Source organism: Colius striatus, chromosome 4 (assembly GCF_028858725.1).
Source record: "Colius striatus isolate bColStr4 chromosome 4, bColStr4.1.hap1, whole genome shotgun sequence".
Lineage (NCBI taxonomy): Eukaryota > Metazoa > Chordata > Aves > Coliiformes > Coliidae > Colius > Colius striatus.
In genome coordinates, this window is record NC_084762.1 from 43,323,068 (window position 1) to 43,447,416 (window position 124,349).

Consider the following 124,349-nt stretch of genomic DNA (forward strand, 5'->3'; position numbering starts at 1 on the left):
TCGGTGGTCGCCCTCTCCCCCTGCTGCACCTACCTTCCAGCTCGGTTCTGCGTGGTTTGGCAGACACGGGCCAGGCTTGGTCGCAGGCTCTCGACTCTGCTTCCCGTTAGTCCTGCCCAGGGTTCTGCCTTTGACGTGCGTGTGCGACAGCGTCTTGTTCCAAGCGTAACCGTTGTTCTTACTGTGCTCCTAAGAAAGCTGTCCTCGTTCTTCTGAGCTCCCGTGGGGCTGGAGACGCTGGCAGTTTTGAGCTGAGCATGCAGGGGCTGTGTAGCAGTTACTTGTTAGCAGGCGCCTGTGCAGGTCAGGGGCTCTGGTGGCTGAACTGCTTCCCTCTGTGTCTGCTCTTTTGAAGGTGTTAATGGAAGCAATGGCTACGTGCTGTGGCCTGGCATTGCTGCCCATACTATGCCGCGGGAGCTGTCTCGTGGAGAGGGTCTGGGAACGCACCTCCCTCTTCCCATCTGGGACTCTGGTGTGATGCTGGCGTGACAAGGGATGCCTTTGGCTGAAGTGACAGCGACCCACGGCCTGAGGTGGCCGGACCCTGGGTGGCAGCTGCTGGAAAAATCATCCCTTGGTCAGGGGTGGTTGTGGAGGGTGTTGCAGGGGAAAGTTTCTCAGCTCTCCTTGGGGCTGCAGCTGGAGCAACGTTTCCTCCCTGGGACCCCCATCCGAAAAAAAAGACGGGGACCTGTTGTAGCAGCTCCAGAGAAGGGCTACAAAAATGACGGTAGGGATGCATCAGCCTTGTCATGAAGGAAGGCTGAGGGATCAGATTTGCCAGCAATTTGAATAACGTGATCTAGTGACAGATATCCCTGCCTCTGGCAGGAGGGTTGGATTGGATGATCTTCAAAGGCCTCTTCCCACCCAAACCGTTGCACCCTTCGGTGACAACACGGTTCTGTGCTGGGGCAGCCGAGTGCACCCTGTCCCTGGCTGTGAGAACGCGGTGGTAGGGACGGCTTCTCCTGGCCTCTCCTGGGAAGCGAGTGCCCGTGTCTTGTTCATAACACATGTGGTTCTCCTACTGCCCTTGGTCAAACGTTGAGCTTAATGAGGGGAAAAAAAAAAAAAAAACCCAAACGGAAAAAAGACGAGGTTTTGACGGCCAAGGGGCTGGCAGTCACCGGACTGCGTCGGGTGACTCTGTACGCACCCAAAAAGGCCGAAAAGGAGAGAAACTAGAGGGTCGCGGGATGCGTAACGACACACGGTCAGTGCGAGCGTGTGTTGCCCATCCCGACAAAAACATGGTCAAGAAGCCCCACGCAGAGCAGCCCTGAGCAACTTGTCTCTGCGTGGGCAGCTGGGAGGAGCATCTGCAAGAGCCAGGACTACACAGAGGCATGGGATGCAATGCAGCAGAACTTTAATGATTCAAAAGGGGAAAAGGGGGTTGTGTGAGTGGAGGCCCCAGTGCTGGAGCAGCTTTAGCAGGGGAGGATCCTCCTGCCGCACAGGCCGCTGCCAAAGCCGGAGAGGCCAAAGCCCCCGGAGGAGATGGGCACTCCCTGGCTGCTGAGGATGCTGCCAACGGCGGCGGAGGTGGAGGAGCCCACGGCGGTGTTCTGCGGGAAGGAGCTGAGGATGGGGCCGGGCAGGGTGACCACCACGGGGGAGGGCTGGATGACGACGGTGGAGTCCTGGCACTGCCTGACACAGGGCTCGTTGCAGCTGTTGGCCAGCGGGGTCGGGCCGCAGGGCTGGCACGAGCTGTAGCAGGACATGGCTGCGGGACGGAGGTGACCTGGAGGGAAACAGGGCGGGGTGGGGGGGGAGAAAGAAAGCAGGTGGGGTGAGTAAGGAGCAGCCCGGCAACCCGTCTCGCTGCATCAAAGCCATGAGATGGTGACAAGGGCTGTAGGTGTTGTAGGGAAGCCCACGGGCATCTCCTTCCCCACATTCCAAAAGAGCCCTGCAAAGAGGAACAAAGCCCAGGGAGATTCCTACTGACCCGTAGGTCAGGAGACACCTTCGTGTCACGCCTTCCGCCTCCTTCCCTCTCGCATGACAAGCGGCCCCAAAAGCAAGTGGAGGACCGAGGCGCAGGTGTGTGCTGGGATATGCCACAGGGGGACGAGAGGGAAGAGAAACAGAAGAAGGAGCATAAAGAGCTTCAGACTCACCTTGCTGGCAAGGAGATGGAGGCGAGAGGAGTGGATGAGAGAGTGAGGACAAGGGCCCACTTTTATACCGCTCCTGCACCGCCCCAGGCGCACAGTCACCGCACACGGGCAGTAATTATCCAACAGAGTCACCTGCAAAGCAAAATGCCCGTCCCGATGGCTCAGGTTGTTTTGTGGTTTCCATCACTGCTGCCATTTCATTTCCTCATCTGCGACATGCTTGGTCTGCAATGCAGGCTCCTTTCATGTGCTGGGATGAGAGGCCCCAGGATTTCTCAGGCAGGACTGTATCCGTGCAGGCAGAAGGTGCCTCCAAAGTGATGGCGGGGTCCCATAGAGGCAAGGGATGTTGGCTTGTGAGGGGCCGTTGTTTCCAACTCCCTTTGCAGGAAGAGGCCCAGGTGAGTGCAAGCGGCCTGAGGCCATGCACCCGGGGGAGGCGGTTGGTGTCACGACAAGGCCGCTCTCAACTCCCCTCGGAAGTGGGGGCATCAGGGCGTGCGCCTGGGGACTGGGAGGAAGGCGGTGGGCCTCGTGTCTGCAGGAAGGGGTCGCCGGAGGAGGTGGGGAACGCCTCACTGCGACCCCTTTGCGGGTAATGGAGCAAATGGTCCTGGAAAGCCTTTCAGCGGGTGAAAGGACAAGAGGGTGCCTGTGAACGGCCAGCACGGACTTTTGGAGGGGAAAGCGGTCCTGGTGAGCCTCGTGGCCTTCGTTGCCGATGTGCCTGGCTGCAGAGAGTGATGTAGTGCAGCAAACGGTGTTTGCCCCATCTAACCAAGGCTTGTGGCGCTGCCCGCTCAAAGAATCTTTAGAGACTGACTGAGGAAATCCAGGCTGGGGAAGAGGACTGGCGGGGGGGCTGAAGGGAATGAACAGCCAGGCCTCATCTTCCTGGCCAAAGAGACCAGGCTGTGGTGAGCAGCTCTCCCGAGGGCTCCGTGGAGAGAAAGAAAGAGCTGCTGAAACCATCTCCCAACCAGTCGGGGCTCATCCCTGGTCCCGGGGAACACGTCTTCTCTCAGCGCTAGGGTTAGGTAGGTCTCCTTTCCAGTGCCCGAAAGGCATCCGCAGACCGGAGAAAAGCCCATCACCACTGAGGAGGCAAAGAAATTTCCCCCAGCTGCCCACTGTCTGGGGGCTGTCAGGACCCTGCAGTGCCGAGTGCCCGAGGGTGCTCAGGGAGGGGATGCGCTCAGCAGGGCCCTCTGTGTACAAAAGCGGCACTTCAAAGAGGCGAAGCACTTCCCTGCCCTGCAGACATGGAGGCAGCTGGGACGTGTCCCAGGACAGCCAGGGAATACCTGTAGCAGGCAAGCTTCCTGGGATAGCCTCTCCCTGCCCACGGAGACTCTATTTTGGATGGGCCGTGTGTCAGCCTTCTGGCGTGAGGCCAAGCCAGGAGCGTGCTCTCTGCAGGCCCGCGTCCTCCCAAGGTCCTCCGAAGGTCTGCATTTCCCTGCAGCCAGGGCAGCTCCATCCCTTCCCCGGGGAAAGCCGTGTCTGAGCCCTGGGCCGTGCCCAGACACAGCTGCAGAGAGACGCGGCGGCCACGGCCCTCGGCGTGGCCTTCTTCCAGCTCAGGGGGCTGGCAGGAGTCGGCTTGCTTTGGAAGAATGTCCAGGCCTTGGTGTGTCATGAGGGTCAGGCTGCAAAACAGGACCCGGGCCCATGTCTTTCCTTTGTCCAGACCCCTCGGAGCCACTTCTTCCCAGTACTTCAAAAAGAGCCTCCGAGGCTTCATGGTGCTGTCAGAAATGAGGAAATGAAATGGCGGCATTGAGGGAAACCAAAACACAAGTGGGACGGGTGTTTTGCTTTGGAGGTGACTCTGATGGATAATTACTGCCCGTGTGCGGTGACTGTGGGCCTGGGGCGGTGCAGGAGCAGTATAAAAGTGGGCCCTTGTCCTCACTCTCTCATCCGCTCCTCTCGCCTCCATCTCCTTGGGAACAAGGTGAGTGCGATCCCCTTGCTTGTCTTCCTCGTCCTGTCAGTCCTGACTCCTCTGGGATTTCCCAGCACACAGCTGCCTTTTCCCCCTCTGCTGCGTCCTGAGGCTGCTGGCCGTGGGAGAGGGAGCGTGCGAGATGGGGAGGTTTTGGTCTGGGCTGAGGTGTCCGCTGAACCGTGGGCTGGGCTGGGAGCTCTGTGGGCACGGCTGGTCTTGGCCACACTCTGTTGAGCTGTGGGAAGGAAAGGGTCTTCCTTACGGAGGCTGACGGGCCGCTCCTTACTCACCCCACCTGCTTTCTTTCTTCCCGCCGGGGCCCTGTTTCCCTCCAGGTCACCTCCGTCCCGCAGCCATGTCCTGCTACAGCTCGTGCCAGCCCTGCGGCCCGACCCCGCTGGCCAACAGCTGCAACGAGCCCTGTGTCAGGCAGTGCCAGGACTCCACCGTCGTCATCCAGCCCTCCCCCGTGGTGGTCACCCTGCCCGGCCCCATCCTCAGCTCCTTCCCGCAGAACACCGCCGTGGGCTCCTCCACCTCCGCCGCCGTTGGCAGCATCCTCAGCAGCCAGGGAGTGCCCATCTCCTCCGGGGGCTTTGGCCTCTCCGGCTTTGGCAGCGGCCTGTGCGGCAGGAGGATCCTCCCCTGCTAAAGCTGCTGCCGCCGATGGCCCTGGGAAAGGCCTCAGGGAGCCACAGGATGGTCCCGGGCCGGGGAACGGAGCATCGGCTTGTTGCTTGCAAGAGGGGCTGAGCGACCCCAGCCGCCCCAGCAGAAGGACGGGGCCAGCCTGGGCTCTCGGAGAGCACGGCCCGTGCCTGCCTTTACCCTCTTCCCCTCTCTCCTTTCCCTCCCATGCCCTTGCTCTCTTGTGCTGCCCTGGGCTGTGAGCCCCACAAAGCCAGCCTAGGGAAGGGAAGGCTGCTGGTCCTGCTCCCTCTCTGGGGTGGGCAGGTGGGCAGCGGCCGGATTGTCTGCCACAGCCACGGTGCTCCCTGCACCGGCTTATCCACTCGGAGCAACCTCGATCTCCACTCTTGGACTCATTAAAGTTCTGCTGCATGCCAAGCTCACGCCTCTGCGTCATCCTTTCCCCTGCAGACGCTCTCCCCCGTTGCCCGGGCCAAGAGACGTTGCCCAGGGATGGTTTTGAGCGGAGGTTGTTCAGGACGGTTGTGCAGCGAGTGGCGGCAATATCGTAACGAGCCTACCTGGGGTGGAGGTAGGCCTCACTGCATTTGCCCTCCTGCTGCTTCTTTCTGGTTGTAGCTCGAATGCTGTTGAGAAGACATTCGTGTTCTGGCTTTTGCCTGGCGGTGCCCGCGCAGCAGCCCAACTGAGGACACGGCCTGGACGGCTGACCCAGGCTGACCAAAAGCTTCTTCCGTACCGTACGACACCGTGGTCGGCCATAAATGCTAAGGGGAAGGAGGAGGTGGGGGACTGGGGGGCACTCCTTCTTGAGCTGCTTGTCTTCCGAAGGAACTGTAAAAGGTCCCGTGACTCTGCTTCCCAGGAGGGGATGCTCACGGACTGCTGGTGGGAGGCACAGAAGAAGTCTCTGTGCCGTGCTTCCGCGCGCGCTTTGCTTTCTTTCCCTCGTTCGGCCGTCTTTACCTCGACCCACGAGGCTGTCACCTTCTTTTTCCCCCTCTTTCACGTTGAGGAGGGGTAGCGATAGAGTGTCCGGGGGAGCGCTTGGCAGGCAGCAAACGCCAGCTCCCCGCTGCCTTTTTGGTGTTGTCCGAACGCTGTGTTGCTGCAGCTCGCCCAGAGTCACGCCCTCGGCAGAGACGCCGCTGATGGATTCCGGTTGGCGCCGTCCCAGCTGCTCGGTGGTAGTGGCACAGGCCAAGCGCACCCGACACAGGTTTCCGCCCTGTCTTTGTGCACCAAAGTTACAAGGTCGTACGCTGCCATTGATAAGGGTTGGTTAGTAACTTGCACACAGTTCCCACGTTGCTGCATCGTTGCAAATGTCTCCTACGCGTGCTCTCAGAGGGTCTTTGGTGGTTCCTGGTGGTCCTCCATGCGTCGGTGGTCGCCCTCTCCCCCTGCTGCACCTACCTTCCAGCTCGGTTCTGCGTGGTTTGGCAGACACGGGCCAGGCTTGGTCGCAGGCTCTCGACTCTGCTTCCCGTTAGTCCTGCCCAGGGTTCTGCCTTTGACGTGCGTGTGCGACAGCGTCTTGTTCCAAGCGTAACCGTTGTTCTTACTGTGCTCCTAAGAAAGCTGTCCTCGTTCTTCTGAGCTCCCGTGGGGCTGGAGACGCTGGCAGTTTTGAGCTGAGCATGCAGGGGCTGTGTAGCAGTTACTTGTTAGCAGGCGCCTGTGCAGGTCAGGGGCTCTGGTGGCTGAACTGCTTCCCTCTGTGTCTGCTCTTTTGAAGGTGTTAATGGAAGCAATGGCTACGTGCTGTGGCCTGGCATTGCTGCCCATACTATGCCGCGGGAGCTGTCTCGTGGAGAGGGTCTGGGAACGCACCTCCCTCTTCCCATCTGGGACTCTGGTGTGATGCTGGCGTGACAAGGGATGCCTTTGGCTGAAGTGACAGCGACCCACGGCCTGAGGTGGCCGGACCCTGGGTGGCAGCTGCTGGAAAAATCATCCCTTGGTCAGGGGTGGTTGTGGAGGGTGTTGCAGGGGAAAGTTTCTCAGCTCTCCTTGGGGCTGCAGCTGGAGCAACGTTTCCTCCCTGGGACCCCCATCCGAAAAAAAAGACGGGGACCTGTTGTAGCAGCTCCAGAGAAGGGCTACAAAAATGACGGTAGGGATGCATCAGCCTTGTCATGAAGGAAGGCTGAGGGATCAGATTTGCCAGCAATTTGAATAACGTGATCTAGTGACAGATATCCCTGCCTCTGGCAGGAGGGTTGGATTGGATGATCTTCAAAGGCCTCTTCCCACCCAAACCGTTGCACCCTTCGGTGACAACACGGTTCTGTGCTGGGGCAGCCGAGTGCACCCTGTCCCTGGCTGTGAGAACGCGGTGGTAGGGACGGCTTCTCCTGGCCTCTCCTGGGAAGCGAGTGCCCGTGTCTTGTTCATAACACATGTGGTTCTCCTACTGCCCTTGGTCAAACGTTGAGCTTAATGAGGGGAAAAAAAAAAAAAAAACCCAAACGGAAAAAAGACGAGGTTTTGACGGCCAAGGGGCTGGCAGTCACCGGACTGCGTCGGGTGACTCTGTACGCACCCAAAAAGGCCGAAAAGGAGAGAAACTAGAGGGTCGCGGGATGCGTAACGACACACGGTCAGTGCGAGCGTGTGTTGCCCATCCCGACAAAAACATGGTCAAGAAGCCCCACGCAGAGCAGCCCTGAGCAACTTGTCTCTGCGTGGGCAGCTGGGAGGAGCATCTGCAAGAGCCAGGACTACACAGAGGCATGGGATGCAATGCAGCAGAACTTTAATGATTCAAAAGGGGAAAAGGGGGTTGTGTGAGTGGAGGCCCCAGTGCTGGAGCAGCTTTAGCAGGGGAGGATCCTCCTGCCGCACAGGCCGCTGCCAAAGCCGGAGAGGCCAAAGCCCCCGGAGGAGATGGGCACTCCCTGGCTGCTGAGGATGCTGCCAACGGCGGCGGAGGTGGAGGAGCCCACGGCGGTGTTCTGCGGGAAGGAGCTGAGGATGGGGCCGGGCAGGGTGACCACCACGGGGGAGGGCTGGATGACGACGGTGGAGTCCTGGCACTGCCTGACACAGGGCTCGTTGCAGCTGTTGGCCAGCGGGGTCGGGCCGCAGGGCTGGCACGAGCTGTAGCAGGACATGGCTGCGGGACGGAGGTGACCTGGAGGGAAACAGGGCGGGGTGGGGGGGGAGAAAGAAAGCAGGTGGGGTGAGTAAGGAGCAGCCCGGCAACCCGTCTCGCTGCATCAAAGCCATGAGATGGTGACAAGGGCTGTAGGTGTTGTAGGGAAGCCCACGGGCATCTCCTTCCCCACATTCCAAAAGAGCCCTGCAAAGAGGAACAAAGCCCAGGGAGATTCCTACTGACCCGTAGGTCAGGAGACACCTTCGTGTCACGCCTTCCGCCTCCTTCCCTCTCGCATGACAAGCGGCCCCAAAAGCAAGTGGAGGACCGAGGCGCAGGTGTGTGCTGGGATATGCCACAGGGGGACGAGAGGGAAGAGAAACAGAAGAAGGAGCATAAAGAGCTTCAGACTCACCTTGCTGGCAAGGAGATGGAGGCGAGAGGAGTGGATGAGAGAGTGAGGACAAGGGCCCACTTTTATACCGCTCCTGCACCGCCCCAGGCGCACAGTCACCGCACACGGGCAGTAATTATCCAACAGAGTCACCTGCAAAGCAAAATGCCCGTCCCGATGGCTCAGGTTGTTTTGTGGTTTCCATCACTGCTGCCATTTCATTTCCTCATCTGCGACATGCTTGGTCTGCAATGCAGGCTCCTTTCATGTGCTGGGATGAGAGGCCCCAGGATTTCTCAGGCAGGACTGTATCCGTGCAGGCAGAAGGTGCCTCCAAAGTGATGGCGGGGTCCCATAGAGGCAAGGGATGTTGGCTTGTGAGGGGCCGTTGTTTCCAACTCCCTTTGCAGGAAGAGGCCCAGGTGAGTGCAAGCGGCCTGAGGCCATGCACCCGGGGGAGGCGGTTGGTGTCACGACAAGGCCGCTCTCAACTCCCCTCGGAAGTGGGGGCATCAGGGCGTGCGCCTGGGGACTGGGAGGAAGGCGGTGGGCCTCGTGTCTGCAGGAAGGGGTCGCCGGAGGAGGTGGGGAACGCCTCACTGCGACCCCTTTGCGGGTAATGGAGCAAATGGTCCTGGAAAGCCTTTCAGCGGGTGAAAGGACAAGAGGGTGCCTGTGAACGGCCAGCACGGACTTTTGGAGGGGAAAGCGGTCCTGGTGAGCCTCGTGGCCTTCGTTGCCGATGTGCCTGGCTGCAGAGAGTGATGTAGTGCAGCAAACGGTGTTTGCCCCATCTAACCAAGGCTTGTGGCGCTGCCCGCTCAAAGAATCTTTAGAGACTGACTGAGGAAATCCAGGCTGGGGAAGAGGACTGGCGGGGGGGCTGAAGGGAATGAACAGCCAGGCCTCATCTTCCTGGCCAAAGAGACCAGGCTGTGGTGAGCAGCTCTCCCGAGGGCTCCGTGGAGAGAAAGAAAGAACTGCTGAAACCATCTCCCAACCAGTCGGGGCTCATCCCTGGTCCCGGGGAACACGTCTTCTCTCAGCGCTAGGGTTAGGTAGGTCTCCTTTCCAGTGCCCGAAAGGCATCCGCAGACCGGAGAAAAGCCCATCACCACTGAGGAGGCAAAGAAATTTCCCCCAGCTGCCCACTGTCTGGGGGCTGTCAGGACCCTGCAGTGCCGAGTGCCCGAGGGTGCTCAGGAAGGGGATGCGCTCAGCAGGGCCCTCTGTGTACAAAAGCGGCACTTCAAAGAGGCGAAGCACTTCCCTGCCCTGCAGACATGGAGGCAGCTGGGACGTGTCCCAGGACAGCCAGGGAATACCTGTAGCAGGCAAGCTTCCTGGGATAGCCTCTCCCTGCCCACGGAGACTCTATTTTGGATGGGCCGTGTGTCAGCCTTCTGGCGTGAGGCCAAGCCAGGAGCGTGCTCTCTGCAGGCCCGCGTCCTCCCAAGGTCCTCCGAAGGTCTGCATTTCCCTGCAGCCAGGGCAGCTCCATCCCTTCCCCGGGGAAAGCCGTGTCTGAGCCCTGGGCCGTGCCCAGACACAGCTGCAGAGAGACGCGGCGGCCACGGCCCTCGGCGTGGCCTTCTTCCAGCTCAGGGGGCTGGCAGGAGTCGGCTTGCTTTGGAAGAATGTCCAGGCCTTGGTGTGTCATGAGGGTCAGGCTGCAAAACAGGACCCGGGCCCATGTCTTTCCTTTGTCCAGACCCCTCGGAGCCACTTCTTCCCAGTACTTCAAAAAGAGCCTCCGAGGCTTCATGGTGCTGTCAGAAATGAGGAAATGAAATGGCGGCATTGAGGGAAACCAAAACACAAGTGGGACGGGTGTTTTGCTTTGGAGGTGACTCTGATGGATAATTACTGCCCGTGTGCGGTGACTGTGGGCCTGGGGCGGTGCAGGAGCAGTATAAAAGTGGGCCCTTGTCCTCACTCTCTCATCCGCTCCTCTCGCCTCCATCTCCTTGGGAACAAGGTGAGTGCGATCCCCTTGCTTGTCTTCCTCGTCCTGTCAGTCCTGACTCCTCTGGGATTTCCCAGCACACAGCTGCCTTTTCCCCCTCTGCTGCGTCCTGAGGCTGCTGGCCGTGGGAGAGGGAGCGTGCGAGATGGGGAGGTTTTGGTCTGGGCTGAGGTGTCCGCTGAACCGTGGGCTGGGCTGGGAGCTCTGTGGGCACGGCTGGTCTTGGCCACACTCTGTTGAGCTGTGGGAAGGAAAGGGTCTTCCTTACGGAGGCTGACGGGCCGCTCCTTACTCACCCCACCTGCTTTCTTTCTTCCCGCCGGGGCCCTGTTTCCCTCCAGGTCACCTCCGTCCCGCAGCCATGTCCTGCTACAGCTCGTGCCAGCCCTGCGGCCCGACCCCGCTGGCCAACAGCTGCAACGAGCCCTGTGTCAGGCAGTGCCAGGACTCCACCGTCGTCATCCAGCCCTCCCCCGTGGTGGTCACCCTGCCCGGCCCCATCCTCAGCTCCTTCCCGCAGAACACCGCCGTGGGCTCCTCCACCTCCGCCGCCGTTGGCAGCATCCTCAGCAGCCAGGGAGTGCCCATCTCCTCCGGGGGCTTTGGCCTCTCCGGCTTTGGCAGCGGCCTGTGCGGCAGGAGGATCCTCCCCTGCTAAAGCTGCTGCCGCCGATGGCCCTGGGAAAGGCCTCAGGGAGCCACAGGATGGTCCCGGGCCGGGGAACGGAGCATCGGCTTGTTGCTTGCAAGAGGGGCTGAGCGACCCCAGCCGCCCCAGCAGAAGGACGGGGCCAGCCTGGGCTCTCGGAGAGCACGGCCCGTGCCTGCCTTTACCCTCTTCCCCTCTCTCCTTTCCCTCCCATGCCCTTGCTCTCTTGTGCTGCCCTGGGCTGTGAGCCCCACAAAGCCAGCCTAGGGAAGGGAAGGCTGCTGGTCCTGCTCCCTCTCTGGGGTGGGCAGGTGGGCAGCGGCCGGATTGTCTGCCACAGCCACGGTGCTCCCTGCACCGGCTTATCCACTCGGAGCAACCTCGATCTCCACTCTTGGACTCATTAAAGTTCTGCTGCATGCCAAGCTCACGCCTCTGCGTCATCCTTTCCCCTGCAGACGCTCTCCCCCGTTGCCCGGGCCAAGAGACGTTGCCCAGGGATGGTTTTGAGCGGAGGTTGTTCAGGACGGTTGTGCAGCGAGTGGCGGCAATATCGTAACGAGCCTACCTGGGGTGGAGGTAGGCCTCACTGCATTTGCCCTCCTGCTGCTTCTTTCTGGTTGTAGCTCGAATGCTGTTGAGAAGACATTCGTGTTCTGGCTTTTGCCTGGCGGTGCCCGCGCAGCAGCCCAACTGAGGACACGGCCTGGACGGCTGACCCAGGCTGACCAAAAGCTTCTTCCGTACCGTACGACACCGTGGTCGGCCATAAATGCTAAGGGGAAGGAGGAGGTGGGGGACTGGGGGGCACTCCTTCTTGAGCTGCTTGTCTTCCGAAGGAACTGTAAAAGGTCCCGTGACTCTGCTTCCCAGGAGGGGATGCTCACGGACTGCTGGTGGGAGGCACAGAAGAAGTCTCTGTGCCGTGCTTCCGCGCGCGCTTTGCTTTCTTTCCCTCGTTCGGCCGTCTTTACCTCGACCCACGAGGCTGTCACCTTCTTTTTCCCCCTCTTTCACGTTGAGGAGGGGTAGCGATAGAGTGTCCGGGGGAGCGCTTGGCAGGCAGCAAACGCCAGCTCCCCGCTGCCTTTTTGGTGTTGTCCGAACGCTGTGTTGCTGCAGCTCGCCCAGAGTCACGCCCTCGGCAGAGACGCCGCTGATGGATTCCGGTTGGCGCCGTCCCAGCTGCTCGGTGGTAGTGGCACAGGCCAAGCGCACCCGACACAGGTTTCCGCCCTGTCTTTGTGCACCAAAGTTACAAGGTCGTACGCTGCCATTGATAAGGGTTGGTTAGTAACTTGCACACAGTTCCCACGTTGCTGCATCGTTGCAAATGTCTCCTACGCGTGCTCTCAGAGGGTCTTTGGTGGTTCCTGGTGGTCCTCCATGCGTCGGTGGTCGCCCTCTCCCCCTGCTGCACCTACCTTCCAGCTCAGTTCTGCGTGGTTTGGCAGACACGGGCCAGGCTTGGTCGCAGGCTCTCGACTCTGCTTCCCGTTAGTCCTGCCCAGGGTTCTGCCTTTGACGTGCGTGTGCGACAGCGTCTTGTTCCAAGCGTAACCGTTGTTCTTACTGTGCTCCTAAGAAAGCTGTCCTCGTTCTTCTGAGCTCCCGTGGGGCTGGAGACGCTGGCAGTTTTGAGCTGAGCATGCAGGGGCTGTGTAGCAGTTACTTGTTAGCAGGCGCCTGTGCAGGTCAGGGGCTCTGGTGGCTGAACTGCTTCCCTCTGTGTCTGCTCTTTTGAAGGTGTTAATGGAAGCAATGGCTACGTGCTGTGGCCTGGCATTGCTGCCCATACTATGCCGCGGGAGCTGTCTCGTGGAGAGGGTCTGGGAACGCACCTCCCTCTTCCCATCTGGGACTCTGGTGTGATGCTGGCGTGACAAGGGATGCCTTTGGCTGAAGTGACAGCGACCCACGGCCTGAGGTGGCCGGACCCTGGGTGGCAGCTGCTGGAAAAATCATCCCTTGGTCAGGGGTGGTTGTGGAGGGTGTTGCAGGGGAAAGTTTCTCAGCTCTCCTTGGGGCTGCAGCTGGAGCAACGTTTCCTCCCTGGGACCCCCATCCGAAAAAAAAGACGGGGACCTGTTGTAGCAGCTCCAGAGAAGGGCTACAAAAATGACGGTAGGGATGCATCAGCCTTGTCATGAAGGAAGGCTGAGGGATCAGATTTGCCAGCAATTTGAATAACGTGATCTAGTGACAGATATCCCTGCCTCTGGCAGGAGGGTTGGATTGGATGATCTTCAAAGGCCTCTTCCCACCCAAACCGTTGCACCCTTCGGTGACAACACGGTTCTGTGCTGGGGCAGCCGAGTGCACCCTGTCCCTGGCTGTGAGAACGCGGTGGTAGGGACGGCTTCTCCTGGCCTCTCCTGGGAAGCGAGTGCCCGTGTCTTGTTCATAACACATGTGGTTCTCCTACTGCCCTTGGTCAAACGTTGAGCTTAATGAGGGGAAAAAAAAAAAAAAAAACCAAACGGAAAAAAGACGAGGTTTTGACGGCCAAGGGGCTGGCAGTCACCGGACTGCGTCGGGTGACTCTGTACGCACCCAAAAAGGCCGAAAAGGAGAGAAACTAGAGGGTCGCGGGATGCGTAACGACACACAGTCAGTGCGAGCGTGTGTTGCCCATCCCGACAAAAACATGGTCAAGAAGCCCCACGCAGAGCAGCCCTGAGCAACTTGTCTCTGCGTGGGCAGCTGGGAGGAGCATCTGCAAGAGCCAGGACTACACAGAGGCATGGGATGCAATGCAGCAGAACTTTAATGATTCAAAAGGGGAAAAGGGGGTTGTGTGAGTGGAGGCCCCAGTGCTGGAGCAGCTTTAGCAGGGGAGGATCCTCCTGCCGCACAGGCCGCTGCCAAAGCCGGAGAGGCCAAAGCCCCCGGAGGAGATGGGCACTCCCTGGCTGCTGAGGATGCTGCCAACGGCGGCGGAGGTGGAGGAGCCCACGGCGGTGTTCTGCGGGAAGGAGCTGAGGATGGGGCCGGGCAGGGTGACCACCACGGGGGAGGGCTGGATGACGACGGTGGAGTCCTGGCACTGCCTGACACAGGGCTCGTTGCAGCTGTTGGCCAGTGGGGTCGGGCCGCAGGGCTGGCACGAGCTGTAGCAGGACATGGCTGCGGGACGGAGGTGACCTGGAGGGAAACAGGGCGGGGTGGGGGGGGAGAAAGAAAGCAGGTGGGGTGAGTAAGGAGCAGCCCGGCAACCCGTCTCGCTGCATCAAAGCCATGAGATGGTGACAAGGGCTGTAGGTGTTGTAGGGAAGCCCACGGGCATCTCCTTCCCCACATTCCAAAAGAGCCCTGCAAAGAGGAACAAAGCCCAGGGAGATTCCTACTGACCCGTAGGTCAGGAGACACCTTCGTGTCACGCCTTCCGCCTCCTTCCCTCTCGCATGACAAGCGGCCCCAAAAGCAAGTGGAGGACCGAGGCGCAGGTGTGTGCTGGGATATGCCACAGGGGGACGAGAGGGAAGAGAAACAGAAGAAGGAGCATAAAGAGCTTCAGACTCACCTTGCTGGCAAGGAGATGGAGGCGAGAGGAGTGGATGAGAGAGTGAGGACAAGGGCCCACTTTTATACCGCTCCTGCACCGCCCCAGGCGCACAGTCACCGCACACGGGCAGTAATTATCCAACAGAGTCACCTGCAAAGCAAAATGCCCGTCCCGATGGCTCAGGTTGTTTTGTGGTTTCCATCACTGCTGCCATTTCATTTCCTCATCTGCGACATGCTTGGTCTGCAATGCAGGCTCCTTTCATGTGCTGGGATGAGAGGCCCCAGGATTTCTCAGGCAGGACTGTATCCGTGCAGGCAGAAGGTGCCTCCAAAGTGATGGCGGGGTCCCATAGAGGCAAGGGATGTTGGCTTGTGAGGGGCCGTTGTTTCCAACTCCCTTTGCAGGAAGAGGCCCAGGTGAGTGCAAGCGGCCTGAGGCCATGCACCCGGGGGAGGCGGTTGGTGTCACGACAAGGCCGCTCTCAACTCCCCTCGGAAGTGGGGGCATCAGGGCGTGCGCCTGGGGACTGGGAGGAAGGCGGTGGGCCTCGTGTCTGCAGGAAGGGGTCGCCGGAGGAGGTGGGGAACGCCTCACTGCGACCCCTTTGCGGGTAATGGAGCAAATGGTCCTGGAAAGCCTTTCAGCGGGTGAAAGGACAAGAGGGTGCCTGTGAACGGCCAGCACGGACTTTTGGAGGGGAAAGCGGTCCTGGTGAGCCTCGTGGCCTTCGTTGCCGATGTGCCTGGCTGCAGAGAGTGATGTAGTGCAGCAAACGGTGTTTGCCCCATCTAACCAAGGCTTGTGGCGCTGCCCGCTCAAAGAATCTTTAGAGACTGACTGAGGAAATCCAGGCTGGGGAAGAGGACTGGCGGGGGGGCTGAAGGGAATGAACAGCCAGGCCTCATCTTCCTGGCCAAAGAGACCAGGCTGTGGTGAGCAGCTCTCCCGAGGGCTCCGTGGAGAGAAAGAAAGAACTGCTGAAACCATCTCCCAACCAGTCGGGGCTCATCCCTGGTCCCGGGGAACACGTCTTCTCTCAGCGCTAGGGTTAGGTAGGTCTCCTTTCCAGTGCCCGAAAGGCATCCGCAGACCGGAGAAAAGCCCATCACCACTGAGGAGGCAAAGAAATTTCCCCCAGCTGCCCACTGTCTGGGGGCTGTCAGGACCCTGCAGTGCCGAGTGCCCGAGGGTGCTCAGGAAGGGGATGCGCTCAGCAGGGCCCTCTGTGTACAAAAGCGGCACTTCAAAGAGGCGAAGCACTTCCCTGCCCTGCAGACATGGAGGCAGCTGGGACGTGTCCCAGGACAGCCAGGGAATACCTGTAGCAGGCAAGCTTCCTGGGATAGCCTCTCCCTGCCCACGGAGACTCTATTTTGGATGGGCCGTGTGTCAGCCTTCTGGCGTGAGGCCAAGCCAGGAGCGTGCTCTCTGCAGGCCCGCGTCCTCCCAAGGTCCTCCGAAGGTCTGCATTTCCCTGCAGCCAGGGCAGCTCCATCCCTTCCCCGGGGAAAGCCGTGTCTGAGCCCTGGGCCGTGCCCAGACACAGCTGCAGAGAGACGCGGCGGCCACGGCCCTCGGCGTGGCCTTCTTCCAGCTCAGGGGGCTGGCAGGAGTCGGCTTGCTTTGGAAGAATGTCCAGGCCTTGGTGTGTCATGAGGGTCAGGCTGCAAAACAGGACCCGGGCCCATGTCTTTCCTTTGTCCAGACCCCTCGGAGCCACTTCTTCCCAGTACTTCAAAAAGAGCCTCCGAGGCTTCATGGTGCTGTCAGAAATGAGGAAATGAAATGGCGGCATTGAGGGAAACCAAAACACAAGTGGGACGGGTGTTTTGCTTTGGAGGTGACTCTGATGGATAATTACTGCCCGTGTGCGGTGACTGTGGGCCTGGGGCGGTGCAGGAGCAGTATAAAAGTGGGCCCTTGTCCTCACTCTCTCATCCGCTCCTCTCGCCTCCATCTCCTTGGGAACAAGGTGAGTGCGATCCCCTTGCTTGTCTTCCTCGTCCTGTCAGTCCTGACTCCTCTGGGATTTCCCAGCACACAGCTGCCTTTTCCCCCTCTGCTGCGTCCTGAGGCTGCTGGCCGTGGGAGAGGGAGCGTGCGAGATGGGGAGGTTTTGGTCTGGGCTGAGGTGTCCGCTGAACCGTGGGCTGGGCTGGGAGCTCTGTGGGCACGGCTGGTCTTGGCCACACTCTGTTGAGCTGTGGGAAGGAAAGGGTCTTCCTTACGGAGGCTGACGGGCCGCTCCTTACTCACCCCACCTGCTTTCTTTCTTCCCGCCGGGGCCCTGTTTCCCTCCAGGTCACCTCCGTCCCGCAGCCATGTCCTGCTACAGCTCGTGCCAGCCCTGCGGCCCGACCCCGCTGGCCAACAGCTGCAACGAGCCCTGTGTCAGGCAGTGCCAGGACTCCACCGTCGTCATCCAGCCCTCCCCCGTGGTGGTCACCCTGCCCGGCCCCATCCTCAGCTCCTTCCCGCAGAACACCGCCGTGGGCTCCTCCACCTCCGCCGCCGTTGGCAGCATCCTCAGCAGCCAGGGAGTGCCCATCTCCTCCGGGGGCTTTGGCCTCTCCGGCTTTGGCAGCGGCCTGTGCGGCAGGAGGATCCTCCCCTGCTAAAGCTGCTGCCGCCGATGGCCCTGGGAAAGGCCTCAGGGAGCCACAGGATGGTCCCGGGCCGGGGAACGGAGCATCGGCTTGTTGCTTGCAAGAGGGGCTGAGCGACCCCAGCCGCCCCAGCAGAAGGACGGGGCCAGCCTGGGCTCTCGGAGAGCACGGCCCGTGCCTGCCTTTACCCTCTTCCCCTCTCTCCTTTCCCTCCCATGCCCTTGCTCTCTTGTGCTGCCCTGGGCTGTGAGCCCCACAAAGCCAGCCTAGGGAAGGGAAGGCTGCTGGTCCTGCTCCCTCTCTGGGGTGGGCAGGTGGGCAGCGGCCGGATTGTCTGCCACAGCCACGGTGCTCCCTGCACCGGCTTATCCACTCGGAGCAACCTCGATCTCCACTCTTGGACTCATTAAAGTTCTGCTGCATGCCAAGCTCACGCCTCTGCGTCATCCTTTCCCCTGCAGACGCTCTCCCCCGTTGCCCGGGCCAAGAGACGTTGCCCAGGGATGGTTTTGAGCGGAGGTTGTTCAGGACGGTTGTGCAGCGAGTGGCGGCAATATCGTAACGAGCCTACCTGGGGTGGAGGTAGGCCTCACTGCATTTGCCCTCCTGCTGCTTCTTTCTGGTTGTAGCTCGAATGCTGTTGAGAAGACATTCGTGTTCTGGCTTTTGCCTGGCGGTGCCCGCGCAGCAGCCCAACTGAGGACACGGCCTGGACGGCTGACCCAGGCTGACCAAAAGCTTCTTCCGTACCGTACGACACCGTGGTCGGCCATAAATGCTAAGGGGAAGGAGGAGGTGGGGGACTGGGGGGCACTCCTTCTTGAGCTGCTTGTCTTCCGAAGGAACTGTAAAAGGTCCCGTGACTCTGCTTCCCAGGAGGGGATGCTCACGGACTGCTGGTGGGAGGCACAGAAGAAGTCTCTGTGCCGTGCTTCCGCGCGCGCTTTGCTTTCTTTCCCTCGTTCGGCCGTCTTTACCTCGACCCACGAGGCTGTCACCTTCTTTTTCCCCCTCTTTCACGTTGAGGAGGGGTAGCGATAGAGTGTCCGGGGGAGCGCTTGGCAGGCAGCAAACGCCAGCTCCCCGCTGCCTTTTTGGTGTTGTCCGAACGCTGTGTTGCTGCAGCTCGCCCAGAGTCACGCCCTCGGCAGAGACGCCGCTGATGGATTCCGGTTGGCGCCGTCCCAGCTGCTCGGTGGTAGTGGCACAGGCCAAGCGCACCCGACACAGGTTTCCGCCCTGTCTTTGTGCACCAAAGTTACAAGGTCGTACGCTGCCATTGATAAGGGTTGGTTAGTAACTTGCACACAGTTCCCACGTTGCTGCATCGTTGCAAATGTCTCCTACGCGTGCTCTCAGAGGGTCTTTGGTGGTTCCTGGTGGTCCTCCATGCGTCGGTGGTCGCCCTCTCCCCCTGCTGCACCTACCTTCCAGCTCGGTTCTGCGTGGTTTGGCAGACACGGGCCAGGCTTGGTCGCAGGCTCTCGACTCTGCTTCCCGTTAGTCCTGCCCAGGGTTCTGCCTTTGACGTGCGTGTGCGACAGCGTCTTGTTCCAAGCGTAACCGTTGTTCTTACTGTGCTCCTAAGAAAGCTGTCCTCGTTCTTCTGAGCTCCCGTGGGGCTGGAGACGCTGGCAGTTTTGAGCTGAGCATGCAGGGGCTGTGTAGCAGTTACTTGTTAGCAGGCGCCTGTGCAGGTCAGGGGCTCTGGTGGCTGAACTGCTTCCCTCTGTGTCTGCTCTTTTGAAGGTGTTAATGGAAGCAATGGCTACGTGCTGTGGCCTGGCATTGCTGCCCATACTATGCCGCGGGAGCTGTCTCGTGGAGAGGGTCTGGGAACGCACCTCCCTCTTCCCATCTGGGACTCTGGTGTGATGCTGGCGTGACAAGGGATGCCTTTGGCTGAAGTGACAGCGACCCACGGCCTGAGGTGGCCGGACCCTGGGTGGCAGCTGCTGGAAAAATCATCCCTTGGTCAGGGGTGGTTGTGGAGGGTGTTGCAGGGGAAAGTTTCTCAGCTCTCCTTGGGGCTGCAGCTGGAGCAACGTTTCCTCCCTGGGACCCCCATCCGAAAAAAAAGACGGGGACCTGTTGTAGCAGCTCCAGAGAAGGGCTACAAAAATGACGGTAGGGATGCATCAGCCTTGTCATGAAGGAAGGCTGAGGGATCAGATTTGCCAGCAATTTGAATAACGTGATCTAGTGACAGATATCCCTGCCTCTGGCAGGAGGGTTGGATTGGATGATCTTCAAAGGCCTCTTCCCACCCAAACCGTTGCACCCTTCGGTGACAACACGGTTCTGTGCTGGGGCAGCCGAGTGCACCCTGTCCCTGGCTGTGAGAACGCGGTGGTAGGGACGGCTTCTCCTGGCCTCTCCTGGGAAGCGAGTGCCCGTGTCTTGTTCATAACACATGTGGTTCTCCTACTGCCCTTGGTCAAACGTTGAGCTTAATGAGGGGAAAAAAAAAAAAAAAAACCAAACGGAAAAAAGACGAGGTTTTGACGGCCAAGGGGCTGGCAGTCACCGGACTGCGTCGGGTGACTCTGTACGCACCCAAAAAGGCCGAAAAGGAGAGAAACTAGAGGGTCGCGGGATGCGTAACGACACACAGTCAGTGCGAGCGTGTGTTGCCCATCCCGACAAAAACATGGTCAAGAAGCCCCACGCAGAGCAGCCCTGAGCAACTTGTCTCTGCGTGGGCAGCTGGGAGGAGCATCTGCAAGAGCCAGGACTACACAGAGGCATGGGATGCAATGCAGCAGAACTTTAATGATTCAAAAGGGGAAAAGGGGGTTGTGTGAGTGGAGGCCCCAGTGCTGGAGCAGCTTTAGCAGGGGAGGATCCTCCTGCCGCACAGGCCGCTGCCAAAGCCGGAGAGGCCAAAGCCCCCGGAGGAGATGGGCACTCCCTGGCTGCTGAGGATGCTGCCAACGGCGGCGGAGGTGGAGGAGCCCACGGCGGTGTTCTGCGGGAAGGAGCTGAGGATGGGGCCGGGCAGGGTGACCACCACGGGGGAGGGCTGGATGACGACGGTGGAGTCCTGGCACTGCCTGACACAGGGCTCGTTGCAGCTGTTGGCCAGCGGGGTCGGGCCGCAGGGCTGGCACGAGCTGTAGCAGGACATGGCTGCGGGACGGAGGTGACCTGGAGGGAAACAGGGCGGGGTGGGGGGGGAGAAAGAAAGCAGGTGGGGTGAGTAAGGAGCAGCCCGGCAACCCGTCTCGCTGCATCAAAGCCATGAGATGGTGACAAGGGCTGTAGGTGTTGTAGGGAAGCCCACGGGCATCTCCTTCCCCACATTCCAAAAGAGCCCTGCAAAGAGGAACAAAGCCCAGGGAGATTCCTACTGACCCGTAGGTCAGGAGACACCTTCGTGTCACGCCTTCCGCCTCCTTCCCTCTCGCATGACAAGCGGCCCCAAAAGCAAGTGGAGGACCGAGGCGCAGGTGTGTGCTGGGATATGCCACAGGGGGACGAGAGGGAAGAGAAACAGAAGAAGGAGCATAAAGAGCTTCAGACTCACCTTGCTGGCAAGGAGATGGAGGCGAGAGGAGTGGATGAGAGAGTGAGGACAAGGGCCCACTTTTATACCGCTCCTGCACCGCCCCAGGCGCACAGTCACCGCACACGGGCAGTAATTATCCAACAGAGTCACCTGCAAAGCAAAATGCCCGTCCCGATGGCTCAGGTTGTTTTGTGGTTTCCATCACTGCTGCCATTTCATTTCCTCATCTGCGACATGCTTGGTCTGCAATGCAGGCTCCTTTCATGTGCTGGGATGAGAGGCCCCAGGATTTCTCAGGCAGGACTGTATCCGTGCAGGCAGAAGGTGCCTCCAAAGTGATGGCGGGGTCCCATAGAGGCAAGGGATGTTGGCTTGTGAGGGGCCGTTGTTTCCAACTCCCTTTGCAGGAAGAGGCCCAGGTGAGTGCAAGCGGCCTGAGGCCATGCACCCGGGGGAGGCGGTTGGTGTCACGACAAGGCCGCTCTCAACTCCCCTCGGAAGTGGGGGCATCAGGGCGTGCGCCTGGGGACTGGGAGGAAGGCGGTGGGCCTCGTGTCTGCAGGAAGGGGTCGCCGGAGGAGGTGGGGAACGCCTCACTGCGACCCCTTTGCGGGTAATGGAGCAAATGGTCCTGGAAAGCCTTTCAGCGGGTGAAAGGACAAGAGGGTGCCTGTGAACGGCCAGCACGGACTTTTGGAGGGGAAAGCGGTCCTGGTGAGCCTCGTGGCCTTCGTTGCCGATGTGCCTGGCTGCAGAGAGTGATGTAGTGCAGCAAACGGTGTTTGCCCCATCTAACCAAGGCTTGTGGCGCTGCCCGCTCAAAGAATCTTTAGAGACTGACTGAGGAAATCCAGGCTGGGGAAGAGGACTGGCGGGGGGGCTGAAGGGAATGAACAGCCAGGCCTCATCTTCCTGGCCAAAGAGACCAGGCTGTGGTGAGCAGCTCTCCCGAGGGCTCCGTGGAGAGAAAGAAAGAACTGCTGAAACCATCTCCCAACCAGTCGGGGCTCATCCCTGGTCCCGGGGAACACGTCTTCTCTCAGCGCTAGGGTTAGGTAGGTCTCCTTTCCAGTGCCCGAAAGGCATCCGCAGACCGGAGAAAAGCCCATCACCACTGAGGAGGCAAAGAAATTTCCCCCAGCTGCCCACTGTCTGGGGGCTGTCAGGACCCTGCAGTGCCGAGTGCCCAAGGGTGCTCAGGGAGGGGATGCGCTCAGCAGGGCCCTCTGTGTACAAAAGCGGCACTTCAAAGAGGCGAAGCACTTCCCTGCCCTGCAGACATGGAGGCAGCTGGGACGTGTCCCAGGACAGCCAGGGAATACCTGTAGCAGGCAAGCTTCCTGGGATAGCCTCTCCCTGCCCACGGAGACTCTATTTTGGATGGGCCGTGTGTCAGCCTTCTGGCGTGAGGCCAAGCCAGGAGCGTGCTCTCTGCAGGCCCGCGTCCTCCCAAGGTCCTCCGAAGGTCTGCATTTCCCTGCAGCCAGGGCAGCTCCATCCCTTCCCCGGGGAAAGCCGTGTCTGAGCCCTGGGCCGTGCCCAGACACAGCTGCAGAGAGACGCGGCGGCCACGGCCCTCGGCGTGGCCTTCTTCCAGCTCAGGGGGCTGGCAGGAGTCGGCTTGCTTTGGAAGAATGTCCAGGCCTTGGTGTGTCATGAGGGTCAGGCTGCAAAACAGGACCCGGGCCCATGTCTTTCCTTTGTCCAGACCCCTCGGAGCCACTTCTTCCCAGTACTTCAAAAAGAGCCTCCGAGGCTTCATGGTGCTGTCAGAAATGAGGAAATGAAATGGCGGCATTGAGGGAAACCAAAACACAAGTGGGACGGGTGTTTTGCTTTGGAGGTGACTCTGATGGATAATTACTGCCCGTGTGCGGTGACTGTGGGCCTGGGGCGGTGCAGGAGCAGTATAAAAGTGGGCCCTTGTCCTCACTCTCTCATCCGCTCCTCTCGCCTCCATCTCCTTGGGAACAAGGTGAGTGCGATCCCCTTGCTTGTCTTCCTCGTCCTGTCAGTCCTGACTCCTCTGGGATTTCCCAGCACACAGCTGCCTTTTCCCCCTCTGCTGCGTCCTGAGGCTGCTGGCCGTGGGAGAGGGAGCGTGCGAGATGGGGAGGTTTTGGTCTGGGCTGAGGTGTCCGCTGAACCGTGGGCTGGGCTGGGAGCTCTGTGGGCACGGCTGGTCTTGGCCACACTCTGTTGAGCTGTGGGAAGGAAAGGGTCTTCCTTACGGAGGCTGACGGGCCGCTCCTTACTCACCCCACCTGCTTTCTTTCTTCCCGCCGGGGCCCTGTTTCCCTCCAGGTCACCTCCGTCCCGCAGCCATGTCCTGCTACAGCTCGTGCCAGCCCTGCGGCCCGACCCCGCTGGCCAACAGCTGCAACGAGCCCTGTGTCAGGCAGTGCCAGGACTCCACCGTCGTCATCCAGCCCTCCCCCGTGGTGGTCACCCTGCCCGGCCCCATCCTCAGCTCCTTCCCGCAGAACACCGCCGTGGGCTCCTCCACCTCCGCCGCCGTTGGCAGCATCCTCAGCAGCCAGGGAGTGCCCATCTCCTCCGGGGGCTTTGGCCTCTCCGGCTTTGGCAGCGGCCTGTGCGGCAGGAGGATCCTCCCCTGCTAAAGCTGCTGCCGCCGATGGCCCTGGGAAAGGCCTCAGGGAGCCACAGGATGGTCCCGGGCCGGGGAACGGAGCATCGGCTTGTTGCTTGCAAGAGGGGCTGAGCGACCCCAGCCGCCCCAGCAGAAGGACGGGGCCAGCCTGGGCTCTCGGAGAGCACGGCCCGTGCCTGCCTTTACCCTCTTCCCCTCTCTCCTTTCCCTCCCATGCCCTTGCTCTCTTGTGCTGCCCTGGGCTGTGAGCCCCACAAAGCCAGCCTAGGGAAGGGAAGGCTGCTGGTCCTGCTCCCTCTCTGGGGTGGGCAGGTGGGCAGCGGCCGGATTGTCTGCCACAGCCACGGTGCTCCCTGCACCGGCTTATCCACTCGGAGCAACCTCGATCTCCACTCTTGGACTCATTAAAGTTCTGCTGCATGCCAAGCTCACGCCTCTGCGTCATCCTTTCCCCTGCAGACGCTCTCCCCCGTTGCCCGGGCCAAGAGACGTTGCCCAGGGATGGTTTTGAGCGGAGGTTGTTCAGGACGGTTGTGCAGCGAGTGGCGGCAATATCGTAACGAGCCTACCTGGGGTGGAGGTAGGCCTCACTGCATTTGCCCTCCTGCTGCTTCTTTCTGGTTGTAGCTCGAATGCTGTTGAGAAGACATTCGTGTTCTGGCTTTTGCCTGGCGGTGCCCGCGCAGCAGCCCAACTGAGGACACGGCCTGGACGGCTGACCCAGGCTGACCAAAAGCTTCTTCCGTACCGTACGACACCGTGGTCGGCCATAAATGCTAAGGGGAAGGAGGAGGTGGGGGACTGGGGGGCACTCCTTCTTGAGCTGCTTGTCTTCCGAAGGAACTGTAAAAGGTCCCGTGACTCTGCTTCCCAGGAGGGGATGCTCACGGACTGCTGGTGGGAGGCACAGAAGAAGTCTCTGTGCCGTGCTTCCGCGCGCGCTTTGCTTTCTTTCCCTCGTTCGGCCGTCTTTACCTCGACCCACGAGGCTGTCACCTTCTTTTTCCCCCTCTTTCACGTTGAGGAGGGGTAGCGATAGAGTGTCCGGGGGAGCGCTTGGCAGGCAGCAAACGCCAGCTCCCCGCTGCCTTTTTGGTGTTGTCCGAACGCTGTGTTGCTGCAGCTCGCCCAGAGTCACGCCCTCGGCAGAGACGCCGCTGATGGATTCCGGTTGGCGCCGTCCCAGCTGCTCGGTGGTAGTGGCACAGGCCAAGCGCACCCGACACAGGTTTCCGCCCTGTCTTTGTGCACCAAAGTTACAAGGTCGTACGCTGCCATTGATAAGGGTTGGTTAGTAACTTGCACACAGTTCCCACGTTGCTGCATCGTTGCAAATGTCTCCTACGCGTGCTCTCAGAGGGTCTTTGGTGGTTCCTGGTGGTCCTCCATGCGTCGGTGGTCGCCCTCTCCCCCTGCTGCACCTACCTTCCAGCTCGGTTCTGCGTGGTTTGGCAGACACGGGCCAGGCTTGGTCGCAGGCTCTCGACTCTGCTTCCCGTTAGTCCTGCCCAGGGTTCTGCCTTTGACGTGCGTGTGCGACAGCGTCTTGTTCCAAGCGTAACCGTTGTTCTTACTGTGCTCCTAAGAAAGCTGTCCTCGTTCTTCTGAGCTCCCGTGGGGCTGGAGACGCTGGCAGTTTTGAGCTGAGCATGCAGGGGCTGTGTAGCAGTTACTTGTTAGCAGGCGCCTGTGCAGGTCAGGGGCTCTGGTGGCTGAACTGCTTCCCTCTGTGTCTGCTCTTTTGAAGGTGTTAATGGAAGCAATGGCTACGTGCTGTGGCCTGGCATTGCTGCCCATACTATGCCGCGGGAGCTGTCTCGTGGAGAGGGTCTGGGAACGCACCTCCCTCTTCCCATCTGGGACTCTGGTGTGATGCTGGCGTGACAAGGGATGCCTTTGGCTGAAGTGACAGCGACCCACGGCCTGAGGTGGCCGGACCCTGGGTGGCAGCTGCTGGAAAAATCATCCCTTGGTCAGGGGTGGTTGTGGAGGGTGTTGCAGGGGAAAGTTTCTCAGCTCTCCTTGGGGCTGCAGCTGGAGCAACGTTTCCTCCCTGGGACCCCCATCCGAAAAAAAAGACGGGGACCTGTTGTAGCAGCTCCAGAGAAGGGCTACAAAAATGACGGTAGGGATGCATCAGCCTTGTCATGAAGGAAGGCTGAGGGATCAGATTTGCCAGCAATTTGAATAACGTGATCTAGTGACAGATATCCCTGCCTCTGGCAGGAGGGTTGGATTGGATGATCTTCAAAGGCCTCTTCCCACCCAAACCGTTGCACCCTTCGGTGACAACACGGTTCTGTGCTGGGGCAGCCGAGTGCACCCTGTCCCTGGCTGTGAGAACGCGGTGGTAGGGACGGCTTCTCCTGGCCTCTCCTGGGAAGCGAGTGCCCGTGTCTTGTTCATAACACATGTGGTTCTCCTACTGCCCTTGGTCAAACGTTGAGCTTAATGAGGGGAAAAAAAAAAAAAAAAACCAAACGGAAAAAAGACGAGGTTTTGACGGCCAAGGGGCTGGCAGTCACCGGACTGCGTCGGGTGACTCTGTACGCACCCAAAAAGGCCGAAAAGGAGAGAAACTAGAGGGTCGCGGGATGCGTAACGACACACAGTCAGTGCGAGCGTGTGTTGCCCATCCCGACAAAAACATGGTCAAGAAGCCCCACGCAGAGCAGCCCTGAGCAACTTGTCTCTGCGTGGGCAGCTGGGAGGAGCATCTGCAAGAGCCAGGACTACACAGAGGCATGGGATGCAATGCAGCAGAACTTTAATGATTCAAAAGGGGAAAAGGGGGTTGTGTGAGTGGAGGCCCCAGTGCTGGAGCAGCTTTAGCAGGGGAGGATCCTCCTGCCGCACAGGCCGCTGCCAAAGCCGGAGAGGCCAAAGCCCCCGGAGGAGATGGGCACTCCCTGGCTGCTGAGGATGCTGCCAACGGCGGCGGAGGTGGAGGAGCCCACGGCGGTGTTCTGCGGGAAGGAGCTGAGGATGGGGCCGGGCAGGGTGACCACCACGGGGGAGGGCTGGATGACGACGGTGGAGTCCTGGCACTGCCTGACACAGGGCTCGTTGCAGCTGTTGGCCAGCGGGGTCGGGCCGCAGGGCTGGCACGAGCTGTAGCAGGACATGGCTGCGGGACGGAGGTGACCTGGAGGGAAACAGGGCGGGGTGGGGGGGGAGAAAGAAAGCAGGTGGGGTGAGTAAGGAGCAGCCCGGCTACCCGTCTCGCTGCATCAAAGCCATGAGATGGTGACAAGGGCTGTAGGTGTTGTAGGGAAGCCCACGGGCATCTCCTTCCCCACATTCCAAAAGAGCCCTGCAAAGAGGAACAAAGCCCAGGGAGATTCCTACTGACCCGTAGGTCAGGAGACACCTTCGTGTCACGCCTTCCGCCTCCTTCCCTCTCGCATGACAAGCGGCCCCAAAAGCAAGTGGAGGACCGAGGCGCAGGTGTGTGCTGGGATATGCCACAGGGGGACGAGAGGGAAGAGAAACAGAAGAAGGAGCATAAAGAGCTTCAGACTCACCTTGCTGGCAAGGAGATGGAGGCGAGAGGAGTGGATGAGAGAGTGAGGACAAGGGCCCACTTTTATACCGCTCCTGCACCGCCCCAGGCGCACAGTCACCGCACACGGGCAGTAATTATCCAACAGAGTCACCTGCAAAGCAAAATGCCCGTCCCGATGGCTCAGGTTGTTTTGTGGTTTCCATCACTGCTGCCATTTCATTTCCTCATCTGCGACATGCTTGGTCTGCAATGCAGGCTCCTTTCATGTGCTGGGATGAGAGGCCCCAGGATTTCTCAGGCAGGACTGTATCCGTGCAGGCAGAAGGTGCCTCCAAAGTGATGGCGGGGTCCCATAGAGGCAAGGGATGTTGGCTTGTGAGGGGCCGTTGTTTCCAACTCCCTTTGCAGGAAGAGGCCCAGGTGAGTGCAAGCGGCCTGAGGCCATGCACCCGGGGGAGGCGGTTGGTGTCACGACAAGGCCGCTCTCAACTCCCCTCGGAAGTGGGGGCATCAGGGCGTGCGCCTGGGGACTGGGAGGAAGGCGGTGGGCCTCGTGTCTGCAGGAAGGGGTCGCCGGAGGAGGTGGGGAACGCCTCACTGCGACCCCTTTGCGGGTAATGGAGCAAATGGTCCTGGAAAGCCTTTCAGCGGGTGAAAGGACAAGAGGGTGCCTGTGAACGGCCAGCACGGACTTTTGGAGGGGAAAGCGGTCCTGGTGAGCCTCGTGGCCTTCGTTGCCGATGTGCCTGGCTGCAGAGAGTGATGTAGTGCAGCAAACGGTGTTTGCCCCATCTAACCAAGGCTTGTGGCGCTGCCCGCTCAAAGAATCTTTAGAGACTGACTGAGGAAATCCAGGCTGGGGAAGAGGACTGGCGGGGGGGCTGAAGGGAATGAACAGCCAGGCCTCATCTTCCTGGCCAAAGAGACCAGGCTGTGGTGAGCAGCTCTCCCGAGGGCTCCGTGGAGAGAAAGAAAGAACTGCTGAAACCATCTCCCAACCAGTCGGGGCTCATCCCTGGTCCCGGGGAACACGTCTTCTCTCAGCGCTAGGGTTAGGTAGGTCTCCTTTCCAGTGCCCGAAAGGCATCCGCAGACCGGAGAAAAGCCCATCACCACTGAGGAGGCAAAGAAATTTCCCCCAGCTGCCCACTGTCTGGGGGCTGTCAGGACCCTGCAGTGCCGAGTGCCCGAGGGTGCTCAGGGAGGGGATGCGCTCAGCAGGGCCCTCTGTGTACAAAAGCGGCACTTCAAAGAGGCGAAGCACTTCCCTGCCCTGCAGACATGGAGGCAGCTGGGACGTGTCCCAGGACAGCCAGGGAATACCTGTAGCAGGCAAGCTTCCTGGGATAGCCTCTCCCTGCCCACGGAGACTCTATTTTGGATGGGCCGTGTGTCAGCCTTCTGGCGTGAGGCCAAGCCAGGAGCGTGCTCTCTGCAGGCCCGCGTCCTCCCAAGGTCCTCCGAAGGTCTGCATTTCCCTGCAGCCAGGGCAGCTCCATCCCTTCCCCGGGGAAAGCCGTGTCTGAGCCCTGGGCCGTGCCCAGACACAGCTGCAGAGAGACGCGGCGGCCACGGCCCTCGGCGTGGCCTTCTTCCAGCTCAGGGGGCTGGCAGGAGTCGGCTTGCTTTGGAAGAATGTCCAGGCCTTGGTGTGTCATGAGGGTCAGGCTGCAAAACAGGACCCGGGCCCATGTCTTTCCTTTGTCCAGACCCCTCGGAGCCACTTCTTCCCAGTACTTCAAAAAGAGCCTCCGAGGCTTCATGGTGCTGTCAGAAATGAGGAAATGAAATGGCGGCATTGAGGGAAACCAAAACACAAGTGGGACGGGTGTTTTGCTTTGGAGGTGACTCTGATGGATAATTACTGCCCGTGTGCGGTGACTGTGGGCCTGGGGCGGTGCAGGAGCAGTATAAAAGTGGGCCCTTGTCCTCACTCTCTCATCCGCTCCTCTCGCCTCCATCTCCTTGGGAACAAGGTGAGTGCGATCCCCTTGCTTGTCTTCCTCGTCCTGTCAGTCCTGACTCCTCTGGGATTTCCCAGCACACAGCTGCCTTTTCCCCCTCTGCTGCGTCCTGAGGCTGCTGGCCGTGGGAGAGGGAGCGTGCGAGATGGGGAGGTTTTGGTCTGGGCTGAGGTGTCCGCTGAACCGTGGGCTGGGCTGGGAGCTCTGTGGGCACGGCTGGTCTTGGCCACACTCTGTTGAGCTGTGGGAAGGAAAGGGTCTTCCTTACGGAGGCTGACGGGCCGCTCCTTACTCACCCCACCTGCTTTCTTTCTTCCCGCCGGGGCCCTGTTTCCCTCCAGGTCACCTCCGTCCCGCAGCCATGTCCTGCTACAGCTCGTGCCAGCCCTGCGGCCCGACCCCGCTGGCCAACAGCTGCAACGAGCCCTGTGTCAGGCAGTGCCAGGACTCCACCGTCGTCATCCAGCCCTCCCCCGTGGTGGTCACCCTGCCCGGCCCCATCCTCAGCTCCTTCCCGCAGAACACCGCCGTGGGCTCCTCCACCTCCGCCGCCGTTGGCAGCATCCTCAGCAGCCAGGGAGTGCCCATCTCCTCCGGGGGCTTTGGCCTCTCCGGCTTTGGCAGCGGCCTGTGCGGCAGGAGGATCCTCCCCTGCTAAAGCTGCTGCCGCCGATGGCCCTGGGAAAGGCCTCAGGGAGCCACAGGATGGTCCCGGGCCGGGGAACGGAGCATCGGCTTGTTGCTTGCAAGAGGGGCTGAGCGACCCCAGCCGCCCCAGCAGAAGGACGGGGCCAGCCTGGGCTCTCGGAGAGCACGGCCCGTGCCTGCCTTTACCCTCTTCCCCTCTCTCCTTTCCCTCCCATGCCCTTGCTCTCTTGTGCTGCCCTGGGCTGTGAGCCCCACAAAGCCAGCCTAGGGAAGGGAAGGCTGCTGGTCCTGCTCCCTCTCTGGGGTGGGCAGGTGGGCAGCGGCCGGATTGTCTGCCACAGCCACGGTGCTCCCTGCACCGGCTTATCCACTCGGAGCAACCTCGATCTCCACTCTTGGACTCATTAAAGTTCTGCTGCATGCCAAGCTCACGCCTCTGCGTCATCCTTTCCCCTGCAGACGCTCTCCCCCGTTGCCCGGGCCAAGAGACGTTGCCCAGGGATGGTTTTGAGCGGAGGTTGTTCAGGACGGTTGTGCAGCGAGTGGCGGCAATATCGTAACGAGCCTACCTGGGGTGGAGGTAGGCCTCACTGCATTTGCCCTCCTGCTGCTTCTTTCTGGTTGTAGCTCGAATGCTGTTGAGAAGACATTCGTGTTCTGGCTTTTGCCTGGCGGTGCCCGCGCAGCAGCCCAACTGAGGACACGGCCTGGACGGCTGACCCAGGCTGACCAAAAGCTTCTTCCGTACCGTACGACACCGTGGTCGGCCATAAATGCTAAGGGGAAGGAGGAGGTGGGGGACTGGGGGGCACTCCTTCTTGAGCTGCTTGTCTTCCGAAGGAACTGTAAAAGGTCCCGTGACTCTGCTTCCCAGGAGGGGATGCTCACGGACTGCTGGTGGGAGGCACAGAAGAAGTCTCTGTGCCGTGCTTCCGCGCGCGCTTTGCTTTCTTTCCCTCGTTCGGCCGTCTTTACCTCGACCCACGAGGCTGTCACCTTCTTTTTCCCCCTCTTTCACGTTGAGGAGGGGTAGCGATAGAGTGTCCGGGGGAGCGCTTGGCAGGCAGCAAACGCCAGCTCCCCGCTGCCTTTTTGGTGTTGTCCGAACGCTGTGTTGCTGCAGCTCGCCCAGAGTCACGCCCTCGGCAGAGACGCCGCTGATGGATTCCGGTTGGCGCCGTCCCAGCTGCTCGGTGGTAGTGGCACAGGCCAAGCGCACCCGACACAGGTTTCCGCCCTGTCTTTGTGCACCAAAGTTACAAGGTCGTACGCTGCCATTGATAAGGGTTGGTTAGTAACTTGCACACAGTTCCCACGTTGCTGCATCGTTGCAAATGTCTCCTACGCGTGCTCTCAGAGGGTCTTTGGTGGTTCCTGGTGGTCCTCCATGCGTCGGTGGTCGCCCTCTCCCCCTGCTGCACCTACCTTCCAGCTCGGTTCTGCGTGGTTTGGCAGACACGGGCCAGGCTTGGTCGCAGGCTCTCGACTCTGCTTCCCGTTAGTCCTGCCCAGGGTTCTGCCTTTGACGTGCGTGTGCGACAGCGTCTTGTTCCAAGCGTAACCGTTGTTCTTACTGTGCTCCTAAGAAAGCTGTCCTCGTTCTTCTGAGCTCCCGTGGGGCTGGAGACGCTGGCAGTTTTGAGCTGAGCATGCAGGGGCTGTGTAGCAGTTACTTGTTAGCAGGCGCCTGTGCAGGTCAGGGGCTCTGGTGGCTGAACTGCTTCCCTCTGTGTCTGCTCTTTTGAAGGTGTTAATGGAAGCAATGGCTACGTGCTGTGGCCTGGCATTGCTGCCCATACTATGCCGCGGGAGCTGTCTCGTGGAGAGGGTCTGGGAACGCACCTCCCTCTTCCCATCTGGGACTCTGGTGTGATGCTGGCGTGACAAGGGATGCCTTTGGCTGAAGTGACAGCGACCCACGGCCTGAGGTGGCCGGACCCTGGGTGGCAGCTGCTGGAAAAATCATCCCTTGGTCAGGGGTGGTTGTGGAGGGTGTTGCAGGGGAAAGTTTCTCAGCTCTCCTTGGGGCTGCAGCTGGAGCAACGTTTCCTCCCTGGGACCCCCATCCGAAAAAAAAGACGGGGACCTGTTGTAGCAGCTCCAGAGAAGGGCTACAAAAATGACGGTAGGGATGCATCAGCCTTGTCATGAAGGAAGGCTGAGGGATCAGATTTGCCAGCAATTTGAATAACGTGATCTAGTGACAGATATCCCTGCCTCTGGCAGGAGGGTTGGATTGGATGATCTTCAAAGGCCTCTTCCCACCCAAACCGTTGCACCCTTCGGTGACAACACGGTTCTGTGCTGGGGCAGCCGAGTGCACCCTGTCCCTGGCTGTGAGAACGCGGTGGTAGGGACGGCTTCTCCTGGCCTCTCCTGGGAAGCGAGTGCCCGTGTCTTGTTCATAACACATGTGGTTCTCCTACTGCCCTTGGTCAAACGTTGAGCTTAATGAGGGGAAAAAAAAAAAAAAAAAACAAACGGAAAAAAGACGAGGTTTTGACGGCCAAGGGGCTGGCAGTCACCGGACTGCGTCGGGTGACTCTGTACGCACCCAAAAAGGCCGAAAAGGAGAGAAACTAGAGGGTCGCGGGATGCGTAACGACACACAGTCAGTGCGAGCGTGTGTTGCCCATCCCGACAAAAACATGGTCAAGAAGCCCCACGCAGAGCAGCCCTGAGCAACTTGTCTCTGCGTGGGCAGCTGGGAGGAGCATCTGCAAGAGCCAGGACTACACAGAGGCATGGGATGCAATGCAGCAGAACTTTAATGATTCAAAAGGGGAAAAGGGGGTTGTGTGAGTGGAGGCCCCAGTGCTGGAGCAGCTTTAGCAGGGGAGGATCCTCCTGCCGCACAGGCCGCTGCCAAAGCCGGAGAGGCCAAAGCCCCCGGAGGAGATGGGCACTCCCTGGCTGCTGAGGATGCTGCCAACGGCGGCGGAGGTGGAGGAGCCCACGGCGGTGTTCTGCGGGAAGGAGCTGAGGATGGGGCCGGGCAGGGTGACCACCACGGGGGAGGGCTGGATGACGACGGTGGAGTCCTGGCACTGCCTGACACAGGGCTCGTTGCAGCTGTTGGCCAGCGGGGTCGGGCCGCAGGGCTGGCACGAGCTGTAGCAGGACATGGCTGCGGGACGGAGGTGACCTGGAGGGAAACAGGGCGGGGTGGGGGGGGAGAAAGAAAGCAGGTGGGGTGAGTAAGGAGCAGCCCGGCAACCCGTCTCGCTGCATCAAAGCCATGAGATGGTGACAAGGGCTGTAGGTGTTGTAGGGAAGCCCACGGGCATCTCCTTCCCCACATTCCAAAAGAGCCCTGCAAAGAGGAACAAAGCCCAGGGAGATTCCTACTGACCCGTAGGTCAGGAGACACCTTCGTGTCACGCCTTCCGCCTCCTTCCCTCTCGCATGACAAGCGGCCCCAAAAGCAAGTGGAGGACCGAGGCGCAGGTGTGTGCTGGGATATGCCACAGGGGGACGAGAGGGAAGAGAAACAGAAGAAGGAGCATAAAGAGCTTCAGACTCACCTTGCTGGCAAGGAGATGGAGGCGAGAGGAGTGGATGAGAGAGTGAGGACAAGGGCCCACTTTTATACCGCTCCTGCACCGCCCCAGGCGCACAGTCACCGCACACGGGCAGTAATTATCCAACAGAGTCACCTGCAAAGCAAAATGCCCGTCCCGATGGCTCAGGTTGTTTTGTGGTTTCCATCACTGCTGCCATTTCATTTCCTCATCTGCGACATGCTTGGTCTGCAATGCAGGCTCCTTTCATGTGCTGGGATGAGAGGCCCCAGGATTTCTCAGGCAGGACTGTATCCGTGCAGGCAGAAGGTGCCTCCAAAGTGATGGCGGGGTCCCATAGAGGCAAGGGATGTTGGCTTGTGAGGGGCCGTTGTTTCCAACTCCCTTTGCAGGAAGAGGCCCAGGTGAGTGCAAGCGGCCTGAGGCCATGCACCCGGGGGAGGCGGTTGGTGTCACGACAAGGCCGCTCTCAACTCCCCTCGGAAGTGGGGGCATCAGGGCGTGCGCCTGGGGACTGGGAGGAAGGCGGTGGGCCTCGTGTCTGCAGGAAGGGGTCGCCGGAGGAGGTGGGGAACGCCTCACTGCGACCCCTTTGCGGGTAATGGAGCAAATGGTCCTGGAAAGCCTTTCAGCGGGTGAAAGGACAAGAGGGTGCCTGTGAACGGCCAGCACGGACTTTTGGAGGGGAAAGCGGTCCTGGTGAGCCTCGTGGCCTTCGTTGCCGATGTGCCTGGCTGCAGAGAGTGATGTAGTGCAGCAAACGGTGTTTGCCCCATCTAACCAAGGCTTGTGGCGCTGCCCGCTCAAAGAATCTTTAGAGACTGACTGAGGAAATCCAGGCTGGGGAAGAGGACTGGCGGGGGGGCTGAAGGGAATGAACAGCCAGGCCTCATCTTCCTGGCCAAAGAGACCAGGCTGTGGTGAGCAGCTCTCCCGAGGGCTCCGTGGAGAGAAAGAAAGAACTGCTGAAACCATCTCCCAACCAGTCGGGGCTCATCCCTGGTCCCGGGGAACACGTCTTCTCTCAGCGCTAGGGTTAGGTAGGTCTCCTTTCCAGTGCCCGAAAGGCATCCGCAGACCGGAGAAAAGCCCATCACCACTGAGGAGGCAAAGAAATTTCCCCCAGCTGCCCACTGTCTGGGGGCTGTCAGGACCCTGCAGTGCCGAGTGCCCGAGGGTGCTCAGGGAGGGGATGCGCTCAGCAGGGCCCTCTGTGTACAAAAGCGGCACTTCAAAGAGGCGAAGCACTTCCCTGCCCTGCAGACATGGAGGCAGCTGGGACGTGTCCCAGGACAGCCAGGGAATACCTGTAGCAGGCAAGCTTCCTGGGATAGCCTCTCCCTGCCCACGGAGACTCTATTTTGGATGGGCCGTGTGTCAGCCTTCTGGCGTGAGGCCAAGCCAGGAGCGTGCTCTCTGCAGGCCCGCGTCCTCCCAAGGTCCTCCGAAGGTCTGCATTTTCCCTGCAGCCAGGGCAGCTCCATCCCTTCCCCGGGGAAAGCCGTGTCTGAGCCCTGGGCCGTGCCCAGACACAGCTGCAGAGAGACGCGGCGGCCACGGCCCTCGGCGTGGCCTTCTTCCAGCTCAGGGGCTGGCAGGAGTCGGCTTGCTTTGGAAGAATGTCCAGGCCTTGGTGTGTCATGAGGGTCAGGCTGCAAAACAGGACCCGGGCCCATGTCTTTCCTTTGTCCAGACCCCTCGGAGCCACTTCTTCCCAGTACTTCAAAAAGAGCCTCCGAGGCTTCATGGTGCTGTCAGAAATGAGGAAATGAAATGGCGGCATTGAGGGAAACCAAAACACAAGTGGGACGGGTGTTTTGCTTTGGAGGTGACTCTGATGGATAATTACTGCCCGTGTGCGGTGACTGTGGGCCTGGGGCGGTGCAGGAGCAGTATAAAAGTGGGCCCTTGTCCTCACTCTCTCATCCGCTCCTCTCGCCTCCATCTCCTTGGGAACAAGGTGAGTGCGATCCCCTTGCTTGTCTTCCTCGTCCTGTCAGTCCTGACTCCTCTGGGATTTCCAGCACACAGCTGCCTTTTCCCCCTCTGCTGCGTCCTGAGGCTGCTGGCCGTGGGAGAGGGAGCGTGCGAGATGGGGAGGTTTTGGTCTGGGCTGAGGTGTCCGCTGAACCGTGGGCTGGGCTGGGAGCTCTGTGGGCACGGCTGGTCTTGGCCACACTCTGTTGAGCTGTGGGAAGGAAAGGGTCTTCCTTACGGAGGCTGACGGGCCGCTCCTTACTCACCCCACCTGCTTTCTTTCTTCCCGCCGGGGCCCTGTTTCCCTCCAGGTCACCTCCGTCCCGCAGCCATGTCCCTGCTACAGCTCGTGCCAGCCCTGCGGCCCCGACCCCGCTGGCCAACAGCTGCAACGAGCCCTGTGTCAGGCAGTGCCAGGACTCCACCGTCCACCCGTCATCCAGCCCTCCCCCGTGGTGGTCACCCTGCCCGGCCACAGCTCCTTCCCGCAGAACACCGCCGTGGGCTCCTCCACCTCCGCCGCCGTTGGCAGCATCCTCAGCAGCCAGGGAGTGCCCATCTCCTCCGGGGGCTTTGGCCTCTCCGGCTTTGGCAGCGGCCTGTGCGGCAGGAGGATCCTCCCCTGCTAAAGCTGCTGCCGCCGATGGCCCTGGGAAAGGCCTCAGGGAGCCACAGGATGGTCCCGGGCCGGGGAACGGAGCATCGGCTTGTTGCTTGCAAGAGGGGCTGAGCGACCCCAGCCGCCCCAGCAGAAGGACGGGGCCAGCCTGGGCTCTCGGAGAGCACGGCCCGTGCCTGCCTTTACCCTCTTCCCCTCTCTCCTTTCCCTCCCATGCCCTTGCTCTCTTGTGCTGCCCTGGGCTGTGAGCCCCACAAAGCCAGCCTAGGGAAGGGAAGGCTGCTGGTCCTGCTCCCTCTCTGGGGTGGGCAGGTGGGCAGCGGCCGGATTGTCTGCCACAGCCACGGTGCTCCCTGCACCGGCTTATCCACTCGGAGCAACCTCGATCTCCACTCTTGGACTCATTAAAGTTCTGCTGCATGCCAAGCTCACGCCTCTGCGTCATCCTTTCCCCTGCAGACGCTCTCCCCCGTTGCCCGGGCCAAGAGACGTTGCCCAGGGATGGTTTTGAGCGGAGGTTGTTCAGGACGGTTGTGCAGCGAGTGGCGGCAATATCGTAACGAGCCTACCTGGGGTGGAGGTAGGCCTCACTGCATTTGCCCTCCTGCTGCTTCTTTCTGGTTGTAGCTCGAATGCTGTTGAGAAGACATTCGTGTTCTGGCTTTTGCCTGGCGGTGCCCGCGCAGCAGCCCAACTGAGGACACGGCCTGGACGGCTGACCCAGGCTGACCAAAAGCTTCTTCCGTACCGTACGACACCGTGGTCGGCCATAAATGCTAAGGGGAAGGAGGAGGTGGGGGACTGGGGGGCACTCCTTCTTGAGCTGCTTGTCTTCCGAAGGAACTGTAAAAGGTCCCGTGACTCTGCTTCCCAGGAGGGGATGCTCACGGACTGCTGGTGGGAGGCACAGAAGAAGTCTCTGTGCCGTGCTTCCGCGCGCGCTTTGCTTTCTTTCCCTCGTTCGGCCGTCTTTACCTCGACCCACGAGGCTGTCACCTTCTTTTTCCCCCTCTTTCACGTTGAGGAGGGGTAGCGATAGAGTGTCCGGGGGAGCGCTTGGCAGGCAGCAAACGCCAGCTCCCCGCTGCCTTTTTGGTGTTGTCCGAACGCTGTGTTGCTGCAGCTCGCCCAGAGTCACGCCCTCGGCAGAGACGCCGCTGATGGATTCCGGTTGGCGCCGTCCCAGCTGCTCGGTGGTAGTGGCACAGGCCAAGCGCACCCGACACAGGTTTCCGCCCTGTCTTTGTGCACCAAAGTTACAAGGTCGTACGCTGCCATTGATAAGGGTTGGTTAGTAACTTGCACACAGTTCCCACGTTGCTGCATCGTTGCAAATGTCTCCTACGCGTGCTCTCAGAGGGTCTTTGGTGGTTCCTGGTGGTCCTCCATGCGTCGGTGGTCGCCCTCTCCCCCTGCTGCACCTACCTTCCAGCTCGGTTCTGCGTGGTTTGGCAGACACGGGCCAGGCTTGGTCGCAGGCTCTCGACTCTGCTTCCCGTTAGTCCTGCCCAGGGTTCTGCCTTTGACGTGCGTGTGCGACAGCGTCTTGTTCCAAGCGTAACCGTTGTTCTTACTGTGCTCCTAAGAAAGCTGTCCTCGTTCTTCTGAGCTCCCGTGGGGCTGGAGACGCTGGCAGTTTTGAGCTGAGCATGCAGGGGCTGTGTAGCAGTTACTTGTTAGCAGGCGCCTGTGCAGGTCAGGGGCTCTGGTGGCTGAACTGCTTCCCTCTGTGTCTGCTCTTTTGAAGGTGTTAATGGAAGCAATGGCTACGTGCTGTGGCCTGGCATTGCTGCCCATACTATGCCGCGGGAGCTGTCTCGTGGAGAGGGTCTGGGAACGCACCTCCCTCTTCCCATCTGGGACTCTGGTGTGATGCTGGCGTGACAAGGGATGCCTTTGGCTGAAGTGACAGCGACCCACGGCCTGAGGTGGCCGGACCCTGGGTGGCAGCTGCTGGAAAAATCATCCCTTGGTCAGGGGTGGTTGTGGAGGGTGTTGCAGGGGAAAGTTTCTCAGCTCTCCTTGGGGCTGCAGCTGGAGCAACGTTTCCTCCCTGGGACCCCCATCCGAAAAAAAAGACGGGGACCTGTTGTAGCAGCTCCAGAGAAGGGCTACAAAAATGACGGTAGGGATGCATCAGCCTTGTCATGAAGGAAGGCTGAGGGATCAGATTTGCCAGCAATTTGAATAACGTGATCTAGTGACAGATATCCCTGCCTCTGGCAGGAGGGTTGGATTGGATGATCTTCAAAGGCCTCTTCCCACCCAAACCGTTGCACCCTTCGGTGACAACACGGTTCTGTGCTGGGGCAGCCGAGTGCACCCTGTCCCTGGCTGTGAGAACGCGGTGGTAGGGACGGCTTCTCCTGGCCTCTCCTGGGAAGCGAGTGCCCGTGTCTTGTTCATAACACATGTGGTTCTCCTACTGCCCTTGGTCAAACGTTGAGCTTAATGAGGGGAAAAAAAAAAAAAAAACCCAAACGGAAAAAAGACGAGGTTTTGACGGCCAAGGGGCTGGCAGTCACCGGACTGCGTCGGGTGACTCTGTACGCACCCAAAAAGGCCGAAAAGGAGAGAAACTAGAGGGTCGCGGGATGCGTAACGACACACAGTCAGTGCGAGCGTGTGTTGCCCATCCCGACAAAAACATGGTCAAGAAGCCCCACGCAGAGCAGCCCTGAGCAACTTGTCTCTGCGTGGGCAGCTGGGAGGAGCATCTGCAAGAGCCAGGACTACACAGAGGCATGGGATGCAATGCAGCAGAACTTTAATGATTCAAAAGGGGAAAAGGGGGTTGTGTGAGTGGAGGCCCCAGTGCTGGAGCAGCTTTAGCAGGGGAGGATCCTCCTGCCGCACAGGCCGCTGCCAAAGCCGGAGAGGCCAAAGCCCCCGGAGGAGATGGGCACTCCCTGGCTGCTGAGGATGCTGCCAACGGCGGCGGAGGTGGAGGAGCCCACGGCGGTGTTCTGCGGGAAGGAGCTGAGGATGGGGCCGGGCAGGGTGACCACCACGGGGGAGGGCTGGATGACGACGGTGGAGTCCTGGCACTGCCTGACACAGGGCTCGTTGCAGCTGTTGGCCAGCGGGGTCGGGCCGCAGGGCTGGCACGAGCTGTAGCAGGACATGGCTGCGGGACGGAGGTGACCTGGAGGGAAACAGGGCCCCGGCGGGAAGAAAGAAAGCAGGTGGGGTGAGTAAGGAGCGGCCCGTCAGCCTCCGTAAGGAAGACCCTTTCCTTCCCACAGCTCAACAGAGTGTGGCCAAGACCAGCCGTGCCCACAGAGCTCCCAGCCCAGCCCACGGTTCAGCGGACACCTCAGCCCAGACCAAAACCTCCCCATCTCGCACGCTCCCTCTCCCACGGCCAGCAGCCTCAGGACGCAGCAGAGGGGGAAAAGGCAGCTGTGTGCTGGGAAATCCCAGAGGAGTCAGGACTGACAGGACGAGGAAGACAAGCAAGGGGATCGCACTCACCTTGTTCCCAAGGAGATGGAGGCGAGAGGAGCGGATGAGAGAGTGAGGACAAGGGCCCACTTTTATACTGCTCCTGCACCGCCCCAGGCCCACAGTCACCGCACACGGGCAGTAATTATCCATCAGAGTCACCTCCAAAGCAAAACACCCGTCCCACTTGTGTTTTGGTTTCCCTCAATGCCGCCATTTCATTTCCTCATTTCTGACAGCACCATGAAGCCTCGGAGGCTCTTTTTGAAGTACTGGGAAGAAGTGGCTCCGAGGGGTCTGGACAAAGGAAAGACATGGGCCCGGGTCCTGTTTTGCAGCCTGACCCTCATGACACACCAAGGCCTGGACATTCTTCCAAAGCAAGCCGACTCCTGCCAGCCCCCTGAGCTGGAAGAAGGCCACGCCGAGGGCCGTGGCCGCCGCGTCTCTCTGCAGCTGTGTCTGGGCACGGCCCAGGGCTCAGACACGGCTTTCCCCGGGGAAGGGATGGAGCTGCCCTGGCTGCAGGGAAATGCAGACCTTCGGAGGACCTTGGGAGGACGCGGGCCTGCAGAGAGCACGCTCCTGGCTTGGCCTCACGCCAGAAGGCTGACACACGGCCCATCCAAAATAGAGTCTCCGTGGGCAGGGAGAGGCTATCCCAGGAAGCTTGCCTGCTACAGGTATTCCCTGGCTGTCCTGGGACACGTCCCAGCTGCCTCCATGTCTGCAGGGCAGGGAAGTGCTTCGCCTCTTTGAAGTGCCGCTTTTGTACACAGAGGGCCCTGCTGAGCGCATCCCCTCCCTGAGCACCCTCAGGCACTCGGCACTGCAGGGTCCTGACAGCCCCCAGACAGTGGGCAGCTGGGGGAAATTTCTTTGCCTCCTCAGTGGTGATGGGCTTTTCTCCGGTCTGCGGATGCCTTTCGGGCACTGGAAAGGAGACCTACCTAACCCTAGCGCTGAGAGAAGACATGTTCCCCGGGACCAGGGATGAGCCCCGACTGGTTGGGAGATGGTTTCAGCAGCTCTTTCTTTCTCTCCACGGAGCCCTCGGGAGAGCTGCTCACCACAGCCTGGTCTCTTTGGCCAGGAAGATGAGGCCTGGCTGTTCATTCCCTTCAGCCCCCCCGCCAGTCCTCTTCCCCAGCCTGGATTTCCTCAGTCAGTCTCTAAAGATTCTTTGAGCGGGCAGCGCCACAAGCCTTGGTTAGATGGGGCAAACACCGTTTGCTGCACTACATCACTCTCTGCAGCCAGGCACATCGGCAACGAAGGCCACGAGGCTCACCAGGACCGCTTTCCCCTCCAAAAGTCCGTGCTGGCCGTTCACAGGCACCCTCTTGTCCTTTCACCCGCTGAAAGGCTTTCCAGGACCATTTGCTCCATTACCCGCAAAGGGGTCGCAGTGAGGCGTTCCCCACCTCCTCCGGCGACCCCTTCCTGCAGACACGAGGCCCACCGCCTTCCTCCCAGTCCCCAGGCGCACGCCCTGATGCCCCCACTTCCGAGGGGAGTTGAGAGCGGCCTTGTCGTGACACCAACCGCCTCCCCCGGGTGCATGGCCTCAGGCCGCTTGCACTCACCTGGGCCTCTTCCTGCAAAGGGAGTTGGAAACAACGGCCCCTCACAAGCCAACATCCCTTGCCTCTATGGGACCCCGCCATCACTTTGGAGGCACCTTCTGCCTGCACGGATACAGTCCTGCCTGAGAAATCCTGGGGCCTCTCATCCCAGCACATGAAAGGAGCCTGCATTGCAGACCAAGCATGTCGCAGATGAGGAAATGAAATGGCAGCAGTGATGGAAACCACAAAACAACCTGAGCCATCGGGACGGGCATTTTGCTTTGCAGGTGACTCTGTTGGATAATTACTGCCCGTGTGCGGTGACTGTGCGCCTGGGGCGGTGCAGGAGCGGTATAAAAGTGGGCCCTTGTCCTCACTCTCTCATCCACTCCTCTCGCCTCCATCTCCTTGCCAGCAAGGTGAGTCTGAAGCTCTTTATGCTCCTTCTTCTGTTTCTCTTCCCTCTCGTCCCCCTGTGGCATATCCCAGCACACACCTGCGCCTCGGTCCTCCACTTGCTTTTGGGGCCGCTTGTCATGCGAGAGGGAAGGAGGCGGAAGGCGTGACACGAAGGTGTCTCCTGACCTACGGGTCAGTAGGAATCTCCCTGGGCTTTGTTCCTCTTTGCAGGGCTCTTTTGGAATGTGGGGAAGGAGATGCCCGTGGGCTTCCCTACAACACCTACAGCCCTTGTCACCATCTCATGGCTTTGATGCAGCGAGACGGGTTGCCGGGCTGCTCCTTACTCACCCCACCTGCTTTCTTTCTCCCCCCCCACCCCGCCCTGTTTCCCTCCAGGTCACCTCCGTCCCGCAGCCATGTCCTGCTACAGCTCGTGCCAGCCCTGCGGCCCGACCCCGCTGGCCAACAGCTGCAACGAGCCCTGTGTCAGGCAGTGCCAGGACTCCACCGTCGTCATCCAGCCCTCCCCCGTGGTGGTCACCCTGCCCGGCCCCATCCTCAGCTCCTTCCCGCAGAACACCGCCGTGGGCTCCTCCACCTCCGCCGCCGTTGGCAGCATCCTCAGCAGCCAGGGAGTGCCCATCTCCTCCGGGGGCTTTGGCCTCTCCGGCTTTGGCAGCGGCCTGTGCGGCAGGAGGATCCTCCCCTGCTAAAGCTGCTCCAGCACTGGGGCCTCCACTCACACAACCCCCTTTTCCCCTTTTGAATCATTAAAGTTCTGCTGCATTGCATCCCATGCCTCTGTGTAGTCCTGGCTCTTGCAGATGCTCCTCCCAGCTGCCCACGCAGAGACATGTTGCTCAGGGCTGCTCTGCGTGGGGCTTCTTGACCATGTTTTTGTAGTGGCAAATCTGATCACAGTTGCAATGATTTTGCATTCCATCCTTCTCTGGTCAAACTGTGTTTCTCCACCGTCATGATAATAATTTTCTTCACTATCTCCAATCTGCATCTATCGTATTTGAGTTTTAACGTGTCGTTCTCTGTTCTATCCTTGCAGACTTTGACAAAAATTTCATCTCTGACTTTCTTAGAAGGCTGCCTTATATATGGAAAGGCTGTAATATTTTCTCTCATGTGTCTTCTCATCTCCACGCTGAAAAAGCTCAGCTCCCTCAGCCTTTCTTTACGACAAAGATAATGCATTTTTACTTTGGTAATCATTGCTAAAGTTTAGCTAAATATCAATATGCAGAGTTATGCATACAAAGATACATACATAGTTCAAACTCACCTCCAAAAGTGCCACTTAAACAACGCTCTTAATCTGAGAAGCAGTTCTGCAGAAACAACATGATGGTTCCCTGTGCTCATTGCATCTCTTTTCCAATGTGATATTCTTGCAAATGACATCCCGGTCTTCCTCAGTCTCAATTTGGAGAAGTCACCTGTCAACTTGGATTCCCAGTTCCACTTTAATGTACGTTAATGCACATAGCAGTTCTCCAATGTTTGTTCTGCCCTCAGCATGTCTGGAGGGGTTCCAAGAAGCCTTCAATTATGCCTATCAGGTGCAGTTCTAATCAGTCACAAGGCAAACAGGAGCAAATAATGTCATATCCATGTGCGAAAGACAAGCATTGTACTGAGACCATCCATGACACATCAAGTGCTTCCATTCCACTAAGCTCTGATAAGACCTGAAGTACTGTGGCCAGTTTTTGCGCACTGTCCTTCAAGAAAGATGTGGGATAACTGAATGGCCTCCAGGAAAGAGCACCTGTAATGACCAAGCTCCAGAAAACAGTCAGATTGAAATAATTGAAATGCTGAGGCTGCTTAGCCTGAGGAAGATAAGATTGACTTGCATGCTGGGAAAGTCTTTGAATATATTAAAAACTATTGCAAAGAGAAAACAATCTGCTCTCATTTCCTTTGAACAGGACAGGAAGTAATGGGTGTATATTGGAGTAAGAACTGATTTAAAGCAGATATTAAGAACTTTTCAAGAATAAGTATAATTAACTACACAAAATTGCCTGGAAGCACAATCTCTAGAGTCCCACTTGCTGACCTTTAAGAACAGGTTAGACATCTGTTGGGAGATTTAAATTTAGCTAATCCTGCCTTGAGATGTGACCTCTGAAGTCCCTTCCAGTCCTATGAGTCTATCACTGTGTAAATTCCAGAATGTTGAAAGATTAACTGATCATCCACAGTGGAAATGTCCATTCCCCAATGTCTGAGCTACAGTCCATTAAAATCAAGGGGAAATTTTCCAGTGACTTTAATAAGCATTGGATCAGGCCCTAACTGAGTGTGTAATTTGGAGCTGCATATGGAATTTGGTCCACAATTCTGTTAAAGGTATTTGCAAGTGAGAAGAATCCAACTCCTTTTCCCAGGGTACATTAGTTTGCAATGGTTACAAGAGAAAGTAAACACACACTGAAGAAGTGGTGCTAGATTTTTACTACAAAATTGAGTAGAGCTTACTGAATACAGACACATGGAGAAAATCTCTCGGGAAATATTAGCAACTTTCTCAAGGAAAAACATTTTAGGCAGCTATTTTTTACATAAATTAAGCAAGGCCAGACTGAAAGAGACAGCAAAAAGTATGTTAACAACACTTCAAAAATAAACAGTTATCATGAACTCAAGAATGAAATGTTTGTTTCTGCTGGAAGATAAAATCAGCTGAGAGTCTGAAAATCCGCAGGGCAAAAGAAGGGTTGACATGTGGAAATTCAGACTCTGAGTGGATTTAATCAGTTCCAGAGTGACTGATGAAGAAATATCCATTCCCCTATAGTGTGTTACCAAATAACACAAAGGTTTTCGTCCTCTCTGAATTATCACTTAAAACACAAGCACTTATGTCAGCTAAAGCTCTGCCTCTACAGTTGCATGTGTTTATGTGATACAGAGGAATACTAATATGCATACAGTCTGCAGATTTACAAAACCACAGCTCCTGTGGGCATCCACGACTGCTCTGCTTTCATGGACTGTGTGCAGCTAATGGAAATGCTTCCTCTGTAACCCTTGTGGCAGGAAACAGGCAAGTGCTCAAAATGCTTCTCTAACAGACACAGGAAGCAAAGGTTACTAACATGGGGATAACACAGACGTGAAAGGTCTTTCCTCTTGATTAATAGGAAGGAAAACACAAGGTTTCTAGAATCATCTTCCCACTCCAGTTGGTTTGTTGCAGATGTGTTCTGTTTCTGCACACAAGCTTGAACACTCTACCTGAGAGATCATTTATGAAATGTTTATTTATTTTGTATTCAAGGAAGAAAACAAGAAAAAAATCTGCATAATATTACTGATGGAATCCTTGGCTGCTAAATACTGAATTATTTATAGCTTAAATGTACAAATTATACCCATGAGAAGCTGTTAGACTGCAATATACAATTGATGCACTGTGCAAAAATAGGGACATGTCTTTCAGACTTTGTTCTGGTGCTTTGGTGGGTCACCTTAAAACAGGTATGAATGTTTTGCAAGGGCAGAACACCTGACAACATTTTTGAAGCTGTAAAGGGTAAAAAGGCTTGCAAAAAGTCCTGTGCAGCAAAAGATGCTTTGACCTGGGTTACCCCACGTGGGATGTTTCCACTCGCAACCCATATGTGCCTTCTGGCCAGCGATCTGTCATGCTGTGCATGATTCCCTGGTGCTCTCCTTCACTGTGGGCAACCCTGTCCCTTCTGCCCTTCAGGTAATGGATCCTACCTACACTATGGACGCTGCAACTGTGTGCACAGCTCTCCATCTACAGCCATGAATATTCATCATTCTCCTCTCCCAATACCAAGCACTGACAGGAAAGGTCAAGAGAGTGCACCCACTCACGCCTTACTTTGGTACTGTGCCTACACACCTGCTGCAGATGAAAACATAGACAGGAGTTTCACTGTTGAATTCATAAAATTAAGTGCTTGTAAATATTTTGTGAGCGTGCCTTTCACCACAGCCTTTAACTGTGCAATCAGTAATTTAATTCCACAGGTTTCAGGGCTTCAGTTCTGGTTTTTAGAGGGAAACACACTATATAGGTGCATCGAGACCCTTCTGCTCCCACTCCATCACCACAAAACTATTTCTGGCCTATTTCGCTGCATTTTTTTTTTTCACTTCCCTCTCTCCTAATCCACAGTATTCCTGCTCCTCTCTTCCCACTGACTAGCAGATAAACAGGCCTGCAAGCTTCCCCTCTTTTCATCTTCAAATGAGACAAGTGTTTTTTCTCCTCCTTTGTCCCTATAGGAGAAAAAGTAATTTAACAGAAAACCAGAGTCAGCCACTGCAAATCTAGAATGTGATTTTTTTTTTGCCATGCCTGGCCATTCCTTACTTTTTTTTTCCTTTCCTGAGTAAGACAAATAATAAAAATGAGGAAAATTGGAATATATAGTAGATCAGAGTAGCTTCTGTTCATTCACTACCTTCCTTCCCTGGGCCAGCACAAAAGGCTTCAGAGAGTCCCACCATGGAATGACAGGACATGGCATCTCTTCCTCACTGAGACTCATCCTATTTTTAAATACCAGCTTAAGCCTTAAGATCTGAAGGACCATGATAAACATGTCTTTTTTGTTCTCTTCATTCTTTCCTTTCTGACAATTTTGGTGTCATTTGCAAACCTATCAGCAAAGAGTTTATGTTTTCTTCTAGGTCACTGATAAAGACATTGAACTCCTTTGAAGCCATTAAATAACCCACTAGAAGAGAGCAGAAACATGCTGATGTAGCTGCTAATTGGTTCACAGAGCATTTGATAGTGAGTGGTTTTCAGCAGATTCTCAAGCAGGGCTACATCAAATGACTTATAGTAATCCATGTGTATTAAGTCTATACATTTGATTTAGGGCAACTGCATTTTGTCTCATCTTGTTGCTTGAATTCACCTATTTTCCATTTTAAAAAATATTGATTAACATTACTTAAGCTACTACCTATGAATTAACTTCCATTTGTTTCCCACATATGTCTTTGTTAATATTGTCTCCAGGGTCTATGTAATGCTTGTAATTACCTGAACCCATCACATTTATTCTTTACTGTGCAACAGGTTCACTTTTTACCAGCCATCTGAAATTTCCCCTGTGCACCGATATCCATTTAAAACGAAAACAAAAAGCTCCAAGAGTATATCAACCATTTTTTGTCATACTTTTGGGAGCATTCAGCCCTGAAGATTTAAATGTGTTTTGCTTTCACTGATGAACATTCTCTCACACATACACTGAAGGAAGAAAAAATTCCATATCACTTCATTATTATAACATTAACAATTCAGCTTTTCAAAGGAGCTTAGTAGAAACTGTGCTTTCTTATCCAGAAACTAGTTCCCAGGTGAATTCAGTTTCACTCACATCAAAGCCAAAACAGATGTTGTTGCATTTTGCTCATTAGCTATTCAGAGACAATAAGACTGTTAACAGAAACAGCTGAGCTGGATTTTGGCTTTCCCATCGGTGGCAAAACATTTAACTAAGTTAAAATAATGGATGTTCAATCTTAGGGATGGCAAAGCCGAAAAGATCGCTCTTTAGGCAATTTTCACATTCTAAGTTGAGTTTCCAAGTCTGGCGTGTAATCTGCAGCAATTCTTAGGAGGCTTGATCTGGATAGCCTTGATGGACAGCAAAGCAAGGAGCTGCATCACTACATTTTTATGAAGTCATGTTTTAAATCTGAGAGTTAGGCTCTTCCTTAATACTGTCATGCGTTTGGGAAAGCTTGTATATTCCAGTGACATCATGCCTGATATTTCTTCACAATTTTTTTCCTTTCTATTTATTGAAAAGTGAAATGAAGTTTTCAGTCTTTCTTTTTATCTCTTAGAGGGTGAACTGGATAGAGGTTTCTGAATAAGTCACTTGGGACACCAACTCAGTTCTAAAAATCTTCAGTAACAACTTGTTGTAAAAGACTGGATAGTATGGGAGAGCTTCTGGCCACATTATGACTGACCCGACTTCCAGATGTTTCGGCCTAGATAACATGGATGGAATGCAAGCAGAAGTAATTTGCTTAATGGGAGACCTTTAGCAACACCTATCCATTATCTGACTACCTTTCTAGAAACTAGAACAGCAGAGTTTACCCAAGATGAGCTTAAACAGACTTTTGCACATTTTCAGTTTTCAGTCTTTGTTGCCTTTGTGTGAGTTGAGTAGACAATTAAAACTCTTTCCTTCATTGTGTCATCAGCAGATACTAGATGACATCATAATGAAATGAAATATATACACTTGCCTCAGAAGAAAATTTAGAAACATACAAAAACATCCAAGCCTACTCTTGCACGAGGCAATAGAGAGGCCAGTTCTGATGAAACTGATGGAGTTGCCACGAAGGCCTGACAGTGTGGTAATGTACACCAAGGCAATCTCAAAAGTTCCACTTAAATTTAAGGAAAAACTTCTTTCCTGTAAGGGTGAGGGAGCCCTGGCATAGGCTGCCCAGGGAAGCTGTGGAGTCTCCTTCTCTGGAGGTTTTCAAAACCCACCTGGACATGTTCCCGTGTGCCTTGATCTAGGCGGACCTGCTAGAGCAGGGGGGTTGGACTATATGATCTTTAGAGGTCACTTCCAACCCCTACCCTTTTGTGATTCTGTGAAAGCAGATCTGTCAGAAGACAGCCTCAATAACTTCAGGCTCTCCTGCACTGCCAGATATGGGCTGAGTCATCTTGCCAAAAAACTAAACAACCACTTTCCCAGAGCTCTGAAACCCGTAGCTCCCAAACACTCTCACCTCGCTGTCACTGATGTGATGTGAAAAAGGGCCTCTCAGACAGAGGCGCTCCTTCTAATCTGGAAGCTGCTCCAGGTCCTGTAATTTTTTAAACTGTGTCTACCACACAAGGAAAGGTGCAATTTTCAGCCATGGCATGCATCTTTCACTGGTGTGTGATTTGCAGTAAGATGAGGAGAGGTGCCTGAAAGGCACGCCTGCTGACAGTGATGACTTGATGACTCAAGCCTGGTGGATTTTCTAAGGCATGCGTTTCCTCCTGGGAAAAATAAAATAAAAATTCCTCCATTTTATCTTTCAGTGATGGATGTTGTGTTACTGTACAGCCTTTATACTCCCAGCAGCAAGTACATGCTGTGGTTAAATCAGCTGATGCAAATCTATTTGCATACATTTAGCACCACCTCATCCTTTCTTCCTTAGTCTCTTTTGGAACAATTTGTTGTTTTTATGCAAAACTACCCATCATTCCACGACATTATTCATCCAGAACCAAGCTTCATGAAAACCTAAACCAGGCTATGTAAGTGCACTGGAATGTATTAGCCAAAGCCCTTTGTTCAGGGCTCCAACTCACTAACCGGTGTGTCACGGATTACATGAAAGGGTATCCTCTTTTATTCAGTGGACTTTGTACTATGCAAATTCAGACATACCCACAGGTAAAGATATGGTATCATTTTTTACAGGCTAGGCACCTGGGGCACTCCTAACCTTGTATTTGTTTATGCACTTTTTTTTAGCTAGGGTTCTAAACGGTGCTTGGCTGTGCCATGAAATGTGTGTATATGCATTCTTTGACCACTTATAATGTGATATCCTTTTCATCTTAAATCTAAATTATGCATCAAAGACATCACTTTTTTTCTTTCTAATGTCGCCTCAATGACACTGTGACCCACAATGAGGAATATCTTCCAAGGTAGGACATCACCATGCTGTTTGTCCCTTCTTTTCAGACATTTTTCTAAACATCATGTTCTCTCTTCAGAGTTTTGTAGCGAACATAACATTCTGGCTTTGTTATCATTTGAGGAAACCCATTTCTCCTCTAGAAACTTCACCTCTGAAAAACATTAAAAAAACCCCAACACTGTGGTGAAAACTTCTTAAAAATTGGCATATTTTAACGTCTGTCATCTCTGCCGCAAGGAACCGTGTTTATTGAGAGCCCTACATTATTATGAGTTCATGTTTCCAGCACGTCTGTAAAGCCTCCTTTGTACTCAAAACTGCCAAGAAACTGAGTCACCTCCGTTAGAAACAGCCACTAATAAGACTTCTGTCCCTCCTTGGTGTGACTACGGGGAGAACTATTCTGGTGTCAAAGGCTGTACCATGGGAGGAGAGCTGGTTAGGTGCCAGCAGGAGGTTCAGATTGCCACCTTGAAAGCAAATTTTCCCCAAGAACCACAAATGACCTACAGTCTGTGGTAAAACTCAGAGGACAAAGGGTAAAGGGAACGGTGCCAGGAGAGCTATTTCATTCTCATTTGGGTTCCTGACAGTCTCAAGAAATAGTACAGAAAATTTATGTCTTTATTTCAAACATTCTTCATTCTCAAGGCTTCAATTAGATTCCTACTACATATTTTATGCTTTTTTGGTAAATATCTACAGTGCAAAATTGTCCCACTTGATGGGTGATGAACACAGACAGGAACTTGAATATTTGGTAGCTATTCTGTGTTTGCTGATGACTTGTTTTTTTGCAGAGCTAGGATATTGGAAAGGGATTTTGAACTGCACCGTGACATTTAAGTTGCATCCATTGTTCTTTCTTTCTAAACCTCTGTGAAAACTCCCGACATATATTTGTCAGCAAAGCAGCTTGAATCTTTGAAGATGACAAGAAACAGGGATTTATTTTATAAGGTGCTTAACCTACATTTCAACCCTATTAAACAAGCAAACAGAAACTGTTACTACCTCCTTATTCATTTTCTATTTATTTTAAGTCAGTAACAGCTTGCCCCCAAAGCCATGTCATATTGACAACAGAGGAAGAAATGTGATATTCATTTTCCTCAAGGGCGTCTCTTAGACAGGTAAGCTGACTTCCTTATTGATTGGTATCTGTCAATATTTAATCAGAAGCATACGGATTGTCTCTCTCTTAGCCTGTAACAGATTGTTTCCCCGAAGTACTCTACTTGCTATCAGGGAACAGGCATTTAGTTGTTGGCTATTTTTCTTCTTATTTAAACATGTAATTTACTGTTTTGACAGGAGCAGGAATAGCACTGACTAGGCAAAATAAATGTGAATTAGGCAGGCATTGGCGGAAATGCATTTTTCTTTTCTAACATTATCAGAGTGTGGCAACCAGAAAGGTCGTTTCATCATAAATAAGGCGTGTTCACAGAACTCTTGATGGATGATGGGAAAGATAAAGTTCAGGTTCCCAGAGAGGTTTTGAGAAAACAAGGTCAGTACTTTTCCAATAAAGTTTTTTGGTTTGGTTTGGTTTGTTTTTTCTTAAATACTTCAGGGAGTCTCAGGGATAAAGATTGTTTCTGATTGGAGTAAGTAGCAGCCAGAAAAAAAGAAATCCTTCCCAAGATTATAAATGTTTAATACCAAAATTCTCTTCCATACTCGTGCTAGACTTTTCTGCACTGAGTAATGACATCTTATTAAGAACTTGTAAATTGGTGTGACACTAAATGCAAGTTAGTACAGGCCTCTCACACAGGCCTCTCACACTTCAAGTTCTGCCAGTGTACTATCTTTTCACTAACTTTTCACAACAACTGTGTTACAAAATAATTTTGAAACTGTGTTTAAAAAACACTTTTACACCTTACCTACTGAAAAGCCAGTGATTGCCAATGCTCATTTCATGAGTCTGTCCTCCTATTCCTACAAAATACACAGCAGTGATAACTGATGATACAAACTAACCGGCACCAAGACCCACTTGATAGTATCAGAAATACAGACATTTTGAAACAGAAACTCTTCTTCATCAGAAGAGACACTGAAGTAGAATTTTCAGACACAAAATAGGTCATATTATGTTCCATTATTTACTCCTTCTCATCTTAATCTGCTGAATGTCATCATCTATTGATTTTACAATTTCTAGTGAAGAGTCTTAATTTTGGACAGCAAGAGAGAATTTTTATCTAGCAATGAATTTATACCTGGTCCAGTTGTTAAAAAATAGATGTAATCAAAACTGGATCCCATTAATGCTCAAGAACCTCACTAAACACAAATGCATCCTATCATTGACACAGAATCCTTATGGAGAGAGTAACCCCCACCAATTAACAGAGGCATTTGTACAAATACTTTTATGGAGCCTATCCTCCCATGAAAGTTTTAATGCTTTTAAGAAAGTAACTCTGTAGCCTTGAGTAAAATAACATGTGGGAGAGGAGTGGCAAGGTGTGAGCAGAATCCTGCAGCTTACTGTTTTCCTTTCAGAGAAGGGAGGCATTTCACAAACCTTTTAGTAGCCTAAAGACTTTTGCAGATGGGGTGAGGGGGAGGAAGTATGAAGTGGATACATGGACTACTTCATCAGCCTTGCTGTCCTGATTTGAGAACAGTGGTCAGGAGATCACAGCAGGGTGTCCTATGATGCTCTTTACAGAGAAAACTGAAGCTGCAGTAGTGAAGACTTTGAAGCCCAAAATGTCAAATACTTTTCCTTAACTACCCCAAAACACAACCTTCAGTCTTCAAAAAGAAAGCAGAGGTTTATTTTCCAGCCAATTGCATAGCTGCCCTCTCATTGCTGAATTAAACTCTAAATTAACCTAAGGCACTGCAAGAACATGTGTCCAAGCCATGTAAGACAATGCAAGGACTATCTTTCCATGCTGAAAGGAAAAACATTGTTCACTTCTGATTTTCCAACATGCTGTTAATAGCTAAAGAGAGGCTTGCAAAGGCTTTCTTTGAATTAAGTACATCATCTTTTAGAGCTTACAGTTATCTACCTGGTTCATTTTTATTTATGCAGAGCTGAAGACACATAATTTTTTCAATGTGATTATAAATGCTTTAAAGCAGAGAACTCATCCTGATAGGTAATTTCAAGCAGTAGCTAAATTCACAACCTATGTAATCCCCTTTGAAACACTGTTTTCTCCTTACACAGAGAAATGACATTCTCTGTTGTTACCTGGATTACTTTGCTTCCTGTGTATTGGTGTACGTTGAATTTATCATGGTAGTTAAAAAAGTCTTACTCCAAAAACCTGTTTCTCCTTAAAAAAAAGAGCCAATTCACAGTCCTCAAAGTGTCAGTAACAACTTTGCAAACAGGAGCCAGACAGTGCAAAATACTTCTGGTGAGTTTCAAAGATCTCTTGAAACACCACCACTAAGAAGTATGAAACACTGCATACTTCTTAAAGGAGTGCAAATTCTTAACTCCTAAAGACAAGTCTGAGGGATATAAGGTAGGAAAACAAAATGAAACCTATCACCAAAACAAGAACACACATAAGAAAAGTGTCTTATGAGCCATACTAGTCATGGTTGCTATTCTAAGCAAGTGGAAACAGTAAACTACTGACAGGTATTGTTCTAAATTTCCAACCTGTTAGTGGCCGTCCAGGTACCTCTCTTCTAAAGGAACAACTTAGCAAAGAGATTTTTTTAGTTAGAACTTAGTTAAAACAACTTAGCAAAGGGATTTTCAGATAATCTTTGTCTGGTTTTTGAAAGTTCACTTGCACTGCAGGATCGCCCAGGAACACATTCAGTTCCTGCTAGAAGGCCAGCCACACATCTTGCAAGCAGCACTGAAATCGCAGGTAAGCAATTCACAAACTCCAGGCAGCCTCTTTTTTGAGAGCAATTGATGTGAAAAGTAGGACCTATTTTGTTCTGTTTTATTGAAACCAGAGACATCCCCATATCAGAGGCATTTAAAACATTTATTAGCGTTAATCATTGTAGGTTAAATAAAACACAAACCCTACATTTTAGGGCAAAAAATATTATTAGGTATGATACAATTAATACTAAAACAGAAGGTAAAGTATTAACAGATTGCAGCATCCCATACATGAAGCCAGTGGGTCCAGCCCAGTCAAAGCCCTTATATAAACAAAACAAAGGAAGAGTACTTGGCAGGCGATTTAAAATTGACAATTTATCACTGTTTTAAATAAGGGTAGAATAGTAAAATACATACAGCATCATTGTACTTCAAAGGTCTGTTGTAGTTAGAGTGCTGGCATGTACAATCTATCTACTTGTGCTTATTGCCACATGCCATGAAGGGTGAGTGAAGAAAAGGGACAACAGGTAAAATTTCTAGGTATTGACACAGACCCATGTGACACTGTAGCACTTTAGCTAGACCTGCTGTACCATGAAGAAAATTAATTCTCTTTTTCCCCCCCCTTCCTTTTTTTTTTTGGTCACTTTATTACTTCTGAGTCCCAATTCTTGGATAAGAAAGGCCTTTTTTAGACTTCTCAGTCTGCAAGACAAACTTTTCCTGTAATATGCCATTTTCATGCATAAGAATGGCAAGTCAACAATTGTACCTATGCGTATCTCCATCTTCTGGCTAACTTGATCCGCAGCTTTGAGTTCATAAAGGTGAAATGATCGCTAACCAAAAATGTACTTACAAAAAAAAAGTACTTACAGAATACAATGTGCAGTACACGAGAATCAGACATAGTGAAAAAACACTACACGTCAGCATATCGATATAAAACTGTACTTATATACACACACATATGCAGAGCAGATATGGAAACTACTTCCTCTGTAATCTTGTTTTTCAACTAGTTCATGACAAGCCCGAAAAGCAAGTCACTCACATCTGGACAGCTACAGTTTTGAGTCACGGTGCAAGCAAGCTCCACCAAATGTCCTTGGCAATGCAGCCTGCACCTCAGTCTTGCTGCTAGCTCTTGAGAAAACCAGTCTTAGACAAATCCAGCACCAGCTGGTCAACCCAGGACTGGTCTTACTATTATTCTTGTTGTTAGAGCAGATCAGCTACAGAGTCAGGTGCTCCTTTACAGTAATTTAGCTTTCCCCAGCCACTAACTACTAAGAGGAGTTCTGGTTGCTGATGAAACTCTTGACTCTGAGTTTGGAGCGATTTTGTATGTTATTTTTCTGGCTGCTCACGAAAGGTTGTTGTTCCAAGCAACAAAGGCAACAAAAGGATGCCAACAGCAAGAATTTTACCTTTGAAAAAAAAAATCACATTTTTTAATACAAAATGTTCCCCTATTTAGAGCTGCACTTTAGCCCTGACAAACAGCAGAGAGGCAACATCATCATTGACAGCAAGCTCCGTCTTCAAAGACAATGTGAGCTACTCTGCACGGCATAGCGGCCTGTGAATTCCGAGTTCCCTGCTGAAGCTCACCCTAACGCAAATCTCAAGAATGTGTACAATCAGAATCCTCTCCATTTAAACATTTTTCCTGACTCGAAGTAGAATAAGATGATTTAGATTTGTCTCACCAAATGCAAAAATATCTTTGAGTCTACTTAGCCAGCACCTGATGTTAAAAATGTGCAAAAGATCCACTGTTAACAACTTCTAATTTTAAACCATTTTAACATGTAACTCATAAACCTGTTCTGATTCACACACAGCTCAATGGCAGCCCTGAGAGCTGGTTGTTCAGCAACAACCAGCAACAACCTTACAAGGTAAGGTACTCACAGAACTGTCTTCCAAAGCTTTCGGGCATCTCTAGCAGGGCTTAATGAGTTTTAAGGTGTCACGTTGAAAACAAAGAAATATGCCACAGAGACTTATGGACATTTAAAAATATTATGCATAACCATTATATATTGGACTAAAATTTGAGACAACTTGACAAACATGGGTTCCATCTCACCTTGATTTCTTGGTAACAGGTCTAAACTTTTATGGGGTTTTATTTAGAAAGAATCAGATCTCTTGTTGTATTGGGTCACAGACCCTATAAATTACATGAATCTGTGATGTTGACATTTGGTGCTTCTTCAGTGCTAAAGGCCTAGTTAACCTCTCTTTCCGCATCCAGGTGAAAGAGCCAGGCACACCTGGCAGACTTACATGCACTAGGATGGGATGAAATTTTCCCTGAAGGAGCACATCTCCCTTCCAAACTATCAATAATGATGACTGTTGAGCTTTCACTTCAATAACCCCGGATTATCTGTAAAACAGTTGCCACACAATGAAGCAGCATCGTGGATCACGTCACATCTGCACAAGTGACAACTGAAATATCCCAAAATATCTCTTCCCATGGTAAAGCAGTCTGAGTCTGTCTATTATCCAAGGGCATATTTTGAAGTATGAGAGCCCTCAAAGGAGTCCAAAATATCTAAGAAATGGATCATATATGAAAAAAAACCCCTGCAGTTTAGATTCTTTGACAAAATGCAGTGGAATGTCTCTCATCTATAAGCACTTCAGGCCCTCTGAAGACAAAGAAACATTACCATTGATTTCACCTGGCTCCGTTTCAAGCCCTAATAATTTGTCTCATTTTATCAAAGCAATCTCACACACAAGCAATAAGGCCTTTTTTTTATGTATAAACATGGAAACTCAGCTCTAGCCTGCCTGCTCATGATTTAGTGTGGAAAGTCGTTTTTCCCTTCTGTTTGCTTTTCGTTAAGTCCCCCAACAAATGTGCAGTGAGGTTAATTTCCTTCATAACAAGTCAGCACTGTGGAATGCAGACTGGGCTTTGGTTTTGAAGCCTGCACTTCTTACTCTAGTTCAGATTTCCAATGAAACTGATGAAGAAGATAAATTTTGATTTTATCATCTCGGTCACACACATCCCTAAAAGATAAAAGTGGTCAACGCATACAGTTCTACATTATTTCCAGTTCATAACCACCTATTGGATTTTTCTTTCTGTGCTGCATTTTCAAGTGCATCGAGCTTCAAAGGTATCACACAATGGGTCTTCCATATTGCATCCTCACGCGGATGAGGAGACTACTCCACAAATTCACAGAACTGCATTTGTAAAGAGACATTCTGGTTTGGTTTATTAGAATTCAGACTCTAAACTCAAATTATATTGTGCTCTCTTAAGCGGTTCTGGTACAGCAATCTCATTCTTCCAGCTAGAAGACTTCTTGGAGCACAGCAAGGAATGCCATAAGGAATGGGGCACTGTGGTGTTCTCCTTCAGAAACCGAAGAAGTGGCATCTTTGAGCAGATACAACTTTAGTCTGGGGCACGGAGTTGGAGGAAACTTGGTGAACTGTGGCAATTAAGCTGGTGTTTATGTTCTTTTTTTTACACTTTCAGTACATAATGAAACCTACTCCCTGGAAAGGGGATCAATTCAGGCAAAGCACGGTGTCGGCATCTTCACTTCTTTCTGCAGCAGACTGGGTCCAGCAGTCTCCCTCACAACAACTCCTTCTTTCACATACGCAGCACCTTCCTGACACAGATTTTGACTTCTACTAGCCTGTAACAATTATGCTCACTCATCCTTTGGATTCTTTTTTTTGCTAGTCAGCAAATTCAGTCCATTTCTTGCTGATGGTTACAGTAAGTACGAGATGAAGCTACAGATTTAAAAAAAACAGTGAAGCAGAGTCCAGCTAGAAGGATGGCAGAGAAACTGTAAGTCAAAATTCAGGGTTTATGGGTTTTTTTCCACCATATTATTACAGAGAAAAACTCTCAAAACATGCCAAGTCCACTTTGCAACGTAAGAAGTTTTCATAGCAAATCTAAGTTTTATATAGAAAAAGGATCTTTATATAGAAAGGGATCTTTTTATTACAAAAACCCCAGCCATTGGTTTAGACAGAGAATCAAAGTACTTTGACAATTTCAATTTTGAGAGGATATCAGAGACGATTTTGCAACTAGATTTTGCAAAATCCCTTTGCAGTAAAGCTTTCTGCTGCTGGTCCTTGCGTTATTGCTCATGGGAAGCACTGAAATCTCTGCTTTCAAGATAAGGAGCCACATCACTGAGATCAGGAAGTCCCCTCTCAGTGGAAAAAGCAAATGGTGCTGTTTTTCAAGTAAATCTAAAAAGATCAAGTTGGGTCAGCAGCATCGCCTGCCCGTCTGTGAAGTCTGCTTTCCGAGTTTGATTGCTCCATTGTTACCGTTTTCATGAGGATCTAAGGGTGGAATTTGCTGACCTGAAAGACATGAGGAGACAGTGAATTCCTTTCTTGACTTTTTTTCTCCTTGATGTAGGAACAACATGTGCAGGTAACAGAACAATTTGGCTTGCGTAAAAATTACACCTGTGAAACTCCACCAGAGTCTCCTGTGTACCTTGAACCTTTTCCCTTGACTCCCGCTTATGAAAGAAGATTTTCACATTATAAAACAATATATGAAATATGGCTATTGACAAATGCATGAAGTAAACTGAAATGAAAAACACTGAAATTATGCTATCCATGTATTTTAAACAGTTGTTCTCTTACTAAGAGCACCTTACAACCAAGAAAAACAATAATCTCGATTTTCTAATTCCACTTAAATGTGAATGGTGCCAGTTTAACAAGATCTTGCCTGTCCTGAACCCGCATGGCCTTTAGTCCCTGTACACTAGAGTTTTACAAAGCACTATAACTAAGCACATGCTGCCTACACTTGAAAAAGAAAAGCAAATCTGTTCTCTCCCTGCTTTGAGGAGTACCCACATCTTTTTTAGTTCACAGTTTTGACTACTTAATGCTACTACCCCACCCAAACTCTTCTGACTTTTTAATCATCTTATGGAGTGATTATATTAAGTGTCTGAAAGAATTTCAGCCATCACAGGAGAGCTAGAGGTCTCCTCCAGGGAAAGAAGGCACTGTTCCAATTCCCTCCCTTGTTTGTCCTCTTAGTAGTGCTGCATCTTTTGTTTAATTGGCTTCCTAGTCATGGCCAACATAGAATGTGCTTAATAACTGGAATTACAAATGGAAAAAGAGTCATGGTAATGCATGCTCTCATTTCCTGGATTCTTTTTCTGAGGTTGAATCTACTCTCTGCTTTTACTATTACTCATGTTAAATAACAAGAGGTAAAATACGTAACATTTGTTTTGTTATATGCCACTTTCAGAGACCATGAAGTTCCTGTGAGCAGCCTGTCAGAACCCAGGTGGATTTTGCAATTTAGCTTTCCTCATCTTTTGCTGCATTTACTCGTGGCTCTCTCTTGCCAAAAGTTCTATGAATTACATACCTACATTGAAACCTGAGTCCTACAAATTACTTGGGGGAGTTGTTGTGAAAGGATGAGTTAAAGGGATTCACATAAAATCCAATCCCTATGAAATCAAACAGCAAAATTTCACCTGTGAAACTTGTCCCTGAATGACCTCTGGTCAAGTTCATCAAAATTCCACCTCTCTTACTCAGTCTGTTCTGAACAGTATGTTATATAACAGAAGTATGACTTTTGAAGCAGACAACCTTGGGTGTTTGTGCAACTGAATGAAAGGGAGAAAATTCCTCACGTTACTGAGCTAAAGATCCTGTATTTGGTTCGACAGAGTGAGAGATCTTGAGGGCTGAAGCACATGTAGCGCTGACATTACAATGCTGCACTCTATTCAGGTCACTAAAATATCAGCTTCACACGCTGCTTACACTCCATTTGAACTTCATGTTAGTAAGTGCCCTTCCGACGTAAAATCAAAAGCAGAATGGGTAGTTATAGACACAGCTGTTACATGCATTAGATTCTGTTGACTTTGGAGACAGAGAATCCAGTAATTGTAAAAACTCTAGAGAATATGAATAACAAGTATCTGTGAGAGGCTTTCCAAGAAGGTAACGCTGACATCATAGAGACCCACAGAGAACTTCTGCATTAGGCAACTACTATTTACAAAGTGCTTTCAACTCAGTACCAGCTAAAAATAAAACCCTGTTGGTCTGATTCAGAGCGCAGCATAGCTAAAAAAATTGGAATCTATAGACACAGTTTCCATTATGTATCATTAAGCAAATAGAATGAAATGTTTAGAGACTAACAGTGAGTTTGGAAGAGGAGAGCTTCAACATGCAAAGTAGCTTAACCTTCATCTTCGAAGTCTGCATTAAACAATTATATTGCCTCTACTTCTTTTTCATCCAGTGTTTCATATTTCTTGAGTTTCAAGCCTTTTCTACAGTACTCGACATGTATGCAAAGAAGCAGATAAACTTATCTTTGGAGCAAAAACATTGCAGGCTTCAAAGTCAGTGAGCACTTTATCCAGTTCAGACCAGGACACGACACATGTTGTTGAGAATCACCTTACTTCATTTCTCAAAATGATAAAAAAACCACAGATAACAACTACAAATAATAAAGAGAAAAAAGCCCCAGCCTCTGGATATAATATTTGCTGATTAGTTGTTCCAGCCTTTGAACTTTAATGCTGTTTGCCATTAACTGCCTGTGTTTTCTGCTGTTTAGGTACCACCACCCTCTTCAATTCAATACAAGGAAATAAACCTTTACACAGCCTACACAGTTTTTCAAGTTTGAGAATTTGTTTTTAGCAGGTGAGTTTTCTCTCACTTCCTGCTTCTCTTACTACCAGATTTATTAAGCCATCAACTTAAATCATTTTTGATTTAGTAACATGACTTTTCGCTGCCTGAGCAGCTTTTACCATCTGATGGGGAGCTGATAAGAATAACTCTCTTGCAGACTATGTTTTATGCTAACACCTGAGAACAAGCTCCAAAGCAAATGATACAGAGATTTTTCACTAAAGGTCAGGGAAAGTGAATAATAATAATCAGTCAGAAACCCGTTGCACCAGTTGTCTCTCCCTGAGCCTCCTTGACAGCTAGTCTCACAGCAGCCACTGTAACAGAGAAAGGCTTAAGGAAGCAGTGGAACACTAAGAATAGGCAGTGAAATGCTGAGCCTGCACCTACACCTCATGCTTCTAAACCAGCTAAATCACTTGCTACCTAAGAGCACCATCATCATCTTGTCATTCAGGTCTTGATGAATACGGCATCAGTATTGCTGACAAGTCAAATATGACTGGCGCTGAGTCAGAATCAACAGAGACCAAACTGGACCAATTTTAGAAACTATATAGGCATTTAAAATATCTGCCTCAGTGGCATACACAGTCCCTCTTCCAGAACAATACAAAAACACCACTGTATTAAACAACCCAGAGCACTGTTAAGTTATGCTATTTCTTTCAGAAAGTAGTAGTAGTGTTCTGACATCTAGCCCTGCAATCCTCCTGATAAATCATAGAATGGCAGGGGTTGGAAGGGACCTTTAGAGACCATCTACTCCAACTCCCCTGCTCAAGCAGGTCCACCTAGATCAGGCTGCACAGGAATGCATCCAGGCAGGTTTTTAAAATCCCCAGAGAAGGAGACTCCACACCCTCCCTGGGCAGCCTGTGCCAGGGCTCCCTCACCCTCACAGTAAAATAGTTTTTTCTTATGTTTAAATGCAACTTTTTGTGTTCCAGCTTCATCCCATTACCCCTTGTCCTGTTGCTAGCTACTATAGAAAAAAGGGATGTCCCAACCTCCTGACACCCACTCTTTATATATTTATAAATGTTAATAAGATCTCCCCTCAATTTCCTCTTCTCCAGACTAAACAGTCCCAGTTCCTGCAGTCTTTCCTCACATGAAAGATGTTCCAGTTCCCTGGTCATCTTGGTGGCCCTGCGCTGGATTCTCTCCAGCACTTCCCTGTCCCTCTTGAGCTGGGGAGCCCACAACTGGACACAAGACTCCAGATGAGGCCTCACCAGGGCAGAGTAGAGGGGGAGAAGAACCTCCCTCAGCTTGCTGGCCACACTCTTCTTGATGCATCCCAGGATGCCTTTGGCCTTCTCGGCCATGAAGGCACATTGCTGGCTCATGGTTAGCAATAAACACATTAAGACAATTCCTCTTCAAACCAAAGACTGCTCTGTTAAGACAGAGTCTGCTCAAAAGGTCCTCAAGAGATTGAACTCATCTGTTGCTTAACTTAAAGATGACAAACTAGATCACAAATAGTCTTTTCTCCATTTTGCAGTGCAGGACAAAACTAGTCAGCTTGACAAAGACCACCAACAGCCCAGTTTAGGGTTCCAGATGAAACAGTCTATCACACAGAAAAACAGATGTGCAAACATTTACCTAAGAACTCTGCAGATGAACTGGTGAAAGGAAGAATCTAAGGATATAGTATTACTGAGACAGTATAAAAGCCCCATATGGTTCCCATTGCTGGTATTTCTATGGAGCAATGTCTGTCAATGGCAATTTAAAAATTAGATTTTGCACTTAATTACATATCTGATCATATATTTTGGTTCCATTTCACTAACATTCAGACCATATTTCACAGATTTTGTGCAACAAAACTGTTTCTAACTACACACCTCTGTACATTTTAGCTGAGATCTTGGTGTCCTCCATGATCTCATTCCAGTAAACACACAATGGTGCATAAAATAACAACTGTCACAAGAGACTGCTCAAACATAGGGTTACAAAAATTGTCATGGCTCTGAAGTGAAATGCCCAGGTTAACATGTGTGAAGTACTACATCAATTGCATCTCCTTCTTTCTGGCCTAGTTGAGTTGGGCAAAGGCCATCCAGGATGAAAGTCTTCTCCAATGCCTAGTAGAGTTCCAGCTCCTGCTATTGAACCTGAGACTTGTTCACGTAAAGAGATTACTCCATACTCTGGGAGTTGGTGTTTGGAGAGTGCCAGAGGCAAAGAGATTGGGAAATGGGAAGGTGGGTCAGAGGAAGGGAAAAAAAGAAAATTGGAGCAGGGAAAGAGAGACACCAGGGACTGGGTAACAGTACTGTGAGAAGACTCTGAAGGCAGGCGGGTGGGAATTGCTCTGCTGCAGCTGGAAGCAGGATGCATCTGCTCTTTTTCTTCCTTTTTGAACATGATGCTCCAATTCGAAGCTGTGACATCCATTAGCTCAGAAAAATCAGGCTGGGAGCTGAGCGTTTCGGTTTTGTTTCTGTAACATGAGACTAGTTTCATCATTGACCTGTGCAAGACTGCCTGAAAGGTTGGAAACAGCCTTAGAGATGAATGTAAGGAAAAAACTGCCTAACTGGTTACCATGCTGACAAAGTGACACATACAAACAGTGCACTGAACAGACACTCTTTACTGTGGAAACAGATGTGATGTGAGCAACCTGAGCTGGCACATCCAGGTAATGAAGTCTGAGCCAAAAAGAAGCACAGTTCTAGTATCCAACACAACAATTCTGCTAAGGGTAAGAGGCAAGACATCACAGTGCTGCACAGTGGATTTTTGTGCATTTCTCTCATCTGTTGTCTTCCTGAAAATCTTGTACAACTTAATTTTTTTTTAGGGGGCTGGAGATGCAGGATGTGAAACCCATTTCCCTCCGCCCCAGAGCTGCAACTTACAGATGCCACAGCTCAGGTGAACTTTTCTCATGGCCCACCTGAGAAAAGGTAGACTTCTTCAAGCAGCGGTAGAACAGCTACACAATGGTCACAATTTCCTCCTCAAATTGCAAGGTGAGCCCCTGCAAAGCATTGTTTTTTATAGACCTTACTAATAAAGCACAGCAGTCTGTGAAGGGAAGCAGGCACACGTTATCCAATGTTATTTTGCATTTGCATACAAGATTTTCTGCACCTGTAGAACTTAAGATAGTCATACTTCTTATCTTCCCAAATCCATTCATCCTTTGAAACCAGTTTCACTGATGTTTTACAAGTTCCCCATGTCTCTCACATGAGTTACAAAGCTTGGTGCATACTTGCACCAAGTATTGCAACCCATACTTGCAATGAAGCAGGATTTTCCCAGTTGACAGCAATAACTGCTGTTTATTTCACGTTGTAGGTTTTCATGCAATGTAGCACATATTTACAACAAAGGATATTGCATAACTAAACACAGTGAAGTTGCAATTATTTTCATAATCTTCTACTAGCATATCTAATAGCATCTCCACGCAAGGGGGAAAAAAAAAGCAAAAAAGCAAAAGCACGGATTGCTGACACTGAAGTTTTTATTAGGGGAAGCAGCAATACAAGCAAATTGTGTCCATGTAATTAAAATCTGCAGGAAAAAAACCCCACCAAGACTCAAATCTTACCTGAATCAAAGTAAACAACAGAATTCCTAATGACTTTAATTGCTAAGAGATTCAACCTTGATTTCAGGCCCTGCTGTAATTAACTTTGGGTTGTTTTGGTTTATTTGCTAGTTTATGTTGAAGAGCTCTCTTACAGCTCCAGAGAAATCCAGGACCTCACAAGAACACAAGGAGCATAAATTGAAAGAATATAATCTCAAATATAAGTCAGGGCAATGTTTTACTATCTGAGAATCACAGAATCATTTTGGCTGGAAGAGACTTTTAAGATCATTGAATCCAGCCTTTGTCCTAGCCCTATCAGCCACTAGACTATTTCCCTAAGTACAAAACCATTTCCCTAAGTACAAAGTCACACGTGAATACCCCCTACAAAATTCAATTATGAGCTTGAGCTGCCTTAGAAATGGGTATGTCAACTCCTTTTTAACATGAATGTACTTATTCCTATTAAAAAGTCTTTCATAAACCTCTTGAAAGTAGTTTCTAGATATTTTCAAATCAGCAGATAATGGGATGAAAACCACCATACTCATCACTCACAAAGCCTGAAAATTGCCCACCTGCAATTCCACCCCTCCAAGTCCGTCTGAGTCACTGTGAAAATCCAATGTCTCATGGAAAGGACCCCTCCTCATTCCACCGACAAACATTTCACACATTCCTCCCTAGTTTGCCCTGTATACAACTGGTTAAACTGTGAACTCCAAAGATGGGGTTTGGTTTGTTGTGGTTTGATTTTTTTTTAATCTCAAGGTATTTCTAGGAAACAAATATTTGGGTTACATATTTAATATATGAGCTGCTGGCATGGCATCAGAAAAATCAACAGCTTCATACATTTATAACTGAGCACTTACCACATGAAAGGTTGTATCCTGAGACAGAAACTCTCTGTTCCGATTAGGAAGCCTCATCTAGGAAGAACATCTCTATCTGGATTTTTAAACATTGGCCTGTCTCTCCTCGTAGTACCAGCATCAGTAAGACTGACAGTACTAACAACTCTTTACACACTTTCTGTGGAGTGATTCTGATAGTCTTTTCCTCGCTTCCCTCTCACCCTTGACAGAAGAGGTGGAAATGCTTTGATCTTGCCCCCTTTGATAGCACACCACCACTTGCCACCACCAATCTCCACCACTTGCCAGACTTCAAAATAATAATGCCTGCCCATCATTTTTTTTCTTTTTTGCTTCAGCACAAGTTTATGCCATATTTCACTTGGCGAGGTATTCCTCAGCAGCTTACTTGCCCAACTGCCTGTTTGCCTTGAGACCTACTGAATTAACCTGGGAGGTACATTCTTGGCTCTATCATTTACAGCGAATGGGTCTTACATAATCTTCTTGTGAATATCTGGGGCACCTTCACCCTAAGGTAAGAGGCAATACACACAGGCTGAAAAGGAACAGCTGGGCATGTACTAGATTTGAATAAGGCAGCTAAGGCTTAGTCGAGTTGTTAAAGGAACAGGTGTCTGAAAATTGCAAGGGTATGATTGCTACTAAATGACAGTATACTTGGGGCAGAGGTCAGCAGACTAAAGCCCCACAACCAAGAAAGGGCAATAAAAACTGGTATGACCCCTTGCACAAGCATAACTTCTACTGCTATTGTGTAATACATTCCTGGCATTTTTGCTGCTGCTGAAGCATAAATCAGCAACAAGGAGCTGCTGTGCCTATGGCTCTTCTAAGGCTGGGAATAAAAAAATAATAACATTTGATGCTGTAGACGCTCAGCTATTAAAAAAAAGCTACTGAAACACAAGAAAAACCACTATAAGCTGAAACCTTTTTATGTCAAAAATCTTTCAAGAAAGACACTGGGAAAAATTTAGCCCAAGTAGGGAATATAAAACTGTACTAACAACATTTTCTTATTTACAGAGAAATAAAACAGCCACGTGATGTTTCATGATCGCAAAAAGTCTTCAATTAGGCGCTGTGAAACATAAGCAAGGTGAGTGTAGTGGCCTGCCATCTGAAATCATAGGAGAACAACAGCCAGCCAGCCAGGAGCTGCATCCCGTCACACACCTCAGTGAAAACTCTTCAGCACACAGGACAACGACTTTGCTGACTCTTGCCCTCAGTCTGCCTCCTCAGCTTTATTTGCCTCAGTACACCAACTGCCAAATCTGCCCCACCTTCAAAAACACCTGAAACTTTTACTGATTCTAGCCCTTCCTATTCTGTTTTTTCCTGAAAACAATTCAGGGCAATGGATTTGTGTTAAGACTGTGTTACTAAGATATCCCTCAAATGAGTCAAATCCTCAAATCCTGAGAGAAATCTATTTTTAAAATTCTTTTCAAAACAGTGTAATATAATAACCTTAGAAATTATCTGTCTATAATCTCTATAATTTTTATCTGGTTGTCAGCAAAACACGCCAGTTCACCTTTATTTTCTCCCTTCTTTATATCATTATGCTGAGTAATTTTTTCCCGTTATACTATTTCACTCTATTCACAACATTTTCCTTGGGAAAGAGAGTTGTTAGACACCTTAAGAAGGAAAAACGATTATGTTAAAACACCTCTGGCAAATAAAAAGCATAAGCAAGCAGGAGACAAAGCTTCTAGCTAAATTAAAGTGCAGTTTACCCTTCTGTTTGGGGTATCAATTTCAAGAAGGTTTTTAACGGAGCAATTTTCCACACATGTTGGAGAATTCCAAATCCTACCTACAAGATCCAAGGTAAACAGAAGCTGCTCTGTCCCTGTTCAGAGGCTGGGGAGCTGCATACAGCAGTACAAAGAGAAGGGCACGAACTCTCGGACAGTATGAAAGCAAAACTGAAGCTGCAGCATGACTTCTAGGGCACTACACAAAATTAGTCAACAGGATAGAAGCCAAGGCCACAGAGGGACTTCAGATACTGAAAAGGCAGAAATATTGCCGTGCAACTTGGGCATAGATAGACTTTTTTTTGAAACTGAACAAAGAGTAGAAGTGGTGTAAAACATCAGAAAGTTATCCATACCTCTGCCCAGTCACAATCATGCCAATTAATTCTCCTATTAATTGAGCATTTTTACTTGCTTTCTAGTATATTTCTATAAACATACACTATCAACTCTCTCCTTTCTCTCCACTGAGTACTTGATAAGGTCACAAGTATATCCACTGAGACCAAATATTTCTATATATAGAAATAATTGCCTGTGGAATTAAGTGCACTTGCCTGGGTATCTAGTTCATACTAAACTTAATTTAGCTGATTTTCCTCATCTATTATATCCATTATTAGGGACAGCGTATGCTGCCAGCTGCAGCGTTGCCTATCAAAGATGGAAACTAATTATCTAATTACGTCGCGAGAACATTCACAACTATCAGATGCAGACAGTCAAGTAAACTATCACAAGGAAGAACTGGTTCCTCCAGATAGCCATGTTACACATTCCTTTTTTAAAAGACTTAAAAGAAAGGTAACATGTTCTAGGAATACCAGTTCTCATTAACCATTTCAAATACACCCCACGCAAGCAAAGCAAATACTTGAATGGCCCCATCTCAGGCAAAGTATGGTAGATCATATGAGCTGATTATAAATATGTCAAATAAAACAAAGACTTGAGGGAAACAAAGCTGAGTTTCTGGACATGCCATCTCCTAGGCCTCTGCACCCAAAAACAAGATTCAGGGAGAGGCAGAACGGTGAAAAAGAAACAAGTCACGGGTCTCTTTAGAAATCTCAGCTCATACAAGCCTGAGCATGCAGAGAGAGTGACCCAATGTCACTGTAAGGCCATTCTTTAATACCCAAATAATTTTTAAAAGGTTATGGAGAATGATGGAGCTCCCAGATGACTAAAGAAAGGTGAATGTTGGATCTGTCTTCAAAAAGGGCAATAAGAAGCTATGGATCTACAGGCTGGTTAGCCTCCCTCTGCTTCCTGGGAAAACCACAGAGCAAATCCTTTCAGAAGCTGCTTCTGAGCACACGAAGGTGAAGAAGGTGACCGGGACCAGCCAGTGTGGACTGAACAAGGGTAAACCATGTCCAACCAACGTAGTTGCCTTAAGTGGCAGCATAACTGAATCTGGGATTGAAGAGAGCATTGGATGTGTCTACTTTGACTTTAGCAAGGCTTTCAATACTTTCTCCTGCAGCATCCTGGTATATCCAAATTGGGATGTTATAGTCAAGACAGGCAGATTGTTGGCTGTGCAAAAAGTTGGCTGGATCATCAGATTTAACACCTGGTGGTTAACAATAATATGTAACTACTCATAGGCCAGTTACAAGTGGAGTACCCTGCTTAACAGATCAATCAGGCGGCTATCCACTTCTAGATATAGAAGTGGATATATTCTAAAGCAAGCTGGGTAATGCATCCACTTTTCAGCCCCCCAATACAAGAAAAATATTGGCAAGCTGGTGCAAGTTCAGAGAAGGGCCATCAAGACAGTCAGGGGCTGAGGCCCTTGTCCTGTGAGGAGAGGCTGAAAAAATGGGGCTTGTGCAGCCTAGAGACGAGATGGCTCTGAGGGACTGAAAAGCTTCCTGTCAGTACCTATAAGGAGGGTTGCTAAGAAGACAGAGACAGGCTCTTTACTGAGGTGCCTCCAGGACTGTGAGTGATGGTGATCAGGAGAGGTTGTGACACGTGATACAAGGAGAGGGTGCCACTGTGAGGACTAACTAAACACTGGATACAGCCCAGAGAGGCTATGGAATCTCTGCTCTTGGGCCCAGCCATACAATAGCCTGAGCAACCTGGTCTGAATTCTTTACTGAGTCTGCTTTGAGCAGGAAGTTGAACTGATGGTCTCCAGAGGTCTCCTCCAGCCTGCAAGGTCCTTCCCACAAGCAATCAGAGACCAAAACTGGAACTCCTAGAAGGCAAATTGAACAAGACATGTTTTTTTCCTCCTATGAGGAAGAGGAGGAATCAGTCTCATCTTGTTTAAAATACCTGGAGAGAAAATACCTTTCTTTATTTTTAAAGAAAACAGATTCCACTGCAATGACTGTTATCTGCTTATCATAGCTGTCCAGGCACATTTCTCAATATTTACATTTTTATCAACATGATGATAAGAACAACAGTATTGCCTCTACAGCAGGCTTGGTCTGAAACAGGAGATGTGACCCAGGTCAGGATTTATATACAGATTTAAAAGGAATAGGCTCACCCTGCATCTACCATGTACTACATTTTGCTCTAGTGTATTCAAAGTAATTCCTAGTTTACATCTGTGTAACACCACTGGCCCGATGGATTTCTTGATGTCCTTGGGAAAGAAGTATTTAGACCTGAAACAGACAGCTATTTTCAGAAGACCTCCAAACAATCACAAATTATTTAAATAAATAAAGAGAACATGTACTTACTTATTCCTTGAAAAAGTTCTTCAATGTTAACAGCATTCTTTGCACTGGTTTCAACGACAATTGCACCTATAGATTCCGCATATTCTTTGGCATCCTTCATAGGAACCTCCCTACAAAAAAAAAAAAAAAAAGCAATCAGAAGAACCCAAATTTTTAAAAAAATAATTCTATTTTAGGAAAAAAAACCCATAAAACAATAAAACAGCTTCAAACTAAGTCTAATCAGAAAAGTATTACTATGCTCTTCTTCCCTGCAAAAGTAGTATTATCTTTCTTCTGCTCATGGCATTTAGGTCATTACATTCAAAATACCAACAGTTCACCAATGATCAATGTGCAGATTTCTTGGACTTGCTGATAAATTCATGCCTTGGAGGAAAAAAAAAAAAGATAATTTAAATGACAATTCCATTCGTTTGTTTTTTTAAACTCGACTCAAATAAGAAAAGCATTAAAACACTAGAGAAAAGACATACAACTCTCCTGACCCGGGAAGCAACCAACACTATCCACACTGAGTGTTCAAACAAGATATGGTATGACTGTTGTGGAAGAAAATGCTAAGATGATCGTATGTTGAAGTGTTTTCAAGCAGCAAGAAAACAAGAGAGATGTTTGAAGATGGAAAAAATATGAAAGGCACTGACTCCCAAGCACATTGGCAAAAGCCATCTGGGAGTGCCAGATTGGCCGCTATTCTGTGCTATATCACCTAAGCAACACCATCTTATAAACCACTGGTAGAACATCCTCATTTTGTAGCCAATACTTCATATTCCAAAAGCTGATAAATGCAGTTTACAATAAGCAAAAGACCTCTGCTTTGGACACAAAGCAAGCCCCATGCTGATCTCATATCTGCCTGAGCCAGGTGACAAAGCTGAATCTACCTGTGTCTGCTGCTGCCCATAACCACCACTATTCCTGATTTTTGAGCAACAGCTCAGAATCAGAGGCTGAACATGCTAACAAGTACCCAAGGCGCATCTGATCAGGGCAGCACATGTTGAAACACCAGGCTGCCAGCACTATTTTTCTTCCAGTTGTTCAACACAAACAGTGTGTTTTGTGCAGCTTTACTGCTATCAGTCGCATATGCAGAATTTGCAACAACTCTTCACCTCATAGCTCCAATGTACCAGTTCAGAGGCTCCTAAATATGATTTCCTCCTAGCATAAGTGCCTTGGACTTTAACAGAAGGTACCTAGGTGGGAGCATAGCAATGCAATTTCACAGTTAGTTTATGGAGGTATGTGTTTTAAATAAATCAGACCTGCTGCTCACGTGAAATGTGCAGAGAGGCAGAATAATTGTCTGGTTTACTACAAATGGTTTTGAAAAACTTAGCCTGCAATTCCAGCATCTGGATTCAGAGCTTGTTTCCCTTACTTGCTTTTTTCTATCGGATATTGTTTTATTGCTAAAGACACAGGGGAAGCAGCACCCCCCTTACTATTTCTCAAGTGGCACATTGGTCTTTATTATGAAAGACACCACCATCTGTGAATGACCCTGGAGATAAAAAAAAACCCCTTGACCTATGTAATATAACATTCAAACAACAGTAAAGCAAGAAATTTCAGGGCATAGGGTTATATAATCATAGAATGGTAGGGGTTGGAAGGGATCTTTAGAGATCATCTAGTCCAACCACCCTGCAGAAGCAGGTGCACCTAGATCAGGTCGCAAATAATGAAGACTTTCAAATTGTAGCAATTTAGATGAGAAAGTAAACTTCAAGAGTCAAGCAAAAGGTTAAACAGCAGCAAGTGATAATATTCCAAGGAAGCGTCACAAAACTTCTTAGGCATCTCTGGCGGCATTTCTAAAGGAAAATGTATAAAAGCCCACAGCATGTGGGCAATAAGCATCATGCCATCCAGTGCTGCTGGAACCAAGATGGTTGCATACATCAAGTGGAGTTATAATCTGTGAGTTGACATTGCTAAGATGCTACCTTGTCAGAAAGGAACAGCACAAATGCTTGAACTCTAAGCCAAGAGATGAATACATGCAGGATGGGGCAAAGAGGGGGAAAAGAAGGCAAGAATCATCACTGGAGTGCTGAAAAAGTGTTATTGTAGGACTACAGGGAAGCCATTCAAAAATATGTCAATTATTTCACTTTATCACTTCCTGTTACGGTTTAGCAAGGAGCAGCTTTCGCTTGGTAATGGGGAGGAAGCTGCAGTGCAAACCTGGTAAAGAGTTCTCAGACTTTCCCCCGGCTCTTGGGTTCAGACCCACCTCCGGCCCGGCTGGGCCAATCTGGCGCCTCTGCCATCACTATTTAAGGACGGGAATTTGAAGTGCTTGGGAGGAAGCGTAGGAGTGGTACAAGATGGAGGCGACCATGCAGACCCCACAGTCAGAGAAGGAGGAAGGAAGGAGGAGCACCAGACCAGAGACTCCTCTGCAAGCTGTGGTGAGAACGCAGGCTGTACCCCTGCAACCCATGCAGGGCCATGGCAGGACTGAGAGCCACCAGCAGCTCTGTGTGAGTGCACCCGGACGGGCGAGGGACTGTATGGGGAGACGGCCATGGCACAGGCCGTGCTGGAGAGCCTGCACGCCGCAGAGCAGATCCACAGGAGAGGCAGAAAGGAGCTGCAGCCTTTGGGATGAACGCACATCAGAGCAGCCCATGCAGGGCTGCTGGGTATGTGAGGTGCCCCACAGAGATGCAGGGAGGATCGGCAGGATCCACCTGCCCTGAGGAGAGGCAAATGGCAGAAACCATCGAGAACAGACTGACTGAAACCCCCATTCCCTGACCCCTGAGCTGTTCAGTGGGGGAGGAGAAAAAGACACCGGGATCAGGGCTCTGAGCCCAGGAAGAGGGGAGGGGTAGGGAGAAGGTGGTCTTAAAGGTCTGGTTGTGCTCTTCCTCATTGTACCACTCTGTGTTGTTTTCTGCTTGCTACGGTTTGGGGTCTTATGGTTATGCTTTGGCTGGTGGTGGATTAAATTACTTTCTGTTTTCTTCCCCAAGCCAAGTAGCCTGGTCTATTTTGTCTTGGACCATAAATGGCAATTAAGCTCTCCCTGTCCTTTAGGAATTCTCCAGTCTGAGGTACTTTAGTCTAATCGTGGTCATTTGTGCCTGGATGGGCCTAAACCACAACACTTACAAATCATTCTATTGATTTTATCTCTCTTGAGATTTTCTGAATAATTACCAAATAAAGGAATTTTCTGGATGTATATAGGGAATATTTGAGAACGAAAATCTTCTTAATTCTCTTAACCAAGGATCTGTCAATTTCCAGTGAACTGTTAGGAATGGGCAACATTTTTAGAGAAGTAAGACTACTGACTTCTTATAACGCTCCAAAAATATTTTGGACACTTAAAACATTTTAATGTTGAAGTCTCAACTCCCATCTTTGAATCTATTTTTAATGACCTGTTGGAATGACAAGCCACATCAGAAGGAAAGGTCTCTTACTATTAATTAAAAGTATACCAAACGCTCAACAGTAGTAGAGTTGACTACTGTAAAAAAGATTAGGATTTACACTGAACAAAATTGCCTGTATATGTGTAGAAATTCCTTCAAAGTGGAGAAGAAATCTGAGTCCCAAAAACTGCTGATAGTCTATTAATGGCATTGAGAAAAGCAGTATGATCCCTGAGTGTCTCAAATCCAACTCATCAGCTCAAAACCACATTTTAGAAGCTAAATGAGGAGAGTAGGATGGTCAGTGATCATGAGAAACAGTGCCAGTCTTTCCTCAAAATAAGATAATCAGTTCTTATTGTTTCCATTCATTTCTCTTTACATTATCTCACACAGTCATAGAGATGCAAGAATCAAATCAACTTCAACCAGGTCAGTTTGTCCTCTTTTGCATCTATACATATTTGTGATGAATGCACCTGGCTGTCTGATATCCAGAAAAACACCTGTGAGAAGTTCTACAAAACCAAAGAGAGGCACCAAAAATGCACACAAACAGCGGCTTGCTCCTGTGTGTTCTCATTATATTAATTTTAAATTCTCTGTACCCCAAGGCATGTGTATTTTCTACTCAATGGAAACAATCTGATAAAGTGGTGACACATTTCACCTAAAATCATTCTTACTGAAGTTCATTTGAAAACACAGAGCAGACAGAGAAGGCATACAGCTGCGTGTGTTGCATAAACAAGCAGATTTCTGGAAGAACTGTGAAAACTTATCACCTACAAGAGAGTCTGCTCTCTATTTTTCCACTGAAATCTCTTTAACTGGACTGGATGACTTTAGAAAGGAAAAAGTCTGGGGGATGCAGAAAGAATAACTGCATGGAAAAAAATATTCACAAAACTATTCTCAATTATAGGGAAAAAAAGCCCCCTCTCTAAAAAGAAGAGGAATATGAGACATTAGCTCACAGAAGACAATGACAGTAATCAAAACACTGGAACACTTTGGGCAAGGAAGGTCTGTACTGTCTGAATAGGGTCAAGAAACAGATGACTAGCAATCAGTAAACAACAGGGAGTGTTTGAGAATAACATGGTGGGAGGATCACAGTTGCTCCATGAGGAACACCCAGTATTTTCACAACATTTGTGGGGTGTTTGTTTTATTTCCTCTCCCCGAATTAACCCATCTCTGGTGGAACAGCATTTAAAAGCCTGCTGCTATGGCAAATGTCACCTAAAGTAGGGGGAGGGCTAGCTATGGATTCACATGCAATTGATACCATTTGTCACAATCACAGAACTTATTACCCTTGATTTAATTGGGCAATTGTATTTCTGAGACCACTTAAACAATAAACTTAAAGGGACTCTCACAGCAACTGAAAACTCCAATTTGTACTGGCTTTTTTGTTTTGTCCTTTCCTCTAATTAATGTTTGGAAACCTTTAGTTTTATCTTATAGGATTCATTTTCACCATGTTGACAATACTATCACAACAGGAGAATATACTATCCATGTCCCCACATCCTTAGCCTAACAGAAACCAGGAGTCTTCTAGTATTTGGGCTTGTTCAGATCTTACAGGAAGAAGCGACTCAGTTTTGTGGTGGTTCATGGCTGACAAGGAAAGGGGAGAGCAGAGTGTGTAAAAAAAACCCACTCAGGTCCAATCCTTGTATATGCCCTGATACAATAAAGCACTGCATCATTCACTTGAAGTGCTTCGGGGCTCTGGTGAACATGGGCCAAAGTAATGATTATAAAACAACAGAGTGGTATTTTGAACAACCATGAGGTCCTAAGAGGAAAGCATCAAATATGACCATTGAGTCTGTACTCATAGTTGAAGCATGAAGTAACAGTCATAGGCTGACACAAAGGATCACTATGGTACAGTAGAATGTGCTTCCATTTCCAAAATGGAAAAATGCAATTCTAAAATAGAGCTAACAAGCAGAAGAGTGACTCTAGCTTCACTCTTACCACCATCTCATCTCTTCTGTAGCTGGGCAGATTCAAAACCCCCTTTTTTTACCCAAGAAGTTTTTTGCTTCACACAGGTGAAAAGTTTTACTTGAGGTTATGCTCCTAAGAAATCAGAAGTTATTGCAAAGCACAAGTTATCAAAGCTTCTCCACAAATAACATTTTGCAGGTGCATCCTTTCATCTTAACATTGCTGTTTTTCCTCATTGTTTAATACATTCTGCACCTTTTAACATGAATGGAAGGGGAAAAAAAAAAAAGAGTACTTTTCCATTCCCAGTGATTCAGTAGCTAAAGGGTGTAGACTGTACAAATACACAGGAAGGGCAGTAAAACAGAGATTTTTTTAAAAGTGCATAACTCAAGTTGCACTCCTGCTGGTCAGATTGTACACAGTAGAACCACCGGTGTTAGGAAATAATGTAGGTAACCAAAATGACACACTTTTATACCAATGAAACAAATCAGCTACCTGAAGGAAGTAAACAGTATAGTAACTGCAATCAAAGCAAAACCAGAAATAGATGTATTACCTGATATCAGAAAGATCACATTTGTTTCCAGCGATGGCCATTACAATGTTTTCAGGACCATGCTCCTTTAGTTCTTTCACCCATTTCTTCAAAGTATGAAATGAATCCTAAGTCAGAGAAATGGCAAGTAAGTTAACAGCCAGTCTCCACTGATGTGTTTGCTTATTTTTTTAAATTAGAGGAACATAACTTGGACAATATTAATGCAATAATGATTTTATAGCTCACAAGACCAAAAGAAGATCACTAACTGTATAATTTGCTTTTCAAACTTTAGGTCGTAAGTCTTCTTCAAATTAATTACTGAACTTGGAGACACTCCCCTTTGCCCTCCTGCAAAGCACCACTGAATGTTTCTCTTAACTTTTTTTGTGATGAAGAAACTGCCACAGTTCTTTTGAGTTTGGTTAGTAGCCAATTTCCTTCCCTTTTAATGTAAGCTTCATTTGTCTAACTCCAACTTCCACCCAGTGGATCACTACCTCAATCACTGTCATATTTTCGGTAATATCCCTGAGAGCTTTCACAGCAACTCCCTCTCCACTGCTTTTATGAATCTATGACCTAGTAAACTTCAATTTACTCATCATAAAACCAAAGAGCTAGGTGACAATTCACTTGGCTTCTTCTGTTGAAGTATGAAATTCAAAACCTTTTTGATGCTACCTACCTTTTAATAGTAAATTTTCTATTTCTTTATACTAATAAATTAATAGCATGAAAAATCACTTCTCTTCCTAGAGATTCTAATTATAAAGCATGGTTGAAATAATTACTGAAACTCAAAGTGAGCTTCTGAATATATTACAAATTGTTTTGCCTCCTTCAGAAATGCACATAGGAGCCATGACTAAATTAGTAATGGCTGTAACACCATCACTGAAGGGAAAGCACTATCAGTCATTTGGGGGAAAAAAAAATCATCCATTCTCTTTCAATGATCAATATTAATTAATTAATTAATTAATTAATAATGAATATTAAGCATCAGAAAGTGAAACACACATTGACCTTCCTCTCTTATTTTCCCCTCTTTATTCTGAGAGCTGTTCCACATAAGCTTGGAGAAAGGCTGGCAAAAATTCCATTCTTACAATGCATTACAAGATCAACTGTGAGGCATTTAAATTTAAATAAGTAGCAATCCAGCACAATTCACTCCTTATGTTTGCTTGGCAAATTAGCAAAGGAGAATGGTACCGCTGTGCAACAGTGGCCACCATCACCAGCCACAGATCATTACACTAATGCACTGGAGAACCAACCCAGCCCTCTCAACCTAGGAGTAAATAATTCAATTGGCAGGAAAGGAATAAAATTCTAGTGAACTGTCATGACCATCCATCCATTAACACCTCCCCTAACACAGCTTTATCAGCAGGGGTTTCTTTCAAAGGCAGTGGAAAAGGCATTCAGAAGAGGGCAGGAGCTTATAGCTGCCTAAGAAATGAGATAGAGCAGTTTAGGATCTGAAAACACAATTTTCACTCCAAATGAATAAAGACAAAAGTCAGGGACTTACTATTTCATTACTGCTCCCAAAATAAGGCTTGAGTCCCACAATGCAACCATGAGATGATTAGTTAAAAATAATTAGTTTTAAAATCAGTTGTATGCAAACAATTGAAAGCAGCCAGCTGCTTTTTGTAGTAAGAATTCAATTCCACAAAGAGAACATGGGGGGAGTGGGGGTGGGAGGGAGTATTGCAGAGGAAATACAACAAAACTTGTACAAAATGTAGACTCCAGCCTTTTGTCTAGATGAAGTTTAAACAACACAGCTGCAGGACTTTATATTTCATTTTTTACTGCAGTTGGACATCTCCATCCGTACCTACACAAACTACTGATTTCCCTATAAATATTTCCACAGCTGGGGGTTTTACATCTGACTCTGGCCCAAGCAGAGGAATTAACACATGTGAAAAGCATACAGAAGATCTTACCTGTTTGGTGATATCATAAACTATTACAGCTGCTGCTGAACCTCGGTAGTACATTGGAGCCAAGGAATGAAACTGTTAAAATATAATCCCCCCACCCCCCAAAAAAATTAATAAATCAGAATTATCACACATTTTGCCAAGTCACAAAGACACTTGCCATGCACGGACTCTGAGGACAAGTTTTGACATGGAGATTGCCTACACAGATAGGCCTAACCTGAGAGCATATAGAACCTTTTCCCTGGCAAACCACAACATTTTGCTTTGTAGCTGTAACAGACTGGATTCAGCTTAGGTTTGAGTTTTATAAAACGCTGCAAATGACTTTGATAAAATTAACTTGTCAGAAAACTCTGAACACCTGTCACGTTTACTTATCCTACACTATGACAAGATATTTTGAAAAACATAGGTTACTCTTCAGCTTTTTGTTTCAAGGAAAACAGCCTTCAAGAAAAAAAGAACCAAGCAATAAATAAGTTTATTATAACAACAGCTTGCCAATGAGCAGCATAATTTTCATAATTTACCATGACTAAGCAGCCAATTTAGAATATCATCTTATAATTACAGAGAAGGGAAGTCAAAAAGCATTTCTGCTGATTTAACTAAACTTAGTCTTAAGCAAACCAAAAATAGTTTTTCTTGGAAAATGCATTTAGTCTCAGTGCACTCACACAGCCATTCATCACATTTCTAGTTGCAAAGTCATTTGAAAAAGCCTCATTTAAAGCTGCAGCAAATAATTGAGGTTAACTTCCAATAAAATGCATTATTCAGGCAAAATGTAGATCTCACTGCCCAGTGAATATGCATAAATCCATGTTACATGGCAAATGTCTGCTGATTTACTGCAAGCATCTTTTACTCAGAATTGTACTTACAGACTGAGCATTTAGACCTAGCAGCCTCCACATTTCTTGCTGTTTCACATGCAATGTATAAAGCAAATTATTTGTAACATTGTTTCACTTGCCAGTTTGTAAGCTATTTCTCACAGATCACACACTCCAGTTCAAGGTCGATACTTCATCTCACAACAGTAAGGATGAACAGCAGGGGTGACAGATGGTCAAGGGCTGAAGTGTTTTGGGGAGCAAGGCAGGTGGGAAGGCTCATTAATAGGAGAAAATAGCAGGAAGGAGGATGAGAAACAAAAGAGGAATCAGTCAAGAAGCATGGTCTGAAGAAAAGGGATCAGCCAAGATCCTGAGGCAGTTGGGTAGATGCATGCCTTCTGGACTTCTAGCATGTGGCTTTATCACTTGCATGTGTAATGCATTAAATGATTTCCAGAATTTTCAGGCTTCCAAATCATGACAGAAATTTCCAGTGTGTTAAAATAACACAGAAGAGAATACTTCAGTTGGAAGAGACCTACAACAATCAACTAGTCCAACTGTCTGACCGATTCGAGGCTGACCAAAAGTTAAAACATCTTGCTAAGTGCATTATGCAAACATGTCTTAAACACTGGCTTGGGGCATTAACCACCTCTCTAAAAAGTCTTTTCCTGTGTTTGACCACTCCATAAACAAATGCTTCCTAATATCCAGTCTGCATCTTCCCTAATGGATGCAGCTTTGAACCATTCCCATGTCCTGTAACTGGATCCCAGGAAGATGAGCTCAGCGACTCCTTCTCCATGTCCCCTCCTCAGGAAGGTGTAGAAAGCAATGAGGTCACCCCTCAGCCTCCTTTTCTCCAAACTAGATAAATCCAGAGTGCTTAGCTGCCCTTAACAGGACATGCCTTCTAGCCCTTTTATCAGTTTTATTGTACTCCTCTGGGTGAATTCAAGGACCCTAACATCCTTCTTAAATTGTGGGGCCCAGAACTGCACACAGCACTTGAGGTGAGGCTGCTCCAACACTGCATACAGCGGATAATTACCTCTCCTGACCGACTGTTCCACTGTGTTTGATGCACCCCAGGATGTGGTTTGTACCCTCGGATGCTGCTGAGTCCCGTTGAGCCTCCTGCCCACCAGCACCCACAGATCCCTTTCAGCACGGCTGATGTCCAGACACACATCTTCCAGTCTACACTTGTGTCCAGTATTACCCTGTCCCAGGTGCAGAATACAGCATTTGGGCTTGTCAAATTTAATCCCAATAATCATTGTCCAATGCTCCAATCTATCTAGGTTCCTCTGCAAGGCCTCCTGTCCATCAAGAGACTCAACAGCACCTTCCAGTTTGGTATTATCAGCAAACTTGTTAATGGTGCATTCAACTGCTGCATCCAGATTGTTGATAAGTACATTGATCAGAACCCACCCTAAATTTGAGCCCTGAGGAACACTGCTGATGACCAGTCATCAGCCATGGCCCTGTCCTTCAGCTAGTTCTTCACCCAGTGCACCATGAATCTGCTCATCCCACATGTCCAGAAGGATGTTGTGAGGAACAGTATCAAAAGCCTAACCAAAATCCAGAAAAAATTATATCCACCACCTTCCCTTTATCCATGAGGTGGGTGACATCACAGAAGGATATCAAATCAGTTAAACAGGACTGTCCCTTCGTGAACCCAAGTTGTCTGTGCCTGATGATTATTTAAATGCCTTTCAACAGTACCAAGTACAATCTCCATAATGTTTCCGGGGCTTGAGGTTAGATTAACAGCTCTGCAGCTCCCTGGGTCTCCCCTCACATCCTTTTTGTAAGGACAAAATTGGCCAGCTTCCAGTCAGCAGGGATCTCTGCACACTCCCAAGACCTTTCCTAGATGATCAAGAGGGATCCTGCCATAACACCCACTAGCTCCCACATAATTCTGAATCCAATCAGGCCCCATGGACTTGCAAACATTCAGCTGATACAACTAGTCCCTGACAATTTCAGCATCCACAAATGGAAAGTCACTGTTCCCACACTCATGTTCTAAATGAGTGGTCATTAAAGGCCTAGTGTTCTAAATGCCTGGTCACTAAAATGACCAGGCAGCCCAAGGTATTATTAAAGACTGGGGAAAAAAAAAAAACCCATGCATTGAATGCCTCCACTTTTTCTTCATTCCTTTTAGTCAGATGACTATCTTCAACAATATTTGATCCAATGTTTTCTTTAGATCTCCTCTTGCTATTAATGTACTTTTAAAAGCCCTTTTTGTTATCTGAAACAACACTGGCCATTGAGCTTTGGCCTTTTGTTTCTCCCTGCATAAATGAACCACAGCTCTTTACTCTTCCTGCAAAGTCTGACCTCACAGAGATTATCCAGTTCCCTTTTCCTCTTGAGCTCCATGAGGAGTTCTCTGTTCAGCCAAGTTGGTCATCTGCCCTGCTTGCTTGACTTATAACACAGTGGAGTCACCTGCTCCTGTGCTTCTACAAGGTGGTTCTTAAAGATGGACCAGCACCTGTGGACTCCTAAGCCCTCAAAAGTGGATTCCCACAGTACCTTCCTAAATAGCTTCAGGGCACTCTGCTAAATAGCTCCCTGACTAGCTTAATGGCTTCTCCCCTGAAGTCCAGGGTAGCAACTCTGCTGTCCTTTCTTCTCATTATACTCAACCATTTCATTATCGCTGTGGCTAAGGCAGCCACCTACCACCACATCCTCCTCAAGTCCTCCTCTATTCACAAACAGCAAGTCTAGGAGGGCATCTTTCCTAGCTACCTCAGTGAGTACCTGTGACAAGACGTTATCTCCTACCAACATCAAGAATTTCTCAGACCTACTCATCAAAATGTGTGTTGTGCTCTAGTTGCCTCAAAATCATGAAGGGCCGATCTGACCTTTCGTGGTGTATGCACACTCCTGCTAGTCTGAAAACTCCTGGGAAAAAAAACCCAACATACCCTACACACATGCTGATTTGGTTTTAATCTGGATTATACAGTTTTCATGAATTTACAAAGAGCTCTCAGATAACAGTAATCACACTTCACATGCAGTTAAACTCACATGCTTCAGATTCCTCAAATACTGGCCCAGAAAGCACACTGGGAATCTGTACAAGATCTTCTTAATTTCTCTTTTATTTTCTTTTGACTAGGTGACAAGAACATTTTCCATTAACAGCTGTTTCACTGAAGAATATTGTCAGTACTAGGACCAGAAGTTTAAAATAAATAAATAAATAGATGTTTAAAAAGCCTCACACACAGACCTCTTTCACTGGACCTTGGACAAGTAGAACCAGATGCAAATTGGAATTGGGATGACAACTACTATTTTTTTTTTTTTTGACAGGATTAACCTTGAAGCTCAATTCCCAAATCAGCTTGTTGTGCATCAGATAAAACCCAGGCTCGGCCAAAAGGAATGTGTAGGAAAGCATGGCTGAGAAAAACGAGGCAGGCCAGGATCACTAGAAGCCAGATTCACATTGGTTTAGACTACAGTTCAGCACTTGCAAAATTATTCTGTGCACATCTCTGCTGGTACAGACTACTGCTTCTGTCAGTTTTACTCTTTTTTTCCTACAATGGAAGCAATAATAATTTTAAATCATCACATGTAATATGCATAAACAGAGAAAACTTATTTTGAAACTTTTTTTTTTACATATCACTTCACCTATGTGTTGCATTTCAGTAACATAAATGACAAATGATATCAAACTATGTTTGACCTGCTCCTTGTGGCAACCAGAGGTGCAGCATGTGGGAGGAATGTAGTTCCTCTGCCATTTTAGACAAAATAATCTACTTAAACATTCCAATTCCTTGTAAGCTTGGAAAAGATGGCAAGACGCAGCAAGCTTAGGCTCGGAAAGGAAACTGCCTTTGAAAGGTGCTCGGGTTCAGTAGTTGTTGGTTACATGTAAGTAAAACTTTACTGCTCTACTCCATCGAAAATCTGTTTACATGCTTAACTGACAGGGCAGTTATTTCCTCCTTCATATTTCTACAGTAACATTTTAGCTATAAGGCCTTTTAAGAGGAGAAAACATTTCATCTATATTTGGACATGTAGCTTCAGATTTGGTTTTTTTTATACCAAGTGATAAATTTAATCTGGCATGTAAGTTTACATTTCTATTTAGATAAACCTGACAGTCAAGATTTCATACTTCACACTGGACCAAATGAGGTTACAGTGCATCTTAATGCAATTTCCTGTGGTCTGTGAGAAAAACAAGTACTCTGAAATTGTTTAATAATGACTGTAAGTACACTAGTAACTACAATTATCAGCTACCACAGTACTAAACAGCAAAGAAAAATTAAATCCCCTTTGTCATTATTTTGTACAGTCAAGTAAACAAACATGATGTTACACTATAGCACAGACAGACGGAATCACTGTTAGAATCACAGAATCATGGTTGGGAAAGACCTTCGGGTCCAACCACTAACCCCATACTATCAGGCCCATCACTAAACTAAACCATGTCCCTCAGCATGTCATCTATGTGTCTCTTGAGTATCTCCAGGGATGGTGACTCCAATACCTCTCTGGGCAGCCCATTCCAATGCTTAACAACTCCCTCAGGAAAAAAGTTCTTCCTAATCTCCAATCTAAAACTCCCCTGGCTCAACTTGTGCACATTTACTAGTGTATCATTCATGACTGGAGAGATCAATCCCCTCTTTACTACAACTCTCCTTCAGGTAGTTGTAGAAAGTGATTACGTCTCATCTCAGCCTCCTCCAGGCTAAACATCCCCAGCTCCCTCAGCCACTACTCATAAGACTTTTTCTCCAGGCCCTTCACCAGCTTTGTTGCCCATCTCTGGACACACTCCAGCACTTCAAAACCTTTTTGTTGTTAACCATAAAATAAAAAAAGATTCTTTACACTGTTGAATGAATCCAAGGGTTGAAAAGATGTAACTCTGAGCAAGTTTCATGATCTAATAATAGACACTTAACAAACGTGGTTTATGAGCATGGATTTTCCAATATCACAAACAGAACTGTAAAAAAATTATGCAAATAATTATATTTCTTTTATCTTGTTTGGTTTGGCTTTTTTTTTCTTTTTTTTTTTAAATCAGTGCCCCAAAGCAAAATCTTCTTGAACCTTTTTCTGGCTTAATTACCTGCAAAAAGAGAGTCATACAAAGTTAAGGGGATATCAAATACTAATGTGCACATTTTTCACCTGCCAAGGACCAAATGTAGGACAGATGCCCAAAACATGTGACATACACAAAAAAAATCAGCTCACAAAATGAAATCTCATGAGACTACCTTCTGTGTTATAAATTACATTGTCTATAACCTTGCTTTTATAGCTCAGTATTTCTGTCTCAGTATTTCTCCAGTAATTCCCAAGAAAATTAGGAGAAACAGGAGCAATTTGAGATTTGGCAAGAGAATAACTCTGCTTCTTGAGAAGAGATACCTAAAATGCTCAGGAAGCCACCTCCGGCTCTGCCACATGGACACCCAGATCAGAACCCCAACATGCTGGGGAGTCAGGCCCTCTCTAACATACAGCCAAGAGCAGTGTTCTGGCAGATGTCAACCCTACCTGCAGCCAGTAGCAGCTCACCTCACCTTGGACTAACAGACCTGAAATAATCGTCTATCAGCTCCCACTGTCACTAATAGCCATGCTCCTAACCCATTTCAAAAGCTGATCAAGATCCAGCTTAAACTTGGCTCACTAAAATTCAAGCATCAAGTCTTGCCTTTAGCTGAAATATTAATATAGAGCAGTCTCCTGCAGTCTTAATTTTGCCAGTCTGCTAAACCAGGCTCCTCCAGTCTGAAGATAAGGTAATGGGAAGAAAGCAGAGTCTAACCACCTTTCTCTGTGCTCGGTCCATCTTTCGTGACTGCTGGTGACCAGATTTCTATGCAGCACTCTAGACATAAAATAGCCTTAACTGAACCTCCTCTAACATGCAACACATTTCTCATGACTCTGTCTTTCACATATGATCATCCTTTAACCAATAAATACATTTATGCATGGTTTTCCTTCCCCATTTCCAAACAATATCACCTATAACTTTACAGGACACATTTTTGTTGGGAGTGAAAAGGTACACAGACTTGCTGCTTGCACTACTGAATTGTAGCCACAGCATTTCCCACCATGTCCTTCTAGGCACTGGAAATACTTCTCATCTTTATATAATGAGTAAACTATCATTCACAGCTTATCTACTGTGGAAAATTCAGAAGTTCTGTGCCTCTCATTTAGTATTCACACACACACACACACAAAAAGCCTATTTGCAAATATTGACCCACTTCATCATTCATTAGGCCTGTTCTGCTTTTGTAAGGGTTGATAACAACACATGAGGCTGAGATCACTAAACCCTGCAATGCAACAGTTAAGATGTAGGAGTACATTTTCCAATGCAACTGCTACACCCAGGCTAGAAAGGCCAGTCAAAGTATAAAGGAGAAACTTATTTTACCAAAGACATGCCAAAACCCAAAAACAATGACTTGTGTAGCTTCACACACACTTTGAAGACTTTTATGGAATTTCCTGTGAAAGTAGGTCCCCTTTTTCTCTTTGGATCCAACTAGCAGCTGCCCAAGCTTTACATTTGTACAGCCCTGAAGCACGGAGAACAAATTCAGTCTTAGGTGGTGCAAATGCAAGTTCAGCATAACCAGAGTTGCTCTCGTTAATTCTGGGAGTATTCTGGGATTCTGTAGCTCCTCACCTGGCCATCTCAAAAGCTTTGCCCTTGCAAAGGGCAGAAAAATGGATCTATTAAAGCATTAAGGACTTTACCACATATTTAAAACCCCTGTTGCTTGTTGTTTTCTGTGCATTCTCATCACAGAGGGGTATATTTGGTCATAGATAATGCTCTTCATATTTCCTCTCTAGAACAATACAGAATGGGGAACAGGAAAAACCCAGAGTAGCCATATTGCAATACTTAGGAGAAAAAAAAAAACAAATGCAGGAGAACACAATGTAAATCACACCCAAGCAGTGGCAGTGGAATTCTCTTAACCACATCTTATGTGATGTCGGTTTAGAAAGCAAAACAGAGGACAAATAAATACAGAAATAAAAAACTAGCACTTCTGTCTGTTTATTATATAGAGGCTGACAAATGCTGCTGAAGACAGCCTGAATTCATTCAATCTGCCAAGCACACCAGGGAACATTAATTCATGTCAGCGGCTCTTTGCACCACCCTGTAGTGCTACATCCCAGTTCTGGCTTACGGCCACAGCAGGGCTCTCTCTTCCAAACTCCACAGCCAAAAGGAAAAAAAAAAAACAACAAAATCAGAACACGACAACAACAAAAACCCACGATTCCTCTAATGACTTGCTTTTACTATCCTAGTCTGTAAAGAACACCACTTTTTCTTGCTGCAAAAATGTTATAATTCTGCCTACACATATGGCTGGAAAGGGTAAGGATGCATACAGTAAGCAGAACCAGACCAGTGCTCAGCAAGCATTAGCACCTTCTCATATCAAGGGCTGAATCCAGGTAAGCTTTTTTTCCACGTAGTGCCTTTTTCTAGTATATGCAGCTGCACAGCAACACAAGATTTGCTTCCTGACAACTGTAAATCACTTGGCTAGATTTCATTCCCATTCCTGAGAAGCTGCCCTCTGACTATGTACATTACATCTGAATGGCCAAGACCAAACCACTTGGCTCCTCTCAAGGTCAGACATCCTTACCCTTCTGGTAGTGCTTACATATACAGGTAGTGACATAGCTCTGCAACTTCCTTGTCCTTCCTGTAATATATGCTCACCTTTGTAGAATATGACTTCCCCACACCTCTGTCCCCTCACTCAGCAGTCCACCCCCAGCTGCTCTGCAAGTGATTTTGTGTGTCCTATTTCTCCTGCCCTTGGCCCCTTCTGCCACGCCACCTCCACAAATCCAAAGTCCTATTCCCAAACTCATTGGAAGGATATTCCTCCTCACGCTCTGGCCTCCATATCTGCAACCTGAATTGCTGAGGCTCTTGTGGTCAACCTGCCTGTTTAGGAGAGCTGCCTTAACTGCTTCCATGGATAAGGTAAGCACCCACAGGAGAGGAATCGGAGGTTGCCACCACTGTGTCTGTGTTGCATGAGCTCATTGAACCAGCCTGTGCACCACGAACAGCACCTACAGCCTTGGGACCCTATTTGCCCAGGTCTGGGCACTCACACCTTCTTTTCACCTTCCAGGCAGAAGCTGCCAAGAAAAGGAAAACTGGGTTGTGGAGTGAAGCAAAGGCAAAAAACAGAAGCATCAAACAGATTATCCTAACATAAATTTCTCACACAACATTCCTGGGATACAACATTCCTGACGTTCTCAGCTGGCAAAGAGCAAACGGAAAAATGTTATGCATGAAAGCCACTATCAGATACCATTAAGCATTTTAAAACTATGAGTAGCTTTCCCTACATGACTGAAGGCTGAGATTCCAGGTCTCAGGATTCTCAGTCTGAATAAATCAGGAAAGATAGGTCTGTCTCCAACCTACCGGTAAAAAAAAGTTTCAACATCTTTTGAAGATATTTCAAATAAGCAGAAAACAAACTTTTGCAACATCACAGAAGTGACCTGTGTTTAGTCCTTATGAAGTTTTCAGTTGTTAAACAAAAGACACAATCAAAATACACTACACGTGAAATCGCAGCTCACTGTCAAGCTACACATGCTTGTTTTTCTTCCTCAATACTCATCCACATGCATCTCTTAAATGTTTTACCACATTTTATGCTAACTCTAAAAACAGTAAAAAAAATTTATCCACTTACTATGTGTAATGACATTTGTGTTGTCACAATTGCACATACTACCAAATCATCTGTTGACCTTTGCAGCATGTAAGCATTCAGCATCCACACAGCTTACTGCAGAGAGGTCCTTACACCACCTGCAAGGAACCACTTCCACATTGACTGAGCTGTAGACTATCACTAGAATCACCTATGTAAAACTGTAGAGCAAAATTCAGTTCACATCTTGACTGCAGAAGTAATTCAAGTCATTGATGGTGTTAACTCCTTGCAGGGTTCAGAGGAAGCACCCACAGGCTCAGTGATTAGGCTGCTCAGCTTAGGAGAAAAGTCCCAGTCAAGACTGCAGCAAGGACAAGTCCTCCACTCAAGGAAAATTTTCACCCCCTGTCTTGTGGCACTGTTTCTGAATCACAGGGACAAGTACTGTCACTCAGAAAAGAGGAGGCTACAAAACACTGCAGATATCTCATCAGTCAGACTTTTCCTGGAAATGGAGCAAGTTTAAAGGAAAAGAAAAAAGAAGAAAGCCCACAATTCAGCGTAGTTCCTCTCAAGGTTTAAATTTGGCTGGAATAATTAATTAAACAATATTACAAACCCCAGAGTTCAACACAGTTAATTGAAGAAGGACAGAGGGAAATTTTTCTGCCCTAGAAACACAGCCCTCAGGCTCTCCTATATTCCTCAGCTGGCAAAATGGAAAGCTGGCAGCCACCCAAGCTATTCAGACAAAGCATTGCAATTAGAAGCTACTTAGGGCACCATGGACAAAAATCTATGCTAATAAAAACGTCTTTAACTAACTTCAGAAGAGACTCTTCTTAGGGGAGGGAAGCTTTGCTAAGAATAATGTAATTGTCATGCATTCAAGTCCTGAGGTCCATAGCAACAATTTAAAGCCAATGGGGAAAAAGTGAGGGGAAAAAAATGAGATAGGGAAAAATGTGACATTTGGAAAACAGTGAAGCAGAGAGAAAGTAACTCTGAGAATCAGAATTGAGCAAGCTTGTCTGTGCACCAACACAATGCAACTGAGTCTGCAGAGACCAGTACTGAGGCACAGAAAAGCAGGGAGATTTTGTTAAGCGTGCTGTCAGTTTAAGTTTCTCCCTACTCAAAAAAGAGAAAAGAAAAACAAGGCAAAAGGATTATGAAGCTCTCTCTTCTGTAATCAAGTACAACGAGAATTTTCTACAATGATAGCTCCTGCAGAGCCATGCACCCTTTTGCAGGGTCTCCTCCAGGAAGCATGCAGAGCATTTGCTCCCTCCAAGGCTACAATAGAAAAGCTTTTGATTTCCTTTTTTTTTTTGCTGCATAACTGTCCTTCTGCAGAAATGGCATTTGCTCATTATTTCCTACAAAATGGCAATTCTAGTTTCTTCTCTACTCTGCCTACAAGTCCAAGTTTCCTGACACAAAATAAATAAAAGACTATATCCATATGACTCGGAAATTATCTGTCCTCCATGACGAACCTCTGTCTGGCTGGCCTGCATATTAAGTTTTTTCAACTAACTGAAGTGCTTCTACAAGCTTTTAAATGCAATAATGACCAGCATTTCCAAAGGCTTATAAAGTTACAATCGGAAAGTTGATTTAACACCTCAACAGGGTGCTGAGTGCTTTCAGCTGGCTTCTCTTGAGCACCCAGGACACCACTCCTTTCCTGAAGCAGCCACTTGAACCTCCAGTTTCTCCCAGATGACTGAAGGCAGCTACAAGTCACACTGGTTCTCATACAGAATTGCTTAAATCAGGGTTTGTGACTAAGATATTTAAGAATGGCTTCTTTACACTTTCCCAGCTGGCAGTTTCCCAGTTTGTTGTCCAGAGAAACTCATGAAAAAGGAGGAGAAAATTCAAGGAAAAGAGGCACAGAGGTTCTGCTGCTGTCGTTTCTGCCTGCCCATGGTTAAGGCTTGCACTTAAATTTGATTACATAAATAAGGGTTCATTTAAATCTCACCCAAGGCTCTTTTGCTGTGAAGGCTCTGCATCAGCAAGTAGACACAGTAACACCTGGCACAGATGGGGAAGCACAGAGCACCCTGTCTCGAGAATAAGCACATGCAACTCCAAATGAAGGCAATGTTGAAAGTGCAGGAAGTCCTAAACATTGCTATCAGCAGCACATTCACTAAACTTCCACAATTTAGCAGTGAAACATAAAGCCTCAACAAAAATTGTAAAGAACAAGAGAAGGACAACAGTTGTCAAAGCAGAAACACCACTCAAAAGACATTATTAGCAGCCTATGAAAAATAGCAATAGGCCCAGAGGTTGGGGTAGACTGAAAGCTTTGGGTGGTCACTGCTGTTTAGAGGACAATGAGAAAGAAATTAACAGGGGGAGACATTTGTTCTTGAATAGTAGTTCAGAAGGAGCAACACAAGACAAAGGTGAATTAGCTATTGAGAAGCATCACGTGTTGAACTGTAAAATGGAGCTATTCTATGGCAGAGAATATCCTGAAAGAGTATGGGCCTCACCTTGGGAAACTTGTCTGCCTCAGTAGCTAGTACTCAACACTCATCAATCCTGTTTACTCCATCACCCCAGTTTCACAGAGTCCTAGTGAAGGATTGGGAATACATTTTGCAAACACAGAAGGAAAATATGGTCCTCGGCATAAAGAGGTTATAATTCATGATTACACATGAAAATCTACAACATAATGTATCTGTAACAGATTCTGAACACTTTAACAAGGTTTGTGGCCACTGCTCATCTTTGACAGATACACAAAAAAAGGAAAGCAGATATCTGAAAAATGCCAAGCTTAAAAAAAAACCTGAGAGGAAACATAAGGGACTAGATAGGAAGGATGCATTTTGTGTCCAAGAGTCAGAGGTCACTCAGATTTCCTGCCTCAAACGAAGCATCGTTCAGTTCAGTAAACACGACTTTATTAATATTCGCCCACTTTTAAGAAAGTTTTAAGAGTCTTAACACTCTGTGGGAAAACAGAATAACACATATCTAAATGTCAAGAACTGAGTTTTGTGTGCTAAAGAGCTAAAAAGGCTAAAAAAATAAAGCAGAGCATGGAAGTAGAAGGAAAAGAGAGAGAGAATAAGGAAGGAAATTCAAACTATGAGAAACAAAACTGAACCTTTGCTACCTCTTGCAGTAATTAATCAGTTATCATCTCCAGTCTACACAGAAATGGAACAAAAAAGATTCAAGGGAAGGAATTATGCTATACTTCAAATATGTATTTCAAGATCCATTTCCCATCATTAATAACATACTGAATTGCTAAGAGTCAACAGATTTCATCAGGGCTACTTTACATCATGCTGCACATTGTAAATAAAAGCATCAGCATTTCCTGCACTTTACAGCAAAAATCTTCATTGCCAGTAATTCATATACAAGATATGGAGAATACAGTGGGATGTATCCAGACTGACACTACAGTCTGTATAAGCATCTCAGCCCCATCTAACATGAGCATAGCTATATTTTTCTATGAACAAGAACACCAAAAATCCACAAGATAGTTTGAAGATACTTAAAAATGTGTACATGTGGTTTTCCATTTCCTTCCAACTTCTTAAGATAAATGTGGGCATATAAAAAAGAGAATTCTGCAGTTCTACAGCCTATTGCTGCACGCTACTGCCATTGCGGCTATTAAAAGAAACAATTGACCAACTAAGCTTACATATAGTCAATGTGAACTAACACCCACAAACTCTATTATGGCTTTTTTGAAAAGGCAGAGAAAAAGCTACTTAATTTGAGCAATACACCATACACAACTGAAAACTTCAGATGAAAACACTAAGTGGTGCAAGTTGCCAGTGCTAGTTTCCAAAAATAATAACATCAGACACAACCTGTGCCCCATAGTCAATGTCCCAACTCAGGACAACCCTGGAGTCACCACCTAAGCTCAAATCACCTGCCAGCCCATGTACTGGAAGTCAAGTGCATTCCAACACCAACAAAAGCTGCCACACAATAAACCTCATGAAACCAGAGGAGAGCTGGAAACTGTCTGGGCACAGCCCGAGCTATCTTGAGGAAAGTGGCTGACTTCACACCAGGCCTTTTTTCTTTTTAGCTAAGCAGTATGGTCAGCCTGCCTCTGCATGAAATCACCTGTATACTTGGTGATTGCTCATCACCTGCTTCACAGAGCCTTGCAAAGATTCAGTAGGCTTATACTTACTAAGTTTTCTGAAGATTAAAGGTTTAGAAAAAGTATGCCAATGCATTAAAAGAAACCAGCTTAACAAAGACACACTGCAAAGCAATACTCACCCGTTCCTGACCAGCTGTGTCCCAGATCAGAAATTTATGAAGCTCATTCCCACAAGGCACAGTTTTAGTCATGAAGGATGCTCTGAAAAGAAGGAAGCAGAAGAAATTTGTAACATGACCAGCACTCTGAATATGAACCCTACAGAGCTTAGACAGTTCTGCTGAGTTAGACTGTGTATGGGGAAACTCCAAAATTTCTATGAAGTGCCTACAGAAGTGAAAGTCTCCCTGTTCTCAGAAAAAAAAAAAATATCATAGCTACATACATATTTTAAAAGAAAGTAAAAGTTCAGAGGGCAATTGTGCACTGGCCAAGGAACACAAATGCTCCTGCCACTCCCATGTAGCTTCTGCTTCTAGCTAGCCTCCATCTTCGCAGTGATATAGAGCTGACACTAAGAAAAAGGCATTAGCCAGCATCACACCAGACAATAAATATGCAACTTCTCTGTCCAACCTGGGAGACTGAATCACCAGGGAACAGAAAATTCACCTGCTTGAATGCACACCATGAACAAATGGAAAAAAATTCTTCCCTTCAATTCAGATGAAGAAGGCTTCATGGCTTCTTGTATTTTTTTGCAGGAAATGTGATTTGTCTATGTTTTCACTGTGTGATTTTTCTTCTCTAAGGGAAGAAAGTTACAAGTTTATAGGCTTTTCCTACATTACAGCATTTCAATCAAAAGCTGAGTATCATAGAATCATAGAATGGTAGGAGCTGGAAGGGATCTTTGGAGATCATCTAGTCCAATCCTCCTGTGGAAGCAAGTCCACCTAGATCAAGTCACACAGGAATGGATCCAGGTGGGTCTCGAAGACCTCCAGAGAAGAAGACTCCACTGCCTCCCTGTGCAGCCTGTGCCAGTTCCAGTGAGTAGGAGATACTGATAAACTGAGGTAGATTTTTTTTTTGCCCCCATTCTATCTGGACATTGCTGAATAGCTTCTGTTGTGATAATTTTTTCCTAGGTCATAAAGATGCATTTGATACTGTCATTAAAAAAGGACCAAATGACATCAAATGACATATGACTGATCCAAAAATTTACTGAGAATGATACACTACAGTTCTCATCTACAGCATCTGCAAATTGCACAAATTTAACAATGCTGTACTGCTTAGAAAAATATTAAGTAAGGCAAAAAAGCAGCAATTTTCTTCGCTTTTTCAGTTGTGCTTTCAGTTGTCACTCTCCTCCTGAAAGGATTAAGCAACACTTCATAGCTTCAAAAACAGGAACTTCAGAACTACAGTAGCTACTGTAGGTTGCAAGGATTTTAGTTTTAAACATTTTTTCCATTTTGAAGAAAAAAAAATAAAAAGCTTATGTATACAGATAAGTGGTATCCTCTGTGTGTAAGCTAGCCCTCACATTTTTATCTTCAAATAGAAAAAAAAATCCCTTTAGTTTTCATAATTATGATAACAGAGGGAAAATATTTTTCTATTTGAACAGAAGACATTTACATTGCAACAACTACTTGGGGTGAAAAGGCTGCTGATGATTTAAAAGCAAAGAACCACTGAAATTCCCATCAATTCCTTCACTGCAAACAAGTGTCCTTCAGTCAGTAATGTTATTTGTTACATGCTTCCCTTCTCTCTGTCCATTTTCTCTATTCATTGCATTCAGGAGTCCAAAATTGCCCTGGAACTTCAGCATGCAACTTCCAGCTGAGACTCTTTCATGCATCAAAAGGCAGAGCTTTGGAAGACAACACATAATCCTCCAAACAACAGTCAACGATCAATACCAATCCTTCACAGACAATTTAAAATGACTCTAACATACAAGCTAGATCAGCCTTTCCCACCCAAATTACTCCTTTGTGAAAGTTACATATCGACTTCCTTTCCCATAAGAGACCAAGAACTTTCAAAAATTTCCAGGCAACGTTGGACTTGACAGCTTTGTCTCCAAGATGTTAAAGAAATCTGGAATTAGAATCAGCTGTGGGAATAATAGGCTTCTGATGGCCTGACACGTGGAAGCTTGGCAGTTTTCAAAGAAAGAACAGGTATAAAGTTATAATGCGTAGTTTAAATTGCATTGTCCCTATTTTGAGAAAGGCAGTATAATGTGAAACATCTTAAACCTATACAAAAAACATGATCACGCTTTGAGCAGACACTGCCCATGTTCCAGCTCAGCCTGGCAGAACACATAACACAGGTACATTAAAGGATCTCCATGGTTCTCCTGACATTACTTAGCTAAAGGGTTCCACAGTCATTATACAAACCACAGACTCTTAGGTTGTAGGGGTTTCGATTCTTAAAGCTTCAAGGATCAAATTTGATACCCCGTTGACCAGTGGGAACTAAAGAGATTCTAATACTAAGGTCCTACGACCAAAACACAATCTAAAGTGGGAGGTCCTTGAAAAGACAAAAAGAGAAGGACATCAGCCAAGTAAGATATCTAAGAATCTCCTGGTTTAAGACAGATGAAGAAAGACAGAACAGCTGGAAGTCATGACCACACACAACACAAGTCAATGCAAATCAATACAGCATCATTCTGGACAGCCTCAGAAAAGAGGCTATTTCAAGGGACATCATTCACAGGAGGAGAACAGCAGAGCTCTGCCAACCTCTCCACCACAGAGTATGCTGCAATACAGTAAGTTTACGGCCTCTCTGTTATTCCCAGAACTGAGATCAGAGCAGCCTTGGTCTGGGGCAGCTTCAGACTCTGTAAAAAGGTAAAATGAGAAAGCCATTAAAAAGAGGAAGAAGTTGAGTGACGTTGATAAGCTGGAGAAAAAGAGATACATAGTATTCAGAGCCTTTAAACTAAGGAAAAGAAAGGATCTCATCAGAAGGCAGTGAGTTAAAAAATATATAGGAGAAAAAAAGATATTACGTGTGCTACTCACCCAATAGTAGGACTAATATTGTGATCAAAGTGGTCTTGAACAAATCGACAAACAATGCTCGATTTCCCAACCCCTGTATCCTAAAAATAAAGGAAAGCACAACAGTGAGTTCAGAAGACCCTTGATTTCACTGCTTCACCTAAAGAAACGGTCAAATATCATTTTGTGAAATTAAATACACTCTAGGGGCAAGACAGGCATGTTAATCATTTCAAAAGGAAAGGAAGCACATGGATTATCCTTTTTAAATGTCAGCACTGTGAATGAAGCTCCCTGGTCCTCTTCCCAACACTGCCTTCTCTCCAAGCCTATTTTCTTTTGTGTATTTTATACTGCTGTTGCAAGGACTGCAGTACTTCAAGCGCAGCTATTTACAAAAAAATCCCGTGTTTGCAAACATGTGGTGCAGCAAACCTAGAGAAACTATTTCATTCAGGCCTACTGCAAGGGCAGCTCAAGCATGCCTCCAAAACAGATTACTAACAGATTATTCTTTAGTACATGGCAGCACTTGGTGGAACTAACACAGCAAAACAAAGAAGCCTGACTGGTGGAAACTTTGCACAGGCTTCACCTGGTTTGGAAAAGGCAGGAATCCAAAGATTTTGATCCCTAGAAATGTGAAGGTTGCATTACTGGACAACAGTGAAAAGCAACACAACTTGCTCTCTACACTGGAATGTGGCAGGCTGCTTCCATTTGCAGGAAGAGTCTGGGTTTTTATCTTCCCAATCAGTAAGGAAAAGCAACAGCATACAGTATTGAAATAAAATTCAGAATAACCTGGGGGGATGAAGGAAAGCTTGACATTACACAGAAATACTATTTTAGGTATTTAAGATATCAACAATTGCCCCAAAATGCAGCATTTTTTTATTTGTCTTTGTTATTCCACGAAGTCTTCGGTGGTAAGTAGAAGAACTTAAATTACAGAGAGAACTATCAACTGAAAAGGAATAGCAGTATTGCTGTGACTCCCATAGAATTGCAAAAAGCCTCCTTCAAGACAAAAAAGATGCCAGGAAATTAATCCCGACCTTTCCAAGACATTAACAATAACAGCCCAGGGTCCAATCTAACTCATTACAAAGTCAATGGAAAGCTTTTGATTCATTTCATTGGAAGTGATTGCAGAACTACCAGATAGCATCTGGTAGTTCAATTTGTTCCATCCACATTATAAGACATTTGACTAATTTACACAAACTTCTTGAAAAGTGTCAAGAAAAGAGAACATAGTTTGGTGAGAGCACTACAGAAATAACCACATATTTTAAAAGAAATCAGCTTGTGCCCAAATATAACTATACAGGAAAAAAAAGCCTTTGCCTTCCTTGTAATTAATTTTGCAATATTTTATCTTTCTTTTGAACATGAAGAAGAATGTCTGTATTTAAATTTCCTTTCACCATGCTTAAATGAAACTGTATCACTACTGCAAGCAGTCTTTACAGACAGCACCCACTCAAAAACCATCATCTAAACTCTCATATTTAATTCAAAGCTGTCCTCAGCCAGCTTAAGAGCCATAATAAATGCTCGTGCTATACAGGCGATCGTTTATCTACTGTGTTCAATCAATAGGAAAAAAAGATCAAAGACAGCAGCAGTATACAAAACCAGTCCTGTAGCCTTTGATCAATAACAGCAACACATCCTGTTGCTATTCCCAAATTTTGTCTTCATTATCAATTCCAGCTGACATCTCTGTATAATCACTAGATCAGGGTGGCAGAACACTTTAAAAAAAAGAAAAAAAAAGAAAAAATAAAAAGAAAAGGTCCTCTGCACTGAAATGGAGGATCTAATCACTCTCCTGGATTTTAAACGTTGTGGAGAAACCAGAACTGCCACTGCTACCTGCTGAGTGCAAGGAATCACATTTCCGCCTTGCAGGGACAGAGTTTCTGACACCATGTTAGAAATTTTACTTTAATTCCCGTGACCTGATGATGCTTGAGTTTCATGTACTTCCTTCAGCTCCCTTGACAGGTCACTCAGAAGGGCAACTGCAATTACAGCTCATAAGCAAGAGCAGCCCAGTCTCTGTCAGGGACATGATATCCACAAGTGTGGATTAAAGCTTAGCTCATTTTCCTGGAAGCTCCTATCTCTTAATCTTTCAGTTTGTTACTAATGTTTCCACTAACATTAAAGGAACTCTAAAAGCTTCTATTGGACTCCCATTTCTCACAATGAGCATGGCTAAACCAATAGTCCTCAAGAACCTTAAAGGCACTCTTACACTTTGCTCCCCAGGGTCGCTAAATTTAGGCCTGGTATAACTCCTGTGAAACAAATGGACTTCAATCACGAATGAATCTCTCTTTAGGATGACCACTGTTGCAGCCAGTGGCCAGTACTTTCCAGGAGCAAGGCAAGAAATTCAGTTGAAACAAGCACTCCAATCCCAGCTTCAGAAAGATACAAACAGTCAGCTATGAGAGTATAATTAGAGCACAGAGGGGAAGGAAGTGAAAAAGAAAAGCTTCCTGCTTATAGCACTGATTATCATTCCATCACAGCATTTAAAACTACTTAGTTTTCAGTCCATGTTACCATACTCACACATATGAAACAAGGTGCATGACCATTATTCAACAACTTGAAAACTTGGCAGAAATATTTTACTGCTAATCAGACCTTATCTTTTAATGGTAATTGGGAACCATCTTTAAGCTCCATCTCACAGAAGCCAAGGAAAGCATAGTTACTTGAAGAAAGTAGAAAAGCCATCCACATCTCAGCAACACAATGAAATTAAATCTCCCTGATAAGGCCATACAATGCTTTCCTGCTACCACTTGATTTGTCCTTTGCTGTATGACCTTTCTCTACTTATATACATTTTTTAAACAACTGATGGGGATGATTATCCTTGTTTTGTTCCTTTTTCTTGAAAGGATTATAACAGATTCGTCAAACCACATGCCTGGGTAGTATTTGGGCATGCAGATGACTTGCTTAGTTCTCAAAGTTCTGCTTTTCAACATCTTTTTTACACCCTCTGTCTTTCTATTTTATTTTACTCCATGTTGGTATACATACAACATCAAACATACATCAAGGAATAACATTTTGGCTTTTGTAAGAGGTCACAGCAGTGTTGAGCTGAGTGAACTGGACAAGTTTCAGAAACTAGGAAGATGTCTTCAGGAATCACGTCACACTTTAAGGAACAGACCCTGCAATTCTTCAGAAAAATCCTTATCCATGGAAATACAAGGGTTTCAGCAGTATACTAACTGACTCATTATGATCAAGAGCATACCACTTCATTAAACTGGCAGTAAGAAAGCAATAAATTTAAGGTAATAATTCTGAATCAAGGTGTTCATGATGCATTTGATGGAAATCAGGCATGGAACCAACTCTGTACTTTGCTTTTCTCCTTTCTTCTTCATAAGTCTCATAGCACACGTACAAAGTATCAGTTATAAACTGGATTGTACCCAGAGAAGCAAAAGGGGTGGGAGGCAGGATGAGAGTAGAAACATAACCCACAATAAGTGAACTGCTACTAGTTTACCAGAAGTCTCTACAGGTTCAGAATCTCTCAATGGTCAGCTAAACAGATATGGGAATCTGAAGCCGTATCAGATGTTTCTGATAATTACAGGGAACCAATGCAAGAATGACTAATTCCTGAATTAACCTCTTAACCCTGAAAGGACATTCTCTAGCCTTCTGAAATCCTGTAGGTACAGATTTAGGCTTCAGGATTTTAAGAGCACAAGAATGGAGATCAGTATGCCATAAAAAACAGTGTTTCCACCTACACTATGGCTTGAGGAGAACCATCCCACTTGGCTCTTCTCAGCTCACATTACTGCAAAGGGTTGATACAACTGCATTTCAAGCAAGTGGAATTACAGGGTGCTGGCAACTCATTTACAGGCAAACAACAATTGAGCTGCTGATTTCTTCTGTCTGATCTGCAGCAGCATAAAGGAAGATTTAAAGCAAAAAAAGGAAGCAAAAGTTGAATAAGAGTAATATATTAAAAGATAAAATCATTTCCCCATTACAAACAGGTAGTTAGTATATTCCTCTGTCCATTGTCCCAAATGCATTGATCCTGACAGAAAAAAGAAACGCAGAAAAATTTAGCTCTTTAATTTAAATCTAGATATCTCATTTATACCTTTGCACAACCACAGGACCGAGTCCTCCAAGCACTTTTCTGAACTGAAAGGAACTTTTAATACTCTGTAAACACATATCTAGCCTTAGCCTTGTGTTCTGGTTTAGCAAGGAGCAGCTTTTGGCTTAGTAACAGGGGGAGCGGGTTGCAGTGAAGACCCGGTAAAGAGTTTGCGGACCCTCCCCCGGCTCCTGGGTTCAGACCCACCTCCGGCCCGGCTGGGCCAATCTGGCGCCTCTGCCAGCACTATTTAGGGGACGGGAATTTGAAATGCGAGTCAGGAGGTGTAAGAGGGATACAAGATGGAGGCGACCACGCGGACCCTTCGGCCAGAGAAGGAGGAAGGAAGGAGGAGCAGTAGACCGGAGACCCTTCTGCAGGCCGTGGCGAGAATGCAAGCTGTGCCCCTGAAACTTATGGAGATCCGTGGCAGGACTGAGAGCCACCAGCAGCTCCATGTGAGTGAGCCCGGACGGGCGAGGGACTGTGTGGGGAGACGGCCATGGCCCAGGCCGTGTTGGAGAGCCTGCACGTCGCAGAGCAGCCCCACACGAGAGGCAGAGAGGAGCTGCAGCCTTTGGAATGGGTGCACGTCGGAGCAGCCCGTGCAGGGCTGCCATGCGTGTGAGTTACCCCACGGACTCGCAGGGAGGACTGGTGTGGAGTTCACCCGTCCTGAGGAGGGACAGACGGCAGAAGCTATTGGGAGCAGACTGACTGAGACCTCCACTGCCTGCCCCCCCGAACCGTTCAGGGGGGGGCAAGGTAAAAACCCCGGGATCAGGGCTCTGAGCCCGGGAAGAGGGGAGGTGTGGCGGGAAGGTGTTCTTAAAAAGGCTGGTTGGACTCTTCATTGACGTATTCCTCTGTGTTGTTTCGTTTTGGTTATGTTTTGGGTTTTTGTGGGTATGTTTTAGTTGATGTTGCATTAAATTATTTTCTGGTTTTTTTTTCTTCCCCAAACCGAGTGGCCTGGTCTGCTTTGTCCTGAACCTTAAGCGGCAATTAAGCCCTCCCTGCCCTCGAGCAATTCTCAGCCTCTTCGGTACTTGAGGCTAATCGTGGTCTTTGTTCCCTGATGGGCCTAAACCACGACACCTTGATATAATAAATAGCTTTTAATAGCTGTAGATGGGTCAAGCCCTACTGTGCTGAACCAACTAAACCTCTCACATAAATTCTTTTTACATCTGAAATGGAATAAATGTTGAACTCACAAAAAATATCCGCAGATACCATGACTGATGACTAAACAGTAGCCCTATAATTATGCACACTGCTGCAAGACCTTTTTTACTCTTGACTATGCAGAATCTTTCTGTGCTGAGTTAACACACAGAGCATTTTAAATTTTTGTAAAATTTGATAAACCATGCAAAAATCCTTTTATTACTCTAGGATTTTGGAAACGCAAATAAAACAAATATACTACGTGGCACTTCACACAAGGAAAGAGTCAATCAAGAATGAATATACTGAAGAAACTGCCTTCTGTCCTCCCACTTGCAAAGATAAAAAAAGAACATCTGGTTTGTAACCACCACTGATCTCATGACTAACTTCCCATTTAGCTTTAAAAGAGGGCTGAGATAACCCTGGAGACAAGTGCCACAAAAATCTGCATTGAGAAGTAATGGAGAACTGATCTCTACAAAATATGTATCCAGCACACAGCTCCTTGAGAAAGATGTAAGTTTTCCCATCAGCTAAGACAAAGACAGTATTCAAACTATGGTATTTCCATTTGTATAATTTTTACAAATTACAAATGTCTGTCTCTCCAAAGCATTTCTTGTAATAACCAAGATTCATTGAGACACGATCTACAGGCAGAGGTCTCATTAAAACTGAGTTTAACATGTGTTAATCTCACAAATTAGAAGAAGAATGATCCTGCCCTAGCAAGCTGGAGGGCATTAATATCAAGTGCTCATAAAAAGCAAGTAAAGTAGATGTTACTTCAACAATAGTACCAGAAATATTTGGAAGTGACAAATCTTCATCCTTTCCCATAAGCAAGAAATCAATCCCATGCCTTATGTGGCTTCCACCAAACCTGGCAGGAGATCTTGCACTTCACAGTGGGAATGCATCTGCCTGTTTGTGCTCGGGCTCCCCAAAAGCTGACCTGCTAATCATTCTACCTGCAAAAGCACTACAAGCATTTGGTAGCTCGGTCCTTCCTCTGAGGACCTCTGATGAAGGCAAAAAGAGTGCAACTGATGCAGCCAGGGTTGATTTAGTGTAACCTCCAGGCAGCCTCTCATGGCATAGCTTCTCCATCAGGCATACAGCTGGAATTACAAGGCTGCTCACAACAATGAAAACCGGGTTCCAGGCAGAAGGCAGTAATGGAGCCTACCAGAAAGCTGTTTTGAAGCTTTCTCAAGACAGGTTTGCATCGTGAGGTGCAGTAAGTGCATACAGCAAAAACAATTGTGGTCAAATTTGTCTCAATAATGATCTTCACAGTGCAGCTTCCAGTGAAATAATGCTGCCTCGTGTCACCTTTCAAACACGGGGTGAAGAGAAAGTGTGGGAGGAAAGCCTTGATCAAACATACAGAACAAGGATACAGTAAAAAAACCTGTCCCACTCTCCTGGAAGAGGATCTGCTCAGAGAGGAAGCTGGCTGCTCTGAATTATTAAGAGAAGCAGCAATTCCTGGATCCTTGTCATATATTCATACCACTTGGCTAGTTCATTAACATCTCAAAAAAATAACAGAGGAGCCAGTTTATGCTCAAGATTTCTAAGCTAAATTCTCCTCTTTGTTATACCAATTTGACTCCTGACAGTGCTACAGCAGAGAGGAAGGACAGGTCCTTGTCCAGTGCAGAACTTTCCTATTTGGAGTAATTAAGATGTACAGATGAACACATTCAAACTGGTATAAAATTGCCAAAAAGGATAAAAGTCTGCTTTATCATCAATGCATTGGATATTTTAAATACCAAAAAAGGTACTCAGAATCTCTGCAACTGGCCAGTCAAATCTGAGGTAGAAAGAAAAGATACAGTTTAAACTTTAGGTAAAGAAAAATAATCAATGAGTCTTATGAAAAAAAAATGCAAATGCAGAGACCTTTCATTCTAGTAGCTCTGTAAAGCACAGTTAGTTTTGACTTGGCAGTTGAGCTTCTGCACATTAAAATAGCTGTTCTTTCCACTGTTAGAATTGGCCACGTTTTTTATTTTTAATTTACAGTTGAATCCCCCTGGCTCATTTCCATTATCCTCGGTAGGACTTTGATGGAATTTGAAAATTCACAGCAGCATAATCACATCACAGTGCTGCTAAATGGTTAGCATTTTATTAGGTATCATCAAACAAATTACTAGGCCCGCACTATACAGTATCGTTAGGCTTCTGCATTAATCTACATTTAGCTCTGGTCAAGTCTGGTATCTAGGAGGAATGTCACTCCTCAGGCAAGGCCTGGCATGCAGCACTGAGATATCCAACCTGCATCTTCCATATTTTCAGAGATGCCAGTCCTTAACCCAAAGGCATGATGATGTGGTAAGGTTGAGTACAGGATTACTGCGGTCTTTTAAATTCCAAAGGAGGTAAATAAGCAAAAAGAAGAACAACAAAATAAGGCTTTGTAATTCACAGCCTGCTTTAGTCCTCTATGCCTGCCATTAACATTTTAATCATTATTCAGATGACCTGATGCAGGCAGCATTGCAATACTTTCCACCTCTTACTAATCCAGTCACAGCTGCCCTGGAAGGCTGTGGCAGGCCGCTTGAAGAGCAGTCAAAACTGGCTTTGGATTTTTATCAACACTACGAACATACAAGGAAGAGTTATGCACAACAGACTCCTGATCACATTTTCCAAGGGCAGCATTTTAATCCAAAAATTACTCTAGCCAATAAACTTTTTGCAAGCCTTAAACAGAGCCCTCATCCTCCCCTGTAGTTGTGTATCTTGTCTGAAAACATAGCTATAAGGAGAAACATATTTCAGGAGACCTGGGTTCAGAGACACCTCTGGGACTGAACTGAATCTGCCAAGCATCAGGTTTGTCCCAGCAAAAATGCAGCCATGCACTGCGGAGCAGCGTCTAGGAAGAAGTGCAAATAACTTCTCATTGTATTCAGTTTTTCCATCTGCAAGATGTATCAAGTGAGCAAATCCCACCACTGCATACACAGACAGATGAAAATACAAGAGCAGTTCTTTGACTGACACACTGGCTCTCAGCTGCATCACCAACACAAAATTGCCTGAGGCTTCAGCCTGAACCAGAGGGATGCAGGCCCAGGTGCTTGGAAGCCTCACTTCTGTGGTCAAAACAATACAAATCTCATTCAGGATAGAAGTAATTTTTTTAATTTCCAATTTTTGTTACAGCCTTGTATATTGAGATTATTTCCCCTAGGAGCAACGTGATTCTCAGAGATGGTCCTTCTCCTATTGATTTCCTGGCATCCCCCTTCTAGAGCTACAGAACTGGCCCAGGGGTACACATGCTTCCCAAAGCAGCAGCACAATGTTTTAACACCTTGGCTGGCCCTCTACCTAACAAGAGGTCTACTGTGTTTTTCCTCCCTACCCCATCACCACTTTGACCCTCTTCATTACCAAGCCTGGCAAAGTACTTACACAACAAGAGCTCCAAACGACATCATAACTTATGGTGGCCTTATGCCACCAGTGATCTACATAGAGTTTCTGCCCATGTCCGGAGGATATGTGGTTAACAAAGCAAATTTTTCAAAGGGAACAACTAAAACCAGAATCTGCCTCCAGGATTGCTAATGTGCACTTTCCTGAGTGAAGGGTACTTGCCAAAGGAACATCAACATTCACATTGAATATTGGAACTGAGTTCCAGGGCAAATACACAGATCTCAATGCAACTCTATTTTGGGGGCAAGAATTATTCTGCAGTGTCACATTTCTTCAGCAGGAACTGCTTCATTTCTTTTAGTTATCTGACCACAAGTGAATCCGACAGGAACATCCTTGTCTGCATTTCTGTTTGTCACATGCTCTTCTTTAAACTTATAATGTATGTTAATAGTGACATCTTTTAAGGCAGTCTATATTATTACTTCCATAAAGTTAGAATGGTCTGTATTAATTCTCCCACAGTAAAACACCTTACGTATAATTTCTAATTGCTAGTGTAATTTCAGACCAACACTGGTGTTGTCGAGCATGAATTAGCTACAGAATAAGGCTTTTTCTTCTAGTGCAATAGAACTACATTAATTTCCTCTACACGCAGGAAGTGCACCACTTGTTTTTGGAGACATTTTTCTACTCCCAAGCAGGTCAGTCTTGTTATATCAGAATACAATCCTTCCTCCTAGTGCTGAAAAGATTGCAATTGGCACATGAATTTTTGGCTCTTATCATTCTCACTCTCTCTTAACTAGCTGTTAAATCATAATTACTTCATTTCACATTGTAGCAGCATTATGGGTATTTAAATTAGTGATAGTTATAAAGTGTTCAGACAGTACACTGAGAATGAATCACTTAAGTGACTTAAGAGACAGTCAAATCCTGAGTTTATTTAGTTGGTATTTATATGCGTCTACCTATATCTATCTGTATCATAGCACCTGTATATTCCTAAAAGCCATTTTAAAACAAAAAGCTACCTGCTGGTCAGGGCTTAATGCTATCTGGCTTCTTGTGATGGGTTGACCCTAGCTGGATGCCAGGTACCCGCCAAAATCACTCTATCACTCCACTTCTCAGCTGGAAAGCAGAGAGAAAACATAGCGAAAGGCTTGTGGGTTGAGATAGGGACAAAGACATCACTCAGCAATTACTGTCATAGACAAAACAGACTGAACTCGAGAAAAATTATTTCATTTATTACCAATCAAATCAGAGTAGGATCATGTAAAATAAAAAATAAATCTTAAAATACCTTCCTCACATTCATCTCTCCTTCCTGGGCTCAACTCTACCTCCCCCACTCCAGCAGCCTAGGAGGATGAAGGTTGTGGCTAGTTTATCACACACTCTCCCTGATGCTCCCTCCTCTCAGGGTACGACTCCTCACACTTTCCCTGCTCCAGCATGGGGTCCCTCCCAGAGGAGACAGTTCTACATAAACTGCTGCAATGTGGGTCCTTCCTGCAGGCCACACTTCTTCAAAAACTGCTCCAGCATGGGTCACTTCCACAGGGTCACAAGCCCTGACAGCAAACCTGCTCCAATGTGGGTTTCTCTTTTCATCGGTCCACAGGTCCTGCCAGGAGCTGCTCCAGTGTGGGCTTCCCATGGGGTCATAGCCTCCTTCAAGCATCCATGCACTCTGGCATGGGGCCCTCCCTAGACTGCAGGTGCGTCTCTGCTCCCCTGTGGCCTCCATGGCTGCAAGGGAAGGGCCCCACCATGGGCTGCATCACAGGCTGCAGGGGAACCTCTGCTCCAGCACCTGGAGCACCTTCCCCTGCTTCTTCTTCAGTCTGCAGAGTTCTTTCTCACATATTGTCACTCCTCTCTCTGGCTGTTTTTGTGCAGGTTTTTTCTCCCTTCTGAAATCTGTTCTCACAGAGGCACTACCACCATTGCTGATGGGCTTGTCCTTGGCCAGAAGTGGGCCCATCTTGGAGCAGTACAGCCTTGGCTCTGTCAGACATGAGAGTAGCTTTTAGCAGCTTCTCAAGGAAGCCACCTCTCTAGCCTCACCACTACCAAAACCTTGCCACATAAATCCAATGCATTAATATATCAACTGATCCCTTCTTTCCATTTGTTTTCCTTTAGTCCTCATTCATTAGCCTCAGAGCTAGATGCATCTGCAGCACTGTTCAGATCTTCTGTTCCAAAGCAGTCAACAAAGCCAAAGGTCTGCTGACAGATTTTGGCTCCCTTACCGGTGTGATTATTCAGCGAGTGGTTTCCTTTTCACACACACCCTGCAAACATCCTCCTGTGGAATTAAACTCGGGTGGGCATATCTGCTCCGATAGCTGCCATACTTGAAGCCAGAGAATGCAGTCCTACTTGTCTTGCCATTTTGTAGTCTTCTCCAGAGTTAATTTTCTCCCTATTCACTGTCACACGTCCACTGCTCTCCACCAGATCCTAGCCCAGTAATCTTTTAGGGACAAAAACCCTAACATCCAACCTCAAAATACATTTTCTTTAATATTTTGATGCATCCTTTCTTCTCTCATAGAAAAAAAAAAGAATATTTCCAGCCCTTTCTCATGCCCAGACTCTAATATTACTTACAATCTCTCAATTTATCTACATTTGTCAGAAATATGCCCAGAGACCTCAAACAATGCCATGGCTTCACCAAACTACTAAGTAGAAAAGCAAACACAGATGAAGAAAAGCACCTACCAAAGCGATGCCCCTGGCCAGAGATGAGAGAGACTGAAGAGCAGCTAATGTCTGTACAGTAGCTAATGTTAGCAATAAATGTACTTTCCTGGAGATACTTCTTTATTTGTCTATGTGACATTACATGAAACCAAAGTCTCTCCTGGAGTGTTTCCGAGATTCTTGGAATTATCCTATTATAGCTAGGGCTACAGTCGCCATCTCTTCGTACTGAATTGAAGGCATGGAGAATTGCAGCTGCACGCTGAAGAACTTAGATGAATGGACCAGCTGTATCTTCCCTCCTCTTTCTTCCCTAAACACCTGATTTCCAAAAGGATCTGTCCTAAGTGATCTCTCTCTCTCATCTGACTAGCAGCTAGGAGGCACTCCACTAAATTTTGAAAAGATCTGCCTCCAAGTGTGGTAAACTTTCTCCCAAAGCGGGAACTTAAAAGAAGGAACATTATCACCTTGAAAGAAAGCAAGGCACAAATGCTAGAAAGACGATCTAATCAGAAAGGGAGCAATCCTTCAATCCTTCATACATAGTCCAATGACTGGCATAGCATTAAATCATCAGTAAGGAACAAATCTTTGTTTTACACCACAGTAGCAGTGGGTGGCAAGATAAGGAGTCAGTTAAATTATCTACTATCCAAGAAACCAAAAAGAGGCACACATGGCTGTTGTACATTCACTCACCCATTGCTTACAAACCGTGCTGCTCTTCTGCAACCTGCCAACTGTTTTGTATGTAAAATTGGCATGGGAATGTAAACTGATCTTTATTTATGAGACAGGGGGTTGCAGAGGAAAATGGAGAAAAATGAAACTTCCCTCAAAGCTGTTCCAATAGAACAAAAATGAATAAATAAAATTGTAAGGCAAAACAGAAATGCAACTGATGAAGAAAACATATCCTGTGGGTCAACACTCCAGCTACTTCAGGTCCCTTCTCTGTAACATGACTCAAGAATAGCAACACTGTAGAATATATTAAAAAATAATAATGACAAATTAATAGCACAGTCAACCTAGCTCTGGAATGTCCAACTTAGCACTTTTTAAAGCTCATTTATGTCAGTCAAAAAAATCCCAAACTCATACTGTAATTCAAATATACATATTCTTAATCACTGCATCTTATTGTACAAAGTGCAAGCTAACCACACTGCCATGCTAGGATGAGTGTGGATGCCAAATATAACAGCCTTCAATAGTTACTGATATTACTTAGATGCTGCTTCCCCACATTAAACTTCCTGATAATTCTGTGTGTTTTCTCTTACACATTTCCTTCCCCTCCCCAGAGAAGTTTGCAAATTCAGAACAGTGGCTGAACAAGCAAGAGAAATAGAGGATTTTAAACTGAAATCAGAGAACAAGCAATCAATTTCTTATGCCCTTGACAGCAAGTGGTATGGGTGGCTGTGAAGAAAGAATGACTTAGCTTGGTGCAAAGGAAGATAGGAACTTGGTGTTTATTTGCATTCCTTCATCTCAAACACAGTTTTTGGGTGCACTGGCTATTCACTTAAGATGCTGAACTTCTTGTTTCACAGTTCCAAGTGAGAGTAAGATCTCTATAAAAAGCAGCTACAAGCGAGAAAGTATCAATCAGGGTGACTAACAAGAGGATGACAGGAGAAACAAGAGGAACACTTGCCAAGAGAGCAGTCACACACAGACATACAAACCTCCTTTGTAGTAGCAGCATATGCTAATGAATAAGCAGAAAAACCTCCCAATGTATGGGGGAGATTAAATAGCACAAAGTCTGGGGGCATCCTTAGTGAGGCTTGCTCAGGCTTTACACTAGATTAAAGCAGCTTTTGATTACAACAGTGTGGCCACAAGCTGTGTGGAAGCAGGTCAGACTTTTGGGAACCTAAGGGTTGAACAAAGCATTGTCTAAGTCACAGGGAACAATTTTGCTTCAAAAAAAACTGACTCAAGACTGCACACATGGCGAGAAGCAAGACCCCTTACTATCTGACACAGTTGCCCATCAAAGAAAGCTCCATCACAAAACCAAACACCATAAAACCTTTCTACAAGGGCTGGACTGTGCTGCACTGCAAGGGAGGGCATTTAATTGGGAAATAGCACCACCTGGTGACTTCTGATACTAAGGGAGGAGGAAAGTCAACTTGGCCATACTGGGACAGGAAAGGAGCACTGACTAAATCACTCAAGTCAGTTGGAAACGAACAGCTTGGGTAAGCAGGCAAGTAAGATTGTATGATGGAGTTATAAGAATTAGACAGGTGACACAGAGAGAAATGGAAGAGTGCTTGAGCACCTTCCCTTGGAAACAAGGCATCTCCCCTCCCATCTTGGGAGCCCGGGGCAACAATCATGGTGTGAAGACAGCAAAGGCAGATGCAAAAAGATGCCCGTATCCCACACACAGAACATGAATTAATGAACCAAGAAAGAAAAAAAAAAACTTAACTCACACAAACCTGCACAGTATCAATAACACTGCACACCAGAGAGAGACTTCTTTAGTTAATTTTTAAGTGACTTTATAGAAGTCATAACCGTCCGAACAAGATTCCTATCTCTTAATTGCCTTCTACTGATCACTAAATCATAGGATCCTCTTGACCAAGGCATAATACAGACCAGATGACTTCCCACCTAAGCACCACTATAGACACTTAAGTATGATCCTTTCCATGTTCGCTACTTTTGTTTTTCAGGTAGGATGGAGAAACGAGAGCCTCAGTTTACCATGTGAAAACTCCTACTGTGGTGCCACACGGTCATCACGTGGTCATAATAAACCCCACCAACGAAACAGGAACCAAGAGCAAACCTAGCAAATCTCTCCAGCATGTGAAACCTCAACAGACAGGAGCTAAAAGTAAAGGGAAAAAAGAAAAAAAGAAAAAAAAAAAAAATCACTGACCCTGTTTTATGCAATTTTACTGAAAGCAACACCTGATTTTGTCAACTCAAAATGATCCGGTTTATTTTATGGGCAAATCTGTGAGACCTAATTTAAACATCTGCACACTGCCAGCCTTTTCCTACTGACTCTATCTCAAAAACACACATGCAGTCACAAAAGTCCACTTCATATACTACTCTTACAACAGATAAAATCCTAGTAAAAATCTTGCAAAAATCTGTGAATAATACCTGCCTAGGAATCCTTATAATTGGCCCTGAAGTTGAAAAATTAAGTGAGGGATAAGTAAACAACTAACTTACATGTCACTGTACTTCACGTTGTCAATGAGTATTGACTGCAGGGGCTGTTATCTCTATCAGCCATATGGACACACACCAGCACAAAAAAAATCTTGTCAAATGTAATTCATCTTTATTGTGCAATGCAATGATCAGAGAAAATAATTTGCAGACTAAACACATAAATAACTCAAGGTTTTCATAGTTGAGTAAAGATGTTAGGCAACAGTATCCTGACAAACATTTTAAGTATAGTTTAGCAATAATAAATGGGATAAACAATTCCGTGTTACTCTTTCCAAATCAAATCCTTTTTCTAAGTGAACCTTCTACACACATATTTGTAGCAGCTGAAATTTTCAAAATAATGGTACGATGAGGAGATAATCTTTTGTCAGAATTGGTTTTTGACGTGAGTTGCTGTTCATATACCAATTTCCTGTCTCTTCCGTTGTCAAATCTTACCATTATGGGCCATAATTTTAAAATACAGGCTTGTTTGTGTAATTTACTAAATAGGAGAAAGAAGAAAAAAGAAGGGGGGGGGGGGGGGCGGGAAGGAGATATGATATCCCTGTCCTCACACAGTAGATTTTCAATCTTCCAGTCAGTCTGGAATTGATAATCCAAACCAAACTCTACAGTTTCATATTGCAGATTGCCTACAAATCCCAACAAAGTAATTTTTCATAATTAAATGAAGGCAGTGGCTCTTAAGGCAATCAATTAAATACACATCAACTAGGTACAACACTTGAGGAAAAGACTCTTGGTGTTGTTTACTATTTCAGTAATACAAAAATTGTCTAGTGGTTGCCTGGAAAATTCATGAAAGGGCTGAATTATCTTCTAATTTGCCCATTCAAGCTCAGTTAGCAACTCAATACAGTGCTCAGATGTTCCTCTCCCAATCTGTAACTACCTCACCTGCAACTTATTATTGCATTTCATACCAAAGAGGAAGAAAAAAAGACATGTAAATTATGAGTGCCAACTGAACCACCAGTTGAAAACTTCAGCCTTGGAGAAAAGGAGGCCTGATCCCTTCTCTCACTGGGCAACAGAGAGGAAGGAGGCAGTTTCAGTGTGCAGCTATATAAAGACATTTCCCCTAACAAATGGGAAGCAGCTTCATGGCCCCATATCTTTGCCCAAATTCACAGAGCCCTCGTACAGAATACATCACCTAACAGAAACCAGAGGCAAAACAACTCTTCCTTGCCTCCCCACTGACCAACAGCGGCCAGACACAAGCAATCTTGAGCTGTTTAGGAAATGCTACAAGAGTGGGACAGGGGTTAAGGATTTCATTCTTGGTTTTATTGACAAGAACTGCCCCTGCTTATCAGTTCTTTTTAGGTGACACACCAAACTGTAAATTCAACAGTCCCTGACCTTATCTAGGTGACCCTGCTTCTGCAGGGGGGTTGGACTAGATGATGTCTAAAGGTCCCTTCCAACCCCTACCATTCCATGATTCTATGATGACCACCTACCTGTCTGAGGCAGTCTCATTTACCAGTAGCCTAAAGTTTGCCCAGCTTCTAATGGCACCTTATTTACAGAGTTTGGCCTTGGAATTAGGCAGCCCACTCAGAGTCATTGGAAATCGGTCTTCATTAGCTTTCCAGACACATTAAAATGTGTGCCTTCCCCCGGGACATCAGGGGAAGGAGGTGAGCTGATATTTACTGGAATTTGCATTACTTGTTATCTATACTTAAATGTAGATAACCATGCAGATCATGTGCATCTACATGGACATTAAATGGCAAGGAGGGATCTAAAAATCCTTGAAACTGGGGGTTTTCATCTCCTGAATTGATGTGCAGGACTGGGAATGGACAATAAGAGGTTTGCATGAACCTACATCTGTGTTAAGAAACTCTTCATCAAACTATTACACTTAATTAACTTAGATTAATAGCAATTTCATGTTCATTTCACTTATTGTCTGGATCTAAAGGTTTCCCTAATACAGTAAACATCACTGCTTCAGCATCATATAAGGACCCAATTGGTGCTTTCCCCTCTGGGCTGAGCATTTTTATCTGTTGATTCATCAGGTGCTGCAGTGAAGTTACTGAGATCGGCATTGAACAGGAAGACATCAAAGTGGAAGGCCATATCACTTAAGCACTTGACTTCTTGAATGTATTCACCTCCCACTGATATCAGTGGGAATAAAACCTAGCAACTCCTAAAGCTGGTACCACCAGTGCTATGAAATTCAACTTTTTAGGGAAAAGCCCTTAAAATGAGCAGAAACTATTTCTTATGCTGTTCCTGTTAAGGTACCTTCCTCTTTCTCCCACAAATACAACTAGGAAATAAGTGTCTAACTTAAAACTGACTTGCAGAAGATAAGTTTTTATTCAGCCAGCCATTTTTTCTCATCTTCATTCAGAAATTGGAAACTGGAAGTGGTCAAAAGTGTACAGACTTTGCAAATCTCAACTGAAGACACATTGTGAGCTTTTCAATTGGAACGCTGAACCATTTTAGGACAAGAACAGCCAGGGCAGAAGAGTGGATTTGATATCTCCTTCCAAAGCAGGAAGACTAAACCCCATCAAAGCTACTGAGGAATCCCTCTCAGGACAGAGTGTTTGAATACTAAACATGCTTTCCATGTTGCAGCTCAAGTGTTTGGGACTGTGTGAGACTGAGTCTAAAGCTCCTACAGACCCCAGACATGGGAGAATGACCAGCACAGGGATTTTGGGCAACACCTCAAGTGGCCCATGAGATCCTACTTCCTGTTCAGTTCTGCAACAGACTGTTCTTGACTGGTTTAAAGATACAGCTTAATTTAATGCAATGTAAATGACACTTCTGCAGGTTCAGCTGCACAAAAGTGTTTTGAAAGAAAAATGGAACAATATTAACTCAGACAAAGTTAATATAAAAGAAAGCAAAATAAAATTGAAGGCTAAAATCAAAGGACAGATTTCACCTCAACTTATTGTCTTGTACATCTTACTCTCTTCTCTCTTTTGCTCTGTGTGGTTTTGCTTCCTTATTCTCAGCTTCTCTTTCCCTCACTGTTGCTCAGACCTAACCCAGCATGTTCCTCATTCCCTCCCATCAGTCCTCCACAATGGTCCTCTAATGCTTTCTCTTGGTCTGTCAGTTTCTGTCCTACACTTCCCTTTCCTCGTTACTCTATTTCTTTATCACTTTGTTCCTCCAAATTTTCTCTGTGCCAACTTTTACAACTCTTTTCCTCTGGTCATCACTTAAAACTATTCCTGAACAACATTTTAGGCTGTAGGGTTACCACTCTCCTTCAGAAAAACTTTTAAATTTGTAATTATTCTATAATTCTTTCTCTTGTCTTATTCCACCCCAGAAAAAGCTAAATGATGTATCCTGACACACTGCTGAAGAGGGATTATCCCAATGTTTAGAATCAAACACGTGCTTGAGGTTGCTACTCAAATTAGGGCTTCAGTAACATAATGTTAAATCAGTGTTTATGTTTTCTGGTTTTATGCAGCTGCCATTTTTCTCACATAAAAAATGTGTTTTGACTGTTTGTCTAATGCCCAGACATGCATTTATTGTTTTCAAGCTGTGGTGGTTTACACCCTGCCAGAATAAAAAAAAATAATAAGAAAAATATCCAAGCGGAAAACAGACACATATCAAAGGATAAAACAACTGCCTCTGAAAACAGCACTCTGCTGCTTGAGTCATAACAGCTGAACACATTAAATGTGGGGCAACAATGTTTAATTCCTTCACTGACATTCAAGCAAACTAAGACAAAAACAAAGTCCAACTTTCCTTGTATTTTCCACAAAAGCGATATTGTCTAATAAAAGAAAAATGTTGACTTGAGAGATAACATAAGAAAAAAACACATTTGTAGCACACTGGAGAACTGAATACCTTAAAAGTAAGACTTCCTGCATAATATTGCAAACATTGAAGTCAGAGGGGATTACTCACAATGAAGGAATTCTGGCCTAAATGTGGTTCAAAGCTTCCTGTTCATATCAGCTTTAATGGGATATATTCCAAGTGTTGATTTTATAACTCTTAATATAAATGTAACTCTATTTAGTATGCTAAGGAAAAAAAATTAAAACAGATAAAGGGCTTCCTGTCCAATAAAGGGAATCTGCTCTTTCTCATTTCCCAAAATTTCTTCAAAGAATTAATGAACTGTCAGATATATCCAGACACAAAGGTGGAAGTCTGAGCCTTTAAAGGCTGGTTAGTGGTGTGTGTCAGTCAACACGCTGGTTATAATTAACAAAAACTGTCTTAAGCAAATATAGTATTTACTTCCACAGATGGCAGAAGCTTCTTGAGATTAAAATTGTGATTGCACGTAAACAGTTCTCAGCTCTAATATGCTTCTAATTCCTAAACCACTACCGATAGCCATAATGTACTTTCTTCTCCTTAAATAAATTACTTAAAAACTAACTACAGTCCCAAGAGCCAAGATGTGTCTTGGTGTGACTCCACACCATATCCAAGGGAGTCCTCTCAGGGACACTTTTCACATCTGTCTTTGGGAAGCCCAGTGATGCCTGCTATAGTTTCTCTGCATTGGCACACATCAGATGTTAAATACTTAAGAATTCCACTTCTGAATTCCCAGCATGAGTCTCACAAGCAAGAATATGGGCATGATTGCAATGGCAATCCTTGAAACAGGGTACCAGCTACTGATTACAAACAAAAAATACAGGTTAAAGCTACTCCACTGCCCACTGTGTCTCATGGGTCACCAGTGAGCATGGGAAGACACACAAATCAGGTAGATCCCATTGCTCAGAAGCACAGCTTTGCTGATTAACTATTATATCCTACCATCAGATCCAAAACTTACTAAGTTTTGTTTGTTGCAGAATTAAACAGGCCAAAAATTTAAATTTCTCAAAATTAACTCACTTCAGGAATCTCTTCTAACTCACTTTGCCTCTGTAGACAGGCTTTAAAGTAAAGGAAAAATGGGCCTCAGAGAGTCTCTAACTGTAGATGAATTCCTGCAAGAGGCTGATAATTTTAAAAGATTGTAGTTTTTTATAGTCCCTTGCAGTTATGCCTGACAGAGGCTGACTGGTCCAACCGGGACACCCGATGACGTCTGCAGCATCCTGTCGCTCTGCTGACAAAGAAGGAAATAGTAACTCAGGAACACAAAGTATTTAGAAGCTGGATTTCACACACATTGGAAGCACACGTTGCCCAAATAAGAATACACCATATCCAAAACAAAAAGTGCAAAACCTAACTGCTCTACCCTCTTCCCTCCAATAAATGTAAAAACTAGACACTAACTAGCATTATGCTTAAAAATAGTCAGGCAAAAATAAAAAGCATTTGTTTCACTGACTGTTGTTCAGCTTTCACGACCAGCTCTGTGGGTCTGGAGACCGTAAATCAAACCACTGGCATCTGTTTACACAAGGCTCTGCTGCAAGCCAGCCTCCCATCCACTGCTGATGGCAGCTTAATAAAACTTGGACTTGTCTTCTTGTGGTGGTGTTCAAAACAGCAAGCACTCATGGGAAGGCTGAGTATGATTTTTCAGAAGAAAATTGAAATGTCTGCCATTCCTGGCACACTTCAAGTTAAGCTGAGAAGGAATTTTAAACATTTCCTTTCACCTTCTGTGGAAGGGCTGCAGAGTTACACACAGACAAGCTACCCCTAGGTTACAAACACCAGATAGTTGGAGGCACAACAAGTCCCAACAAGGACTAGAACACTTGAAGCTTGCTCTTCCCTGTCTTAAAAGGACAGGGTGATCTAACCCATTGGTGTAATTAGCACTGCATGGAGGTAGGACTTATTTTTTTTAGTATTGTATAATATAGCAAATTATCCAAAGGAAGTGGAAGGGAAAAAAATAAACCAGCTTAAATCTGCTGTAAAGCTTAGTGGGCTAAGCATTTAGAAGCACCAGGCCATGTAAAGTATAAGGAAAAGAGCAAGCTGAACATTAGCTTGTAGTGCCTTTCAAAGGGCTTTCAGAGCATGAAACTCCATGAGAGACAGAAAAAGAAAAGCACTCCTTTTCCTCCTCCCCCAGCAGGCAGGGACACTGCCCAAACTGCCCAAGGACGAGCTGTTCCTTCCCGTGTCCTTGTGCTACCCCTGCAGAAAGCTCCAGAGACACCAGAGCAACACACAGCCAGTAGCTTCAGCCATGACTGCGGGACAGTGTGCTTACCCTACAGCTCTCTGTGCCAGCTGCGGTGGGTCTGACTCACCCACAGGGCTGCAGAGATGGTGGGGAGCAGCTGAAGCTACAATCCAGAGTAGGAAGCACTTAGCTACTAGCCTGCACGCCAGCACCCATGGCACGGGTGAGGAAACTGAGGAGAAAAGGAGGGAGTAGATGCTAACTGAAATGACATGCCCTATCAGCTCTGGAGACAGCAAATGATTGTTGCCCTGAAAACAAGATCCTCAGTGCTCACAACTTTATAGATTATGAGTTTCATAAAAGACTGAGACCAATCCTGAGAACAACTGAAATGGTACCTGATTTAGCCAGGGCTAATACATGTGTTCTCTTTGATGTCAAGGTCCAGTAGACCAGATGAACGTGCCCAGTTTCCCACCACCTTTCCCAACCTTTCTGGAGGGTACTTCTGGGTATCCATCATGTGTTAGGGATTCTGCTGGCCCCAGATGCAGTTTGAGGAAAACACAAGCAGACAAAATCTGAAACCTCCAGATGGAGATGATGGGAAGTCAGTCAAACCACCTCTCCAAATTACAGCCCCCCATCAACAGAGGTTTATGAGCCACTGAAGCTGAGGAGAAACAAGTTATGATGCACTCAACAGCTTGTTTTCTGAGACAGCACCTGAACTGGGGAGAAGGTGGTGTCAACAGTGCAAACCTGCTAAAGCTATCTGTGTTTGATTTAAATGCACTGCTCTGTCTTTCCCCTCTAAACCAAAGCTAGGAAACAAAATGGTGCCAGCCCTGATCTCATCTGAAAAGGGATGCAACCAGGAAATTAATGATCAACAACAGTCTTTGGAGGGTCTAACAACCCCAAAGCCTATGCAAATGGCATTTGGAAAGAGGAGTGAAAAGGAGGCCAAAGAAAAGATGGGTATTTGAGAGCTATCAGAGTGGAGCTGAGCAGAGCAGAGCTGTGGCTCCAGTCTCACTCTCAATGCTTCTATCAACAAGGAGTTAGCTTCAAAAATTTTAGAAAGAATATGTCTATCCAGCCTGTAGTCTTACAGGCTGCAGCACCCACACAACCCAACACTAATAAAATTTACCAGCACTGTAATTTATAAAGATTATCATATGCAAACGCCCTGCAGGTTTGGAGGCCACTGCTTGTGAGCAGATTAACTAATGTCTATCTTGCCACTTCTTTAAACTGTACTCATCCTTATAAATAAGGCAAATTATCATCCTTGAAATGAGTCACACCAATGATCAGTTTCAGAAAACATAAATGGAAATTAAATGGAAATTTAAAATACTTTTTGAACACAGCTTGTCTTAAGCCAGTTAAAAAGAATCAGCTGACGAGACCTAAAGAGTTTTTCTTCTCCCTATATGTTCCTCACATGCAGTTTTCAGTTGCTTCATACAGGCTGCTTCAGCACTACTTCACTGAGTATGGCTAAAACTGCATTCATGCATGTTAGAAAAAGAGTTTTCTAACAATTCAACTTCCTTATTTTCATAGAAAGAATTTACTTTTTTTTCTCAGAATTGCTGTAAAACAAGAAGTTTCACAATTTTTCAGCCAATACTAAGAAATCAGAGAGACTGAAGCAACAGGTTGGGAAAACCTTAAAAAAAAGAAAACCAATCGATAACACTATAAATAAAGTATATAAATACAATTTAAGACAATGGAGCTACAGCCTGCACATGATTTTTGTCTCATTCAACAGGCAAGTTATAAGCAGTGAATGGGAGCTGAGATCTGGTTATCAGCAGATTGGAGTCTGTCATGTGCAGCCTTCCCAGCAACAGGCACCAGCCATGGGGTATTCTTTTGTTGCCCAGATGACTAGAAATAAGGAGCCTCCCCTTCAGAGGCTTTGCAGCCACTGACAGTAAAATCTACTTCGAGTCCTGCCTTCTGCTGCTTCAGAAACCAGTTTGGTTGTGCTGACAGAAACAAAAGCAGAATGTGGCCTCTGAACTCAACTTTTCCTAGAAGGATGTTAGGTCATAACCCTGTCTACTCCCTTTTCTAAGCAATACCACTCAAAACTTCTGAAAGGTACAAGTAAATAACAAAGCTTTGTAGCTATATTGAGAGAGCAGTAAGGTCGAGGTCAATATGAAATCATGAATTTTGTTAAATTCTGACAATTTGTTTGCCTATGTATTTATGTCTATATTGCAAAAATCTGCTTATAGTCATTTAAATATTTTATAAATTACAAGGAAAAGGCTAGTTTAGGCTTCTGAACATACTTGGCTATTGATAGGAGAAAAAAGGCATTTCTCACTCAATGTGTAACTGGATTTTCATGCAATATTTAAAAAACCCACCCAAATCACCAGTCCCATTCTTTTTAAGTGTTCTGGTAGACTGTTCTTTTCAATGGTACATCAGAGCAAGGCAGTGTGGAAGTGCTGCATGCACATGTTAAGTGCAAACTTCAGAGTATTCTTCACCAAGGAAAAACACCAAGAAAACCATTTCTCAAGGAAATGAGGAATATGTAGTCACTCTAACCGTGTGCCTGGCTGTCTGCCTTTCAGTTCCCTGTGGACTTATAATGATTTTTGAGTTTTACACATGTTTTGATGTTTCACAACAATCCAAAGAAAAAAGTGGCTAGGAGAGAGACTGAGATGAGGGCTCCTTTGATGGAAAGCCTGAAATGATGGACACTTCCCAGCAGTGTTTCCACAAAACCTTCAGCCATGCAAAGTCACGATTCAAAAGTTTCTCCCATGATAGAGCTACTTGTTTACATAATAACACACGAACTAATAACTAGACCATGAACTAGAAACATAGGGGGAAAAAATTTTCACTTGTCAGTCTGTTCTTCACTCAGATGACATTTTGTGGACAAAGTTTTAGATGGCAGATATCTACTTCATCAGCACAGTTTTCTTTTTGTAGCCACCTTTGTCATCCCCATTATTTCGGTCCCTCCTGTTCTGTTCTGGGCTACAGTACTGCAGCTGCCAACACACGCATGACTTCTGTACCTATGCAGTGTTACTGCCTTCAGCTGGATGCTCATCTTAACATGTAGACTCTGTTGCACATATCTAGTGAGAAGAAAGGTCTTGAATTGGTACAGTCTATCCAGGGGCACATTTTCGTTTCTAACAGCAGCGCTCCTATGTGGGTTGGGACATCCAGGCAATAACAGCATTAACAACAGCAAACATTTTTTAGTCAAAAAGACAACTAAAGTTGCTGTCTTTTATAAACACAAACTAAATGATTCTCAGTCATACTTGTTCAGTGTAATAGCTACTTAGAGAAGACTGGATACTTAAGCTTTGCACTGAAAGGTCTGACGCATGCTTATCTTCTGCTACCATAATTTGTTGTCTATTATCATATTCCAAATTACTTTGAATATCAAACACTTCTGAACTTGGTTCCACAGCCTGCACATGCAGGCACTGCACACTGAGGTGCATGACATCATCAAAGGCAATAAACTGTGCCATACCTAGAAAATGGGATGCAGTTGTGGAGAAACTCCTGCAGAAACCGCTTTCTCCTTTGCAAAAGAAATGTCACTCATTCCACAAATGTAGACTTACCAACCTTAGGCAGTATTTTCAGACTACATGCTACATGCTAGCAGAATGCTTTTCAGCAAGTGACTTAAGTAAGCAAATGGAAACACAAACAGAAGGGTGAAGAAATGAAGTCTCAGGCAAGAAGACAGAGGCACTATATTTGGGAGAAGATAAACCTTTATCAATAGGGTTTTTTTAAACAGGTGACACAAATATATCAGGAAAGTTGTCAGAGGATCATTGAGACCAAGAGATGAGCTCTGAGCCTCTTCCAATCCTAACTACTTTGGTCCCATGATGAACAGTCACTACATAAAAATGTAATAAACAAAAGCAAAAAGAAAGGAGTAATGAAGGTCACTTTAGATGGTACTTAGCAAGCCACCTCCCAAAGGGCTGTCAAAGTTTCCTCAGGAAGTGACAGAGACAAGAAACTTAGCCTCAGTCCTAAACCTGGCAATTTCTTCTGTGGTTGCCACACACAATTATGTCAGGATTTGGCAGACAGTTGCAAATCACTCCTCCAGCCTGCATAAAGAAAATGTCAGGAGCCAAGAGACATGGCACTCAGCAGCCACAGCCAGATTAGGAAACCTGGCAGCTGCACGCCTGGACGCGTTGCAGCACTGAAGCACGGTTCAGGAACATAGCAGCCCTCTCCACCACTCTCTCCTTCACCCCCCACAATAGGGTGCCCACTCAGGACAGCAACATGGCACAAGTCAAATGGGAGATGTGCTTCATTTCACCACATCAACTGAGCTGCAGTTGCTCAGCACCAGAAGCAGGTGGCCTCTAACACACAGACAATGTGTGTGAAGAAACAGCAGACTGGGCTGAGAGACCAGGAAGAGTTTGGGGTGACAAGACTTGGAGTAGACACTCAAGTGTTTGCACTTATGAAGATGAATACCTTCCACATGCAGATACCTCAGTGCCCAGCAGTGATAATTTACTGGAGGTGGTAGTTTAGGAAGAGGCATGAACATGAGGCCACTTGCACGGCAACATACGCAAGACAGCTATTAAAATTGTACCCCTGTAACTGTTACACCTAAGGCTATGAGGCACTAAACAATTAAGCAGGCATTCCTGAGAGTTCGTCAGCAAGTTGGAACCATCTCTTCTCAAAGAGTACTGCCTTCTCAAATTCGTGAAGAACAAAGCTCCACCATCAACAAAGCCTGCCTTCCAAACTGACTCACACCTAGCCTTCAACTGCCAGAGGTTTCCTCTCTGTCTTTCTCTTGCTGGTCTTCCTTCAACATCTACAAACTTCACAACCATCCCCTTGTTGTCCTCTACTCTAGGCCCCTCCAAATCGTTCCCATCACAATCACAGTTTTAAAAACCCCAGGATGCCATGGAGGAGAAGGAAGTGAAATGCAGATACCCAAATCCCAGTTTTGTCAGATTAATGCTAAAAGTTACAGGCCAAGTTCCACTCCTGGCAATGCTGGTTTACATCCAGGAGCCAAAAACCTACTCCCAAATCTCTATTGCAATGACTCTAGGCCAAACACTGGGCCTGGAGTACTGCCATAACTTATAGGGCCGGCAGCATGGAGCACAGGTTTCTCTGTTCCCCTCTCTTCTCACCCTCCCATCTAGACCCTCTAGAGCCAAATGGGCCTTCAGAGCTTGTGGAGAAGCTGGCTTTCCAAATGTTCCACCAGCTGCAATTTTTCCTCATCAGGGAATTAATTCTAAGCTGGCAGAAACAGCCCAAGCCCAGGCCCTTTGCACAGCTAAGGGCCATAGACCCTCAGAGATCCTCTCGTCTGATTCAGAGGTGCAGACTAGAGCTTTGTTCAGAAGTGGAGAGGGTTACAAGTTTATAAACCAATTTAATCTAATAAGGATAGGAACTCATCTTAGGACTTCGACATGCCAATCTTGATTTAGTATCAGGGGATCTACTAGACACAATACAGATTAATGTACCAGGTCCACAACCTACTGAAAAGGAAACTGTCAAGATTCCTTTTGCTAGATCTGAAAATGTATTTTTGAGTTGTCATCTATCTTTCAAGCAGATCAGAAAATGAATGCCTGCACTTGCTCACACAGAGAACAACAGAGTTTCCCTATTCTGGAAATCCGTCTGAACTTCCCAAGGGGATGTCATATGAAGGATTCCTTTCTTTTGGCAAAACATAATGGTAAATAAGATCTCCATGAGTAGAAGTAGACAGTTTTCTGGGATTACACACTATTAAAACTCAAGAAGGGAACACCTCACTAACTACTAAGTGATTGTAACGACAAACACATCTTCCTAAGCGTTCCCACTACCCCCCTATCACTTTCATGGATCCACAGAGTAATTGCCCACTCCTAGTAACACAAAGCTGCTGTTTACATTTCTTTTCCTGTCTTAAAAGAAGTAAACAATTGCCTTGCAAAACCTCCAGTACATTTTAATGTTACAAAACAGCAATAAGTAATGGGTAAGAGGAATGTCATTCCACAAGACACTTCATGGTGACAAAATTATAGGATTTTCTGCTGCAGAAGAAAAAATAAAGACGCATCCACATTTTCTACCATAGACTCCCCACGTTTGTATAAACCACATTTACTTTGTCTCTATGCCATTTAAAAAGTTTAAGGCAGGAATTTTAACATTTTAACTGAGAAAGGAGGAATAATTGTTGCCAAATCTTTTGTGCTGAACTTTCCAGCACCCTGGCACCACGTCCTGGCACTCAATCCAGGGCAAGGTATCCACTCCTGCTTTGGTGTCAACACAAATCAGTGTGAACTGGAGCCTCTGTACTTTTTTGTTTTTTAAATGTTCAACTCACTTGTACTGCATGAAAGACAATTGATTCTAAAAAGCCTTCACTCATGCAGCTTTTCTGAATGTTTATTGAGATACGGACCTAACTCACTGCTGGCAATCTGAGATGTTTGGTTTTAAACAAGCAAACAAAAAAAAAGGTGCACCTAAGTAGTGATGCTCTGCTAGCAACTGTCAGAAGAGGCGGCTCTGTGCTGTCCTGTCCTCCCAGAGCAGTTCGCAGCATGTCGGCGAGCGGGTTGTGCTGAGCAGCTCCCTGCGAGCAGGGCAGAGAGGGGGCAGGCCAAGCCAAACTGCAAAGCTAAGCACATTGCTGCTCCAGATGTGAAATGCACACACGGCTTCGCCAAAAACCCAAAGAAAAAGCAATGGCAGAAAAACCACTCCTGTAAAGAGCCGAGCGAAAGATGCTCTGAATAAATGCAGGCAAATAATTCACCAAAGCACTGACATAGCACATGGGTGACATGCGGCCGAGCAGGAGCCATCCCCTACAACGTGCCCGGTGGGCAGCGTGCTGCCCCCGTCGCCTCCTTCGCTTCCCATCATTGTTGCAGGGGGCCCGATGAAGCCAGTGCGGCGAGTGACAAGACCTTGATGCTTGCCGCGAGGTTGGCGGGAGGCAAAACCCTCCTGGATCCTGGCCGTGGCTCCGGCACGGGAGGGAGACCCGCCGCCGGGCCACCGCCGCGGCCCGCGAGACGGCGAAGGCGCCCGCTTGGGACACTCTAGGGGGATCATCCCTCAAAGAGAGCCCCGCACTCCCACACACACCCCAACACATACATACACATATACACACACACAAAGCACCAACCCGCTACGCCCTTCTCACTTTTTTTAAAAGTTAAAAACAAGACAAAACCGAACCCCAGCAAAGCCCCCACCCCCGTTCCCTGGAGGCGGTGCGCGGCTGCCAAGTTTCGGCGTGGAGGAATTCACCGCGGCGCAGCCCCCTCGGCCCGGGACGGGGAGACGCAGCGCCCAGCAGGAGGGGGATGCTGGCAGTGTCCCCCTTCTTTGTGAGCCCCTCACCTCCACCCCACCCCCACCCGCGAGGCAGGAAAGAAACAGGGAAGCGACGCCATCCCCTCTACTCACTCCAAGCAGACACACTTTCAGCTCGCGTATCGCCATCATCTGCCCGGGCCCCGGCTGCTCCGCATCCCCCGCCGCCGCCGTCGCTCCGCACTGCCCCGCCGCGGCCCGGCACAGCCCCCGCCAGGGCCGCCCCCGCCACCGGTCACATGCGCCCGGCCCCGCCTCGCCACCGCGGCCCTGCTCGGCCCCCCGGCCGTCCAGCCGCAGCCCGGAGCCCACAGCTCTACTGCGCCGTGGGTCCCGTCTGGGTCGTTTCTTGGCGGGAGAAGAGAGCACGGTCGGTGCTGCAAAGCGCGCCATCCGCATGCCGGCTTGTGAGCGGGGGAGACCTGTTGTTAACGTTTGCTGTTGTGAGAAAAATAGCCGGTGAGAGACGGCATCCGCGCATGGTATGCCCCGCGTATGCTTAGTCCTACACACCACGTGCTGGGCCCGATACTGGATTTGGACTACTTTGGTTGTCAGCTGTCTGAATCCATCTACTTTTTTGTTTGTTTGTTTGTTTGTTTGACCTAATATGTGCGGGAAACGTTTAAAAGAGTAACTATGTTTTTACCCAATCCTGGTAAAGCAGACTCATTCTTCTTGTTTTAAAACAGTCACACTCCGGTCAAAAAGTTATGCTAAATACTACATTGTACCTAGCACCAGTCTACTGAAATCAGTGAGAGGGCTTCATAACCACTCTTTTCTGTTCTAGCTAAGCCAGAGTTCCAGAATTCATGGAGAAGTGTTGGGCTATAACCCCAGAAAAGCAGAAGAGTACCATCTGTAAGGTATTTTAAGTCCTAGCCTCTGTTCCACTTACAGTTTTAATTTCATCTTTTCACAAATTTTTCAGGTAGAATTAATCTGAAGAAAATCTTGATTAGTCATTTTGAGATTACTGCCACGTCATTAGGAGCTTCCTGGATATGATGTATTGTGGCATTCATTATGTCAGTAATTAGTTCCACATGGGGTCCTACACTTACACTGACAGGCTGGAAGATGTTTTCAATCTTCCAGAGCTCCCCAAGCTTAGGCCAAGAAAACTCTTGGAATAAAGCAGTTGTTATACCCAAGGAGGAAAACACAAAGCTTTTCTAGTGGAGTATCACAGCCTGTCAGGAGAGAGACTATCAGATATCAAAAAAGAGGCTTATCAGACAGATGCTCATGAAGCTTTTATCTCTTTTTTTGGAGAATTTAGCAAAGAGAAACTCAGTAGGTTTTCAGACAACCAATATAGACTATTTGTAACATTCTGTCTGCCCATTGCCTTTCCACAAGAATGCATTACACAAGAAAGTCTTTCAATAAGCAAATAGGATATACTCGGTAACATAGAATAATGACAGTTCACACTCATAGCACAACTAATTCAAAACATCTCAATATTTCAGTCGGTAATTAATTTTACAAATCAACAGGAGATACTAATTTTTAAAGGTTTTACATCATCCCGCTCCATCCTTTCAATTTTAAGTGTGAGTTAAGTATTGTTCCTCTAACTTTGATTCAAGCTTTTCCACTCTTGCTCTTGAAGGAGTAAGATTCACAGTGTTACGCTTCAGGATCACCTTTCCATAAATTCTTCACTGTTTTTTTTGGTCACATCTTCAAACATCTCTGTGTCTTTTGTATATTACATGAATCATCTATCCCTTTTCTTTGGTCCAGATTTTGTAATTCTTGGAGTCTGAGAACTTTTGCTTGTTGTACATATGAAACATTCTACCAGCTGAATTATTTCAGCAAGAAACACTTGAATTACATTAGATTCTAACCTAACCTACGTTAGATTGTGGATGGCAGAAAGAGACTGGGAAGTGATGCCCTTTGTTCAAAACTGTTCAACATCACAAGTGCAGTTTGAGGGCTTGTCCACAGGTGTGTTCAGTTTAAGCTACAATGATGTAATGGTAATGAGAGCATCCACAGAACAGATTAATGCACTTTGCTGTATGTGCCTTGACTCTACAGCTCTAACTGAGGTGCCTTAACTTTCTAAAGCCTCTGAATGCAGGCATGTACTAGAGTACAATTAGAAAAGGTCCAGTCTGGGAGAGCACTTGCTTAATTAAGCCTGTCCATTTCCAAGACAGTAATACATCGCACTGACTTCAAAGGCACCTAAGTACATGCCTAATGGTGACCTTGACTCAGTACCACTGTAATACAAAACAGTGCCTGAGAAATTTGCCCAGGAAAGCAAGTCAGATTCCCATCTTTCTTCTTATCCAGGCAAACTTCTTCTCAAATACACAGTGGTGAAACACGACCCCCCAGTAAAGAAGGTTAAAGCCCAGACCTCAAAAGCTTACTTCTGATGATAGCGAATAAGTAATTAGCTACTTAGGAAAAAAGCAAATTGTTTAAAATGGTAGCACGAAGATGACCCAGTGGAAGCTGTTCCAGCTGAAATATCAGGAGAAAGAGTTAAGGAAGGGCAGTTTCACTTGCACGGCAGAGTCTAAAGAGACCTGCAAAAAAGAACAAGCAGAGGAAAAAAGAACTTATTGTACTCGTTTAAACAAAGAGTCCATGAACCAAAAAATAAACCCTAAAATAAAATATCCCCCCAAATCAGAGAGCTAAGAAGGCATAAAAACAACAAACAGACATGTGCTCCAGTTTTAAAAAAAGCTACTGACGTTTGTTCTTCCAGGAACTGGCATGATCTTTGTGTTTGTCTGCATGCAAGACACTGTGGTCAGGAAAACATTTTTGAGGAATTGGTCATGTTGCAGTGTTTTCAAATGGATGGTTAAAAGCAAAAGAAAACAAATCTTTGCATCCTAAAGGCTTTATTTTCTCCTGTTGTAGCATCTTATTCAATGAATAATTGTAAGTTTTGAAGTAATGATTTATCTCACTTCTTTTTCACAACTGTACTTTGCTTTTGAGAAATACGAAGCCAGGCAACTTAGTTTTTCAGCAGCCATTCCTTAGAGTTTCAAGTAATCCATTCTCTCCTCAGAAATAATTTCCTTCAGTTTCCAGAAACTGGAGAAGCCAGACCATCCTTTAGTTTATTCTATGTTTATAACTGTGCAATTGCACTGATCTCAATTACTTCTTAGTATGAGTGATATAGGTCCTCAGAGCTGGGCTTAAGCCAGCAAGATGTGATCTGGCTCAAGGTGTTTCTGAGTAATAATTGGAAAGTTTGTTCAGGCCTGTGTCTGTCTGGAAATTCAAGGTAATACCAGTTGCCTTGGGAAGGTAGGACTCGTTCATCCTTCAGTTTGTCCTTTTTTTTTTTTTTTTTTTTTTGCTTAGTCAGATAAAGCAGGAATGTTCTGTCACTCACTCACTCTTGTTTTTTCAGTGTGGTACCACTGCGTTCATGTAATAGAACAAGGAAGACAGCTTTCTGCTTAGAGATGTTTGGTTTTCTGTGCCGGCAGGACCCCTAGCAGCCTAGGGCAATGGTAACTGGGGCTGCTGCTGCCTTGTTCTTTGCCTGTACCAGCATGTTCCTGCCCCTCTGTGACTCGTACTGGTAGAAAACTAGTCCTACGTTTAAA

General features: G+C 47.4%; 7 protein-coding genes across 9 annotated transcripts; 5 read left to right on the forward strand and 2 right to left on the reverse strand.

The window, feature by feature from the left end:
- Positions 1 to 3,966: 3,966 nt before the first annotated feature.
- On the forward strand, positions 3,967 to 4,735 carry LOC133625281 (feather keratin 1-like). Its single transcript, XM_061994644.1, has 2 exons — positions 3,967 to 4,093; positions 4,419 to 4,735. Exons 1-2 carry the CDS (start codon positions 3,967 to 3,969, stop codon positions 4,733 to 4,735), a joined length of 444 nt encoding a protein of 147 aa, XP_061850628.1.
- A 5,348-nt stretch (positions 4,736 to 10,083) lies between these two features.
- On the forward strand, positions 10,084 to 10,852 carry LOC133625282 (feather keratin 1-like). Its single transcript, XM_061994648.1, has 2 exons — positions 10,084 to 10,210; positions 10,536 to 10,852. The coding sequence occupies exons 1-2, from the start codon at positions 10,084 to 10,086 to the stop codon at positions 10,850 to 10,852; spliced, it is 444 nt and encodes a 147-aa protein (XP_061850632.1).
- Positions 10,853 to 16,200: 5,348 nt separating this feature from the next.
- Positions 16,201 to 16,969, forward strand: LOC133625290 (feather keratin 1-like). The gene is made up of 2 exons (XM_061994810.1): positions 16,201 to 16,327; positions 16,653 to 16,969. The coding sequence occupies exons 1-2, from the start codon at positions 16,201 to 16,203 to the stop codon at positions 16,967 to 16,969; spliced, it is 444 nt and encodes a 147-aa protein (XP_061850794.1).
- Positions 16,970 to 22,317: 5,348 nt separating this feature from the next.
- Positions 22,318 to 23,086, forward strand: LOC133625294 (feather keratin 1-like). Its single transcript, XM_061994863.1, has 2 exons — positions 22,318 to 22,444; positions 22,770 to 23,086. Exons 1-2 carry the CDS (start codon positions 22,318 to 22,320, stop codon positions 23,084 to 23,086), a joined length of 444 nt encoding a protein of 147 aa, XP_061850847.1.
- Positions 23,087 to 28,434: 5,348 nt separating this feature from the next.
- Positions 28,435 to 29,203, forward strand: LOC133625297 (feather keratin 1-like). Its single transcript, XM_061994924.1, has 2 exons — positions 28,435 to 28,561; positions 28,887 to 29,203. The coding sequence occupies exons 1-2, from the start codon at positions 28,435 to 28,437 to the stop codon at positions 29,201 to 29,203; spliced, it is 444 nt and encodes a 147-aa protein (XP_061850908.1).
- An 8,935-nt stretch (positions 29,204 to 38,138) lies between these two features.
- Positions 38,139 to 38,907, reverse strand: LOC133625317 (feather keratin 1-like). The gene is made up of 2 exons (XM_061995214.1): positions 38,781 to 38,907; positions 38,139 to 38,455 (listed from the first exon to the last, which is right to left on the reverse strand). Exons 1-2 carry the CDS (start codon positions 38,905 to 38,907, stop codon positions 38,139 to 38,141), a joined length of 444 nt encoding a protein of 147 aa, XP_061851198.1.
- A 16,553-nt stretch (positions 38,908 to 55,460) lies between these two features.
- Positions 55,461 to 120,939, reverse strand: RAB31 (RAB31, member RAS oncogene family). Of its 3 annotated transcripts, none has more exons than XM_061995438.1 (8): positions 120,838 to 120,939; positions 92,558 to 92,637; positions 89,675 to 89,756; positions 75,766 to 75,837; positions 73,820 to 73,926; positions 67,889 to 67,998; positions 67,271 to 67,389; positions 55,461 to 56,610 (listed from the first exon to the last, which is right to left on the reverse strand). In XM_061995438.1, exons 1-8 carry the CDS (start codon positions 120,874 to 120,876, stop codon positions 56,590 to 56,592), a joined length of 630 nt encoding a protein of 209 aa, XP_061851422.1. In that variant the 5' UTR covers positions 120,877 to 120,939; the 3' UTR covers positions 55,461 to 56,589. The 3 variants fall into 3 exon arrangements, with proteins under 3 accessions (XP_061851422.1, XP_061851423.1, XP_061851424.1); XM_061995439.1 differs by having other exon boundaries at positions 120,853 to 120,924; XM_061995440.1 differs by lacking the exon at positions 67,271 to 67,389.
- Between the last annotated feature and the right edge of the window lie 3,410 nt (positions 120,940 to 124,349).

Coding starts and splice junctions, on each gene's coding strand:
- LOC133625281 (XM_061994644.1), top strand. CDS start 3,967: ATGGATAATTACTGCCCGTGTGCGGTGACTGTGGGCCTGGGGCGGTGC. Junction 4,094..4,418: donor TCTCCTTGGGAACAAGGTGA/GTGCGATCCCCT, acceptor GTTTCCCTCCAG/GTCACCTCCGTCCCGCAGCC.
- LOC133625282 (XM_061994648.1), top strand. CDS start 10,084: ATGGATAATTACTGCCCGTGTGCGGTGACTGTGGGCCTGGGGCGGTGC. Junction 10,211..10,535: donor TCTCCTTGGGAACAAGGTGA/GTGCGATCCCCT, acceptor GTTTCCCTCCAG/GTCACCTCCGTCCCGCAGCC.
- LOC133625290 (XM_061994810.1), top strand. CDS start 16,201: ATGGATAATTACTGCCCGTGTGCGGTGACTGTGGGCCTGGGGCGGTGC. Junction 16,328..16,652: donor TCTCCTTGGGAACAAGGTGA/GTGCGATCCCCT, acceptor GTTTCCCTCCAG/GTCACCTCCGTCCCGCAGCC.
- LOC133625294 (XM_061994863.1), top strand. CDS start 22,318: ATGGATAATTACTGCCCGTGTGCGGTGACTGTGGGCCTGGGGCGGTGC. Junction 22,445..22,769: donor TCTCCTTGGGAACAAGGTGA/GTGCGATCCCCT, acceptor GTTTCCCTCCAG/GTCACCTCCGTCCCGCAGCC.
- LOC133625297 (XM_061994924.1), top strand. CDS start 28,435: ATGGATAATTACTGCCCGTGTGCGGTGACTGTGGGCCTGGGGCGGTGC. Junction 28,562..28,886: donor TCTCCTTGGGAACAAGGTGA/GTGCGATCCCCT, acceptor GTTTCCCTCCAG/GTCACCTCCGTCCCGCAGCC.
- LOC133625317 (XM_061995214.1), bottom strand. CDS start 38,907: ATGGATAATTACTGCCCGTGTGCGGTGACTGTGGGCCTGGGGCGGTGC. Junction 38,456..38,780: donor TCTCCTTGGGAACAAGGTGA/GTGCGATCCCCT, acceptor GTTTCCCTCCAG/GTCACCTCCGTCCCGCAGCC.
- RAB31 (XM_061995438.1), bottom strand. CDS start 120,876: ATGATGGCGATACGCGAGCTGAAAGTGTGTCTGCTTGGA. Junction 89,757..92,557: donor AATATTAGTCCTACTATTGG/GTGAGTAGCACA, acceptor CCTTCTTTTCAG/AGCATCCTTCATGACTAAAA. Junction 56,611..67,270: donor CAGTAAAGAATTCAGACCAG/GTTGCTCAGGCT, acceptor CATGTCTTTCAG/GTCAGCAAATTCCACCCTTA.